Raw genomic sequence first — 139,507 nt, 5'->3', positions numbered from 1 at the left:
CATGAGAGTGAGGTGTGTGAGGGGTCACTCCCTCTAGGGGAAAGGTCTGGCACAGCCTCTAGCGGTGGAGGGAGAGGCCCAATGGAAGGCCAAGGGATTGGTGGGAGCAGGCCTGGCCCCACTGAGAAGAGGAATGGCCTTTGAAGTGGCCATGGGAGGCACAGTGCAGTGGCTGTCGCCTAGAGGCGTCAAGGCAGGGAGAGGACAACCAGATGTGTGGGAACAGGATGAGCCGCCAGGTGCCAGGCAGGGGACAGGGTGGTCACCGTAAGGTAAGTGGGGTGACCAATCATTCCAGTTGGCCTGAAACTGTCCTCATTTTCATACTGAAAGCTCTGCATCTTGAGACACCCCGAGGTTCTGGGCAAACCCAGATCTTCCAAGGTAGAAGGAGGTTGTTTCAGGGAGGTTGGGGCAGGGAGGGAATGTCTCAGGAACCTGCGGGTGAAATGCTCTGAGCAGTACCAGCAGCCAACGGTGGTGAAATGTCACAGAGGAAGAGCCCCAGTGCTGAGCAGAGGAAGGAACAATGAGGCCAGGATAGCAAATACATCATCAATGCTTATGCTGACAGCAATAATAATTATAGCATTTTGCACTTATATCTAACACCTCCAAAGCCCACACACGTGATGTCCTTTGATCTCTTCAAGCTTTGAAATCTGTGAATTTGCAAAAAAAAAACCAAACCCACTGCCATCAAGTCGACTCTGACTCATAGTGATCCAGGTGTTATTAGCTTCTCCTTGGAGATCAGGGTTAGTGACCTGCCCAGGAATCTTCATGACTGGGCGGGGACCTTCTCCCCCATGCCTGCTCTGATTCACTGAGGCCAATAGCCCCATCCCTATGTCTCCAGCCCATGGCCAGGGTGGGGAGATACTTGCCCTCATGCCATGAGAAACCATTATAAAGGTACCTGGCTGTCCTGCCTCCCTCCCCACCCCACAGGGCAGCCCAGGAGGCAGGAAGCCCTTGCTGGCTCTGCTGAGCTGGGATTGGGAACCACACACACACAAAAAAACCTTTGCCCTCAAGTTGATTCCAACTCATAGAGACCATTCAAAAATCCACTGCTGTTGAAGAGAGGGCCAAAATCCTGCCTCTGGCCCTCAGGGTAACCCTTCCTCACCCACCCAAAGCCCCCACAACTGCCTTCCCTGCAGCAGGAGCCACCCCTCAGCCTCTTCCTGCCCCCTCCTCTTCTCTCCTCTCCCTGATTCCAGCTCCCTCACCTCAGAAATGTTTCTTCTCACCCCACGGAGCTCCTTTCTTCCCCACTCTGCTGCTCTCTGTCAGGGAAGCACCACCTCGCTCAGCCAGGCAATAAATCCAAGCTCTTAGTGAATACTTGCTATCTGTGATGCACAGGGCAGAAAGGTAGAGGGGACACAAGGGGGTTGAGGCTTGTGCTTGTCCTCAAAGTCTGAGGACTGGGAGGGGAGGAAGGGCGTGAACATACATCGTAGTCCTCAGTTGCCACGAGGTCACCTCAGACTCATGGCAACCCCATGTGTGTCAGAGTAGAGCTGTGTTCCGTAGGGTTTTCAATAGTTGTCTTCAGAAATAGATCACCAGGCCTGTCTTCTGTGGTGCCTCTGGGTTGACTCGAACCTTTAATCTTTTGGTTAGCAGCAGAGCACGTTAACTATTTGCACCCCCTAGAGCCTCCTTGAACATAAAGTCTCTACTATAAATTGACCCCAAAGAGCACCCACTCCTGTGGACATCTTTCTCCCTCCTGGCAGGTCTCCCGGTTCCACCAGGCTGCTTGGCCTGTCCCATCTTCTCTGTCCACTCCCATCAAGGCACTACCTCCTCCTTTCATGTCACTGCCTGGCTGCCATGACCCAGATCCTGTGCTCAGGCCCTGATTCTGGAAACACCGAGAACTAAGGTCCTGAACTTGGAACCCAGAGCACTAAGCCCCCACCCCACTCCTCAGCCTTACAGCCCTGCTTGCTGCCGTGGGGGTCTGGGAGGACAGAGGCCTCTCCTTCTGGCTCCCTGCCAAGAGCTAGGGCTTGGGGATAGGGAGGTCATGCCCCAGGGTGCCCAAAGGGGAAAAGGAAGCTACCTGGAGGAGGAAGGCTTGAAGGGCTGGTGAGGGTGGGGTGAGAGTGGGAGCAGATAGCACTGTGCACACTGTGTGGGCTGGAGGTTGGGAACACTGCAGGGTGCCACACTTTTGATAACTTCCCCTCTGTCCCTCCCAGGAGCCCACTTGCCCTACTGGCCTCCAAGCCCTGCAGGCCTACAGCAGATGTGGGCCCAATCAATTAGTAATTCCTAATCTAGTCTACTAACCCTTGTGGCCCAGTGGTTAAGAGTTCAGCTGCTAACCAAGAGATCAGCAGTTCGAATCCACCAGCCGCTCCTTAGAATCCCTATGGGGCAGTTCTACTCTGTCCTATAGGTTTGCTATGAGTTGAAATCGACTTGACTGCAACGAGTTTGGTTTGGAGTCATGAACCAAGGTCCTTCACCCATAATGTTACCAAAGTAGGCTGCAATTTTTCAAAAGAGCATTCCTAAAATGTCAAGGTAGCATGGAGAAGGGGCCCAGCCAGAGGCCTAACAGGCGCTGCTTGAGGAGGAGCGCTAATGAGCAGTTCCTATTGGCCATCGCAGTTTCCATGACAAGCTGTGAAAGATCATTCAGCAATTTAACGCTAATTGTCATAGGCGCAATTTTCTGTAGATAAGCTAAAAAACCAAACCCACTGCCATGGAGTCAATTCCCTCTCATGGTGACCACATAGGAGAGAGTAGAACTGCTCCATAGGGTTTCCAAGGAGTGGCTAATGGACTTGAACTGCCAACCTTTTTGGTTCACAGCTGTAGCACACTGTGGCTCTTAACCGCTGCACCACCAGGGCCCCGATTTTCTGTAGATAGGCCCCTGATTTAAGCTCAGACAATTTCTGACTGGGACTAAATACACACTGGCTGGGTGACCTTAGGCAAGTGTCTTAACTCCTCTGAACCACAGCTTCTTTTTTAATCTACAAAAGATGGGGTGATAATAACACCTGCCTCCAATAGCTAACATGAGTGACTTGATATTGTAAAAGTCCCTGGCACACTGAAAAGAAGGAAGAATCACTCTTTCCTCCTCCCATTTTTCAAATCGTTCTCTGATGTGGCTATGTTACTTGTGTTTTTGCGGCTGTCATTGAGGTTCAATTGACCTACAGTAAACTTGTACGTATTTCAATTGTACATTTTGACACGTTTTGATGTTGGTATGCTCTCATGAAACCAGAACCACAATCAAGATAATGAACAAATCCAGCAAATCCCAAAATTTCCTGGTTCCCCTTTTCAATCCCTCCTTGCACCCATCCCCACCCCCACCACACGATCCCCTGGCAACCCCTGATCGGTTTTCTGACACTATCAGTTAGTGTTCGTTTTCTAGAATTCTATAAAATTCTAGAGTTTTATGAACAGAATTATGCAGTCTGTATCCTTTTTGTCTGGCCTCTGTTTTGAGATTCAGTTATGTTGTAATGTGTAGCCATTGCTGAGTAAGGTCCCATGGAATGCATGTGGCTTGTCCGTTTACCTATTCATGAACGGTAGAGAAGTCCCCAGTGTTTAGGTATTACAAATGAAGCTGCTATGGGCATTCATATATAAATCTTTGTGAGCCCCCATGTTTTCATTTCTCTTGGGGATATTAAGTTATTTATCTAGTGCTGCTATAATAGAAATACCACAAGTGGATAGCTCTAACAAACTTGAACTGCCCACCTTTCAGTTAGCAGCCAAGCACGTTAACCATTTGCACCACCTAGGGACTCCAGCACTCAATAGGAGCTCCACAAATGTTCAGAGCCAGCCCTTGGGTGCTGAATAGCCCTGCCAAGGTTTGGTCCGCCTGTCTTGGTTCTATTTACCAGGCAAATCTGTTCTGTGCCCCACCCTCTAATCACCCCCTTACCACACACACATCCTGCTTCCAGCTGTTCTTTGCCAAGCTAAAGATTAACTCATCCCTCCCAGTCCTCCCACACCCTCTGTCCACGACCCCTTCCCCCCCAGCGCACCTTGACCCATCCAGCCCCTCCCTGCACTGTACAAATACACCCAAGGACAGACAGCTTCAGACTTCCTTCTCCCCTGCTCCGCACTCTCAGGTAAGGATCCGGCACTGCTTGCTATGGGCAGGGGCAGGAGGGTCTCTGTGACAGTGGGCTCTGTGTCTGTGAGGTTGTGGTCTCTCTGAGGGCTTTGGGTCTCGCTGTGCATGGATGTGTGTGAGCTGAGCCTGTGCCTTTGTGTGTCTTTGTGTGGGTGTTATGCACCTGTGCACGTTGGTCTGTGTCTCTGGTGAATGTAATGTGTGTGTGTGCTGTGTATCCGCCCTGCCCGCACTCCCGGCTGGGCCTCTCTGCTCTCTACTTGAGGAACAATTGAATTTATAGCCTCTGCCTTGCCCAGGCAGAGGGGCTTAGCTGAGGACTGATGGTACTGCATTAGGTCCCTTCCAGAACCACCCACTCCTGTCCCTCAGACACCTTGGCCTGAACTGGGTAGGGGTTCAGGGGGAGAGGCTCTCACTTCCAGGACTGTTCCAGGGACCCCTCCCAGCCCAAGGCCTGTTGCCTCTTGTCTCCTTCTTCCAACTGGATCCTGACTGGCCCTAAGGTTTTCTTTACCACTCCTTCCCCCAAGCCCAGCCCTGTTGGTCTCTTACCACTCCATCACTCACTAAAGGGAAGGATGAGGCGGAAAGTGGGCACCGCTCAGAGGCTGACCTCAGCTAAGCATTTGTGCTGCAAGCAGAAGCCAGGAGAAGTGGGCAGCTCCAGAGGAGCAGGGGACCCTTGAAAGGGGCTGGGGCTGTTGCATGAGCGATGTGTGTGTGCATGTGAACATTTGTGCTTGAATGTTCAGCAAACATATGAGCACCAGAAAGCCCTGATGTCAAGTATTTGGTCCTGATTTGCGGGTCAGAAAAAAATGAACATGCTATGTGTGCAATGCACCCATTCGCGGTTGTCATTGTGAATTGCGTGCCAGCCCCAAGCAAGACGAGGCTAACCTTGGCACCTAAAAACCTCAGTAGCTCCATCCAACGACAGCATGGTTTATTGGTGAATAACAAAATGGATCAGATCCCAAACTTTCAATCCTGGTGGGTGGGTTAGGGACAGGCAGCTAGGACCCTGGGAGGCTTTTCATTCACTTGCGCTGCAGGGGCAAAGATCACAGGGTCTCCTGGGGTCCCAGAGGCCCCCACTCGCCAATCCATCCTGCGCTTCTCCACCTAGGCACATTCATCTCTCCATGCCTCCCTCTCCTGCCCGTAAGCTAGGTGTTTACACAGGGAGAAGAGGCTGTAGGGGCGGAGGCACCATGGCCTGGTGCGTGGTAGGCACGCAACACAAGTAACCAACATAAATGAAGCTGGCCTGAATGCAAATGAATTAACACATAATTGTGAGTCTAGGGGTGGATCTGGGTGTCAAGTGTCAAGGTATGATTCAGGGGCAGCTGGTGTCTGCCTGTTGCTGTCTATCCACCACGTCACCACGTTGGATGAACCTGCTGTATGCATTCAACACCCATGCCTGGTACCTACTGAGTGCTAGCTCCATATCGGCTACCAAGCTAAGCCAGAGGGAGCAGTTTGGTCCCCTTGATCCCTTAAAGAGGCTGTGTGTGTGCATCCTGGGAAGAGAAGAGACTAAGATTTAGATTACAATAAACTAAACTCTACCTGGTAACCTGCAGGCGTTCCTTGCGTCACTGCCTTCTCTTGCCCTGAAAAGATGGACCCAGGTAAGCACCATGGCTGGGAGGCTGTGGGGTGGAAGGCCTGGAGAAAGAAGGGGGGTGGTGAAGGCAGGGGCGATTAGCCAGCATAGTTTCTGCAGCCAAGCAGTGTGCATTATGTGTGTGTGAGTATCATGGCGGTGGTAGGGCCAATGTGAAGATAGGCCTTTATATTTTGTAGAACACTTTACAGTTTAAGAAACAAGCTCACACATCCTTCATCTGATTAACTCTTCAGCCTCAGGAGTAAAACAGGCAGGTGCTTCTCCCATGGTGGACAAGGCCCAGGATGTAAGGTTCATGCTCACAGTGAGGCCATGGTCTCACTGGTTTGAAGCCCTGAACCCAGCATGTGGCAACTACACCATTGGCTTGCCTCAAAAGGAGCCAAAGACCACCCTGGATCTTAAGAAATATAATTCTCATCAAATAGGCGAGTCCTACCAAGGGAGCACTTCAGAACACCCAGGACCACTCAGGCTGGCAAGTTGTAGGATGAGCCCAGGGGACCAGCAGCTGGGCAGGCAGGATGGCCTAATCTAAGCAGGCTTCCTGCAGGAAGGCAATGCAGAGATGAGCCAGAGTAGCTGGAAGGCATGAGAAGTGGCCTAGAGCCAACAAACAGCTCTGAGGGGCTGAGCAGAAGCTGGGCTGAGATAAGTGAGTGGGACACAAGGGACCGATGGGAAGGCTAGGTGGGACCTGCCTGGGCACGGAGGCAGAAGGATAGGTTGGCCCCTGACCAGTGCCTCCTTTAGTGTCATGGAGCCTGGCGGAGCTTGGGAGGGCAGACAGCTGACTGAGTGGGCACCAGGCCTCCTCACCTGGAGGACTCTGCCAGCTCTCAGGCACACAGAGATGTGCCACTGAACTTTGTAGTGCCTTTTGATACGTATCTGTTGTTGAGTGAGTGAATGAAGGGACGATTGTCTGGCAAGTGACCAGGTCTGAGAGCCCTGTTGGGATGGGGGTATGGGCACAAAGTCAGTGCCAGCGAGAGGACAGGTTCTCATCGCAGAGCCAATTGACCAAAGCTGCTTCTCTTCTTCCCTTCTTCACCCGCAGGTCCAGGTCCGAAGGTAGGAAAGTTCCCCAGCCCTCCTCCCCTTGCCATGGCCTCCAAACCTCCAGGGAGCAGCCGCCTTTCCCCACAGAAGAGGAGAAGGATGCGGGGGCGGGGGGGGGGAGGTTGGAGCGCTTCCACACCCCCTGCCGGTGGCAGCCCTCTCCTTGGCGTTCTCTTCTGTTTTCCCATCTGTCTCTCTCCTTCCCTCACATTCCCTCCCTGCCCCAGCAGCCCCTCTTCTCTCCTGCTGCTTCTCCGCCTGTTCTGTGCTGCTCTGCTTTCCTGGCTACCCTGACAGCCTTGCTGGATAACTGGCTGGCTCCCAAACCTCAACCACGTTGCGGGGCGTCTGGCCTGCCAGCATCCCCCCACTTCTCCCCCCATTGGCTACCACCCCCGCCACCACCCCTATGGCCATCTCCTAGGCCTGGGGCTGTAGCCCCGCCTCATGAACAATCATGGAAAGTAAATAAGTAATTTTTTTTATAAGGATCAGCACAAAGCTGGTTCCTAGGAGGTGGAGGTTAAAGATGCCCCAAATGTCCAACTTTTCCAAACTGCTGTCCCACTCTATCATCTCTGACACCAACTGCTCCTCCTCCGTCAGTACTCTCCGTCCCATCTTTGGGTTCCGTAATTCGCTGCAAGGGTCTCGCAGAACTCAAGAACTGTACTTAGAGTTACGTGGTTTATTAGGGTAGTAACAGGGTACGACTCAAGACGCAGTTCCTGGATCAGGACAGCTTCTTCTCGCCCTCTGCCTCCTGTCCCTGTTGGGGCCTTGCTGCCACAGGGCCCTGTGAGCAAGCATTTTACCCCTTAGCTCCGTGGCAAGCCCCACTGCAGCCCAAACCCCTGCAGCCGTCTAGCACTGATCTCCTGATTTCTGCCTCTAGTTCTGCTGTCTTTCCCTGCCTTCTGTGTTACATCTCCTCTCTCTTCATGTCTCCCTTTAAGCCTAGTGGGATGGCAAAACTGACTGATCCCCTCTTTCGGGATTCATACACCTTATTTGCATGGTCCCACCCCCACAAAGGTGCCACACACCTTATTTACATTATTAGCAAGCTATCCAATCCCCTTGGTGGGCCACATGCATCTCATTTGCATAGTACGAAACAGTCATTAGATGGGAATTACAAAACAATGGTGAGAACAGCCTTATAAAAGTGACCCATGCAGGCAAGGTGGGAAGTAAGTTTCCAGGTATTGTTGAGCCCTGATGGGGCAGGGACTGCAAGGACATAGTCACAGGAAGGTCCCAGCCCTGGAGCAGAGGTCTGCTTCTTCTCCCCCTCTCTCACCAATACCAAGCCCCTTATCAAGCCCCAGGAGGCAGAAGCAGGCTGGGGAGTAATCCAACCTCTAGGGTGGAGGTCCAAACCTACCCCTGCTCCCCCAGGCCCTAGTGCCCCAGCACCAGAAGTGAGGAGCTGTCTCCTCTTCCCTGGGCCTGTGGCAAGAAGCAAAGAAACTCTTCTGGCCTTAGGACCTCAGGAGTGGTTTAGCCAAAATAGAAGTTAAAACCACTCTCTTTCTAGGTCTTTTCTGCCTGAGGCAATAAAGCCTTGATTTTTACCTTCTGTTCTTCCCGGTTTCTTGAGCCTGGCATCTGCTCAGGGACAGGCATGAGCTTACACATCCCCATTGTCAAGTATACACATCCATGCACATGCATGCCATATGCATATATCTGTGCACCCAGCATGCAAGTACACACACCCACCCATGCCTAGGTACACAGTCATAGATAGTGATTGTAAATGCAGCACACACCTGTGTACACACATACTACCTATATGGAGAGCAGTCACCTTGGCACCTCCTACCCTTGGTCTCCTGCCACCCTCTAGCTGCCCTCCTTATCTCCTGCATCTTCCCCACCCTGCTTCCTGTCTCCCCTTTGCCCTCAGTGAGCTCCTCTGTAACCACCCACAGCCTCACCCTGGCTTCTGTGTACAGTCTGCCTGCCGTTCTTAGCATGGCAAAACCTCTGACCGCTCCGCAAGGCTTCCTGGGTAAGGGAAGTGAAAAGATGAGATAATTCCGCCTCTTAGTTACACATAAAATAGACCAAGGTCCAGGGAGTGGGAGTCGTAGAGCCAATCAATCTAGGTTCTTCCCTTTTGTCTGCTCAGTGCTCTGGCTTCATCAAGACAAAAGGCCAGAGCTAGGAGCAGTCAGATGTTGTCCCTGCCACCCAGCCCTCCACCACAACCCCTTGCTGCTACCCCCAAGTCCCTTGTCCTCTCTGGGAAGGGGGAGGGATGATCTTGGATAAGACTGGCACTGAACTTTGACTCTGACATTGCTCATTTGGCCTTCTACAGGGGCACTGCCATGGGAGAGGGCACCCCCCTGGCCCCGGAGGCCATCCTCCTGATCACTGCGGGCACCCCCCTGGTCATGGTCCTGGGCACGGTCCTGGGGGGCCCCATCCCCCAGGACCCCCTGGGAACCCCCCTTGCCATGGCCCTGGGAACCCCCCTTGCCATGGCCCTGGGCACGGTCCTGGGGGGCCCCACCCCCCAGGGCCCCCTGGTCCACATCACTGAAGAAACAGAAGGACACAGATGGGGAGCCTGAGTGGATTGCCCTGCTGACCTGCCATGGGACCTGAACCAGAATCTTCTCTTCCTAATAAACAGCCTGCTGAAGGCCATGTTCTACTCTTAGAAAAGTTGGTCTTCCTTCACGTCCAGTCTGGCACTCAGGGGCCAGGTGGTCTCTCAGTTCCCCAGCTGTAAAAATGGGACACCCAGCCCTCTCAGAAGCTTGGCTCAGTGCTGCCCATTGCATATGGTTACATAAGGCTACCACTCCTTTACTTTTCAAGTGTGTCCTTATCACCTCTACCCCATCCTATACACCCGGGTCTGATGGGCCTTTCAAGGTTCCATCTCGAATGCCTCACTCAACAGATCAGAAGCCTTCAATAGCTCCCTGCCATCCATATGAAGGAAACCCTGGTGGTGTGGTGGTTAAGAGCTGTGGCTGCTAACCAAAAGGTCAGCAGTTCAAATCCATCAGATGCTCCCTGGAAACCTTATAGGGCAGTTCTACTCTGTCCTATAGGATTGTTATGAGTCGAAATCGACTCGATGGCAAAGGTTTTTTTTTTAATCCATATGAATTTCTCTTCATTCCCTGAAAATACATTCAACTTTCAGGCCTCCTTAACTTTGTTCATACAGTCCTCTCCTGCATCCCCACCTTCCCTCTCTCCTAACTCCAAATTTTCAAAGCCTATCCTTCCTTCCAAACCACCTGAAGCCCCATCATCTCCATGGAACCTTCTTCAAGGCCCATGAGGAAGCGTGAGGTCCTTCCTCTTTGCACTCTGTCCCCTTCTCTGCAGCTTATATCAATCATCACATGGGCCACACCACACCCGCCCAGTCAGCACCAATTTATGGGCTGGGCTATCATCTCTCCAACCAGACTGTAAAGTAACTCAGGGCAAGCCCTCGACGTCTACACCTCTGGGGTCTCCCACACTTCTCCCCACTGACCCGTGCCTTGCATAGACCCGGCATTTGCACACATGTCCACCAACACTCCAAAGGCTCCTGGATTCTGACTCTCTCAGCCTCATTCCTTCAGCGAAGTCCCCTTGGTGCACGTGCAGCCCCGGCCTGAACAGCCCGCTTGCTGTGAAACACTTTCTGCCCATCCAAATCCCACACCTGGGACCCTCCCTCCGCTGCCAGAATTTTCACACTGTGGGTATCTACGCTAGTTCTGCCACAGTCTTCTAGCCAGGCCTGGCCCATCACACCCAAATTCGCCCTTGTCCTCCCGTTTCCCACAGTTCACAGCCATTTCCTGAAAGGGTCAGCAGGTGTCCTGGGGTGAGCGGCTATTATATACCTCCCAGGCTGTGATTCTACGGAAATGAGCTAGGGAGCCTCTGAATGTTGCCCCTCCCCGCTCTGTCCCCTCCCATACTCCGCATTTGAAGAACAGAGTCGTGGCTCCATGTTTGAGGAGCGCAGACCTAGGTGAAAGCCCATATGAACGTGAAGACAGACCCAAACTGAAGAGGTGCCCAGCCCCCGTGGGTAGGAGAGGGGGACGCTGAGCGGATTCGAGGGAAATGTGGGCCTAAAGCCGCCCGATATCTTTCCGGCTGGAAGTCTGCATTTTAGAGAGGTGAAGGTCTTGGCGCGGTGCCTGGGATCGCGCTCCCTTGCTCCTTACGGGAATACCTAGGCCCCCCGGAAAGGTTGGTGTGAGGACTGTAGCCAGACCGCCAGACTCTTTAACAGCGGCTCTCCGCCCTGCCCCCGGCGGAGGGCTTCCTGTAACCAGCGCGAGAGTCCTCGGACAGCGAGCCCAGAAGCTGGGCGGTGCCGCCGCCGCGGGGAGCCTCTGTCCCCGCCCCCGGCGCCGCGCCCATTTGCTGAGCTCCTCTTCGGCCCCGCCTACCGACGGGCCCGCCTGGCGCTGACGCATGCGCAGGAGCCCGCCGCCGCCGCCGCAGCCGCGGCTTCAGCACCAGCTCGCGGACAGCGGCGCCGCCCACGGGCATGGACGGTGGTAGCTGCGGCAGCGGCGGCAGCGGTCCGGCGCCTGGCCCGGGTCCGGAAGGGGAGCAGCGGCCCGAGGGGGAGTCCTTGGCCCCAGACGGCAGCTCCCCAGACAGGTAGGGCAGACGGCTCCGCAGCCTCAGCCTCTCAGCCCTTCCAGCTCCCCGCCCCAGGTATCCCCGGTAGCCGCCATATGCCTCCCCATTCATTCGCCAGCCCCGCCCAGAGCCCCTCCCCGGGGCCTCTTGGCTCCCGGTCCCCCTCCCCACGCTCTCACTCTGCCGGCTTAATTTCCCTGCTCCCTGACACCCCCTAGTGTGGGCCCCGTCGCCCTCAACGCCCGGGGGACCTGCCCCACCCACTGTGCCTACCTCTCCTCTTAGGCCCCGGGGTCCCCCTCCCCTCCAGTCTCCGGAGCCCCTCGGCTAGTCCTTCCCTCCAGGCCCTGCCCCTGCGTCTTCTCAGGAAGCCCCAAGCCCGCAGCGACCTCAGTCGGGGTCCCAGCGTGTGAGGGTGCACGAGGGTGTGCGTGTGTCGTGGACGGGGACCTCACGAAGACAGGTGTCCTGGGGAAGGTATACGCTCCGCTGCCACATCAGGTGTTGTCTTTGTCCGATACCGTCGGTCTCCTGCTTGCCCTGCTCGGCCCTGGTTGTGCACGTGCGGGCCTGAGTCCCCGCGGGAGGCGGCCACCGGCACTAGCTGGAGTCGCTAGGATGGGCAGGCTCTGAAGCTCGGCCCGCAGTCTGTACTTCCTCTGAAGGAGCCCCAGGCTAGTGGGCCAAAAGGGACACCTTCCTGCCAAGGGCCAGATCCCAGTGCCTCTCCTCTCTCTTCCTCCACCATATGTGGAGGAAAGAGCCCAGCCAGGTAGCAATATGGCGAAATTCCTGTGTCCTGCCTGGCACTGCTGCCCCCAGAATCTTTCCCCTGACATGGCATTGCCTCTCTCTCCTGCTTGGACTGAAATAAAAGGCATGGGGGTGAGGGGTGCAAAAGCAGAGGTGGACACACTGTCTCCAGACTGCCCCAGCTAAAACGTACATTCTGTACCTCAGAGGGAAGAAAAAGCCCCAGAGTGAAATGTTCGCCTCCCTCTGTTGTTAACACATCAGCCTGAATAGATTTAGCTACTTTTCGGTCTGAAAGGCACAGAGGCTTCTTCAAGGGAGTGAGACATGGGTTGGGTGTGCTCCCTGGACCAGGGGGCTGCCTGGAACTATGGCTTGACCCAAGAAGCCAGGGATGGAGCTGGGATTAGGCAGGAGCCTGGGGCCAGGAGCATCCCCAGAAAGGGCTGGGGAGTCACTGACTGCCTTGACCATTTTGCGGAAGGTTAGCCTTGCCTGGTCTGCTCACTTCCCCTGCACATGGGGTCACTTCTGGGCATAGGAACCACTCGCTCTTCAGCAACTCCTCGGGACCTCTGGCTCCTTGCTGCACTTCCCCAGAGACCCTGTACACTGATCAGGCACAGGGACTCAGTTCAGTTTAATTCAAGAACGCAAATATGCTCCTGCTGGGCTAAGGAGCACATTCTGGGGACAGATACGTAGTGAATAAGATGGCACACACACAGGGTCTTTTACAAATGCATTGGCTTTATAGCAATTGGAAATATTTAATTCTTTGTTTTTTAAATTACCCCCTCCGTTTTCTTTTTCCCAGTGGAATGAATGAGCTGCTGCCCCATCTGTCCTGGCCACGCTGCAGGCTCACGTGGATGTCCATGTGGCTGCAGGCTTGGGGGAATGGTTAATGTACATGTACACTTGCCCCTTACACTGGGCCTGTCAGTCAAGCCCTGGCTGCCGGTCTCTTGTGTGAGGCCTGTGTCACCATTTTCCATCCCCCCACCAGCCTGCCCCAGTCACTTGGCTTACAGGCCAGCAGGCCCCTGCAGGTAGCCCAGGAAGTTACTCACCCCAGTAGGGTCTATGCAACTGAGAGGGTGAGAATGAAAGGCACTTTGGGAGGTGAGGCCTGGAGTATTTAACTTGTTTTATTACTGGGTCTCCTGAGAGCAGAGGGCAGCAGGGGCTGGCAGGAGAAAGCTTTTATTCTGAGAAGAGTAGTTTGGCTCTTCACATTTTGGAGAGTTGAGACAAAGGCCCAGCTCTATAGCAGTCAGAATGCGGGGGATTTCAAACTCTGCTACACTGATAATGGCAGGCACAGTCCAGAAGGATGAGATCTGGGGCAGCTGACCCTAGGCCCCTGGAGAGGGATAAGAGGTTGAAGGGAAGGATCTCGTCCTGGAGGGACCATAGTGGAAGCAAACCAGTGGTGAAGGCTGGAATTCCCCTTGGGCAGGAGCCAGCTAAAGAAGGGGTGGGCTCATAAAGCCTGGCTGACTGGTTAAGGGGGAGTGTTCCCATTCTCCAGCACTCCCTGGGGTGCTGGCTTCCCTTAATGTGAAGAAACTGATGCCCCAACTGGAGGCCTGGACCCTAGGACAAGCCTAGTACTCAGTGCTCTAAGGCCAGGACCCTCACCTAGAACAGGACCCTCACCTCCACCCTAGCTGTCCACCCTCCCGACCCCTGGATGGCAAGCCCTGCTCTAAAGAGGGAGACCAAAGTTGATGGGTCACCTCTATGCCTTAAGAACCCAACCGAGACCAAGCAGTGGCCAGCACATGGCACGTCTACAAAAAAGACCTGCAGAAAAAAAATCCTAAAGTAGATGTCTACACTTACACACATAAACCCAAACCATTTCTCCAGCTTCTCTTTGGCACGAGAGGATTGGCCTACAGGGTCTTTTATCTGCCAGGAGACTGGTTGCTTGTTTCCCTAACATTATGCAATCATCTGAGGTCTTGCTTTAGAACAACTTTGGCCAAATTACTGTTTTTCTAAATGTTGAACTAGTAAAAAATACATCAGTGATTTAAATCATGAGATTGAATTTTTTTTCTACATTTTATATATTTTGTTGAGAATATACACAGCAAAACATGCACCAATTCGGCAGTTTCTACTCTGTACAATTTAGTGACACCGATTACATCCTTTGAGTTGTGTAACCATTCTCACCCTCCTTTTGTGACTTGTTCCTCCCTCATTAACATAAACTCACAGCCCCCTAAGGTTCCTGTCTAATCTTTTGAGTTGCTGTTGTCAATTTGATTCCATATAGATAGTTCTTAAAAGACCATGATGCTCAAGGCAGACCTAGTTAAGCTAATCTAAATTGTTCAGTTTTAAGATGACTTCTGGGGGTATTTTTCCTTTGAGGTTTGAAGATTATCTCACGGCAATAGTTTCAGGGGTTCTTCCACCCTCCGTGGCTCCAGAAAGTCTAGAGTCCATGAGAATTTGAAATTCCATTCTGAATTTTCCCCCCTTTTGATCAGGATTCGTCCGTCTCTGGAAATGAGGCTTTTGGATAACAAAAAGGAAAGTATTTAGAATAATGTATGTAGTGAGAGTCTCAAGGTGTTAAAAGTTTTAAAATAGAGATAGATTATTTGAGGTACCTAAAGAAGTCATTGTGAATACAAAAATACTTCTTAAAGTATATGCTCCCTGTAGCACTGAGGGTGGGAAGGGGCAGCAAAGCAAAAGCGTCTCCCACATACCAGGTTCTGTGCCAGGCACCTCACATATGTTATACCAGTTAGTCCCCATAAACCAAAAAAACCAAACCCAGTGCCGTCGAGTCGATTCCGACTCATAGTGACCCTATGCATATCCCAAAAGACAAGCATTATCATCACATCCTCACTCAATAGACGAGGACGCCAATACTCCAAGAATTGTGTGTCTTGCCCAGGGAGCCAGAAGCCACCTCCATTGCTCCCCCATTTTACCCTCAGAATGAGTTTCATTCCTTCCCAGACTGCTGTGCCTGCCAGCCATCCTACTGGGAGAAAGAGGAAGAGCTTGCTTATTCTTTCCGGTTCCTCTATTTGGTCTCTGGGCAGAACCCAGCATCCATGGGCAATGTCCACCAGCCATGTCAGCCAGGACTCTGGCCCACACACCCTTCAGCACTGCAGTAGGCAGGACCGGAAGCCAGGGTTGGCTCACCTTAGGCCTGGCTCTCCAATGAAAGCTCCATGGGCTGGGCAAGCCCTGCAGGATGGGGGGAGAGAGGAAGGCCTCAGCCAGTGCTGCTCAGTCCTGATCCCCTCTGGGCACCTTCCATGTCCCTCAGGTACTCTATTCTATGCTCTCTTCTTCCATTCTAGGTCTGGCACCCTGGCTGGCAGGCTTGCCACTGGGATTGAGCCCCCTCCCCCTAAAAAAGCAGGGCTGAGTCCATGCACAGAGTGTTACCCTCATGAGGAATTCTGAGAGAGGAATATACTGCTGACTCCGCCCCAGCAAGTTTCTCAGGAGTCCCCATCCCCACCCCCAACCATCCACACCCTTGCAAAGCAAACCTTCTGCCCCAAGAATAGGCCATGACAGAGTTGGTGAAAGGGCAATGGTCACTCCTGCAAACTTTTCCTGACCACCTCCACCTCCATCAAAGTTGGGTCCCCGTCCAGGATCCCTCAGGCCTCTGTGACTTCCTCTTTCATGGCACTCAGCACCCTGGACTGCTCACATCTCCGGCCTACTGTGAGTCCTCGAGGGCAAGGACTGGGTCTCAGTCATCCTAGCACCACTATTAGCAGCCTGCCTGCCTGCCTAGCACTCAGTGTTCATTCAGCAAACATTCCCTGGGCACTGTCTGTATGCAAATATTGTTCAAGGCACTGGGGATACAGAGATGGACAAGTGGCCCACTTGTCTCAGGGCCCCACGCTCCCAGAGCTCACATTCCATATGAGAGGCACACAATAAACATGACTATGTTGACTCAGTTACCTAGTGCTGCTGTAACACAAATACCACAAGTGGGTGGCTTTAAGAACTGAAATTTATTTTCTCACAGCTCAGGAGACTAGAAGTTTGAATTCAGGGCATGGCTCTAGGGGGAGGGAGGTCCTTCCTTGTCTATTTCAGCTTCTAGTAGCTGCTACAGGAAAACAGTTGTAGTGTAATGGTTAAGAGCTACAGCTACTAACCAAAAGGTTGGCAATTCTAATCCACCAGGTGCTCCTTGGAAACACTATGGGGCAGTTCTACTCTGTCCTATAGGGTTGCTAGGAGTTAGAATTGACTCAATGGCAACAAGTTTAGTTTTGGAAACCCTGGTGGTATAGTGGTTAAGAGCTATGGCTGCTAACCTGAAGGTCAGTAGTTCGAATCCACCAGGCACTCCTTGGAAACTCTATGGGGCCGTTCTACTCTGTCCTATAAGGTCACTACAAGTCAGAATTGACTCGATAGCAACAGGTTTGGTTTTTGGTGCTTTTAGCTGCCACAATCCTTGGCTCGTAGATGTATCTATCTCTGTAGTCTGTCTTCCTCTTTTCCCTGTGTCTAATCTGCTCTTTTTATAACTCAGAAATGATTAGGGTTAGGACACACACTGCACTGCAAAGAAAACCCTATTTCCAAACAGGATTACATCCTCAGGTATAGGGGTTAGGATTCTGACACATATTTTGGGGGGACAAAATTCAATCCATAATACATATAATATAGTAAAACCAGCGAGAGCTGGAATCTGTGTAAGGCAGAAACCTGTCAGAGAAGGAGAACTTACTGGGTGTTTATGAGGTAGGATCTTTTTTTTTTTTTTTCCTTCCATCATTCTTTTTTTGTTTATTTGTTTTAATTTTTATTGTGCTTTAAGTGAAAGTTTACAAATCAAGTCAGTCTCTCACCCAAAAACCCATATACACCTTGCTACACACTCCCAATTACTCTCCCCCTAATGAGACAGCCCGCTCTCTCCCTCCACTCTCTCTTTTCGTGTCCATTTCGCCAGCTTCTAACCCCCTCCACCCTCTCATCTCCCCTCCAGGCAGGAGATGCCAACATAGTCTCAAGCGTCCACCTGATCCAAGAAGCTCACTCCTCACCAGCATCCCTCTCCAACCCATTGTCCAGTCCGATCCCTGTCTGAAGAGTTGGCTTTGGGAATGGTTCCTGTCCTGGGCCAAGAGAAGGTCTGGGAGCCATGACCACCGGGTTCCTTTTAGTCTCAGTGAGACCATTAAGTCTGGTCTTTTTACGAGAATTTGGGGTCTGCATCCCACTGCTCTCCTGCTCCCTCAGGGGTTCTCTGTTGCATTCCCTGTCAGGGCACTCATCGGTTTTAGGAGGTAGGATCTTAATAGAGAGCAACAGATAAGTGATTAGCACCCTGTCAAAGGTGGAAAACTTGTGAGACCTGGGAGAAAAAAGGCAGTCCTGTCAGGTTCCAGCTCTCATAGGTTTTACTGTATAATGTCTAGGTGTGGCAAATGCTATGAAGAAATATAAAGCAGGGTAAGGGACTAGAGAGATGGTGGGTGACTATTTTAGAGAGCGTGGTCAGGGAAGGCTTCTCTGAGGAAGTAATATTGAACAGACACCAGATGTGAGCCATGCAGTTGTCTGAGGGAGGTACATCCCAGGCTGAGGGAGGAGAAAATTCACAGGTCTTAAGGTTAGAGCCCTGGTGGTTACAAGCTCAGCTGCTAACCAAAAGGTTGGCAGTTCAAATCCACCAGCCACTCCTAGGAAACCCTATGGGGCAGTTATACACTGTCCTATAGGGTCACTATGAGTTGGAATCAACTCGACAGCAATGGGTTTTAATGGGAAGGTGGGAACAAGAGTGCAGCAGGTGCCCAATAAATGCCTGACAAAAGGATGAGCAGCTGAAGGAGCATAGGACTGCAAGTCAGAAGAACTGGGTTCAAGTCCCAGCTCTTCCCCTCACCAGTTAAGTCACCCTTTCTGAAACCCAGCTTTCAAATCTATAAAATGAAAATATTTCCCTTACTGAGTTTTTGTAAAAGGTAAGTAAGATCACATATGTGGAGTAAGATCATATATGTGAAAGGACTTTCAGCGTCTAGTCCAGTACCTGGCATGTAGCAGGCTGCCAACAATGTTTACTGAGCTTGTGGAGGAGTGAATGAGTCGATCCCAAGACGTAGGCTGGGGATACAGGCCCTGAGCCCCCACCCTCCTTGTCTCTCCCCCAGGGCTAGTAATAGAACAGCCCTGAGCCCCCAACCCCTTGTCTGGGCTTACCGAGCACTGCTGGGGTAGAAGGGGCCAACCCTTCCTAACCTAAGCCCACCCCTACCCGATCTTCCCTGCCTCCTCTCTCCCCAGGTCCCAGACCAAGGCTGTGGCCCCTGAGGCAAGCCCAGAGAGAAGCTGCTCCCTCCACAGCTGCCCCCTTGAGGACCCTTCTGGCTCTTCAGGACCCCCACCAGCAACCAACACCCTCCAGCCTGTTGGTCCATCCAACCCCTCGGCCCCTGCCCACTACACCTATCCCCAGGCACCACAAGAATACCGGGGGGGCAGTTCCCTGCCAGGGCTTGGAGACCGGGCAGCTCTATGCTCCCACGGCTCCAGCCCCAGCCCTTCCCCAGCCCCCTCACAGCGCGATGGGGCCTGGAAGCCACGGTCTGTGCAGCACCATGTGGTTAGCGTCAGGTAAGGAGGGGGCCAGCAGCCTACCAGCTGCCACCGGAAGGTGGGGCAGGGTTAAAAGTGAGGTGGGCCCCAGGGCTCTGGACTCCTTCAGGAGGGAGCCCTGGATGGTCCCTGCCTCTGATGGAGGAGGAAATAAGGGTTGGAGCCACAAGTGGGAAAGGCAGGAAAGGGTTAATGCCATCTCTCCCCACCTGCCCCCCTAACCCCACACCCACCTGCAAGAGGGCTCTGGCAAGCATCTTCTCTTCCCTTCCACAGGCAGGAACGGGCTTTTCGGATGCCAAAGAGGTAGGCCTGTCCTTCTTTAGGCCCAGCTCAGCCCCACTCCGTGTGTTCTCTGCTCTACCATCCCTTCCTGGTGGCCACTAAGCTCACCCAGCCACCCCCCCATACCACACCCAACACCAGCTCACGTGGGCTTCCTCCTCCTTTCCAGCTACTCTCAGCTGATCGCCGAGTGGCCAGTGGCCATGCTGCTGCTGTGTCTGGCTGTTGTCCTCCTCTGCACCCTGGCTGGACTGCTAGGAGGCCAGCTGCCTGACTTCTCCAAGCCCTTGCTGGTGAGGGGCCCCTGGGAGGGAGGGCATTCCCCTCCCTGACCACCTCAGCTCACAACAGCCAGGGGTCGAGTGGCAAGGGAGGCTCTCACCCTCCCAAAAGAGCTGGGGAGATAGAACAGAAGTCGTACTCACGTCCTACAATCCAGGCAAATGGACTTCCCCCTCCTTCTACCCCCGCCATCCCAGGGAACCAAAGGGGCAGAACTGAGAAGCGCCCAGATGGAGAACTCCTCACCTGTCCACCTGCCCCCTTCTCTGCCCTCTCCTGCAGGGCTTCGAGCCTCGGGACACGGACATTGGACGCAAGCTGGTGGTCTGGAGAGCACTGCAGGCCCTCACAGGCCCCAGCACGCTGCTTTCCCTCTCCCCAGACCTTGAGCTGAACAGGTAACATCTTCTCCTGTGGGCGGGAAGGGGAGGAAGATCAAGGTCCTCAGGGAAAGGCCATCGGGTGATGCCTACCAAGGCAGGTCAGAGAGGCTGGCTGGGACCCCTGGGGAGTGTCCCTGGCCTCCTCTGTGCCCTCCGCCCTTCAGTGGCCCCTAGCACAGACCTTCTCTTTACCTCAGCTCCAACTCCCATACGGCTCCGAGCCCCGAGTCCTGGGGCAGTACCCAGGACGGCACGGTCTGGCCTCCGAGGATGGTCAAGGCCCTGGAGGACAGAAGGCAGGAGAGCTTCTTCTGTGGTCCCCCTGGTAAGCGGCAGCCTGGTCAGTTCCTGGCTAGTCTCCACCCACCTACACAGACAGGAGAACAAACTTGGACAGACAGAAAGCGAAGGTGGCCAGCTGACCATTCTGAAGCCAAGGAAGTTGGGTTACAACTGGGAGGACAAGGCAGGTCTCAGATGCTCCAGTCAGGAGGGGTCAAGCCAAGTGGCGGTGGGGCACAAGGACGAGGTCCCAGACCCTTGATTAGCAGCCAGGTCCATGTTTCGGGCTTTTGAGCATGTGGACCTCATACGGCCCTGGGTAAGCGTCTTCCCCTTGGTGGGCCCAGGGCCTGGGGCCAAAGGGCTGAGTTCCAGGGTGTGTGTTGCAGAGAAGAGCTATGCACAGCTGGTGTTCATGTCCACCTCCGAGGGCAGCCTATGGAACCTGCATGCCATCCATTCCATGTGTCGCATGGAGCAGGACCAGGTGAGCTGGCGGGAGAGGTGCCAGGGGCTGGGGGAAATTGGGGTTAACAGGGAGTGGGCCCCGAGGAAATATAGCTGAGCCAGGCCTGCTGAGGTGGACTGGGGAAGAGCACTCCCTGCTTAGCAAATTATTCCAACCCTGCTGAGAGGGTCTGGGTTGGGATGGGAAAGAGCCAAGATACAAGTGCTGGAAGAGAAACCATGTAGCCATCAGCCCAGGGATATTCAAAAAGCCTTCCATGGAGCCTCAGGGGTTGTGGAGGCGCCCTGACCCAGGGAGCTGAGACTGCAGGCTTCAAGCCCCCGCCCCTGTCAACTCAAGCAGTGCTGATCCAGTCCTGCTAACTGGAGAACCAAACATGTTAACATCTGGAGAAAGATCTGCTGCTAAAAACAGTGTGAAAAACACTAAGCTGCCCAAGCCCCTGACTTCACACAAGGGCATCCGAATACCAAGAGGCACTGGTGAAGGACATGTGCTCTAAAGTCAGGTGCCCAAATTCAAGGCCAGCTCTACTACTTCCTAGCTGTGTGACTTCAGGCAAGTTTCTTAACCTCTCAGTGCCTCAGTCTTTATATATATATATATAAAATAGGGGTAATAATGGTACTTTCCTCATAGGGATGCTGTGACAATTAAAAAATATAGAATTTGCATATTATTTATATACGTGTGTGTATATATACCTGTTGCCATCGAGTCAATTCCGACTCACAGTGACTCTATAGGACAGAGTAGAATTGCCCCATAGGGTTTCCAAGCAGTGGCTGGTTGATTCGAACTGCCAAACTTTTGGTTAGTAGCCGAGCTCTTAACCACTGTGCCACCAGGGCTCCTATGCTTAGAGAGAGAGCGGGGGGGGGGGGGCGGGGAGGAGCCTGGGTGGCACAAGCGGTTTGTGATCCGCTAACCTAAAGATTGGTGGTTCGAACCCATCCAGTGGCTCCATGGAAGAAGGGCCTCGTGATTTGCTTCCAGTCATTTATGTGTATGGTTGTTAGCTGCCATCGAGTTGGCCCCCGACTCTTGGTGACCCCATGTGCAACAGAGTAAAACTGCTCCATAGGATTTTCATGGCTATAATCTTTACGGAGAGTCTGCAGCTAACTCAGTAGCAGCTAACACCAATATATACATAATGATTGGCAATAGTAATCTCGCAATAAATATTACGATTATTGCCATCATCTCAGGCCCAAGGCTGCACAGCCAGTTAGTGGCAGAGAAGGGCCCTAGCTGCTGTGATGTCCGCAGCAGGGTGGCAGAGCAAAAGAGACATGAGGTCTGAGGACGAAACATCCTGGCCCTAGGAGGGCAGTCCAGTGGACGGAGGTGGGGGCCAGGGCTTGGCAGTGACCCTGATCCTGGAATCTGTTGGCCTCTACTTTTCCTACTGCTTGCTTCCAGTTCCATCTGTAGTTGCCACCTTCCCTCCCACGCCTAGCTTAGGCAGTGGGGAGTTGGAGCGTGTGACCTGCAGGGGCCCTGAGGGCAGGGCGTGTCAGGTAGAGGCCTCTGGCAGCACCCCTGAGGCTCCTATTTGATGACACCTGGGCCAGGAGCCAAAACCAGCTCTGGGACAAGTTGCTTACCCCAACCCCTACCTCTATCCCCTGGGCTGCTTAAGCCTTCTCAATGCCAGGGATGTTTTGTTCTCAGACTTTGTGCCTCCTTTTCACCCGCACCCTGCTGCTGACATCACAAGCCAGTTCTGCTGTGCTATCAAGCTGCCCCTCTGCCTCTGCCCTGCAGCCTGGAAGGAGATGAGAGGGCCTCAGGCAAGGCTGGGGGAATCTAGGCCCCTGAGCTGCCTCTGAGCCTTCCCCTGCTGTGTGTGCCCTACAGATCCGCTCCCATACCCGCTTTGAGGCCCTGTGCCAACGGACAGCAGCCAACGAGTGCTGTCCCAGCTGGTCCCTGGGCAACTACGTGGCTGTGCTTTCCAACCGCTCCTCCTGCCTGGACACTACCCAGGCTGACGTGGCCCGCACGCTAGCCCTGCTGCGCGCCTGTGCCCTGTACTACCACCGCGGCACCCTGCTGCCCTCCTGCCTGGGACGTGGGCAGGACAAGCCCCGACGCTGCGCCCAGGTTCCCACCAAGTGCTCCCGCAGCAGTGGCGTCTATCAGCTCCTGCACTTTCTGCTGGACCGGGACTTCCTGAGCCCCCAGACTGCTGACTACCAGGTGCCCTCCCTCAAGTACAGCCTGCTTTTCCTGCCCACCCCGAAGGGTGCCTCCATGATGGGCATCTACCTGGACCGCCTAGCCGCCCCCTGGAGGCTCTCCGACAACTACACAGCCATCACCGGCATGGACCTGGGCCTCAAGCAGGAGCTGCTGAGGTACTACCTGGCCCAGGACACGGTGTACCCTGTGCTGGCCCTGGCCGCCATCTTCCTCAGCATCGCCCTCTATCTGCGCTCGCTCTTCCTCACGCTCATGGTGCTGCTGGGGGTGCTGGGCTCCCTGCTCGTAGCGTTCTTTCTCTACCACGTGGCTTTCCGCATGGCCTACTTCCCCTTCGTCAACCTGGCGGCCTTCGTCCTGCTCAGCAGCGTCAGCGCCAACCACACGCTCATCTTCTTCGACCTGTGGCGCCTCAGCAAGAGCCAGCTGCCCTCTGGGGGGCTGGCGCAGCGCGTGGGTCGCACCATGCATCACTTCGGGTACCTGCTGCTGGTCTCGGGCCTCACCACGGGCGCGGCCTTCTACGCCAGCTACCTGAGCCGCCTGCCGGCCGTGCGCTGCTTCGCCCTCTACATGGGCACGGCCGTGCTGGCGCACCTGGTGCTCACGCTCGCCTGGCTGCCCTCTGCCGCCGTGCTCCACGAGCGCTACCTGGCGCGCGGCTGTGCGCCCGGGGTGCAGGGCCCGTGGGGCGGCGGCGCGCCCCGGCGGCTGGCGCTGGCGCTGCACCGGCGCCTCCGCGGCTTTCGAAGGGCGGCAGCCGGCACCTCGCGCCTGCTCTTCCAGCGCCTGCTGCCCTGCGGCGTCATCAAGTTCCGCTACATCTGGATCTGCTCGTTCGCGGCGCTGGCGGCAGGGGGCGCCTACATCGCCGGCGTCAGCCCCCGCCTGCGGCTGCCCACCCTGCCGCCGCCCGGGGGCCAGGTCTTCCGGCCGAGCCACCCTTTCGAGCGCTTCGATGCAGAGTACCGCCAGCAGTTCCTGTTTGAGCGGCTGCCGCAGGGCGAGGGCGGCCACATGCCGGTGGTTTTGGTGTGGGGCATCCTGCCCGTGGATACCGGTGACCCCCTGGACCCTCGCAGCAATAGCTCACTGGTGAGCGACCCTGCCTTCTCAGCCAGCAGCCCCGAGGCCCAGCGCTGGCTGCTGGCACTCTGCCACCGGGCCCGGAATCAAAGCTTCTTTGGCGCCCAGCCAGAGGGCTGGCCTACGCTGTGCTTCGTGGAGGCCCTCCAGGGCTGGATGGAGAGCCCCCACTGTGCCCGCCTGGGGCCTGGCCCCTGCTGTGGCCACTCAGGCTTCCCCTGGGCCCCCCAGCTCTTCTTGCACTGCCTCAAGATGATGGCTCTGGAGCAAGGCCCAGATGGCACCCATGACCTGGGCCCCCGCTTTGATGCCCAGGGCAGCCTGGCCGCCCTCGTCCTGCAGTTCCAGACCAACTTCCAGTATAGCCCAGACTACAGCCAGTCCCACCACTTCTACACTGAGGTCAGCCACTGGCTGGCAGCAGAGCTGGGCAGGGCACCTCCTGGCCTCTGCCGGGGTTGGTTCACCAGCCACCTGGAGCTGTACAGCCTGCAGCACAGCCTGAGCACTGAGCCTGCTGTGGTGCTGGGCCTGGCTCTGGCGCTGGCCTTTGCCACACTGCTGCTGGGTACCTGGAACGTTCCACTCAGCCTGTTCTCGGTGGCAGCTGTGGCCGGCACCATACTGCTCACCGTGGGACTCTTAGTTCTACTCGAGTGGCAGCTCAACACTGCCGAGGCCCTCTTTCTCTCTGCCTCTGTGGGCCTGTCTGTAGACTTTACGGTCAACTACTGCATCTCCTATCACCTGTGCCCACACCCCGACCGCCTGAGCCGTGTGGCCTTCTCACTGCGCCAGACCAGCTGTGCCACGGCAGTGGGGGCTGCAGCCCTGTTTGCAGCTGGCGTGCTCATGCTGCCTGCCACAGTGCTGCTCTACCGCAAGCTGGGCATCGTCCTCATGACAGTCAAGTGCGTCAGCTGCGGCTTCGCCAGCTTCTTCTTCCAATCTCTCTGCTGCTTCTTCGGGCCAGAGAAGAACTGCGGGCAGATTCTCTGGCCCTGTGCCCACCTGCCATGGGATGCTGGAGCTGCAGAGCCCAGTGGGGAGAAGGCAGGCCATCCCCGGCCAGGGCCAGTGGGAGGCGCGCCCAGGTCCTGCTCAGAGCAGTATGAGCTTCAGCCCCTGGCACGGCGCCGGAGCCCCAGCTTTGACACCAGCACAGCCACCAGCAAGCTGTCCCACCGGCCCTCGGTACTCTCTGAGGATCTGCAGCTGCATGATGGCCCCTGCTGCTCTCGGCCCCCACCAGCCCCTACCTCCCTGAGGGAGCTGCTCCTGGACCACCAGGCAGTCTTCAGCCAGTGCCCAGCCCTGCAGACCTCCTCTCCCTATAAGCAGGTTGGCACCAGCCCCAAAACCCAGGTCAGGCAAGACTCCCAAGGGCAGAAGGCTGAGCCCCTACAAGCCTCACCAGAAGCCCCAGCCCACTCCCCCAAGTCCAAGGCTCCAGAGCCTTCTGATTGCCTCTGCTCCTCAGCCAGCACCCTGGCGGGACTCAGCGTCTCTGATGAGACCTGCCTAAGCGCCTCTGAGCCCAGTGCCCATGTACCTGATTCAGTGGGTGCTTCCCCAGAGGACCTGGATGAACCTGGGCAGCCAGCACCTGAGCGGGGCCAGCTGAACGAGAAGCGGGATACTCTGTGGCTGGCTCTCAGGGAGACTGTGTACGACCCATCACTGCCTGGCTCCCACCACAGCAGCTCATCCTGGAAGGGCCGCGGGGGGCCTGGTCCAGGGCCAGGGGACAGCAGCCCTGTCATGCTGCCCAACAGCCAGCCAGGTCTACCAGATGTCTGGCTGCGCAGGCCCAGCACCCACACATCAGGCTACAGCAGCTAAGGGAGGCCCAGTGAGGCTGGGCCGGGGAGCAGAACTCTGCCAGGGACTGGGGAGCAGGGCGACAGCAGGCCGAAGCCTGAAGGTAGTTCCCCAAGTCAGCATGGAGAGGGCTCACTCTCCGGCGGTGGCTTTTACACCCTGCCAGTTCCAGTCTTGGCCCGGGCTGCTGCTCACTCCTCACGTTCGGAGGACTCAGTGGGGAGGGTCTTTGAAGGGGAATGCCAAGCTCTCCTTGCCACCTGCTGAAGGCCCTTCTTCCTCCACAGCCCAACCAAGACTGACCCCCTGGAAGGGGGAAGGCCAGATGTGTAGCTCCAGGTATCAGGGAGGCTGACCTGGGCCCATCCTGAGTGGCATGAACTTCAGTGGGACTCAGGGACCCAGTCCTCACGATATGGTCAGGATACCTCACTGACCAGAAGACCCGTGTGCAACCTCAGCAGCTCCTGGGTCTCCCACCTTTCGTGGGCTCTTTATCAGGACACTCCTCTGTCAGCTTCTCTGGGCCAGAATTGGGCTGGGGCCTCTGTCCCAACTGCCCCTGCTCTCCTTACATGCACCAGTCTGGCCAGAAATCGTTCAAGGGCAGGCAGAGAGGCTGCTGGGAGTGAAGCAGGAGGAAGGACGGGATCCTCGGAGCTCCCTAAATGGCAGGATGTCCCTCTTTCGAAGCAGTTTCTGGTGCTCTCCCTGTCAAGAAACAATAACCCTTTATTTAGATCCCTGTACCTTTTAGTTTACAGAGCACTTTCACACCCTTTTATCCTTGTCATCTCCCTCCATCACTGGGGGGTAACCTACAGTTGGTTAGGTCCTTCTGTCCCCGAATTCAGGTAAAGACATTGAGACTAAGGTAAAGTGATTGCCCAAAGTCACATAGCTAGTAAGTGGCAGAGCTGGTTTCCTGATTCACCCAGCACTGCACCTCCCAATCTCCTCCTGGCCACTGCCTCAGGGACACTGGCCTGGGGTTGCCTTGGTCCTTCAGCTCTACCGGCCTCCTCCAACCTGCCTTCTCAGGTGCCTCTGAGTAAACCCCTCCCCCCACTTTTAGGCCTCCATTTCCGGAGAGAGCTAGATTCTGAGCAAACTCGAGTTGCTCCCCGACTCCTCTGGGCTAAGGCTTCCCTCTGGGATCTGCAGAGCTGCCCACCAGCCACGGGCCTCCTGGCTGATCTGATCCGAGGCTTCAGCGCTCAGGGGAACGCCTCTTCCATGGTCAGGAGAGGCTCTGAGGGGCAGTGGAGATGCTGCGGAGTTTAGTTAAGGCATCAGGCCTGCCCTTTCTGGAAGCCTGTGAGTCTGCAGCAGTTTCCCAGGCCAGAGTCCCCAGCTTCTCTGGGGAGCACTCAGCAGGTCAAAGGCTGCTCTGTTTCTCTAGGCACAGAGCCTATCTGAGAGGTTTTATCCCATGTGAGAGCTCAAGACACTTGGTGGCATCAACAAGTTTACTGAACACCCATTACTTTGCATAAGGTACTACAAGGAGACAGAGGCCTGGAAGACAGAGGAAATCAAACTCCTGCCCCACCTACTAGCTGGGGGAACAGCTCACATCCACACACAACCATCAGATGAGTCAGCCGGATGCCATGCAGTGTGTGCTGAGGGCACCATCTGAGCTGGAGCTCAGATACCCAGGACTGGGCAACCAGGAAGGCTTCCTGGAGGAGGGATGACTTGAGCTGGGCTTTAGAAGACCAAGAATCTCAGACTGGGAGGGACTTGAGAGATCATCTAGCCCAGCAGTTTTCAAAGTTTGTAGCCTCAGGATCCTTTTTTCAAAGAACCCTTCTATGGAAACACAGGTTGCTTTGGTGAAAGTTGAGTGGGGAAGTACAGCCCCCAGCTCAGCCCCGCTTTCTACCGCAGCCTCTCAGGGGGCTCTGAGAACCTCTCAGGCTCTAGGCAGCGCCACAGAATGTGGTGTGAGAATCACCGATCCCAGCTACTGCACAGATGAGGCTCAGAGAGGGGCAGGGATTTTTCCAGGGCCAAACAGGTCATCTGCTGTAGACTGGAGGCAGATCAGAGGCTTGTGTCCCGATATTGTCTGGGCCTACCTCCCACCCCCAAGTAGTCCATGGGAAATGAAACAGAAACTCAAATGAGCCAGGAGAGTTGTGGAAGAGACAGAAGACTGTGGGCGGGAATGACAGGCTACGTTGGCTTCTTTGCAAGAGAAGTGAGTCAAACTCATGCTAATTCCTGACACCTGAAGAGGGAGCTGTAACTAGGGCCTGACTTGGATGTGCACCCCTGAAGGTCTGCCAGGACCTCTCTCTTCCTGTCCAAGTGGAATTCAGCCTCTCTGGCCTTGGGTTGCTCTTCACGGTCCTGGCTTCTCTGCATGGCCTGGCCTCTCCTGTGACAATGAGCCAGAGGAAGGACAAGCTGTGCCCTTCCTCCTGATCATGACCAGAAGTCCTGCCTGGACTCAAAGAGAGTCCAATCCAGCATCTTAGTTGCCTCTCAGCAATGCACCAAGGCTCTTCTGCCCTACGCGGTGGGAAGGCAGCAGGTACCTGGATCAAAAAGAATCTGCTCCTCCAACCCCTTCTTTTTTGTCTTGCAAAGGGAGACAGTGGTGTCTGGGACTGGAGCTTCAAAAACTTTGTCCGAACACAGCCCCTGAAACGTTAGAGTATATGGAGTGGGTGAATGGAGTGGGCACAGGGGCTTGGATGCACCCAAGGGCTATACTTGGGATTTTCTGGGTCCTATTGTAGACCATGGCTAACAAAACCCCACAGGAAGGCAGGTGAACCAGAGCAGCTGACGGACTGACTGGATTTGTACTTTATGTTGCTGGACCCAGGGGACTGGAGGAACCCAGTAGCAATTTAAAACATCACCTTACACCAAGAGTAGTCCAAACCAAGAGCAGGCAACCCACATCGGTCGGTAGTCCACACGCCACTCTAGTCCTGGTTTTGGGATGCAAGACTTAAAGTGTTTTCAATTTCCTTTGTGGTTCAGCAGATTTACTCACTTATTTTTATGGGGGGGGGGGTGGTTATAATGAGCGCATGGCGATAGATAGTCAAAGCATCATGTTTGCCCTGGGAAATTCTGAAATGGTTTCTCTCCACTTAGATGCTTTCAAAGAGGACTACATTAAACTCATTTAGGACTTGAGATCATTTCTCCTATTTGGGTCACAGATCCTTGAACTCACACTCAGAGTATATGTGCTGTATGTTTTTAAAATATAACTTGGTATAGTCTGTTACTGCGGGAAAAGCCATTCTTCCACGATGGTGGCCCTTTAGGGGCTTTTAGCATAACAAAGTTAGACAGAGATTGAATCAACTAGCAGGATCTCAGATTTCACTGGCACAAGGCGTATTCTATACCATGGTAAAAAAAAAAAAAAAAAAAAATGTCAGGCAATATTCCAGCTTGAGCTTGATTCTGTAAGAGACGTTTTATGAGATATTTATAATCCAAATTTCTGCAGCCTCTCCCAACTCAGTCCATGTTTCTCCCAATGCATGACAGAGCTGGGAGGCAGGTGAGGGGTATTGGAAAAGAGGATAAATTGGTTTACACCTGTAAAAATGGCATGGAGGTGGTGTCTGACCTCCTCTGTCATCACAAGTGGGAAGGCGAATCAAGATCAACAGCCCAAGGCTGATTCCTATGAGGCAGAGAGGTCAGACATGCTTCCTGTCTCCGTCATCTTTACCAATTCTGACACCAACTGTCCCTCCCACAGCACTCCCTACTTCTCTGCTGGGTTCGATAATTCATTGCCATGGCCACACAGAACTCACAGACAATACTCACTATTAGGGGAGTAACAGGTTACAATTCAGGCTCAGGAACACTCAGGATGCAGTTCTTCCATCAGGACGGCCTCTTCCCAGCTGTGCTGCCAGGCACGCATCTCCCGGCCCTCTGCCTCTGACCTACTCTGGCAAGTGTTATCAAACACTTTTAGCCCCTGCCAATAAGTTCACCGCTCCATCTCCTGCTGGTCTCTCCTACCCAGTCTCTGCTGCCGGGCCTCTGTCACCACTTCTCACCGCCTTCAGAGTTACAGTTTGCTGCCGGTCTCCTGAGACCAGGAGCTTCTCAGTGCAGAGATCCCAGGTTCAAAGAACATGCTGGTGATTGGCTGTTCTTCCTTGGTTGTCATAGATCTTCTCTTTCCCAGCTCTGGGGTCACTCATTTCAAGCCCAGCAGGATGGCAAAACCTTTTGGTGGGCTACAATACCTTATCTGCACAGTCCTGCCCAATCATCTGGGTGGGAGTTACAAGACCATGGTGAGAAAGGCCACACAAAAGCGACCCATCGCACCACAACAACTTTCACCCCTTGTCCAGAGAGCTGATCTTTTCTTCTCTGGTGGCCTTATCCCATCCTTCGATAATACACACAGACTAATGGCAAGCTCTCTGGCTCCCCATGCCATGCACCCAAATCCCATTTACCCGGGAACAGGGAAAACACAAATTCTTCACCTGTATTCACAGGGGAGACTGAAAGTCAAGGTCTGGAGGCGTTCATGCTTAAAAGAAGAAATTGTAACTCAATTTGCTGGGAAAAAGAAAGCCACTACGCACTAATGGAAATGTTGGGCCTTCCAAAGCCAGCTTGTGCTGGAGCCCTGAAAGGACTTCGATAAACTACTCTTAAAATTATCATCAGGCCTCTGTGTGATTATTTACATTACACTTTAACATAGGGAAAAGATGAACATTTACCAAATTCAAAAACATCAATCAAACAAGAGCTGCATCATTGCTGAAGAAAATCACACAACTGGCAGATTCATGACCACCAAAGTCAAATAGGCCCTCAGTCCTGCCTAGCTATCTTCCTTTCTAGTTACTAGTTTCCATTCTTTGTAGTGACACTTCATATTTTCTCTACCTTCCTCAAACATTTGGTGCCCTCTATCCTGCCACTTTTGGGGAGTCCCTGGATGGTGCAAATGGTTAAGTAATCTACTACTAGGTGAGAAGATTGCTGGTTCATGCCCAGCCAGAGGCTCCTCAGAAGACAGGCCTGGCCATCTGCTTCCAAAAAGGCGCAGCCTCGAAAACCCTGTGGAGCAGTTCTCTCACATGTGGGATTACCATGAGTCAGAATCAACTTGACAGCAACTAACAAAAACAACCCCACTACTTTTCCATGGGGGAAAAAAAAAACTCATTTTTCATGATGAAAACTGAAGCCATCAGGTAGAAATTTCCTTACCAAATCTCCAACTTACCTACCCTGTTTCCCTCCCCATCCCTTCTATGACAATGAAAGAAGCAGCAGTGGCTCCATGAATGAATTCCGTCTTAGTTAATTAGTGCCATTGTAAAAAAAAGAAGAGAAATTAATTTTCTCACAGTTGCAGAAAGCTAGAAGTCCGAATTCAGAGCAGCACCTCTGGGGGAAGACTCTCTCTCTTTTTTCTCCTGGGAAGATTCTTGTCTTTCCCAGCATTCCTCGGTTCCTTGGTGACCGTCAGTGGTGTGACATCTATCTTCCCCATTTGTGCCTGCTTGTCTCTGTCTATGCTGCTTCTCATAACTTAGAAGTGAGTATGTTTAGGACACACCCTACACTGATATGTCCTCATTAACATAACAAAGAACACCCTATTCCCAAATGGGATTACACCCACAGGTATAGGGGCTAGGATCCCAACACATATTTTTTGGGAGGACACAATTCAACCTATAATAGCTTCACACAGTCTGCATCAAAGGCCTTCAAACCAGGGCCTGCATTTCCCTGCAGGGACACAAAGACTTTCTAAAGGTAAGTGGGCACAAATAGTTTTAAGGGAATCAATTTCCAGAGTCTCATTTTTCATATGTTCTCACTCCTCATATTGATCTATCTAAGAAGACATTTGGTTAGCGCTTGGCTGCTAACCAAAACGTCGGTGGTGGGAACCCACCAGCCACTCCATGGGAGAAAGATGTGGCAGTCTGCTCTCGTAAAAGATTTATAGCCTTGGAAACCCTATGGGGAAGTTCTACTCTGCCCTACAGGGTTGCTATGCATCCGAATCCACTTGACGGCAGTGGGTTTGTTTTGGTTTTAAGAAGGAACCTTAGGTGTGCCAGTTCTCTGTCCCAAACTCTACTTTTCCATTTGCCCCCTCTCCCTCGTTCTTAATCCTACTCTGGCACTTTGCTCTGGAGCATAAAAAATCAAATAAAAGAACTGCTTGAGAATGCTCGGCGTAAGGAAGGCCCCAAGTGAACAAAGCCTAGAGAGCATCTATGAGAAGCTTCGAAGGGAGCAGCCCTGTGGCTCAGTTCTGTGCCTTCTCCATCTAAGAATTAAAAGGCAAAGCTGAGGTGGTTGACACAGGATGCATATTAACCACATTTACGTGAATTGAAAAATGAAATCAGACTTTTCTGATAGAAAGTCACTCTGATTCGGCGGATGGGTTTGACAAAGAGGATTGGCTTTGCAAACAGATTATAGAGTGGACGTTTTTGAAAAAATGGAATGATCTTAATCTGTAGCTCTATAGTTTGAAAAATATATTTGAAGTGTATGTACAAACTCCCTCTCTAGCCAAGATGGAGCAGCAGGGATCCAATTTTCCCTCCTGCCTGAAACAACCAAACAAAAAAATATGTGAAACGATGGTTTTTAAGACACTGGACACTGGGCGGCGGATGACAGTGATCCCTGAGAGACAAAAAACAAATGAAGTGAGCCCTGTGATTGCCAAAGCTTATTACTTGAGTTTCCAGGGTGTGGTGCAAGGAGAGGGAACGCAAGCAGAACCCTGTAGACTCCTTGGACTGAGGAAACAGCTGAGACATTAGGCAACCAAGGTGCTAGACTGCTCAGGACAGAGTACGGCAGGGAAGAAAGGTGCACAGAGAATTCCAGAGACCTGCAGAGAGCCTCTCTTGAGTGTTCAGTAGAGTAGTGCTCAATGCATGAGTGTGGGAAACTGTGTGAGGCCAAGGAAAGAACCACCCAAAAGGATTAGAGGGAACAGTAGACGGCGCTCACACAGAACTGAGGACAGTGCCTATTCCCATCCACCAGGCTAGAAAACCTCATAATTTATAGGGCATTGGTTAGAGTTCTCAGAGGGTCTTGCCTCAGTAAACCAAACCAAACCTGTTGCCATTGAGTTGATTCCAACTCATAGTGACCCTATAGGACAGAGTAGAACTCCCCCATAGAGTTTCCAATTAGCGCCTGGTGGATTCAAACTGCCGACCTTTTGGTTAGCAGCCATAGCTCTCAACCACTACGCCACCAGGGTTTCCCCTTGCCTTACTAAATTAGCCATAGACTAAACACTGCATAGTCCCACCTAACAAATCTTAAAAGCAAAACTCTAAGGGATCAAACTGTTTCTAAGTGACTTAACTGCAACTTAGAACAAGGTTTAAGAGTATTTACAGGAATACAAAAATATCCAGCACCCAACAGAGTAAAATTCACAATATCTGGGGTCTAACAAAAAAATTACCAGTGATGCAAAAAGCAGAAAAATATGACCCATATTGAGAAGAAAAATTAGTAATTGCAACCAAGTCAGAACTGACAACTATGTTAGATTCAGCAGCCAAGGACATTAAAACCTTTATTATGACTGTATAACAATATGTTCACAAAGTAAATACATGGAAGAACTTGTGGAGATAAAAACCAGAATGTCTGAGATGAAAAATATACTGGGTAGGATTAAGAGCAATTTAGACATGGCAGAAGGAAAGATTAGTACACTTGAAGAACTAGAAATAGAAATTATCTAAAATAAAACACCAAGAGAAAAAATAATTTTAAAAACTAAATCAGAAGAACCAGACGGTGCCTGGCTATCATTGCTAAAAATTTTGATCAACAATTCTATAGAAGATCATAAGAGGAAAACGCAGAACAGAATTTCAAGTTCTCATGCACTTTCATCTTTCTGGAACCATGGAGGCTAGATGAACCCCCACAATTATTGCCCTGAGATAATCTTTAAAACTTAAACCAAATATATATCCTGAAGTCTTCTTAAAACCAAACAATAGTTTAGCTTAACTGGTAAAGAATGTCTGCCTTGAGCACTGAACTCTTTTAAGATAAAAAAAAAAAAAAAAAGATCTATCTATACGTGATCAAATTGACAATAGCACCTGGAAAGATTAGATGAGAACCTTAGGGGGCAGTAAGTTAATGTTAATGTGGGAGGAACAACTCAGAAAAGGAAGGTGAGAAATGGTTGCAACAACTCAAAGAATGTGATCAATGTCACCAAATTGTGCATGTAGAAACTGTTGAATTGGCTTATGTTTTGCTGTGTACATTCTCAACAACAACAAAATAAATAAAATTAAAAATAAACTAAATCAGTCATAAAAGCACATATATTGTATGATCCCACCTATGTGAACTATCTAGAACTGGCAAATGTATAGAGACCAAAGTTTATTAGTGGTTACCAGGGGTAAGTGGAAGGGGGCACTGAGTTTCTGTTATTGTTGCTATTAGGTGCTGTCCAAGTTGATTCCGACTCATGCCCACCCTACGTACTGCAGAATGAAACACTGTCCAGTCCTGTGTCACCCTCACAATCTTTGCTACGTTTGAGCCCGTTGTTGCAGCCACTGTGTCAGTCCATCTTATTGAGCATTGTGTTAGTCATCCAGTACTGCTATAACAGAAATACAAATGGATTTAACAAACAGGTGTGTTTATTCTCTCACAGTCTAGTAGGCCAGAAGTCCAAATTCAGGGTGCCAGCTCCCAGGAAGGCTTTATCTCTCTGTTGACTCTGGAGGAAGGTCCTTGTCATTAATCTTCCCGTGGCCTAGGAGCTTCTCTGTGCAAGAACCTCAGGTCCAAAGGACATACTCTGCTCCCACTGCTGCTTCCTTGGTGGTATGAGGTCCTCATGTCTCTATGCTCTCTTCTCTCTTTATATCTCGAAAGAGATTGGCTTAAGACACTACCTAATCTTGTAGATCCCATCAATATAACTGCTGCTAATCCCTCTCATTACATCAGTGATAGGATTTACAACACATAGGGAGATCCCCTCAGATGACAAAACGGTAGACAGTCACGCAACACTGGGAATCATGACCTACCCAAGTTGACAGATATTTTGGGGGGACACAATTCAGTCCATGACAAGTGTCTTCCTCTTTTTTGCTGACCCTCTACTTTACCAAGCATGATGCCCTTCTCCAGGGACTGGTCCCTCCTGATAACATGTCTAAAGTACATGAGCCTAAGTTTTGCCATTCTCTCTTCTAAGGAGCATTCTGGCTGTACTTCCAGGACAGATTTGTTTGTTCTTCTGGCAGTTCATCGTATATTCAATATTCGTTGCTAACACCATAATTCAAAGGCATCAATTCTTCTTCAGTCTTCCTTACTCATTGTCCAGCTTTCACATGCATATGAGGGGATTGAAAATACCATGGCTTGGGTCGGGAGCACCTTAGCCCTCAAAGTGACATTTTTGCTTTTTAACATGTTAAAGAGGTCTTTTCCAGCACATTTGCCCAATGCAGTATGTCCTTTGATTTCTTGACTGCTGCTTCCATGGGTGTTGATTGTGGATCCAAGTAAAATGAAATCCTTGACAAATTCCATCTTTTCTCCATTTAACGTGATGTCACTTAATGTTCCAGTTTTGAGGACTTTTGTTTCCTTTATGTTGAGGTGTAATCCACACTGAAGGCTGTAGTCCAATGGTAACTGCAACTTTGAGAAAACACTTCTTTGATCACCACCCTGTTCCCTGTTGCCCTCGAGTCGATCCCAAGTCATACGGACCCTATAGGACAGAGTAGAACTGCCCCATGGGGTTTCTAAGGCTATAAATCTTTACAGAAGCAGACTGCCACATCTTTCTCCCATGGAGCAGCTGGTAGATTTGAACCCCTGACCTTCGGTTAGCAGCAGAGTGTTTAACCACTGTGCCACCAGGGCTTCTTTAACCACCACATCTGCCTCCAATTACTGCCCAATTTCTCGATTCCATTCACACTCTCTAGAGCCCACCATCTGTACCTTCTCACCCCTCTAGGGCTCTTTAACTCACTCCAGTGTGACTTTCATTCCATCCACTCCACCCAAATTCCTGTTGTTGCACTCGCCAATGACGTTTATGTTGCTAAATTAAATGGATGTTTTTTAGTCCTCACCTTGCTTGTCCTTTAACTGCTTCCAACAGTTTACCACCACCTCCTCCTTCTTGGCTTCTGGGACATCACCTTCCTTTGTTTTTCCCCACCTTTTTGGCACCCCTTTCTCAGGTTTCTTGGCAGGCACCTCTTTATCATCACAACTCACAACTTCTAAATGCTGTGTATCCCTGTCTTTGGCCCCAAGGCTCCCTCTACCCTTCTCAAATTGGTGATCTCACCCAGTGTCATGGCTTTAAATACATCCGTATACCAGTGACTCCCAAGAGTATGTCTCCAAATCAGACTCTCCCCTGGGCTCAAGGGTGTGTTTCTAACTGCCTGCTTGACAACTCCACTGACTGTGTCAAAGGCATTTCAAGTTTACCATGTTCAAAACTGAACTCTCCGTCTCTCCCGATACAGCCTGTAGGCTCCTGCTCCTGTGATTCCATCTCAGGAAAGGGTGTCTCTATGCGCACAGTTGTTCAAGTCTGGGAGTCATCTTTAACACCTCCCTCTCCTTCACCTCCTCCCCTTTCCCACGGTGGGCTTCCCAGCCCATGAAGCAAGAAAACTGAGTACCTTCAAGTAAAAGTCTTGCTGTCCTCTCAGTAGGGTGCCTCCAGGCACTGGGTGGAGCCAGGTTTGCCAACCCAAGGAGCTAGAGTCAGTGCCTTCTAGCTGAGGCTTACTGGAGGAGCGGGGTGCATCGGGCACTTACCTGCAGAGACAAAGGAGCTTGTACCACTTGCCAAGCAGGACAGAGGTGGAGGGCCAGACAGAAGCTTGCCTTCCAGCACCGCTGAGAAGAGGCTGTCCTGATGGAAGAACTGTGTCCCGAGCATTCCTGAACCTCTTACTTCCCTAATAAACCCCAGAACCATGAGTATTGTCTGTGAGTTCTGTGTGGCCATTGCAGTGAATTATCAAACTCAGCAGAGAAGTAGAGAGTGCCCTGGGAGGGACAGTTGGTGCCAGAATTGGTAAAGATGGCAGAGAGAGGAGGCATGCCTGACCTCTGCCTCATAGGAATCAGCCTCGGGCTGTTGATCTTGATTTTTCTTCCACCTTGTACTGACGCTCCTCCATGTGATTTTTACACCTCACACGATCCTAAAAATAAAAAATAAAAAAACCAAACCATTGCTGTCGAGTAGATTCCGACTCACAGCAATCCTGTAGGACACAGTAGAACTGCCTCATAGGGTTTCCAAGGCTATAAATCATTACGGAAGCAGACTGCCACATCCTTCTCACGGAGCAGCTGATGGGTTCAAGTGCTGACCTTTCAGTTTGCAGCTGTGCGCTTAACCACGGCACCACCAGGGCTCTTAAGAGTCAATAGGAGCGACCCAGATGAGAGGGGGGTTATATATCTGAGGCATGCAAAGGCAGGGTAAGATCAGGGCATTATGTCAAGAGGTGGAGCTGAAGTGGAATGGAAGTTAGGGGAACATTGTGGAGAGACTCTTGTCAAGATAAATTTTGAGCTTCAAGATCCACACCAAGATTTTAGTACCTTTGTGCTAGGCACTGGCTCAGGTGCTGGACATCTTTCTCTCTTACTGCAACCCAGCAAGATAGATATTAGCTCTTACAGATAAGAAATTAGGCTGAGGGAAGTAACATGCCGAAGGTCAGTTTTTAGTGGGCAGACTGGGATTCCAACCCAGGTCCATCTGGCTGCACAGCCTACGTCAATTCCGTCATGCTATGTGTGTTCCGGCTGGTAAAGAATGGGCTGCCAGCTGAAATTTTAAAACATCCTAATTTTCATAACCAATTCTTAAACTGTCACCCTGGCTCAAAACCTTCGCGTGTAGGTTCCTTCTTGCAACCCTCATGCCATCAACTAATTTCTGTGGTTTTTCTCATGTTTCAGATCTTTCTTTGCACCTTTCCTGTCTTGGCCCTAACACACTGGATTCCTATATGATGTTTTCTTGATGTCCATTCTCTGTCCTTGGCTCCATTCTCTTAATCCGGACACTCATTTTTTACACCAATGCCATAGTAATTTTTCTGTAACTTTCATCATGGCGGTCGCCTGCTCAAAATCTGCCAGTGATTCCCTATTGCCTTTGTCTGTGGTTCCCAGGCTGCGAGCCCAGGCACCCTGGGGTACCACAGCAAACTCACAGGGGTATTTCAGACTGTGAGAGAATCACAGTGACAGTCAACATCTGTCAGTCACCATGTGAACTGTTAGCTCCAAGCAGGTTAAGTTTCAACATTAGATCGGGCAACAGTACTTTCAATGTGAAACAGAAAATACAAGTGGCAGCGTCCAGTGTGATGCCAAGCTTTGGGAACCCCAGCAGTGCCCAACACCCCAGTAGGCAATAACTATAGTTATTTTACAATGAAACAATTTTTTTCTTTAGATTTAGGTGTACCATTTCTTCAAACACCTACTAAGTTGTTAGGACAAATATATTGTTTGGACTTAACTACTTAACTGATAGCTATTGAGTTTGGTGTGTCATAGAAAATTACAGAGGCACTAAGAGCACCAGAACTGAGAAAGTGGAAACCTCTGGCCTTGAAGATAAAACTCCATGCCTCTTAGCCTGGCATTCAAGGATCTTCAAAATTTCTGGTATATATTCACGCACCTTCCATCCTCATTATTCCCTGACTCAAATCTTAGTCCAACCCCTAATCGTTTGACCTTGGGCAAATCAATTTAACTTCTGTGAGCCCATTTCCTCAGCTATAAAAGGAGGCAAAGGAGCCCTGGTGGCACAGTGGTTAAGCATTCAGCTGCTAACTGAAAGGCTGGTGGTTCGAATGCACTAGGTGCTCTGTGAGAGAAAGACGTGGCATTCTGCTTCCATAAAGATGTACAGCCTTGAAAACCCTACTGGAACAACCTAAATGCCCATCAATAAATGAATGGATAAAGTGGGTACTCTCAGCCAGCAGAAGAAATGAAGTCTTGATACATGCTACTGTATGAATGGAGGTTGAAGACAATATGCTGCATAAAAAAAGTCAATCACAAAAGAATATTGTAAGTATGACCTCACTTACATAAAAAGAAAAGGCAACTGTACAGAGACTACAGTTTATTAGCAGTTACTAGGGGTTGGAAGGGAGGGGAAAGGGGAGTTATTGCTTATGGGAAAATCACATTAAGGGTAGGACTGCACAGCCAATTCTTGTTAAGTGCTGTCAATAAGTTGCGTACCTGTAAAAAACTGAATTGGCAAAAGTTGTGTGATAGATCGTAAAAACGGCAGGGGGTAGTTGTCTGACCTCTAGTTTCACAAGGAGGAAAGAAAATCAAGATCAACAGCCCAAGGCTGATTCCTGTGAGGCAGAGGTCAGACACACCTCCGCCTTCCAACCTTTTTACCAACCCTGACACCAAGCATCGCTTCAAGGGCACTCTCTGCTTCTCTGCTGGGTTCAGTAATTCGTGGTAATGGTCACAAAGAACTCACAGGCCATACTCACGATTGTGGAGCTTCTTAGGGAAGTAACAGGCTACAGTTCAGGCTCAGGAAAGCAGATCCTCCATAAGGAGAGCCTCTTCTTAGCTGTGCCCACAGGCACGCCTCTCCGGCCCTCAGCCTCTGCCCTGCTCCGGCAAGTGTTACAAAGCTCTTTTAGCTCTGCTGATAAGTGCCCTGAGGCAACTCACTCCACCAACAAGCCTCCTGACCAAAGGCACGCAGCTTTCTTGCTCCCACCATGCCATCTCCTGCCGTCATTTCTCTGCCACTGCTTCTCGAGTTCTCTGTCTCCTGGTTACAGGAGCTTCTCAGCACAGGGATCCCAGGTCCAAAGGATGTGCTTTTCGCTCCTGGCTCTTCTTCCTTGGTGATGGTGGGATCCTCTCTCTGCTCTGGAATTGGCTCTATTTTAAGGCAAAACTGACCAATTCCCTTGGTGGGCCACAATTACCCTATTAGCACAGTCCTGCCCAATCACTTGGGTGGGGTTACAAGACCATGGTGAGAAAGGCCACACAAAAACCATCTGTCAAACCTGACAACAGCAACTCCAAAGACTAGATACCTTAGGGGCAGTGAATTTATGGTAATGAGGGAAAAAGGACTCAGAAAAGGAAGGTGAGAATGGCTGCCACTTGAAGAATGAGATAAATGTTATTGAATTGCAAATGTAGAAACTGTTGAATTGGTTTTTTCTTTTTTAATAATTTTTATTGTACTTTAAGTGAAAGTTTACCAATCAAGTCAGTCTCTCACATATAAACTTATATACACCTTACTACATACTCCCATTTACTCTCCCCCTAAGGAAAAAAAAAATTTTTTTTTTCTTAATGAGTCAGTCTGCTCCCTCCTTCCAGTCTCTCCTTTCGTGACCATTTTGCTAGTTTCTAACCCTCTCTACCCTCCCATCTCCCCTCCAGATAGGAGATGCCAACACAGTCTCAAGTGTCCAACTGATACAAGTAGCTCACTCTTCATCAGCATCTCTCTCCAACCCATTGTCCAGTCCATTCCATGTCTGATGAGTTGTCTTCGGGAATGGTTCCTGTCCTGGGCCAACAGAAGGTTTGGGGACCATGACCACCAGGATTCTTCTAGTCTCAGTCAGACCACTAAGTCTGGTCTTTTTATGAGAATTTGGGGTCTGCATCCCACTGACCTCCTGCTCCCTCAGGGGTTCTCCGTTGTGCTCCCTGTCAGGGCAGTCATCGGTTGTGGCCGGGCACCATCTAGTTCTTCTGGTCTCAGGATGATGTAAGTCTCTAGTTCATATGGCCCTTTCTATCCCTTGGGCTCATAATTATCTTGTGACCTTGGTGTTCTTCATTCTCCTTTGATCCAGGTGGATTGAGACCAATTGATGCATCTTAGATGGCCGCTTGTTAGCATTTAAGACCCCAGACGCCACATTTCAAAGTGGGATGCAGAATGTTTCCTTAATAGAATTTATTTTGCCAATTGACTTAGATGTCCCCTGAAGCCATAGTCCCCAAACCCCTGCCCTTGCCCTGCTAACCTTCGAAGCATTCAGTTTATCCAGGAAACTTCTTTGCTTTTGGTCCAATCCAGTTGAGCTGACCTTCCCTGTATTGAGTATTGTCCTTCCCTTCACCTAAAGTAGTTCTTATCTACTATCTAATCAGTAAATAACCCTCTCCCACCCTCCCTCCCTCCCCCTTCTCGTAACCACAAAAGAATGTGTTCTTCTCAGTTTGAACTATTTCTCAAGATCTTATAATAGTGATCTTATACAATATTTGTCCCTTTGCATCTGACTAATTTCACTCAGCATAATGCCTTCCAGGTTCCTCCATGTTATGTTTCACAGATTCATCACTGTTCTTTATCATTGCGTGGTATTCCATTGTGTGAATATACCATAATTTATTTATCCATTCATCCATTGATGGACACCTTGGTTGCTTCCAGCCTTTTGCTATTGTAAATAGTGCTAAAATAAACATGGGTGTGCATATATATCTGTTCGTGTAAAGGCTCTTATTTCTCTACAATATATTCCGAGGAGTGGGATTTCTGGGTTGTATGGTAGTTCTATTTCTAACTTTTTAAGGAAATGCCAGATAGATTTCCAAAGTAGTTGTACCATTTTACATTCCCACCAGCAGTGTGTAAGAGTTCCAATCTGTCCGCAGCCTCTCCAACATTTATTATTTTGTGTTTTTTGGATTAATGTGGTTTATGTTTTGCTGTCTGTATTCTCGACAACAAAAATTTAAAAACCCTGCGGGGCAATTCCACTCTATCCTGTAGGGTCGCTATGAGTTGGAATCAACTCAACAGCAATGGGTTAAAAGAGGCAATATTTGCCTTACCTGGTTGTAATGAGAAGTACTGGAGAATGTACGAAAGGTACTCAGCACCTTGTGTGGCAGGTTAAGATGCTCAGGAAGTGGTAGACAAAATCCCTTCTTGAGCCCTCTGAACAAGCCCAGGCAGCGCTCTTACCCAGTTCCCTGTCTCACCTGGGTGATATCCCCTTCGCCTGCTAGGTATCCTCTCCCAATGTTACTCTTCAAGTCCCAACCAGACTAGCCCACAGTTTACCACTCAGCTATACCACACAGCCGACTTCTAAGCACTGCTTTTTGCTATTTAAGTTGTATGTCACCTGCAGTTCTGTGGTGTACTGAATACATGCCTTCTAGCCATGCATGGTCTTGTGACTGCTACAAAATGATTGGGTGGGACTATGCAAATAAGGTGCTTGTGGCCTACCAAGGGAATTGGACAGCTTGCTAATAATGGAAATAAGGTGCATGGAGCCCTAAAGAGGGGATTCATTAGTTTTGCTATCTGCTAGAAAGAGAGCAGGGGGAGGGGGATCATCACACCAAGAAGAAAAGTTGGGAGTGGAGGGCCTCCTTTGGACCCATGGTCCCTGCACAGAGATCCTCCTACGCCCAGGAGACAGGAGCAAGAGCTGTAACACCAGAGACAGCATGAGACAGTGAGAAGCGGCAGAACTGGGAGACTGGCAGGAGATGGCACTGTGGGCTTCTCAGCCCAGGGAGTGAGGTGTCTACAGTGGATGTGTTGACCCACAAACCTAGAGAGCTGAGCACCTTCGGGCAGGAACCTTACTGGCAGGCACTTGGAGCTAGGCTTGCAGACCCACTGAGCCAGCAGTTTAGTGCCTTTGGGCCAAGGTCTACTGGCAGAGTGGTGTGCCCCCAGGCACTTATTGGCAGAGCTAAAGAGCTGCCTAACACTTTCCTGCGCAGGGGAGAGTTGAGGTGAGAGGCTGAGGACCAAAAGGAGGCCTGCCTGCGGGCTCAGCTGAGAAGCTGTCCTAATAGAAGAACTGTATCCTAAGTTGCAACCTGTTACTTTCCTAATAAGCCCCACAGTTGTGGGTATTGTGAGTTGTGTGTGGCTACTGCAACGAATTATCAAACCCAGCAGAGTGCTGTGCAAGGGACAGCTGATAACAGAATTGATAAAAATTTTAGAGAGGAAGTATGTCTGACCTCCATCTCATAGCTATCATCCTTGACTGTTGATCTCAATTCTCCTGCCCCCTTGTGAAGCTAGAAGTCTGATGCTGCCGCAGCACCATTTTTATGTTTTTCCCCCAAAAAGCCTGTAAGCATCTTTGAGGTTAGGAGTGTCATGCTACATTATGATTTCCTGCAACATCTAGCAAAGTGGAAGGGGCAGATCAGTATTTGCTAAATCTATAGCAGAGCAAGTAAAAATTTATTTAGGCTCCAGATCAGATTACTGCCCAGAACATCTCCATGTGCACAAGAGGCACGTGGCGAAGCAGAGGTCAAGGGGGAACAAGAGAAGGGCAAGAGCGTGTGCAAGTACTGTGGACTATGCCAAGGGGAAGTCAGGTGAAGATCCCTTGTGAGAACTGGACACAAAAGTTCTAACTGGGCAAGACGAGTAGCCATAGGTATTCAAACAATTACATTCCTAGAAATAAACTAGGGAGGATCTCAGGTTTCCACCCTCTGCTCTTAAGAAGGAGGAAGTAAAATGCCAATTACAACTTCATTTTGGTAAACCATCTTTCAAACTGTAAACATTCTGAAAGTGAACAGAAGAAAACATTCAGCACACTGGTGAGATTTAACCAGGTTTCCCCTCAAGTACTTGAGAAATAGCCTATGAATGCTTATGTCTGAGGGCAAAGACTTTTCGCCTTTTGAGCTAGGGTGTGGGTGCTACTTGGCTTGATGGGTGGCTCTGGGCAGCCTTGGAAAACAATGAAGCCGAAGGATGGTTACGGCGAGAGCGGTGGTATATAAAGACGAAACTGGGAGGTACAGAAAAGATCAGTGGTGGCCAAAGCCAAAGTCCGCCTAGCTTGACTAGGAAATGGAACATGGCTGTGCCTTTGTTAAATCAGTGGGAGGCCGGCCAGGGACTTCATTTGACTGAAGGACTCTGCGCCTGGGCCAGGTTCAGGATTAGCTGCACAAAGCAAGCAGTAGGCACATAATCATGTGTAGGAGTTGAGGGAGAACAGGCAGCTTGTGGCCATGGCCTGGTGAATGGACTCAGGCACCTACTGCTACAAATAGGCAACATCCCCAGAAGACTAGCTAGGACTCCTGGAAGACACGAGCTGGCCACAGACCACTTAATGAGCGGTAGGAAACTGTTGTGTTAAGCCAGAGCCTTGAACGTGTTAACTAGATTAGTTCAATAGTGTTCAGTGGGCATTTAGGTTAAAATGCTTTTCCATTCCTCATTGTTACAGTCAGAATATTTATAGAAATATTTATTTTAAAAGAAGTGCCTTTAAAAAAAAATAGAAGTGATTTAGATTTAAAGCTCCAAGGTGTACTGTTTCAGGTGTCATTGTTACTATACCTTCACCCCATTTATTAAGCCAAACCATTTCAAGCAACTTCAAGTTCATAAATTTACAATGAGGTGCAGAAGCCCAACCAGGATGGGACAGAATGCATTCTAGGTTAAAAGGGGACAGCACGGCTCCTCAATGATGTCTCCCGTGTACAAGTAAGGTTTTCTTCCCGTACACGTGAACGTGAACTTTTAGATCCTTCGGCTATGGCTGGTTTAGTCTCCCAGTTCTAATGGTGTACTGCTTTGTTGCCTAGGAGGTGGAGCCAAGCCTCCAGGTCCCCCTTCTTATAGGCCTCAATGATCTATTTGTGAGGCTCAGGAGAGCTGACCGATCCGACTGTTGGGAACACTTGCTTAAAGGTGGGACTGCCACTCCAGCATAAACCTGTCCTTAATCCTACTGCAGAAGCTGTTTCCATCCAGGAATGGTGAGTCCTAGACCACAGCCAAGAAGCCTATGTCCTAAGTGGCTTCCTGGGAGAGTTCATCCCCAAAGGGAGCCATCTAGCCACTTCCTGTTTATCACATTTCTAATAGCTGCTCCATTTCTTCAAGGGCAGTTGTAACATCATTCACTTGATTGTTACATATGTTTTGCTGTTCTAGGAACCGGATCCTTTCTTCTTCTTTCGTCTTCAACTTTACCTTTAAGGCCTGCATGGAATGACATGAACAAACTAAAACAAAACTCAACACCACCACAGTAAACATTATGTTTCTATTCCACTGAGGAAGGCCATTGGAATGCTCACAGGCACTATTATTTTCTATCTTAGATTTGTTTGTCTGTGCTGTTTGGAGGAATTATGTCTCTATCTTAAAGGCTCCTAAATCTAACCTAGAGCAATGAAATCCTACAGGATTCAGTACAGTAGCCAATGATTCATTCCAGCAGTTCAGACCCAGGAATCTGGGTTTCCTGCTACAGGATTCATTCTTAAAATGTGCCCTTATCACGCTTCCACAGCACACATCTCATACAGGTCCCAACTCTCAGTTCTGAGCGACCCAGTGTGCTGCGCACTGCCTCACGCCCCGGAAACATGAGCATCGCTAAGAAAGAGTCCTCCGGAATGGAAAAAGGAAATTAGTGGGACAACTGGTGAAATCCAAATGATTTCTGGAACTTAGCGAAGAATAACACACCAACGTTGGCTGGGTTTTGACAAAGAGACCATGATAATACGTTAACATTAGGAGAGATGAAGTCTCTGTTATCTTTGCAAATTTTCCACAAATTTAAAATTACTCCAAAATAAAAACAATTAAAGATAACCAGAAAGAGTTCTCCACGTATCGACATATTGTGGTAGAAAATGGTACTTTTGCCTCAGTGATGTCTGCCTCTCACCTGTAACTCCTCCATCTGCTTTTTGGCTGTTTCATTAAAAAGCTTCAGCTCATCTCGCAAAGTTTCTAACAGCAGCTGAAAGTACAATGCACAACAAATCTTTACTGGAATGTGGAAGCTTTTGTTCCATCTCTTCATATAAAATGCCACTGAATTAGATGACCGCTAAGTCCATTTTTTTAAGTCCATTCAATCATTTACCGATCCTCTACCACACATGCCAGGCACTTAACTGGGAGGGAAGGCTTGATGAACTCAGTCCACAGGAAAGGCCCGGTTACTGCACTGTGATGTGCTTTGTGTGGCAAGGCGACATGAACAAAATGCAGTAACCACAGGAGGGAGGCTGAAGGCCTGGGCAGCTGGGGAAGGCGTCCCTATCCACTAGTCTGTGATTGCAAGATGACGATAGCTCTTCTTGGGGAAGCGGCCACAGAGGCTCAAGAGACTTGAAGCCCAAACAGTTACCTGCCTACTTCAGGGAAGGAATCAAAAAGAAGCCAAGAACCTAAACTTAACTCAAGCTGGATCTTTGTATCATACAGTTCTCAGCAAGGGAATAAGGGGAGAAATTTGGTTAGGCGTAGAATGGAGAAACTAGAAAGCTCTTTATACGGGTTCATCTTACTATTTGTTTTAAAGTAGTAGTACACTTTCAATTCAGATTCACTTAACACTTGCAAGCACAAAGCCAACTTGCAAGTAAAATATGCTATTTTGGGAGTACGTATCTCTCTATTCTCTTCCTCTATCGTGGACAACCACAGGCCATTTATTGGGGTGTACTGAGCACACAGCAGAGCCTTCTCAGATTTCCAGCGCCCCATAGTCCTTTGGTCCTCACCATTGAGTCTATGTGATCCGTAGTGGATTCCTGTTGTGCTGCCAGGGTCTCACTTCCTAAAACCAACAGATATGACAAATCAGCCTTGCGTGGGCAACGGCACCTTCAACAGAACAGAAACCTCTCCGTGGACAAGTACAGGGGAGCTCACGAGAGAAACTCATCTGACCGTCTAGTCTCTGACACTCTCCCCGAGTTTGCATCTTGGCAGGGCCACCCATGCTTACCCTCAAGGGCTTGCTCTCTAGGTTTGGATATGGACAAAAATTCATTCTGCTTTCTCCTTACCTTAGTGGAAACAGGCTGGAGTTTCTCCAAAGGAAATGTTTCGGTTGGATTTTTGTTTTGTTTACAAGATACAAAGCTACTTTTAAGTCCTTAACAAAAATTTATTATTATAAGGTAAAAGTAGCACATGCATATGGGTAAATTAAAATTATACAAAAGTATATAGTGACTATAAAGAATATATTCTAAAATGCAACCCATAGGTTAACTAGTACCATTCAAAGCCAACATTTCTTCATTCAAACAGGCCTGGGCCCCTTCCCTGGGCATTCCCAGGCTCCTTCCTCAACTCAGTCCAAGGCCACCCTTGGACTTGGAGCAATTCCTCTGCTCTCTTCTTCACTCCAGACTCTGCTCTCCAGGGACAGGGCAGGACAGGAGTCACATTAAACCTCAGTGATTCCGGTGGTTAGCCAGGTTTAGGAACCCTTGAAACGGTATTATGTCTCCCTCTTCCCACCTGGGAAAGTTACCAGGGTGCCCCTCCCTTGAAAGAAACGTCTTCTGGTCTATCTGAACGGGCATGCCTGTTGGCACCATGTGAATGGCATCACGTGTTCACATAAGGAAAAGATAAGCCTCTCCCTCCACAACCTCCTAGCGTTCTGTTAAACAAGATCAATGCCACATGAGGGAGAAAGCAGCTGAACAAGAGAAGCTTCCAAAATCTTTAGCAACCCCTGGCCCCACTGAGTCAGCTGATGTCATGCTAGATGCTAGATAATCAATAGAGTGAAGTCAGCCCAAGAAGGGGTAGCGTGGTGCATTGATTCCTTTGAAGGCAGCTGTGTGCCGTCTCTCACCTGGGTTGATGCCCTTACTCTCCAAAATTGCCAAACAATTGTCCTGAAATTTCTCCAGCAGCTCTACCTTCTGAGTCAGGTCCTTCAGCTCTCCCTGTTGGGGTGCCACACAGACAGATCAGGCCTGAACCATTCCCTGGGTGATCTTTGCTACCCTTGCTCTTGGAAAGCCACAGCACAAGCCTGGTGTCCTCTATTTCTGGCCTCAGGGACTTAGGCATTACAAGCTTGTTCCCACCCAGAGAATGATCCCTCAGGATTCCACAGGCATTGCCCTTTGGCAGCTGACGGCAGAGGTCTGGTCTCTTACCTGAGTTTCAGTCAACTTCAGGTGCAACTGCTTGTTGACTGCCTCTAAGAGCTGGTTCTTATCCTTTAGCTCCTCCTCTGATTTCTGCTTACTCAGTGGTTTGTAGCTGTAATAATAATTGTACGTATATGAAGAGGTACGGGGTTGAGACTACGGGGTATGGAGTTACACAACAGCGGTTCGAATCCCAGTCTCACCACATAGTGGCATACGACCTTCCAAAAAACCCAAAACCCGACTGCATCGAGTCAATTCTGACACGCAGCGACCCTACAGAACAGGGGAGAACCACCCCACTGGGTTTCCAAGGAGCGGCTGGTGGATTCAAACTGCCAACCTTTTGGTTAGCAGCCAAATGCTTAACTGCTTGTGCCAGCAGGGCTCCATATGACCTTCAATAGGTTGCATATCCTCTCTGAAGCTGTTTCCTCATTTCTAGAATTAGGATTTACACCCATGTCTCATATTATTATGTAAAATAAATGAGAGAATGCATATACAATTCTTAGCACAGCTACTGGCACAGGCTAAACATTTAATAAGTAATATCCCTGGGTGGTAGAATCGGTTAAGCGCTCAACTACTAACTGAAATATTGGCAGTTCAAACCCACCCAGAAGGACCTCAGAAGGAAGGCCTTGAGATCAGCTTCTAAAGGCCACAGCCGTGAAAACCCTATGGAGTAGTTGTACGCTGCACACATGGGGTAGATCACTAACCACACGAAGCTCCTCTGATCCGGAAGGCTTTCCGCTCCTGCTGACTGGCAGAGCCGGGTTAGATTCTGAACCAGCCATGGTCCTGACAGGAGACCCAATAAGCTCATCTGCTACTCAAGACAGTAGCATCATTGATTCCTGCCCCAGTGATGGTTCTCAAACCTGCTGTTCTACTCCTGAAAACCCCACCCAGATATCTGGGGTGGAACCCAGACTGCAGCGTGATCCTGAATGAGACCCACTACCCTACGACAGTGGCCTAGTTCCATTTCCCCTGATGCTCGCTCACCTCTTTCTGATGTTCTTCTTAAGGGCAGGGTCTGCAGCTTTCATCTGTCTAGAGAACCAAAAACAAAAAACTTAATCAGAAAACCACAGTACTACTGTTACGTGTGTTGTCAACAAGGCAGGACAAAGCCTGAGTTTCTGAGGGAAGAACCAGAGAAAACAGCCCAAGCTTGAGAAGCTCTGAGGGTTCATGCACTTTTGTTTTACCACACACTACTGAAAAAGGTGTATTAATAAGGAACAGGCTTCCCTCCCCTGACCACACCCAACCACCAACCTGACAGACCTCCTGCTCAAGATCAGGTCAGCTTTACTCATGGGGGAACTGAGAGCTGTGCTGGGAGACACACATATACACACACACACTACAATGGGGCTGGACTGTGCTCAGGCCAGCCACCTAGTCCCCACATCCCATAAATATCACTTAGGGCTGGTGTTGGACCACAGTACTGCCACTTGCACACTCAGAGCAATGAGTAAGCCTTGCTGTGTCTCTTCAGAACAGACCAGCACGTAGGGTTCTGACGGACTGCTCGGCAGTGCTACACTGCTCTAGGTCGCTGCCCACAGGCCACCCATTCAGATGGCACGTGCTCCTGAAAACCCTGTTTTCTCATTCCTGGTGCTAAGCAATTTCCAGCAAGATGCTCTCATTAGATACCAATGATCTCACTCTTACCCAGTCTCTCGTCTTGGTTTGATGATTTTTGTAACATCATTCTCTGAACTGCCTGAATGAAAAAGTCTGGTAATGTCTACTTCTTTGGACTTAACAGGTAATAGACTTTTAGAAGTAGCTCGAGATTGTTTGTCTGTAAAAGAAACAAGAGTGTGAAACCTCAAGCAGCACGACCCAGCTGCTGCAACCCTGTAACGGAGGTCCATTCCAAGTTGTCATAAACCATGCTGGCCAATCTCAATTTTGAAGATTAGTTCGGAATAAGACTTCTGCAAATAGAAACCAAAATTCTTTAAATGAGCGTAGCCAAAAGCTTGATGAAACACCAGACTGAATGGCTGGAGGGTACAATGTGAATGTGGAGGTTGATAAAAGCAGAGAACTAAATGAAAGGCAGAGTGGAGGACGGCAGGGCAGAACACAGCTGAGTCCTTTGTCAAGCACCACTGGAACTGTACCATTTTCTTAAGCTTCCAAGTACTCTGCACACCCTCCTAACTCAACACTCAAGCTGCTTCGTTTTCTTTTCATTGCTGCTGCTGTTGTTTTAGTAGCCCCTGGGTGGTGCAAACAGTTAACGTGATTGGCTGCTAACTGAAAGGTTAAAGGTTCAAGTCTGTCTTGAAAAAAAAGCCCTGGCGATCTACTTCCAAAAACTCAGCCACTGAAAACCCTATGGAGCACAGTTCCACCCTGACACACATGGGGTCACTGTGAGATGGAATCGACTCAATGGCAATTGGTTGGTTGGTGGCTATTTTCACCAGACTGTATCCCTAACAACTCAAAGAGATAATCTGTGTGTCCCTAGCCTAGTAGAGCATCCGACACATTAATACATTTTCAAGAACTGTTGAATACATGTAACACTTCAGCACCAGCGGCTGTTTCACAAACCTTCACCCCTGAACTGAAGGCGTCTCCCCTGGTCTTCCCTCCCTCTTCCACGCCGACGGCTCCGCCACCAGTCTTTTTAACCTGTTTATCCTCCATAAGTTAAAACCAAAACAGTTGCCATCGAAGTCAACTCCAGCTCACGGCAACCAGAAGTGGGTCAGACCAGAACTGTTCCGTAGGGTTTTCAATAGCTGGTTTTTCTGATGTAGCCTGCCAGGTCTTTCTTCCAAGGCACCTCCGGGAAGACTTAAACCTCCAACCTTTCAGTTTGCAGCTGAGCACATTAACTGTTCGTACCGACCAGAGACTTCCCGCTAAGTTTTGTTGCTGTTGTGTGCCATCAAGTCAATTCCGACTAATAACGATCCTATAGGACAGGGTAGAACTGCCCCATAGGGTTTCCTAGGCTGAAATCTTTACTAGAGCAGATTGCCAGGTCTTTTCTTCCACGGAGTGGCTGGTGAGTTCAAACCTCTGGCCTTTCCCTTTTGGTTAGCAACTGAGAGCTTAACCACTGAGCTCCTTCCAGGGCTCCTTCCATTAAGTTTAGAGGTTCCTACTTGGCATTATTCTGATTTTCTTGCTAAGCCATTGCCAGATAACACAAATGGCCCTATCATGCCACCCTTCTCTCCCAAAGGAGAGCATTTTCCCCCAGCCCTTGTGCCAATTATCTACAATTCCTTTTTCACAGCAAATTCAAGTAACTTATTCTGGAGTTAAGCACTCCCCCCTGACACACACACACACACACACACACACACACACACACACACACACACAGAGGGGCTTTTCTAGCTTATACTAACTTCACTCTGTTCACTATAAAATGGCTCTCTTAAGCTTGATATACGGTTAGGAGCCACAACAACTCAGACAAGTTGAAGAAATGGGGTACAAAGCACTGGAACATACAAATAAAAACCCAGTGCTGTCGAGTCGATTCTGACTCATAGCGACCCTACAGGACAGAGTAGAACTGCCCCATAGAGTTTCCAAGGACTGGAAACTGGAACATAAAAAAACTAGGAAATTGGTTTTGTATTTGGTAAAGACTTTATTTTGAAAACTCTAGCTAGCAATACTTTGGAATGAATAGGATTTCTCGGGTTACCAGTCTTTCCTTTATAGGTACACTCAACGGGCAACTTCACTACTTTAGATACCATCACCCACAAAGCAAATATTAAAAGGGCTCTTTTTGACATCTCTGTCTGAAGTAAAACGTAACTTTAGAGGAATATATTTTACCTTCTCCTGTCTCAAGTATTAGTAAACTCGTTACTGTTGAGTCGATTCCAATTAATAGCAGCCCTATAGAAGAGAGAACTGCCCCACAGGGTTTCCAAGGAGCAGCTGGTGGATTCTAACTGCCCTCGCCTTTTGGTTAGCAGCCAGGGCTCCCAAGGATTAATAAGTTATACTCAATAACAAATCAGCCCCATGTAAAAATGAGTTAATAGTAAATCGATCAAAACAATAAAATGATCGTTGACTCAAATTGGTTCCAATAATCCATATTTCTAGAACCCACGCACTGCAGTGAAGGAGAAACATTGTAGGATTTAACACAACTACCTTAAAATGGGAGACACTAGGAGGGGAATTAGATGGTGGTGTCGTGGAAGGTGTGCTGCAAAGAACTAAATCTGGCTTTCTGTCTATGGTTTTTGAAAACAGCCTGAGCAATTAAAGTGCTCTTTGTTTTTTAAAATAGCCAGGCAAGTAGGGGCTACATACACAGGCCCCATACCTGGCAAACTAATTTCAGGAAGGAAGGGGGCAAGACACAATCAATCCTACATATCCACCGAGATCCCAACGGCTAGAGGACCCTGGGCTTGGGGCTGTCTTTTCGGGGCTTCCAGGACTGGTAAGAACATCATGCACAGGGGAGGAGCAACATGTGCCTGGAGAAAAGGGAGGCCTCGTACAGGGCCTCTCCCAGAGCTTGCCAGATGCGTCACTACACTTGTGTCCTGTCTGGTTATAATAAGTGGGTAACTGTAAGTACAGGTAATAGTCTCCATGAATTTTGTGAGCCATTCTAGAGAATTAACCAGCTCATGAGGGTTAATGGGGGTTTAGTGAGAGTTGGCAGAGAGGCTAGAAGGAAGAGTCCTAACTTGTGGAGACTCAACTCTTGAGCGGTTAGGGTCAGAGAGAGAAAGGGGCATGTGGGTGTCTGGTGTTGAAATGATGAAGTGGGAAAGTAGGGCCATGAGTTAGCTTCACATTTTGGAAATTAGCCTTATGTTATCCACAAGGAAGGGAAGGAGACTTGTTTCTCACTTCATATGGTTCTCTAACAATTTTTTTTTTACATGTGCATGTATTACCTACTCCAAAAACTAAAACACAAACAACTGACCCATACCCAAAATTGGAAGAAAAAAGCTGAGAGGCAGCCTAAAAATTTTTAACTGTTGAGGTTATGTACGATCATGAAGTGGAGGACAACGTTAGGAAGCAAAGACACTGAAAACCTCCAACTTGGCTGGGGAGAGCTAGTCACTCCCCACTGAGCAAGGGGCACTGCAATCTAGGGAGACAGCGGAGCTAGGTCAGCAGATGTGGTGGCTTCGGGTCTTCCAGCAATTCCTCAGTCCCTTGCTGACGTGGGGATTAACGCCCAGGTGTTCTGAGGCAACAGAAGCTGTTAAACCCTTGGAGAAAAGCCTGTTTACCCCACAGATCAATCAACCCTACCACTGCTCATCAACTAGCTGAAAGGAGTCATCTGGGAAAGGCTCAAAAATGGCGGCTTCATCATCTCCCACAATAGTTTTCCAGTGCCTGAAGCTTATTCTGTGCTATAATCTCTAGATTAGGCAGCTGACAACTGCAGATCCTATGCAACGACTTTCAACCACAAGCAAGGTAACAAAGCCAAATGGCCAAGCAATTAGTTGCTTTTAATCATGTCTCTCTCTTCTTTATTCTCAAATACTGGGACTAGGCTGATCCCTCTCTCCTTTCACTTAACAAACATTTATTGAGCCAGTACTATATGAGAGGCACTGGGAAGGTATAAATGTGAAAAACATGACATGGTGTCAACAACCTAGTGCCTGCCGTCCCCCCCGCCGCCCCCCACCAAGTATCCCACTTCCCAAACGACCTGGACAGTCCAGGCCCTCGAGACTGTCTACACTGGAAATAAAAGTGGTAACTCGTGAAATGGCAATTCCTGGCTTAATGGGAATTAAAAAAAAAACCACAACTGACGAGTCGATTCCAACTCATAGCGACGCTATAAGACAAAGCAGAACTGCTCCACAAGGTTTCCAAGGACCGCCTGGTGGACTTGAACTGCCGATCTTTTAGCTCGCGGCCGAACCCTTAACCACTACGCCACGAGGGTTTAGTGTAGACCAACCAGCAGCTTGAATCTAAGCAGCACGGGTTAGGTCTTGGAGGGTAGCAGGGCAGGTCTAAGGCCCCACCACTTGACCCTTCCCCTAACTCCCAACCATAAACCTAGAAAGCCTGGTTTTAAGAGTAGGTTGTTAGAGCCGACGGAATGCACTCCCCCGGTCCGTGCCCCCCTCCCCGCACACACACCCCCCTACCACTACACGTCGCTCTGCAGTGACCCAAGGGGGACCGCGGTTGGACACCCACCTGCGGGCAGGCCGCCGCTCAGCACAGAGGGGGGCTGCACAGTGTACACTGTCTTAACTACGCTGGTCATCGTAACGAGGCGGCACGGCTGGACCCTGGAGGATGCAAGGGTGGTGTCAGCTATCAGGCGCTGGGCCGCCGGCCCCAGCAGGGCCCGCCGACCTAGCCGGCAGCCGGGCGCCCAAGCGGGCCGAGGGTTCGGGGCGGGCGCGACCTGACCAGCCCCGGCTCTGGGGAGAGGCCGGGAAAGAGAGGACCTCTTCGGGATGATCTTTACACTTGATCCTAGCCAAACGGCCAAGAAGGATGAGTGGGAGTTAACCAGCCCATTCCGTCCGCCCCCCACATTCAGCGCAATCCCTTGTCCCAGGAGAGCCGAACCCGGGAGCCCGCCGCTCCGGCCTGCAGTCCTCCTCGATCTCGTTCAAAAGACGCTCTGAAGTAACTGCCGCACCCGGGACCGAGTCCGCCGCCTCCGTTTCAAATGGAAACTTCCGGTAGCTGGGCGGGAGGGAATGAGATTCGGCTTCCGTAGGCAGCCATGTTGTACGGAAAATACTATCCTGGGCTATGGCTTCAGGAGCTGCCATGCTGTACGGTAGATTCGAGTAGAGGCGGGAGACTGACTTTCCCAGCCACTGGTGTTGGAGCCCGCAGGTCTCAGCGGGGTGCACTTTACTGGCCTGAGTGGAGCTAATGAGCCACCCGCGTCATGTTCTGGGCTTGGGACACAAACGTGGCCACGTTGAGAGTCCATGTTGTCACAATCCTTATTATTTGGTCTGTGATTATTAAGGATATATTATTGCATGATGTCTGATTACGTAGAGCACAGGTTATTTGGATTCGAAGAAAGCTTCACGTTACAGGGTGGAGAATGGCAGGTGAGACTTGGAGAAAAGCCTGTGGACTGAAATACCTGAGGCACCTACCTGCAGTCCTAACTTTAATGGCATTTATCCAGATTTTAAGCAGAGATTCAAAGCTACTTCTAATAACGGGGCAGAGTTCTCAAGCACTTAACGCATTCACTTATTCATTTCACTCAACAAATGTTTATTGAGTACTTGCTGTGTGCTATGGAGCACAGCCACTATCCTAACTGGGTGAAGGGACAGCAAAGTTCAAGAGTAATCTTATGTCTGCCCTTGAGTTTACAATCTAGTGCAGGAAATGGTAAATAAATATATGTACATATTTACCAATTGTGGTAAAACTATGAAGGAAAAGTACAAGGTATTATGAGAGAGAATAGCAGCAGAATCTAGTTTAAATTGGGCGATCAGGAAGGACCTCTCTGAGGTGATGTTTGATTCAGGAAGGATTAGTGGGAGTTAACAAAATGAATACAGGAGAGAAATACAAACCCTCAGGGCAACAATAGGGTTTTCTCCTTTTTTTTTTTTTTGAAACATTTTATTGTGGTTTGATTGAAAGTTTACAAAGCAAATTAGTTTCCCATTCAACAATTAGTACACATTTGGTTTTGTGACATTACTTGCAATCCCCTCAATGTGACAGCACTCTACCCCCTTCCTCCGTGGGTACTCTGTTTCCATTAGCCCATCTTTCCTGGCCCTTCCTGCCTCCTGAACTTTGTTTTTGGACAAATGCTGTCCTTTTGGTCTCATATGGTTGATTGTCCTAAGGAGCAGCATATTCCTCACAGGTGTTATTATTCACTTTATATGCCTACTGTTTGGCTGAAAGGTGATATCTGGGAGTAGATTCTGCTCCAGGTTTCAAAGGGTGTCTAAGGGCCATAGTCTTGGGGTTTCACCAGTCTCAATCATACCAGTAAGTCTGGTCTTTTTTATTAATTCAAATTTGTTTTACATGTTTCTCCCACTCTGTCCAGGATCTTCTACTGTGATCCTGATGAGAGTGGTAGGTAGTAGTAGCTAGGCACCATCTAGTTCTTCTGACCTCAGCCTAGTGGAGGCTGTGATTCATGTGGTCCATTAGTCTTCTGGACTGTTTCCTTGAGACTTTTATTTTCTTCACTCTTCTTTGCTCTGGACAGAAAGAGACCAATAGTTGTATCTTTTAAGATCCTAGACGTTACTCACTACAGTAGGATGTAGAACATTGTGGACTATACTATGCCAATTAACCTAGATAACCCCCAAGAATATGGTCCTAAGTCCTCAAGTCCAGTGACCCAGTCCTTCAAGGTGTTTGGTTATGGCTAAAAAGTTTTCATAACTGTGCCCCCTGTGCGATCTACTATATATATGGATATAGTTGTAGTAAGTACAAATACATGTGTAGAAATATCCTCTGCCCAACGTATATATGCTCCTGGGTGTACTCCCATATACCATCCCACACCTGTTCAGCTTACATTACTCCCTATATATCTACTCATAAATTATTGTTTGTTATTACTGTTTTTGGCAGGATTGTGTATGAAATAGTATTTACTGTCGTTTCCTTTTACTCTTGCGTTCCTCCCAGCATCCTCTTTGCCTTGGTCATGTTGTGCTGACATCCCCCTTTATTGTGTATTGCGTTTCCCTTCACCCAAGTTACTACCTTTCTACTATCTAGTTAGTGATTTTCCCTGTCTCCCACTCCCATTGCTGGTAACCATCAAAGAATGTTTCCGTGTTATAAAAATTGTATGGTAGAGGAGTCTGACTTCCTCTAACTTCACAAGGGAGGAGAATCAAAATCCATAGCCCAAGACTGATTGCTACGAGGCAGAGGTCAGACATAACCTCCTCTCCAACATTTTACCAGTTCTGACATCAACTATCCCTCCCACATCACTCTCTGCTTCTCTGCTGGGTTCAAAAATTTGTTGCAATGGCCACACAGAACTCACAACGATACTCACAGTTATGGGATTTATTAGGGAAGTAACACGTTATAATTCAAGTTCAGTTTCTTCTCATCTGTGCTCACAGACACACCTCTCTTTGGCCCCTCTGCTCTAGGCCAGCCTTTGTCCAGCTCAGGCAAGTGTTACAAAGCTCTTTTAGTTCTCCCAATAAGTGCCCAGAGGTACCCCACTCAGCCAGTAAGCATCAGCCTGAAGACGCTCAGCTATAGCTCCCTGGGTCTGCAAACCAAGTTCCACCAAGTGCCTGGAGGCACCCTATTAGCAAGCCTCCTGCCAGAAAGTGCTCAGCTTTCTCACTCCATGAGCCGGAAAACCCACCACACCATCTCTGGCCAGCCTCCTACCTTTGTTGCAGCCATTCCTGTGCTGCTGCTTCTTGCCATCTTCAGTGTTACAGCTCTCTCTCCTCATCTCCTGGTTCCAGGAGCTTCTTAGCATAGGGATCCTGGGTTCAAATGACATTCTCCACTCCTGGCTTTTCTTTCTTGGTGGTGGTGAGATCCTCCCTTCCCTCCACTGGGATGGCTCATTTTAAGCCTAGCAGTATGGCAAAACTGACCAATGTCCTCATTAGGGTTCCATACACCCTATATTCATGGTCCCATCCCCACAAGGGTGCCATGCCCCTTATTTCCATTATTAGCAAGCTATCCAATCCTCTTGGTGGGTGACAAGTGTTATCGCAATTTCGTGAGTTAGAGCTGCCTGCCCCAAATAGCCAATTCTTGAGACAGGGGTGAGGTGGGTAGCAAGAACTTTATTAGATATACCGGTATATGGAGACAGAGGGGAATGATCTCCTCCTAAAGTCCTCTGTCTCACCAGACTACCGATGGGTTCGGGTTTTTAAGGGAAAAGGGGCTATAAGTTTTAGGGACTTGTGGAATGTGCGCTCTCTTTCTTCTGTTTGGTTCTGGTGGTCCTTTCTCAAACATGTTGCTGTTTTCCTGCCATCATCCCATCAGCTCAGGGGGTAGCTGGCGCCATCCTTGGTCTTATTAGACAGGCTTATATCAATATCACTTGTTTTCCACAGTCTTAGAGGAAACATTGGTTAACACTTAACCATTTGGGGAGCTAACATCAGGATCTTACTTGGAGACAGGGATGGGCTAGGGGAGGGAAAGGAGAGAAAGAAGAAAGAAGGAAAAAAATTGGCTCAGGTTCTGTTCAAGATATGGCTGAGCACTCTGTTTCAATTCCCCCTTTTTGTTGTAGGTTTCTCAATCTTGGGAAACAGGGCGCCATATCTCTAGCTGCTTCCTGTTGGATGGGGGCATGGAGGCCTAAGGGTTAGAGAAGTGGAACTCTTGTGTTGTCTGTGTTAAATCACTGTATCTCTCTTGTATCTATAAACCAAGCCAAAACCAAACCTAGTGCCATCGAGTCGATTCCAACTCGTAGCAACCCTATAGGACAGAGTAGAACTGCCCCATAGAGTTTCCAAGGAGCGCCTGGCAGATTTGAACTGCCGACCCTTTGGTTAGCAGCCGTAGCACTTAACCACTACACCACCAGGGTTTCCCTTGTATGTATAAAAAAAAAAATAGTGGCCCTTTATTAGGCTGTTGCCTCTCTTCTTCTTGGGTGATGGGTTGAAATTTCTGACCAACCATCGTTTGGAGCTGGAACTTTTAAATCACTTGAAATGACTCTACCCTTCCGGGGAGAAGGCACCAACTCATTAAGGCATACACCAAGACACATAAGCTTGTCTGGAGACAGGAACAACACAAGCAAAGGTTAAAATAGAAATTAGTAAAAGGGCTAGAGCGAAACAATTCTTAGTACTTCTATATTCCTTATTTTTATGATACTTATTTACTGGTCTTTGTTTTGTCTCTTGAATAGCCACTTAAGTCTTTACACTGGTTCATATATTTTTTAAAAAAGGCAAAAGTGGGAAGCAGACAAGTGTGTTGTTGGAGTCGTGTCTTTTCAAGTCTTAAGAATACAGGGTATAAAATGAGCAAAACCATTGAAAGCTTTACTTTTTCACAAACTGGAAACTGTAATCTCGTATCTTGAATCATCATTCTTAACGATCATTGATACAGGTTTCAGTAAAGAGAGTCAGGAGGGTCTTCATTGGTCTAACAAATTTCTATTCATTAGATGTTAATAGAAAAAGGTAAGAGTGGAAAGTCTTTTGTGTTCTGGCTTATGTGAAAGGTTCTTTAAAAGACATTTTCTGAGATTATCCTATTTATTGTCTTTTTTTTTTTTTTTTTTTTTATACCTCAGGGCCCAGTTGATGTGTCCCTGTGAGTCCTTGTAAACCCAGCTCCAGCTGGGTCACATTCTCTATGCTCAAGGACAAGGAGTAATGACTCTAATATTATTTCTTAAATCATTCCCTCTTTTTGATTGGAGATTGGAGATACCACATTTGATGATCAATACCTGGACTTAGTCAAGTTCCTAGATGGCGACCATGGCAGGTTCTTTAAAGTCACGGTGCTGTTTTCCACCAGATAACCATCTGGTTCTTCACCAGGATCTTAAGAGCGATGTTCTCATCAATCATACTGTTAAAGTGAGCAAACTCAATGTACATCAACATTTTAGCCCAAAGCCTTCTTTTGTCTTTAGGTGTGTAAGACAATAGAAGTTAAGTTTTATTATGCCTAATACTATGAGGATGTAGACTAAGAATATTACTTGTAGTAGTGTAAATAAATCTGGTGTTTGTAAGGGTGTTACCGTGTGTAACCAAGTAACTTGCTGTCCAATTCTACTTGTATATTCTGTCCTTCTCTTGTGTTATTTATCTAAATGTAACAAGAGGTATTTGCTACAGCACATATCACACTTTTTTGGACCAATAAATAAAATCTAAGCTTATTTTGTTATTTCATGTCACCTTGGCTTAATGAGGTCAGAGATCACTGTTGTGTTTCTATCCCACTAGCAACTTTGTCATTTGTCCCATAGTGATTGATAAATTTCTTAAAGATTTCTCTAATTCGAATATACCATAAGTAGGAATTAATGTTACCAACCATATCCTGAGTGTTGGACCAATAGACTTTCTTCTGACTCTTGTTTTACAAAGAATAACAAATTAACATTACCTTTCCAGTATTTACCATGAATACCTAAAGATAATTTTAAAAGTTCTCAAAGTGTATTGCCCATGCATTCGCCAGGAATCTAAACGAGATTATCCATGTAAATTCACTATTAGTTAGAAAGGAATTATTTAAATTAGTATAGTTGGATCCACCACACAAAAACATATTTATAAGGCACACTAAGTTAAGTTTGTCTAGAGAAAACAGAAGGTATGGAAAATTTACTTGTGACAGACAAGTTTCTATTAAGAGCACATGATTAGCAAGATAATACAGGAGGGACTTCTGTTGGAGGTTTTTAGTTAATTTGTTTAAAACATACAAAGTGTTCTTCTCAATGGCAAGCTGTCCTTCTCTGGTTTACCTATTAACAGTCATGGATCACTTCTTTTAGAAGCAGAAGTGAAACCTAAGACAGAATGGAGTCAGAGTCATGAGGTCGATCTCTTCCCAGAGCCTGTTTTTTTTTTTTTTTTTAAAGATCTTTGTAGAGAAAGAAGGTGAGAGTTTGATTACAAACATTAAACAGGTATTTCATACAGCATTGTCTTGAAGACTGATAAAACTGATTACTGATTTACCCTAAACATAACTCTATTTACTGATCTTGGGAGTCAGTTTCTCAAAACAGACTGAATTCTTCAAAAAATAAAAATAAAAAACACAACGCCCAGAGCAAAATGGTCTTGGCTAGTTTATCTGGGCAATTGTTTGACTCAAAGTGGCTTCAGGAATGAGTTTTTTTTTTCAAGGCTTGAGGTTCAGAAGGACACCCAAAGGCGATGGCCTATGTAGGTTGCCCCAACCTCTATGAAAGCCAGAAATCTGGATTTCAGGAGAATTATATACACTCTCTCACAGCTCCCTCCTTTGGATCATGATCTTGTTATAGCATCTTTGGCCAAAAATGTTCAATAAATGATAATTGGGCATCATCTGGTTTTTAAGACCCCCAGGCACCAAACAGCAAATCAGGAGGTAGAATAGAAACATACTAGACCAATTGTCTGAAATAATCAATGAAACCATGACCCTAAGGTCTCTGAACCGAGGAAACAAATCCCGTGAGGTGTTTGTTTATGTCTAAGCAGCATCAGTAACTGCTTTTTGTGTGTCTCTGTAGCAACCACATTCTGTAAAACTTATGACTGTGTATTAATATAAATACAGCAACATTTATTAAGGCACGAACTATTCCTTGGGAGAACTAATAGAAAGTCTAATACTGTTCTAATCTGTAGAATCAGTCATAGCTCAAATTTCAGGCACTCTTCTGGTTATGATATTTACAACTTTCTTAAGTTTACCAACAGGAACTTCTAATTCAAGATTTAAAATAACTAAGCCCATTAGTTAGACAATTTAGGAGAAAAGAGGAAAATGGTTTCTTACATGTAGAAAATAGGACCTTAAAGTATTATGTCCAGAAAGAAAGACCTTAAAACATCAGAAATATTCTCACAGAAAACCCATAGTATTGTTTCATTTACTCAGTCTTACGTAGTTAACTTCTGTTGCAAGTGATCCTGGATCGGCTGCAGTCTGTAAAACCATCAGCTTCTACATTCTACATAGAGGTTCTAGAAATCTTGACTGAGTCTAGTCACAGTCTTTTTCATAAGTCCAATATACCACTACACCACCAGGGCTTCCTAAGTCCAATATAGTCCATCTTTTTTTGTTGAGATATTCTGGTCAAATGTTTTCAGAAAATCAGTAAAGTAAAAACTTATCCGTAGATGACAAAACTTAATATGGTCATGATTAATTTATAAACATAATTCTTTATAGTGAAAGACCCAATAGAAATTAATTACAAGCATAACGTAAAGGCCAAATAAAATCAGTTAAAAAAAAAAAAAACTTTAAATAAAAATATTTTCAATAATAACACTAACCATATTTTTAAAAACTTCCAATGTAACACATAATAACCTTGTGACATAATGCCATATAGTCGGGATATCCCAAAAACATTCTAAGATTATCAAGTCTCTAAATACCTGAAGAGTAATTCTTCATTTAATCTATTGGCTTTGATGTTGCTAGATTCAAAAAAATATAGTTTTCACCAAGTTAGCAATCATTTGTTGCCTAATAGTAGGCAAAAACACAAGAGGAAATACCAACATATAAATTTTAACACAAAGAGAAAGAATCAGGCACTGCTCATGATTTTAACAACGTTCTATGTAATTTATAGCATGTTAAATAACTTTTTTAGCACTTTTTTTAAATAAAATTTTGTGGCTTCCCAACTTGTCAGGAGTTTATCATAAGTTACTAAGAACCAGTACTTTATTTAACCAAAAATCTTAAAGTAAAAACCTTAGTTTTCTTTTTTTTAGGCCATATTGTTTGGTTTCTGACTCAGAAATCTCATTGTAATGACAGACTGAACCTTTTCGTCTTTGAAGCAGAATACAGAAAGAAGATATTAACTCTTTAACTGAGTAACCAAAGAAAATTTTATTTTAACAGCGAGAAACCTAATTCTTTGTTTTATATGCTATTTAGCATTAAAGTTCTTAAAAATCTCATAAATTAAACCATTAACTTTAGTCAAACAGATAGAACTTTTGACCGTTATTAAGAAAATTTTTTTTTTTCAATAAACTTCTTAAATTTTTTGTTGCTGTTGTATGTCTCTTACGGTACATCCTCTTAACCGGCAAAAATGAAATCATTCATTAAACCCAAAAAACAAACCCAGTGCCGTCGACTTGATTCTGACTCATAGGGACCCTATAGGACAGAGTAGAGCTGCCCCATAGAGTTTCCAAGGAGCGCCTGGTGGATTTGAACTGCTGACCCTTTGGTTAGCAGCCATAACATTTAACCACTACGCAAAATTAGCAGACCTAAATACACACATATGTATTTTTCTTTTTGGCTCCTTAAAGTTCTCTTACAACAGAGAGAACTTGTTTAGAGTTCTGTTTTGTTTTGTTTTGTTAAGGCACAAACTATTCCTTGAGAGAACTAATAGAAAGTCTAATACTGTTCTAATCTGTAGAACCAATCATAGCTCAAATTTCAGATACTTTTCTGGTTGTGATATTTACAACTTTCTTAAGTTTTAAGTTTACCAACAGGATAAACTATAGTAAAACAGCACTTTTTTATCTTTTGACTTAAGAGCTTTTACCTAGTTGAAAGGAATCTTTTAAGAGGTTCTCTGGAGCTATAGGAACCTGGAGACGAGGGCTGGGGGCTGAGAAGGCCTGATCTTGCCCCGCCCTACCTGCCTTTTAACTGTAGGTAGAAGACAAGATTAGGTCATTTCTGATTCTTTCTGATTCACATTTAAATTGACCTAGGCATTTTGAAAGGCTATTTACCCAGGAAGTACCAAAGCTCTTTAGCAATTTTGTAAATGAATCCATCAATTTTTAGTTAGGGAGACTGGGGGCTGGAGGGAGTCATCCCAGTTCATTTACATATGTTTAAGTGCACCTAGGCATTTTGAAAGGCAAGAGATAACAATTTCTTTCTCTTTATCTCAGAGTAAACTTGGCAGGCCAGTTCTATTAGTCAAGAGATTTTTAACCCTATACTTCTTTCAGTTTTTGAAGACTTTTTTTTTTTTTTTTCATAAGAAAAGAATTTCTAATGTTTAAGGATGCACCCTAGGGATGAATCTCTTAGTATGTTTTCTTGGTTTTTCATTCTGTCTAACTAACTATTCTCAAGAACTTAGTTTTTGGTTTTTTTTTTTTATGGGTAGTTGATACCACCATTTTTTTCTTTTAGTCTAATAGGAATTTATTTGTCTCACTCATTGCAGCCAAGAGTTTTCTGAGCTCTCGAAGAGAACCTCTTTTTAAAATCTTAACACCCTGCCCTGAGTGTTTTCTGTATTGTGATTCAAATCCCAGTCTAGACTGAAAATCTGATCTCCCCATGCATCTCTCCTTTTCTTTTCAGCCCAATCAACAAATCCTCAGGAGTCTCTATGTTTTAACTCACCCTGCATATATATTTTTTCACCAATCACTTTCTATGCATCACACATAAATTCCACACAAGACACAGAGGCAACAGAGATAATCTTGCAGCCTCAACCTCTCCGACCGCCAGCCAGGCTACAGAGGTGATCTTGGCAGCCTCAACCTCCCAGACAACGCCCATCACACATAAGATTCACCCATAAGATAAACAGACAAACAGAGCACTCGGACCAGACAATCCAGAAGGGAAAAGGGGAATGAGGACAACCTTAGTGAGGTCTAACACATTACTAGGAATGTCTCAATCTCCACTTCAATCCTCCAGATACCTCCTATCCCCTGTGCCAGACAGAGGGTCTTCAATCTCCCAGTCTAAACCGACAGAGATGTCTATACCCACTCCCCAAAACCAGGGTGCACCAACCAGAGACAGAAAACAACCCAAACACAAAAACCAACGGCCGATACACACTCATACGCCTGCCCAGCTTTAGAGTCACCAAGAGTCCCTCCTTGCGATCCTACTCACGGGGACGGTCATCCAAGGCGCCAGTCGCCTTAGAAACTAAGGGCCCGGGTCCAGTTCCGGAAGCCACGCTGGCCTGCCCTATCCGCCCTGGCCCTGAGCGCAATACGGAGAGGGTCGCAGACTCACCTCAGGATCCTGGTTAGGTCTTGCCTTCACCCATATCTTTGGCGCGGTTAGGGACTGGTGGTGCTGCAGGGCAGCCCGGGTCTGGGGACAGCCTCCGGGGACAAAGAGTCCTCAGCGGCCGCTTGGTAGGAGAACTGTCGATCAGGCCCGGGCCCCGCCGTGGGATCACCGTGTCTCAAACGGCTGGAGTCCCCCTACGGACCACCAAATTGTTATCGCAATTTCGCGAGTTAGAGCCGCCTGCCCCAAATAGCCAATTCTTGAGACAGGGGTGAGGTGGGTAGCAAGAACTTTATTAGATGTACCGGTATATGGAGACAGAGGGGAATGATCTCCTCCTAAAGTCCTCTGTCTCACCAGACTACCGATGGGTTCCGGGTTTTTAAGGGAAAAGGGGCTATAAGTTTTAGGGACTTGTGGAATGTGCACTCTCTTTCTTCTGTTTGGTTTTGATGGTCCTTTCTCAAACATGTTGCTGTTTTCCTGCCATCATCCCATCAGCTCAGGGGGTAGCTGGCGCCATCCTTGGTCTTATTAGACAGGCTTATATCAATATCACTTGTTTTCCACAGTCTTAGAGGAAACACTGGTTAACACTTAACCATTTGGGGAGCTAACATCAGGATCTCACTTGGAGGCAGGGATGGGCTTGGGGAGGGAAAGGAGAGAAAGAAGAAGGTTCTGTTCAGGATATGGTTGAGCACAGTGTCTCACAAGTACCTCCCCTGCATAGTCCCATCTAGTCATTTGGTGGGAGTTACAAAGGCTATAGCTGCAAGGGCCATATTAAGTGATTGACGGAACCACAGGCCACCCACTGGCTCTTCTAGACATTGGCCCTTTCATACTTGAAGAATTAATTTCCTCCCCCCAGTCATTTTACCAGTCCAAAATAGTCATTAACAATTAGTCCTTCAGTAGGGCAAAGAGTCCTGGAGGGGTGTGGGGGATTATTCACGTACTGGCCAACCAGTTCTGCTGCAGGTTTTCATCTGATCTGGTCAGGTTCAGCTTCACCCTTTCTGGTGTCTGATAAAATTTAACTGAAAGATTATCCCCTTGCTCTGAGCCTCATGAGGTATCAGCATAGCAAAACCTTTAAGGGCCTTTAGGTTCAGCCACTGTACTCCTATCCAGCAGTGCCTCCCCTTTAGTCCACTCTTACATAGTCACTGCTTCTACAATTGCTGTTTTTATAATCACAATTAGCCCTGTTAGCAATCAACACTCACAACTGAATCATATAATCCCATCAGCTTCTCCCCCTACCCTCTCTTCCCCAGACCCCTCGGGAAAAGAGCAATCTATTCAGTGGGGATCCTCTGTGCACACACTCATGAAAGTATGTAAGCCAGCCACTTCCTGCTTTCATCTCCCCTGTTTCAGACAGCCAATATTTAGATTTCCCATCCCTACCATGCCAGTACTTTGAGGAGACAAGTATATTCCTTGGTCTTGAAGAGCAACGGTTTGTTCCTGTTGGAACGTTGAGCATCTGCATCCATACGCCAAGTCCAGTCCTGAGAAGCCATCAAATTGCACAATCTACACCAGGTCACGGTGTCAAACATCTTTCTCTTCATTGGCTGGGTTCTGGCCAGTTCATCCCAGCCATCCAGTCTAGGTCACAATGGGTTCCAGCCTTAGGCTCGGGAGTTCACACACCTCCTGGCACTTCAGATCAGCCAGTGCCTTCTCTCTCTCTCATTCCTCGTTTCTGTGGGCTGGGTCAACGGGTGCCAATGGAAGATGTTCAAGTTCAGCCTGTCCCTTCATTGCTGCACTCTGCCACATCCACTCATGAGTTGACCCAGGTGGTCACCACAGGCAAGTATACCAGGCTGTCTACTCACCGGCTGCCTTTAACTTCCAGTCTTGGAAGGGAGCGTTCTTCTGACAGCACTAACTTTTCCTGCCTCAATGCACCCAAAGGCAAACCACTTGCTTGCTACAAGTTTGAACAGCAAAACAGTCTTTTTTTTTTTTTGTAGATCCTCTCTTCGAATGTAGATCTTCTTTGGCTCAGCAGTTCTGGGTAGGTCTGCCTCTCTTTTCGAATGCAAAATTCTTGAGTGGGGCTTATGTGTTCTACCTAAGGCCCCCATACTCTGTACAAAGGGCTACTACGTTCAAACCAACAGCAAAGTCTAGTTCCTGTTTTAGTATGTCCGATTAAATATGGGCTGAAGGCAGAGTTACAGTCTCTCTGTTATCTGTAATACCCAATATTCATTTCTGTTGTAGGGTACAAACACCACAAAGTTTAGTAAAGCAAAAAGAAAGGTTGTATTCAGCATATATTCAAAAAGGGAAGAGTGAGGAACAGACAAGCACGCTGTCAGAGCTATGTCTGCCCAAGTCCAAAAAATATTACGGAACAGACAAAAGTGGGAAAACAGACAAGCATGCTGTTAGAACCATGCCTGTCCGAGTCCAAGGAAATATTACAGAATAGGCAAAACTGACTCATCGCTCGACAGCAGTGGATAGTGGTAGGCAAAACTGAGAAAATGGACAACCATGCTGCCAGAGCCATGTCTGCCTGAGTCCGAGGAAGGTTACAGAATCATCAGTATATATTAGTATTACGAATGAGCAAAACTATTGAAAGCATCACCTTTTCACAGATTGGCTAAAAACTGTTAAGTCACTGTGATTCTACATTTTGAATTGTCTTTCTTGAAAATCATTGGTACAGGTTTCAGTAACGACAGTCAGGAGGATCTTCACTGGTCCAACAAATCTTACTATTCACTAAATGCAAATAGAAAAAGATAAGAGTGGAAAGTATGTTGGTCTTTTGTGTTATGTTTTATGATTTTTTTTTATGCAAAAGTTTCCCTCAAAGATTTTTTCCAAGATTGTCCTAGCTGTTTTTCTTTATACATCAGGGCCCAATTGATAGGTCCTTGTGAGTCCAGCTCCAGTCGGGTCATATTCCCTATGCTCAAGGACAGGGCATAATGGCTCCAATGTTATCTCCTAAATCATTCCCTCCTTTTGATCAGAGTTTGGAGATAACACATCAATAATCAATACGTGGACTTAGTTAGGCTCCTAGATGGTGGCCGTGGCAGACTCTTTAAACTCACAGTGATGGTTTCCCACCGTATCCGTTCTTCACCAGGATCTTAGGAGTGATGTTCTCATTAATCACATTGCCAAAATAAGCACAAAAGATGTACATCAACATTTTAGCCCACGGCCTTCTGTTGCCTTTTAGGTGTGTAAGACAGTAGAAAAAAAAAAAAAAAAGACAGTAGAAGATGAGTTTTATTATGCCTAATACTATCGGCATGCAGACTAAGAATATTACTATCCCTTGCAGTAGCGATCTAGCCCATGTACTTATCCTGATGGTAACCAACCAAATAGACCTGGTGTTTGTAAGAGTGTTACAGTGTGTAAGCAAGTAGCTTGCTATCTTATTCTCTGTATATCCTGTAAAACAACAAGTATTTGCTACAGCGCGGACTATACCTCCTTGCTAATAAAAAATCTAAGACTATTTCGTTATCTCATGTCACCTTGACTTAAGGAGGTCAGAGATCACTGTTGTGTTCCATCCCATTAACAACTCTATTTGTCCCACAGTAATTGATAAATTTCTTAAAGATTTCTCCAATTCAGCTATACCATAAGTAGGAATTAAAGCTAGCAGCCCCACCCTGAGTGCTGGACCAATGGATTTTCTTCTGACTCTCATTTTACAATGTGTAACAAGTTAACATTACCTTTTAAATATTTACTAGCATTATTACGTTATTACTGTGAATATCTAAAGATAATCCTAAAGTTCCCAAAGTGCTTTGCCCACACATGTTTCGGGAATCTGTTATAGGAAAAAAAAAATCACAAAGTTTAGCAAAGCAAAAAGAAATTTTTATTAAGCATATATTCAAAAAGGTGAAAGCAGGAAGCAGGCAAGCATGCTACCAGAGCTAATGTCTGCCCAAATCCAAGGAAATTAGGGAATAGACAAAAGTGGGAAAATAGACAAGTGTACTGCCACAGCTACATCTGCCCAAGTCCAAGGAAATATTACAGAATAAGCAAGAATAGGAAAATGGACAAGCATGCTGCCACAGCCATGTCTGCTGGAGCCCAAGGAACATTACAGAATCATCAGTATGTATTAACATTGCAAATGGGCAAACCCATTGAAAGCTGCACCTTTTCACAGATTGGCTGGAAACTATCTCCTTTCTTGACAATCTTTGGTACAGGTTTCAGTAACAACAATCAGAAGGGTCTTCACTGGTCCAACAAATTTTCTATCCACTAAATGCTGACAAGAAAAAGATAAGAGTGGAAAGTCTTTCGTGCTGTATTTGAATGGTTTATGTGAAAGGTTCCCAAAAAGTTATTTTCCAAGATTATCTTAGCTATTGTCTTTATACCTCAGGGCCCAGTTGATGTACCCTTGTGAGTCCATGTCCAGCTGGGTCACATTCTCTATGCTCAAGGACAGGGAATAATGACTGTGATATTATTTTCTAAATCAAATCTAAACAAGAGATTGGCCACATAAACTCAACGACAGTAGGAAAGGGATCATCTAAACTAGTATAGTTGGATCCACCACACAAAAACATATATCCTAAAGAGCACACAAAGTTTGTCTAGAGGAAACAGAAATATAGACAATTTTACATGTGACAAACAAGTTTCATTAGAGAATACATTATTAGCAATATAATACAGGACGGACCTCTCCTGCTGGTGGTCTTTGGTTAATCTATTTAAAGCATACTAAGTGTTCTTCCCCAGGGCAAGCTGCCCCTCCTTGGTTTACCTATTAACATCCATGGGTCACTTTCTCAGAAGCAAACTGGAGCATAAGACAAAATGGAGTCTGAGCCATGAGGTCGATGTCCTCTGAGAACCTGGTCTCTTTGACATACATAATTTTCTTCATAGCAAGGCTGCGACATTTTGATTACAAACATTAGACAGGTATTTCATACTACGCTGTCTAGAAGACTAATTAAACTAATTACTGGTTTCCCCGAAACATAGCTCTCAATCTAATCTTTGGAGTCAGTTTCTCAAAACAGACTAAATTCTTTAAAAAAAAAAAAAAAAAAAGCACAATGCCCGGAACAAAATGGTCTTATTAGTTTATCTGGACCATTGTTTGGCACAAAAGTGGCTTCAGGAACCAGTTTTTTTCTCAAAGTTGGAGGTTCAAAAGGACGCCCAAAGGCAATGGCCTATGTGGTTTACCCATCCTCCATGAAAGCCAGAAATCTGGATTCCAGGAGAATTACAACTCTTTCGTCAATCATACATTTAGGTCTGCTTTACAACACTGGGGGCCCTGGTGGCACAGTGTTAAGAACTTAGCTGCTAACCAAAAGGTCGGGAGTGCGAACCAAAGAAGACATTCAGATGGCGAAGTGTTCATGATCATTAGCCATTAAAAAAAAAAAAAAAGAAGCCATCTAAAATGCATCAATTGGCCTCAACCCACCTGGATCAAATGAAAATGAAGAACACCAAAGGCACAAGGAAAACATGAGCTTCAGGGATAGAAAGGACCACATAAACCTGACACTCCATTAGCCTGAGACCAGAACTAGATGGTGCCTGGCTACCACCAATTACCACCCTGAAGGGAACAAAACAGAGAGTCGCTGATGGAGCAGAAGAAAAATGGGGTGCAGAACTCAAATTCTAATAAAAAGACCAGACTTATTGGTCTGACTGAGACTGGAGGAACCCTAGAAGACATAGCCTCCGGACGTCATGTTAACTCAGAACTAGAATCATTCCCAAAGCCAACTCTTCAGACAAAGGTTAGACTGTAGTATAAGACATAAAATGATACTTGTGAGGAGCGTGCTTCTTAGCTCAAGTAGATACATGAGACTAAATGGGCAGCTCCTGTCCAGAGGCGAGATGAGAAGGCAGAAAGGGTTAGGAGCTGGTTGAGTGGACATGGGCAATACAGAGTGGAAAGGAGGAGTGTGCTGTCACAGGGAGAGCAACCAGGGTCACATAACAATGTGTGTATAAATTTTGTATGAGAAACTAACTTGAACTGTAAACTTTCATTTAAAGCACAATAAATAAATAAATAAGTTAAACACAAAGTTAAAAAAAATTGTTCCAAGTTGGAGACCAGAAGAACTAGATGGTGCCCAGCTACCTACTGATCACTTGGACGGGAATCACAGAGGGACCTGAACAGAGCAGAAGAAAAATGTAGGAATGAAAAATCAAATTCACGAAAAAGATCAGACTTACTGGTCTGACAGAGACTGGGAGAACCCCCAAGATTATGGCCCTAAGACACCCTTCTGACCTGGAACTGAAGCCATTGCCAGAGACCAAATTTCAGCCAAATAGTACACAGGCCCACAAAATAAACAGTAAAAAAAAGTAATAAGAGGAACTTGTTCTTTAGAACAATCTATTAGATGAGATCAAAAGACTAATACTTGCCCAAAAGCAAAGATGGGAAGGCATGAAGGGCAGAAGTGGCGAGAGCTTTGACTCATTATGGGGAATGCAATTAACGTCATGGAACACTTTATGTACAAACTATCAATGGGAAACCATCTGCTGTGGCAAATTTGGAAACTGGTGATGGTTGTGCATCATGGTGAACATAATTCATATCACTGAAATGTACACATAAATATTGTTGAAGTGGAAAATATTTTGTTATATATATTCTACCACAATAAAATAAATTTAAAAAAGAAAAAACTACAACATCAACAAAGAGTAATGGGAAGCCACTGAAAAACGATATTGGAATTGTTGCGGTTAGGTGCTATCAATAGCGACCCTATGTACAACAGCATGAGAGCATCATCCAATTTATTTTTTACATAGCTCACTAGTCAGAAACGGTTTCAATTCTCCTTGAGTCCAGATTTCTGAGGTCCATGGCGTTATGGTGACTCACCCAGGTCATCTGCCCATAGATGTGCTTTTTAACCTTGAGCCTTGAAGAAACTAGCTCCCTAAAATCATCTTTAAGTCAAACAATATAGCCTAGTAAGCAGCTTAGTGGGGACTGTCTTGCCTTTGGTATTGAGCTCTTTTGAAGAATTGTCTATATGCAGTCAATTTTGAGAAGCAGGAACTCAGGGGTTGGAGTAGAAGCAAGATTTCAGGGTAAATTGTTATTATATTAACACTGTTCTCAGCCTTTTTCCATGGCAATGCTGAAGAGATGAGGTACAAGGGTCCTTAGAGGATCTCTCATTTTCGGAACATTTTTGACTCTGTGTCCAAACCAAAAAACCAGATCTGTTGCCATCGAGTGTGACTCTGTATGAGAGCTCCAAAACTGAGGTATTTGACTCTGTCACAGTGACTGGCCTGGGTCTGAGCCCCAACTCCATTTTAGCCCTCACCTACTCCTTAGTAACTGTTAACCTTTCTACAGATTTAATCCTGCAAATGAAGAAATGGTTTTCTCTGTGATTAATCTGTTGTTCTTGTTAGGTGCCCTTGAGTCAGTTCCAACTCATAGCGACCCTGTGTTCAACAAAATGAAACGCTGCCCAGTCCTAGGCCAATCCTTGCAATCGTTCCTGTGTTTGAGCCCATTGTTGCAGCCATTGTGTCATTTCACGTTTTGAGGGTCTTCCTCTTTTTCACTAACCCCATGCTTTACCAAGCATGATGTCCTTCTCCAGGGACTGCTCCCTCCTGATAACTTGTCCAAAGTACGTGAGACAAAGTTTCGCCGTTCTCGCTTCTAAGGGGCATTTTGGCTGTACTTCTTCCAAGACAGATTTGTTTGTTCTTCTGACAGTCCATGGTATATTCAATATTCTTCGCCAACACCATACTTTAAAGTCATCAATTCTTCTTTGGTCTTCCTTACTCACTGTCCAGCTTTCCCATGCATAGGAGACAACTCAAAATACTATGGCTTGGGTCAAGCACACTTTAGTCCCCAGAGTGACACCTTTGCTTTTTAACATTTTAAAGAGGTCTTTTGCAGCACATTTGCCCAACACATATGTCAGTTGATTTCTTTTCTTTCTTTCTTCCCTTTTTTTTTTTTTTTTTGGTATAAAAAACACATGGGCAAGTTTACTGGTATTTAGCAGGGGTAGGCAGCAGGGCAGCAGGGAGGGAGAAAGGGAGACTCATTGCTTAGAAGACACTAAGCTTCTGTTAAGGGTGATGGGAAAACGTGGAAATGGATAATGGCGACGGCTGTACAATTTGATAAACATAATTAATGCTACTGAATTGTGCATGCGAAGAATGTTAAAACGGCAAATGTTCTGTTACACGTACATTTACCAAAAACAAAACCACGTTGCCTCAGTCACTCATACACAACCCTTGGCTCTGGCACTGTGACCTGCAGCCCCAAACGTTTGCCCCAGCCAATGCTTCTGTACCTCCCTATAGGATGTCCTTGAAATAAATGGTGGCTGTGTCCTGATGGGACACAGGGACAGTGTGCGGCCTGTATTGCCACTCACATCAGAGAAGAACACGGCTTTGGAATGCAGACAGGATTTCAGTGGCAGACGAACTGAAGGTAGGGAAAAAACTAACTTGTGAAAACCTTCACCTCAGATTGCATAAAGGCTATAGATGTTGCTAAATATCCATATATCATTTTCCAGAAATACTAAGTGTTCTTTTATTTATTTATTTGGAATTCTCCACTTGTTTTTTGAAATTGTGAGCAAATTAATTTCTCATTAAACAATTAATACACGTATTATTTTGTAACATTTGTTGCCACCCCCATGACGTGTCAACACTCTACCCTTCTCAACCTTTGGTTCCCCATTTCCATTCATCCAGCTTTCTTGTCCCCTCCTGCCTTCTTGTCCTTGCCCCTGGTCTGGTGTGCCCATTTAGTCTTGTATATATATATTGTTTGTTTTTTATATGTCTTTTTAACTTCACCAGCTCAGAGCGTTCTAGATTCACTTTGTGAGCTGAATGTTTCCCCTGGTTCCAACTGTATGGAAGCTTCAATAAATCTCTTTGCTTTTATTTTAACAGAATACTCATTTTTACTCCTTGACAACCCCCTAGTCAAAGTGTTACCCTGATTTGCAAATTGTGTGTCCAATAACCACCACTCATCTGTCAGTTTGTTGTACTGTGGTGGCTTGCATGTTGCTGTGATGTTGGAAGCTATGTCACTCGTGTTTCAGATACCAGCAGGGTCACCTATGGCAGACAGGTTTCAGGGAAGCTTCCAGACTAAGGCAGGCTAGGAAGAAGGACCTGGAGATCTACTTCTGAAAAAATTCAGTGATCTAACATAATGAGGACACAATTGAACAATATCATTAATATCTCACGCAAGTAAAATTTTACTAATTTCAAGATAATTCAAAAACAGATGCAGCAGTACATTGAGAGGGAATTGCCACAAATTCAAGCCAGATTCAGAAGAGGACACAGAAGGAGGGATATCATTGCTGATGTCAGATGGATCTTGGCTGAAAGCAGAGAATACCAGAAAGATGCTTACCTGTGTTTTACTGACTGCACAAAATGATATAAAGTGAGAAACAAGTCTCCTTTTATTCTACGTGAATAATAGCCAACATAAGGCTAGTTTCCAATATTTGAAGGTAACTCATATCCCCACTTTCCTACTTTATCATCTCAACACCAGTTACCCATGTGGCAATTTCTCTCTGATCTAACCACTCAGAGTTGAGTCTACCCAAGGCAGGGATCTGACCTTCCAGCCCCTGCCAAATAGGCAAATGCCCGCCTCTCTGCTGGCTGTCTCTAATGCTTGGTGGGTTTGTTAATTCTCTATAGCAGCTCACAAAATTCACAAAGACTATTACCTATACTTACAGTTACCCATTTGTTATAACCAGAAAGACTGTAAATCTTTATGGAAGCAGGCCGCCACATCTTTGTCCCACAGAGTGGCTGGTGTTTTTGAACCACCAACCTTTCAGTTAGCTGCTGAGTACTTAACCACTGTGCCACCAGGGCTTCTTTGCCTCCTTTTATAGCTGAGAAAAATAGGCTCACAGAAGTTAAATTGATTTGCCCAAGGTCAGACAAGTACAGGTTGGACTAAGATCTGAGCCAGAGAATAGTGAAGATGGAAGGTGTGTGAATATATACCAGAAATTTTGAAGATCCTTGAATGCCAGGCTAAGAGGCATGGAGTTTTATCTTCAAGGCCAGAGGTTTCCACTTCCTCAGTTCTGGTGCTCTTAGTGCCTCCGTATTTTCTACGACACACCAAACTCAATACCTATCGGTTAAATAGTTAAGTCCAAACAATATATTTGTCCTAACAACTTAGTAGGTGTTTGAAGAAATGGTACACCTAAATCTAAAGAAAAAAATTTTGTTTCATTGTAAAATAACTATAGTTATTGCCTACTGGGGTGTTGGGCACTGCTGGGGTTCCCAAAGCTTGGCATCACACTGGACGCTGCCACTTGTATTTTCTGTTTCACATTGAAAGTACTGTTGCCCGATCTAATGTTGAAACTTAACCTGCTTGGAGCTAACAGTTCACATGGTGACTGACAGATGTTGACTGTCACTGTGATTCTCTCACAGTCTGAAATACCCCTGTGAGTTTGCTGTGGTACCCCAGGGTGCCTGGGCTCGCAGCCTGGGAACCACAGACAAAGGCAATAGGGAATCACTGGCAGATTTTGAGCAGGCGACCGCCATGATGAAAGTTACAGAAAAATTACTATGGCATTGGTGTAAAAAATGAGTGTCCGGATTAAGAGAATGGAGCCAAGGACAGAGAATGGACATCAAGAAAACATCATATAGGAATCCAGTGTGTTAGGGCCAAGACAGGAAAGGTGCAATGAAAGATCTGAAACATGAGAAAAACCACAGAAATTAGTTGATGGCATGAGGGTTGCAAGAAGGAATCTGTATGCAAAGGTTTTGAGCCAGGGCGAAGGATTAAGAATTGGTTACCAACATTAGGAACACACATGGCATGAGGGACTTGATGTAGGCTGTGCAGCCAGATGGATCGGGGTTGGAATCCCAGTCTGCCCACTAAAAACTGACCTTTGGCATGCTACTTCCCTCAGCCTAATTTCTTACCTGTAAGAGCTAATACCTATCTTGCTGGGTTGCAGTAAGAGAGAAAGATGTCCAGCACCTAACCCAGTGCCTAGCACAAAGGTACTCAAATCTTGGTGGGGATCAGTATTGAAGCTCAAAATTTGTCCTGAGCTTCTCCACAATCTTCCCCTAACTTCCACTCCAGCTCCACCTCTTGACATAATCCCCCGATTTTACCCTGCCTTTTTTTTTTTTTTTTTTGCATGCCTCAGATATTTAACCCCCCTCTCAACTGAAATTTTTTTTTTTTTTTCCCAGCTGGGTCACTCCTATTGACTCTTAGGAGCCCTGGTGGCGCTGTGGTTAAGCGCTTATCTGCAAACCGAAGAGTCAGCACTTGAACCCACCAGCTGCTGCGTGAGAAAGATGTGACAGTCTACTTCCGCAACGATTTATAACCTTGGAAACCTTATGAGGCAGTTCTACTCTGTCCTATTGTATTGCTATGAGTGGCCTTATTGGCAATGGGTTTTTTTTTTTTTTTTTTGGTTTGGGTTTACTGGGCATTTCCGGGGTCCTGGTGGCGCGCAGTGGTTAAGCTCTCAGCTGCTGCTAACCGAAAGGTTAGTGGTTTGAACCCACCAGCCGTTCGTGGGAGAAAGATGTGGCAGTCTGCTTCTGTAAAGATTTCAGCCTTGGAAACCCTATGGGGCAGTTTTATTCTGTCCCATGGGATGGCTATGAGTAGGAATCCACCCCACTGCAATGGGTTTGGTCTACTGGGCATTTGGGGGAGTTTCCGTTTATGGTTCTGTTTTCCTAGGGAGACAGATTTCTGCCATTAAGAGATGCGATTTCCAAGCAGGGGAGATAATATATTTCCAACTCAAAAAGAAAAATACTTTTCTTGCTCTTTTACCCCAAAAGAACCCAGACCGGGAAGGACGCCCGCAGACCCAGCTCTTGTAGCGCGCACCCGGTCTCCACGGCCCGGATTGGCTCGTGCCGTGGTCAGCCCAGCCTTGACCGAGCGGTGATAGGCTGCTGGGGACCCACCCTCCCTCCCCGATTGGGCCCGGGCGGGGATTGGTGATTGGTGCAGCCGCGACTCGCTCGTAGCCCCCGCTCCTGGTGCAGGGCGGAGATGGCTACTGCGGCTTGGCGCCTGGGCAGATGGCGTCGGCAGCTGCCACTGCTGCGGCCGCCCGCCGGCCTGGTTTCCCGGCGGACCCACTCGGTGTTGCCGGTGGACGATGCGATCAACGGGCTGAGCGAGGAGCAGAAGCAGGTAGGGAAATGGATCTCCTGCCCAGCAAGAAGGCCTCCTGCCCCGCTCACCCAGCCCCGGCTTGTGTCCATGGGACTCGGGGTGGGGGGAGGCGCTGGTCTTCGTCCTCTGGACCCAGGCCTCTGGCCTCAGCCTCACCTTTGTGGAGGAGAGATTTGCGCCAGCACGGCAGGGCCGAGGTGGGTGAGGAAGCTCTCGTGAAACTGTTGGTGTTTTGGTGGAGGCTTTTCAGGAGCTTCCTGCTGTGACTAGTTGCAGTCCAGTCGATTCCGACTCATGGCGGCCCCATGTGTGCAGGGTAGAACTGCTCCATAGGGTTTTCAAGGCCGTGGCCTTTAGGATGTAGATCGCCAGGCCTTTCTTCCAAGGTGCTTCTGGGTGGGTTTGACGTAATTACTAGCTGAGCACTTAACCATGTGCGCCACCCACCGACTCCCGTTTGTGCCAAAAGGGCCTTCAGTCTGTATGAAGTCTACTTATAACTGATGACTGGCTAAGGCTCTGTTTCTTAACCCTGATTGATCACCTTCATCACCAGAGAATCCTTTCTGAATACACACCCGGGGAAGTTCTGAAGTGCACGCAGTATGATCTGCTATGTGTTCTTTAGCCCACTGTATCAAAACACAAAGTTAAAGAAGAAATTGCAGTGTGTGCTTACAACTGTAGCTGAACCTCAGCCTTTCCTGAAGAGGGAGATGTGTGCTCACTCTGCAGACTGGATATGGAGTTCCCTAGGAAATGTGATTCTCCTATGGCTCTTGGCAAGTATGTGAGCCTTTCAAGGACTCCAAAACCAAGCCCATTGCTGTCAAGGCAATCCTGACTCATGGTGACCTCACAGGACAGAGTAGAACTTCCCCACAGGGTTTCTAAGGCTGAAATTTTTGTGGAAGCAGACTGCCACATCTTTCTCCCGTGAAGCAGCTGGTGGGTTCAAACCGCTGACCTTTCTGTTAGCAGCCTTTTACTTTAACCACTACACCACCAGGGCTCCTCCAAAGCCCACAAAACTAAACCAAAACCAAACCCATTGCTGTCAAGTCAGCTCTGACTCATAGCAACCCTAAAGGACAGAGTAGAACTGCCCCACAGGGTTTCCAAGGAGTGCCTGGTGGATTCGAACTGCTTAACCAGTACACGTTTCCAAACCAAACCAGCTGCTGTCAATTCCATCCCAACTTATAGTGAGTGACCTTATAGGACAGAGTAGAACTGCCTCACGGGGTTTCCAAGGAGTGGCTGGTGGATTCAAACTGCCATCCTTTTGGTCAGCAACCAATCTCTTAACCACTGCACCACCAGGGTCCTTACAAATCAGCAGATCAACTTCTTGGAATCACCCCAGGCCAGAAGCATTCCTTGTTCTCCAGCGTTTCTGCCAAGAATAGTTTCTACTTTCTTTGTGTAATCCCAGGCAGTGGGTTTGTTTGTTTTTTGGTTTTGTGTATCCCTCTACCAAAAGGCTCAGGGCAGAAAAAAGCTTGAGTCTGCCAAGAACTGAAGGGGAAGTGGCTGGAGCACAGAAAGGGAGGTATAAAAATGGTGTGAATGAGGAGGTGTCTGACCTCTGACTACACAAGGGGAAGGAGAGTCAAGGCCAGTATCAACAGCCCAAGGCTGATTCCTCCTGAGCAGAGGTCAGACATTTTTCCTCTCTCTGCCATCTTTACCAAGTCTGACACCAACCATCCCTCCCGCAGCACTACTCCTCTGCTGGGTTTGATAATTCATTGCCATGGCCACACAGAACTCACAGACAATACTCACAATTATGGGGTTTATTAGGGAAGTAATGGTTTATAATTTAGGTTCGGGAACGCTCAGGATACATTTCTTCCATCAGGACAGCCTCTTCCCAGCCATGCTCACAGGCACACCTCTCTCTGACCCTCATCTCTGCCCTGCACAGCAAGTGTTACAAAGCTCTGCCAATGGCGTAAATGTTATAAAGCTCTTTTGTCTCTGCTGATAAGTGCCCCAAGGCATCCCACTCTGCCAGTAAGCCTCACCCAAAGGGGCTCAGCTTTCTCACTCTTGGGCTAGGACGCACAGCACCTTCTCCTGCTAGTCTCTTGCCAGTCTCCTGTTTCTGCTGCCTCTGCTGCTGCTGTTTCTCTTCCACTGCTTCTCTGCTTCTTACTGTCTCCTGTGTTAAAGCTCTACCTGTCTGTCCTGGTTCTGCTGCCTCTGATCCTCTCTCTATCTTCTTCTCTCTCCCTTCCTCTCCCCGTGTCTCCCTTTAAGCATAGCAGGATGGCAAGACTGACCCATTCCCTCTTCAGGGTTCCGTCCACCTTATTGCACGGTCCCACCCCCACAAGGGTGCCATGCACCTTACTTAATTTGTTAGCAAGCTATCTAATTCCCTTGGTGGGTCACAAGCACCTTATTTGCATAGTCCCACCCAGTCATTTGGCTTCAGAGTTAAAAGACTGGCTAGAAGGGCCATATTAAGTAATTCACTGAACCACAGGAGGTTAGAAAGGTAGAGGGAAAGCTGGAAAAGTCAGCAAGGGTCAGTTTATGCAGGGCCTCTTAGGCCTTGGTAAGTACTTAGCTTGTTTTATTCTACATACAATGGGAAGACATTGAATTATTTTATGTAAGGGAGGGGGACGAAGACAATCTCTGAGGAGGCATAAACTAACGGGGCCTCTAACTTTCAGTCTGATGCCTTTTGGTGAGGTTATTTGTGATCTGGAGGACTGGCTGTTCCCTGAATGTGTCCTCAATAGTGGAGGGCTGCCTTCAGCAGCAATAATGTACTGGTTTCAGCAGCATCGGTCTAACTCTTTCCCTCTAGCTTCGTCAGACCATGGTTAAGTTCCTTCAGGAGCACTTGGCCCCCAAGGCCCAGGAGATTGATCAGAGCAACGAGTTCAAGAACCTTCGAGTGAGTTGTGAGGCCCAGACGTAAGGGCAGTGGGGCAGTCTGTGGGAGCTGGGCTGGGAATTACACTGCTGCCTGAAGGTCGCACTTGGTCTTCTGGTAACTGAGACCTTCCTAAGAGTAGCCCCTTGCTCTGAAGCATTTAGGTCTAATTGCTCCACATGTGCCAGGCACCTGTGACCGGCTGCCTTCTCATAGCTCACTCCATTCTGTTAACAGGAGTTTTGGAAGCAGCTGGGAAACCTGGGAGTATTGGGCATCACAGCCCCTGGTGAGTATCTTCTTTTCCCTAAAGAGAACTTCTCTTGTGTGCCTTTTAACACTTTCAAGACCCAATTATTTTCTGCTTTGATTTTTTTTTTTTGGATACTCTGTGTTTTCATTAGTGAAAGCATGCTGAGTCATGGAGTGGTTTACATTTTTGGTTGGTAATATGGATTCTGAGAAATATTATCTGATACTACATGGCTACCACAGAACTTTTAAGGTTCTTGAACCCATACTTAGCAGTCGCATGTCTGTACCTCCAGACTTGGTTGCTGATGTTTTTCATGGTACCTTCTATTATTTTTTTTTCTATTAGGTTACCTGGGGAACCTCTGGTTTTCCAAATGTGACAAAAGAAAAAAAAGAAATCCACCAGAGCTCCCTAACTATTACACTACTATTACACAGGAAACCATAAATATGCTTAGAAGGCATATTTAGGGGTACAAAAGCCAAAAGAGGCAAAACTTTTACCCAGTCACACCTGGTTGCACTACCTTATTTGCAAGCCTCATACCCCAGCTATTTTGCTTCAACTAACATTTCTTTCCCCTTTTGCCATTATGCAAGTCCCTGTTGGAGGGCAGCAAACACTTGCAGTGGTAAAAGTATACTCCCAAAGAACCTGAGAGCCAGAAAAAGTGGGTGGTATGCCACATGTACCATGGATCATGAAATGGTTAGTGCAGTTTCAAGAAGACTCAGGAAAGGAAGGGAAAGATCATGCTCAAAGAAACCCAGAGCTCCCTCTCTCTTGGAAGTGAAAAAGCCCTTGTTGACTGTCAACCCACAGAAGAGTACACACTTCTGTTTCTTTGGAAGTGATGTCAAGGAGACAAAGATGAGGTCAGTGTAGTTCAGCTGGATCTGAATCACTCTGGATCCAAGCAAATGGCATTCTTAATATATTCTAAATTCTGCATGCGTGATAAACCTCCCCCAGGTGATTTTGTTTGGGAGTTTGGAAAACTTTGGGTCAAACGTTGTCTTAACACCTTGGTCTTTCTTCATGCCTCTCCTAAGCCCTGCCCTACCGATGGCCTCTGGACAGGAACACTCAGGTCAGGCATGTTCCTATGGAGACTGGCTATACCCTTGGCCTATAGCTTGACCCTGGAGCTCTTTTGACAGCAGATGGGGAGTCTGTCTGAGTCTGCCCAATGTCCCCTGCAGGTCTTCACTACTTTCTTCTGGGGGGCAAAGGCAGGGAGCTGGTGGGCTCTGTTTTAGGTGTTGGCCCCTGAAGCAGAGGGCCAGCCTGGCTTGCAGTGCCTAGTAAGGAGATGAGGCTGTGGCCTCACCGGCCACTGCCTGGACTGCCCATCCTGCTTTGACCTGTGTTCACTCTGGGCATCAGAGTAGAGCTGGAAGACAATATACTTCTTTTTTTTTTCCTTTTTTTTTTTTTTATTGTGCTTTAAGTGAAAGTTTACAGTTCAAGTCAGTTTCTCCGACAAAAACTTGTTATGTGACCCTAGTTGCTCTCCCTACAATGTGACAGCACACGTCTCCTCTCCACCGTGTATTTCCCTTGTCCATTGACAATGTACTTCTTATATTATTCCCTTCACCACCTGGAGGACCAAAAAACTAGTTGCTGTCAGTTGATTTTGACTCATGGCAACCCATGTGTGTCAGAGTGAAACTTGTGCTCCAGAGAGTTTTAAGTGGCTGATTTTTTTTTAGAAGTAGATTGCCAGTCCTTTCTTCTGAGGAGCCTGTGGGTGGACTCGAACCTCCAACCTTTCGGTTAGCAGCTGAGGATGTTAACTGTTTGCACTACCCAGGGACTCCATTTGGAAGACAATTCCTGAGATTTGAATTGATCCTAGAAAGCTATGTCATGAGTACAGGTAGTCCCTGACTTATGACAGGGTGTGTTCCAGCAACTCTGTTGTAAGTCAGGTCTGACGTTAGTCGAATACCTCGTTTTTTTCTTTTTTAGTTTTCATTATCATTGCCTCTTATTGTCAGTAGCTTTATGAATCATAACATTGAACACCGACAAGTGAACATCTGCGAATGACAACATCAGCAAATTATATGCTGCAACATTGCATATAGTACATATTACTAAGGATAATATGTACCAAAAAAAAAAACAGACTGTCACAAGTGTGGGTCACCGTAACTTGAGTATGTCGTAAGTTGGAGACTATCTGTAATGATAAAATGAAACCACTTAAAATTAATTTAGGCCATCTTAACGTGAAACCCTGCTGGCGTAGTGGTTAAGTGCTACAGCTGGCACTTCGAATCCACCAGGCATTCGTTGGAAACCCTGTGGGGCAGGGTTGCTCTGAGTCAGAATCAACTCTACGGCAATGGGTTTTTAATGTGAAATAGTGGGGAGGGGGATGCTGCCAGGAATCTTTTTTTTTTAAGTGTTGTAAATATATGTAACAAAACATTTGCCGATGCAACAATTTTTTTTTTTTTTAATTAAAAAACAAGTTTATTTGTAAACCCCTCCATCAGGTAAATGGATCATGGTACCTCAGTTATGGTTTTATGACCCTAACAGCCAAGCTCACCACCACCACAGGCAAGGTTAAAATAAGAGAGTTTATATGCTTTTCCTCTCATTAACCTTCCTGAAAATTTTATACACGCGCACACGAATTAGCTGAGTGAATAGCTTGAATAGCAGTAGGTGTGATCACTGAAAGTACAAAAATACAGGCTACTTTGCCAGCTGGGTCCATTGTCCACACTGATGGTATACCAGCCATGGGTAGAACCCAGAGAACTTGGGGCCCAGGACTGCATTATGGCTCAAGAATCAAGAGTGACGTTAATCGCGCTCACCTTGTTGTTCAGCCATCATCACTGTCCTTCCCACATTTTTCCACACCCTTAACAGAAGCTCAGTGCCCTAGGAACTCCTAAAAATGACGCTAGTCAGGTGGCATTTAATGTAAGGAAGAAGTAGTTAGAAATCAGATGAAAACCCCTTCAGGGGGAAACCTTGGAAAGAAAGCTGGATGTGAGTTCTAGTTCTGCGGGATGTGTTAGTGGCTCTTTCTAATCCCAGCACCCTGTGAGTTTTTCCTGAGTTGTGGGGTCTGCCCACCTTCCCTAGAGCCTAGGACCAGCCACACGTCTTGGTCAGAGTGAGCATGTGCAGAGACCCTTGCCAGGGCTTACCCAAACAGCAAGATTTGGGGATAAAGGGTTGGTACCAGATGACTCAGCCACTTTAATTTTGGATCTGCTGCCAAGGTACAAACTTATTTTTTATGGGGAGTTCTGAAATACCCTACCAGCATCCTTTCTGCTGCACAGCCCACCACCCACAGATTTTCTCTCGGGATTTGGCTCCCCTATTCCTTTTACCAGTGCTGCGTCTTTAGATCCAAACCTATGTTGTGGAAAGCTCCATTCTGCCCTTTGCACACACACCCTTTGCTTTGTTCTCAGTGTTTTGGGTCATTCTTAGTGTTTTTCTCTGTTAAATTCCAAGTCCTCTTCATTTATTCAGTTGCCTCTGTGCTTCTGTAACTTTCTGAACAGTGGGTGCTCTTGACTACTTTAAGAAGTATGTCTGGCACAGTACAGGAGAGGTCAGCACAACTGGACTAAATCAAAAGCAAAGAAGTTTCCTGAATAAACTGATTGCTTCGAAGGCCAGTGTAGCAGGGGCAGGGGCCTGGGGACCATGGTTTCAGGGGACATCTAGGTCAATTGGCATAATAAAATCTATTAAGAAAACATTCTGCATCCCACTTTGAAGAGTGGCATCTGGGGTCTTAAACACTAGAAAGCGGCCATCTAAGATGCATCGATTGGTCTCAGCCCACCTGGAGCAAAGGAGAATGAAGAACACCAAAGACACGAGGTAATTATGAGCCCAAGAGACTGAAAGGGCCACATAAATCAGACCGGAGCCTGAGACCAGAAGAACTAGATGGTCCCCGGCTACAACCAATGACTGCCCTGACAGGGAACACAACAGAGAATCCCTGAAGGAGCAGAAGAGCAGTGGGATGCAGACCTCAAATTCTCGTAAGAAGACCAGACTTAATGGTCTGACTGAGACTAGAAGGACGCTGGAGGTCATGGTCCCCAGACCTTCTGTTAGCCCAAGACAGGAACCCTTCCCAAAGCCAACTCTTCAGACAAGGATTGGACTGGACTATAGAATAGAAAATGATACTGGTGAGGAGTGAGCTTCTTTGCTCAGGTAGGCACATGAGACTATGTGGGCAGCTTCTGTCTGGAGGGGAGATGAGAAGGCAGAGGGGGACAGAAGCTGACTGAATGAACACAGAAATACTGGGTGGAGAGGAGTGTGCTGTCTCATTAGGGGAGAGCAACCAGGAGTATATAGCAAGGTGTATACAAATTTTTGTATGAGAGACTGACTTGATTTGTAAACTTTAACTTAAAGCACAATTTAAAAAAAAGACCAGACTTGCTGGCCTGACAGAGACTGGAGAAACCCTGAGAGTATGGCCGCCGGACACCCTTTCAGCTCAGTAATGAGGTCACTCCTGAGGTTCGCCCTTCAGCCAAAGATTGAACAGGCCCATGGAACAAAACAAGACTAAAGGGGCACACCAGCCCTGGGGCAGGGACTGGAAGGCAGGAGGGAACAGGACAGCTTGTAATAGGGAACCCAGGGTGGAGAAGGGAGAGTGTTGACATGTCCTGGCATTGTTAATCAATGTCATAGAACAACGTGTAACTGTTGATGAGAAACTAGTTTGTTCTGTAAACCTTCATCTGAACCAAACCAAAATCCACTGCTGTCAAGTCGATTCTGACTCATAGCGACCCTATAGGACAGAGTAGAACTGCCCCATAGAGTTTCCAAGGAGCGCCTGGCGGATTCGAACTGCCAAGCTTTTAGTTAGCAGCCGTAGCACATAACCACTATGCCACCAGGGTTTCCCTTCATCTGAAATACAATTAAAAAAAGAAGCATGTCTGGGATCAAGCAAAAGTTGCAATGGCTGTTTTCTGAACACTGTGTTGGGTGACAAAGAGCAGCAGGCAAAACCTGTTCTGTGAGCTTTTAAGCAGAGTCCATTGAGTCAGCCTGATGGCCTTGCTAGAAGTAATTTGGAATAGGTTCTACAAGGAGGTTTATTTTCTGCCAATAAGATTCTTATCAATGTTCTATTTTAATCTGTGCTGCTATTTCCTCTCCCCTGTGCCACCTCCACCTGTAGTTCAGTATGGCGGCTCAGGCCTGGGCTATCTGGAGCACGTGGTGGCGATGGAAGAGATATCCCGAGCTTCTGGAGCAGTGGGACTCAGTTATGGCAGCCACTCCAACCTCTGTGTCAACCAACTTGTGCGCAATGGGAATGAGGCCCAGAAGGAAAAGTATCTCCCTAAGGTGAGCAGATGGGAGTGGAGAAACACTAATGTCATGGTGCAGCCACAAACCACTAGGCAGCCTCCCCCATCGTCAAGGGCCAACCAGACTTGCATTCTGTAGCCTGCTGCCCTGAACCAAATATGATTAGAAGGGTGCCAGAGATTTGCTTTAAAGTAGTTCAGTCAAGCTCCTGCCTGGAGGGGAGATGAGAAGGCAGAGGGGGACAGAAGCTGGCTAAATGGACACAGGGAATATGGGGTGGAGAAAAGGAGTGTGCTGTCTCATTAAGGGGAGAGCAACTAGGAGTACATAGCAAGGTGTATATAAATTTTTGTATGAGGGACTGACCTGATTAATAAACTTTCACCTAAAGCACAATAAAAATAAAAATAGTCCAGTAAAGAATTTCAAAATAGGGCAGAACCCCTGGCTTTGGAGTCAATGGCCAGCACTTGAAAAGCCTATTGAAGAAATGGGAAAAGAGGACTAGCTCCCCTTGCAAAGGAGAGCCATTTTCACCCTGTAGATATTGGGCTTCTCTCCTAGGACTTCACCAATGCCCTGGTCTTAGAGAGAGGTTTGAAGGGGTGTAATGTGAATAGGCAAGAAGCAGAATCAGAGTGAGCTACCATAGTGTACTTTTGAAGTCATAATAAGGCCCTTTGGGGTCTTCCTTGCAGCTGATCAGCGGTGAGTACATTGGAGCCCTGGCCATGAGTGAGTCCAATGCAGGCTCCGATGTTGTCTCCATGAAGTTAAAAGCGGAAAAGAAAGGTGAGGCTACTCTTGGGAGCAGAGAGGGCAGAGAGACAGACTTTCTCACGGTCTAAGGAGCAACAGAGCCCTGGTGGTGCAGTGGTTAAGTGCCCAGCTGCTAACCAAAAGGTCAGTGGTTTAAACCCACGAGCCGCTCCATGGGAGAAAGATGTGGCAGTCTGCTTCCCTAAAGATTACAGCCTTGGAAACCCTATGGGACAGTTCTACGCTGTCATAAGGGTCGCTATGAGTCAGAATTGACTTAGCAGCAACGGGAGGGAGCAACAATTAGGAGTGGTCTCTGCTGGGTTTCTAGAACTGGGCAGCTTGCTCAGCCTAGAGTCTGAGCTGACTGCTGAGAGAGGCCAGGACAGCTTGAGCAAGCACCCAACTGCCTGCCTTTAGGTGCGTGAGCAAGCACCCAACTGCCTGCCCTTAGGTGATCACTACGTCCTGAATGGCACCAAGTTCTGGATCACCAACGGCCCTGATGCTGATGTCCTTATCGTTTATGCCAAGACTGATCTGGCTGCTGTGCCAGCTTCTCGGGGCATCACGGCCTTCATCGTGGAAAAGGTGAGTGTAGGTGTTCTCCTGACAGTGGTACCAGAGGTGGCTGCCTTTGAACTACCACAAGCATGATCAATGATGTATGCTTTCAGGACTTTGAAGGAACCTGAAAGGAGGGTGACCAAAAAGCAGAATCTAAGGGGTTTGGGGAGGGTGGGCCAGGTCTGAAAATGGTAGGGCCATCCACAGAATCAGGTGAGACAAGGAGGTCCATAAAGAGCCCTAAAGAGAGGCTGCTGGGTTTGGTAATCAGGGTGACATTGGTCAACTTGAGGAGACCAGCTGTGGGGGACTGAGGTGTGTGAGGCGGACGGAAGTGGAGAGAGCGAGAAGACCACACCTTCAGAAATGTTGTCAGTAAAAGCAGGAAGGAGCTAGAGCAGGAGTTGATATTAAAAGTTTGGAGTTTGAGTTGGTTTTTAAGAAGGAGGCAAACTGAGCAAATTTTTTGATATAAAAAGAAAAGAAATAGGTGAGGGAGAGACAGATGTGTAGGGGAGTACAAGTCAAACGCAGTGGTGAGTTGGAGCAGCGGGTATAAGAATAGGTTATGGTGATAGCAGAGGGGACATCTGCCTAATGGCTGAATAGGGGGCCACAGCGTCTATGGGGTTGGGGGAGCTGGTAGAGTTTAATGAGTGTCATAAAGGTTTGCAATACCCTCCAGAGGATGTGGGAAGGTAGCCGACTTAGATTAGAGGAGAAGAAAATTGAATAACTAAAAGGGCCTAACTGAGATTGGAAATCTCAAGGTTGTGTAACACCACTCTTGTCAGCCTGGAGAGGAAGGGAGGAACCCTTGCTTATACTCTACAGGGCATGTGCCAACACACAAAGCATCTAACTGGCCCAGGCCAAAGCAAGCAGATGGTTGAATTGATCCTGGGTGGGACTCAACTGGAAACCCTGCTGGCATAGTGGTTAAGTACTACGGCTGCCAGCCAAGGGGTTGGCAGTTTGAATCCACCAGGCACTCCTTGGAAACTATGGGACAGTTCTACTCTGTCCTATAGGGTTGCTATGAGTTGGAATCGATGCGACGGCAGTGGGTTTGGGACTCAGTTAGGAACAACTGGCAGCAGAGCAAGGGGCAAATGAGTTGAGTTGGCTGCTGAGCGTGTCTTGGAAGTGATTTCCCGAGGGAAGAAACAAAGTCAGGGAGGGTAAGGCAGGCTTAGGCTACTGGCTATTTCAAAAAGGAAGGAACCGGTCCCTGGAGGACTGGGGAGAACGCAAGCTAAGAGGAGAGGGGGTTGGGATCAGGGCGGGCTGCTAGGGCTGGAGGTCCCAGAACTGAAGCAGTCTCTCCGCCTCCAGAGCAGGCCGTGGAAGTAGGTGCTGGTGCACCGCGCAGGTGTGGGGACTTGACGGGAAGGTGGACTCCTTCTTCCCGGGGGCCTTGGCCTTACTCGGCCCCCTCGGGAGGGCTCATCTATAATCAGGCCCACCTTTTGTTTCCTGTGAAGGGCATGCCTGGCTTCAGGACCTCCAAGAAGCTGGACAAGCTGGGCATGAGGGGCTCTAACACCTGTGAGCTAATCTTTGAAGACTGCAAGGTTCCTGGTGAGTCTCTCAGAGAATGGGGGAGCCCCCATTCTGATGCTGTCACACGTTGCTATGGCTGTTCACAAACTGAGAAAGCCCATTTCCCGTTTGAGAGGCCTGTTAGCTCACCGATGACACGTGGCTGACTGTGGGCTTGCCACTGTTGTACTTGCCCCCTGGACTGTACATGTACTCCCAGGACTGCTGGGCAGCTGTCCTCCCTGCAGTTTTCTGCCTGACGGTGACTGAGATCAAGGGCAGTGTTTCCTGTGTGGGTAGCACCCTGTGCCTAGGTTTGGCCTTCACACTTGTTTGTATGTTTATCTGTATAGCTCATTTGAGTTCTTCATTAATGATGCTAAAGATCGTCAGAATGAGCTGAGGGAAGCTGGACTTAGTGGAAGGAAGGCAAGTCTGCTTGAGCGTAGGCATTTTCTCCCCCCGAGGTGGAACGGAATTTGACACCATGTGGCATCCTGGGGGAGCTGGCGCACCAATCGCTTGTGAATGAGACGTAATGAACCACCAATAAGGCTCCGTCTGGGCTTCAGCCATAGAAGACACTTCTCCCCCACGTTCTGTTGTACCCCACAAAGTGTGCTTTATTTACACGGAGCATGTGGGGAGAAGGATCAGTGAGGATCCTTCTGTCAGCAGGAAAGGCAAGTCGGTGCCGTTTAGTTTTGTGCACTTGGGTTCCTGCCCACAACTACCAAGGCCATCCAGTGTCCTGGCTGACAGGGTGGCCAGGTGCTTTGCCATTTCTGTAACTAACACCGAATGACTCGCATCCTGGACAAAGAATCTTTCAAGCACCACCCTGGGGACGATGACATTGGACCAGAGCCGACTCAACCTGGGAGGAAGAATAATTCTGTGGTTCCTTTATGGACACCTGTAAAAAGAATTAGGGGGGGGCCTGTGCGCCATATGCACAGACCTTACGTGTCTCCGCTGCAGCTTGGGGATGGCATTCCCACACCAGCTGATGTCTCTGCCCCGAGTCATGGCTTTCACCGTCCAAGTCGTTTATTGTGGCACTTGAGGCTACAAATCAAAGTGCCTTCAGTTCAAGACGAAGTTAAAAGATGAGTTCCCTGGTTGCCTGGACATCGGCGCTGAGGCTCAGGACCCACGCCTGGCCACCAGCTTCTTTGAAGTAATGGCAGCAGGGAAGTTGGTCCACTCTGAGAGGTGATGGCTACATGGAGAGCAAGTTTCTGAAACTGGTAGCTGCCATCAAAGCTGCCTTGGCTCGGGGTAACGTGCCGGAAGGCAGAGCCTGGGGACCTTGGCCCAGCCCCTTTCAGCAGACACTTCATGACAGGAGGACTGAAATGTCTCCCAGACGCCTGGTCTTTCCCTGAATCTGTCGGCTGCAGGACAGGGCAGCGGTTGACTCTCTCGTTTTTGCATGCACAGGAGCGCGCGTGTGTGTGTGTGCGTGCGCGTCTGTGTGTCCCGGGAATCTAGCTTTTCACGCTGGGCTTGCTCCCCTCCTCCCCCTGCTTTCACCATCCCTCGCTGCTTCCCCCCACATCTCCCTGTCTACCCTCAGAATGTGGGGGAGGTCCCATCTCAGGCTTCTTCTCTAGGGGAGCCCAGAGAGGGATCAGAATGTGTGGCGTGTGGCTGAGCGAGTGAGTGAGGGTCTCAAATTGCAGCAACATTTAGTGTTCACTGGACGAGTTTAACAAAGAAAGAAAAGACCTAGGGACGGGTTTGAGGGCCTCTAGACCAAACTAGCTTCTCTTGTTTCCTGTCCACAGCAGTCCGGGAGGAGAAGGGAAAAGATGGACCAATGTGGGGCTCTGTGCCTGGTCTTGTTGATGGTGGAGTGTCCCTCTTGGGAAGCTCCACTTCTAACTCAAAGTGGTAAACTTGATCCTTTTCTCTGTCACCCAGAACCCTAGCTGAAGGTCTAGTGACCTTTGTATGAGAGACACATTACTAAGCCTAGAACCTTTTATAAAAGCGAGGAAGCTGTGGAGAGTCCTCCTCCCCCTGACCACGACCTTTCCCGGCAGCTGCCAACATCCTGGGCCACCTGAGTAAGGGTGTGTACGTGCTGATGAGTGGGCTGGACCTGGAGCGCCTGGTGCTGGCCGGCGGGCCGCTCGGGTGAGTGTGAGGAGCTGGGCTCTGACAGCCTCCTCAGTAGTCGGTGTCATTGTGAGCAGTGGGATCCTTCCCCTTGTGGGCCAAAGGGAGCCACCTCCTGGCCTTTGGCACTTTCTTCTTCCTCTCATGCTTCATTTCTTCACTCAGAGAAGTGTCTTAGGTGATAGACCTAAGGCCTGAGGAGCAATGCTGATTAGTTATTTGGGATGTGTAATGGGTACCTGAGCTCTAATGCCCTGCCCCTGGCACACCTGGGCTCAGGAGGAAGGGGCACACGTACTGGGCAGTGGGCTCAATGACAGGCCGTGGAGACAAAAGTTCCGTATGCTCCTTTTCTCCTCCCGGGAACTCCAGTTCCTCATCTCGCCGAGTCCCCCCAGCACCTCCCCCGGTGGCCTTTAGCTGCCTACAGTGGTGGTGGTGGGACAAGGAGGCGCCTCTCCAGTGTCTTTCTCCCTCTGGCAGGATCATGCAGTCCGTCCTTGACCACGCCATCCCCTACCTCCACATGAGGGAGGCCTTTGGCCAGAAGATCGGCCACTTCCAGGTAAGTGGGGTGCTCTGGTTGAAGCGTATGCTTTCACTGGGTTAATGTTTTCTCAGTGAATGACGAGGAAGTGGGGCATGCACTGACGACACGTACCGTCCTCTAGCATGGTTAGGTTGGATGCTTAAAAGGTAGCCTTCTTCAGCATGCTTCTTGGCTTTGGAATTTTTTTAGGAATTTCATCACATTGTCAACTTAATCCCTGTTGAGGATTAATCACATTCTGAGACGTCGTAAGGTTGGAGGGTGAAGTGTGCGGGTTGTGGGGAAAACCGGTTGCTGTCAAGTCGATGGACGACCCCATGTGTGTCAAAGTAGAACTGTGCTCCACAGGATTTTCAGTGGTTGATTTTTCAGAAATAGATCTCCAGGCCTTTCTTCTGAGGTACCTCTGGGTGGACCTGAACTGTCAACTTGGAGTTAGCCACTGAATGCCTAACCACTTACCACCACCCAGGGACATCAGATTCTGGGGAGGCTCCAGACCTTCTGGTCTGAAGAAGCTGCAGGAGATAAAAGAGAATAGTACTAAAGGGTCCTTGAGGGCAATGCCATTCAAAGACAGCGAGGGCTGTTTCAGACTGCAGACTCCACAGTGAAGTGGCAGCTGTCTGGCCTTACAGCCCAGCCACCATCTGTATCATCCTAGTCAAGTTGCACCTCCTTTCTGTGCCGGCTTCCCCCATTCCCAGCTGTCAGGTCGCTGTTGCCAACCAGCTTTTGGCAACTAGAAAGAGTGTCCTGAGAGGAAAGTGGCTCCAGCGTGTTGACTCACCCCCGTTTGTGCTCAGCTGATGCAGGGGAAGATGGCCGACATGTACACCCGCCTCATGGCGTGTCGGCAGTATGTCTACAATGTCGCCAAGGCCTGCGACGAGGGACACTGCACCTCCAAGGTAAGGGTCAACAGTAGAAGGTAGAGGCTTGCTGCCCGCATGACCCTGGTGGGGCCTGCTGACCTGTAGCCTCCACCCACAGGACTGTGCGGGTGTGATTCTTTACTCAGCAGAGTGTGCCACGCAGGTGGCCCTGGATGGCATCCAGTGTTTAGGTGAGTGACCCCACCTGTGGTCGCAGGGCCACGCTCACTCCTGGAACCCGTGGTTTCTTCTCTTTCTCATTCTGTGCTCAAGCCAGCCGTAGCTGAGCAGGAACCTCTAGGCTCCTTCTGTCCCAGTTACTAGGAGGACATGGAAAGGCAAATAAAAAAGGTACTAGAGGCCACACCTGCTACCAGCTTCAGCAACGCCCCCTTCCTTCCTCCTGCTGCTCTGAACATTAGGGAATGGAGAATGAGAGAGGCCTCAGAGGTGGAACAGGCCTGTTTCAGTGCTGCACGGTGGTTCTGAGCACCGACTCGAGCCAGGAGGCCTAGGTTTGAATCCCGGTTCTGCTACTTACTGGCGTGGTGACTTGTGTAAACTACTTCACCCTTCCGTGCCTGGCACCCCCTACGTGCTACACTAGTATCTTCTTGTCCCCCTTTACCATGTCTGCCAGTGGTTCTCCCCTCTCTTTGATTAGTAATCTCAGCACCTTCTCCCCACCAGGTATTCCCCAGCCCCCTCCCTTTCATCACCTCTTGCTGATGCCTTAGTTGGTCTCTCCTACTTGTTTCCATAAACTGCTTGCTTTCCTTGGTTTGGCCCACTGCCCATCATCACTTCTGTTGTCCTTTCTTCTCTGCCCCAACCCTGGCTGCAGGTGGCAATGGCTACATCAACGACTTACCCATGGGCCGCTTTCTGCGAGACGCCAAGCTGTATGAGATTGGGGCTGGGACCAGCGAGGTAAGGCGGCTGGTCATCGGCAGAGCCTTCAACGCAGACTTCAACTAGGCGCAAGACTTTGCACCCCTTTCCCAGCACCTAGAGGCCTTTCTTTGGAAGTAGAGAGCTGGCAGCTCACCCACCCTGCCCAAGGCAGGCCCTGCTGCTCAGCTGCCCTTCTTGCCTCAGCCCTCTGGCCTCTGCATGAGGTTTGTTCTCTACAACGGCTGCCAAGCACGGTGGGCCTCAGAGCTGGGGCTGGCAGGCCAGCCAGGAAAAGTGCTCAGTGGCTCCTAATGGACTCGGCAGAAAACAGGGCTTTTCTGGGGATTATTGGGATAGGCTTTGGTGACTCCACACCTTTACTTTCTACCTTTTCAACCTGATGCCCCCACTCCCAGGGTGGGTGTCTAGGGGCAGGTCAGTGGCCATCTCTTTCTTTTGGGTGAGTGTTTGGCAGGAAGCCAAGCAGAAGGCTCAGGTTCACCAGAGACCTCACATCTAGATATGGGTGCCCCTAGGAGGATCAGAGTGTGTGTGACTGCCATTGTAGGTGTGAGCAAGGACCTAACTACTTGCTGTTCTTGGTTTTTCTCACTCACCTAAATTCCCTTTAGTTTGCTTATGGACATTTGGAATTTTCCATCAATTTGCCCCAGATTTTGGGTCAAATTTTAGGCTGATGGGTCCCTTCTCATCCTCTACTCTTGGCAAAGAAAAGTTAGCATTGCCCGTTTCCCGTTTACTTAAACTTTGTAGTCTCTTTTCTTTCTGGGGGCAAGGGGGAGCCTGCTGTGGTTTCTGCCTGATTCTAGAGGCAGCTGCTCTCAGCAGCTTGTGAGGGAGACCCTCTCCAGCAGCCCTCCATTCCTCCAGGGCTTCATGGTTCAGGGACAAAATCCTACCCTGCTGGGATGGAAACCTGAGAATACGGTTATCTCAGAACACCGTGCGGCCGAGCTCCCCCTGCAGGGCAGAGATCAGAGTGCATGTGGTGGCTCTGCTCCATGCTGGCCTCCGCAGCAGCCACTGGGAGCCCTCGCTCACACTCTGCCATGGGCACCCTGCAGTCCCGGCCCTGTGACTGCCAGCAGCTGACTCCGGGGGGGGGGGCAGGCACAAGCCCTGCCTGGGTTGGCTGGCTGAACTCCAGCTGAGGCTGCCTACATACATTTTTCTGGACACCCTATGGCTAATTTTGTTAAAACTGCACAGCCATTTTATTAAACATTGTGAAGTAAACCCATCTGCTTCTAAGCTGGTGTCTTTGGGAAGAACAATCTACTTGCTGCTCCAGCCCTGGGTCTGTGGAGAGCAACTGGCCCAGGTGTTGTTCCTGCCCTCTGGCCTGCTCTTTGGTCCTGGGGAGGGACTGGTGGAATGGGCCCTCTGCTTGGGAGAGAGGAGTTCAGAGCCTCCCTTTCCAGAGCTCCCAGTGATTTTAAAGGAAAGAGGGAACTCAAAGGGTAGGACGCTCATAAATTTCCAGAAAACATCCCCAAGTTTTTAAAAGTAAAAAAATAAAACCGGAGCTAGAACACAGACCTGGTTGCAGCAAAAATGGGGTGTTCTGAGAAGACCAGGCTGGAGTCCTGCTGCCTGGTAGCCTGGGTGGAGCCCAGTCTGAGAGGGGAAGATTGGGGATGATGGGCCTGGATTGTTCTATCCCACCTATGTTCCTGAGAGGGAACTGGCTTTCTCTGCTCCCAGCCCAGCAGCACCTGTTCCTGGCTTCTCTGGTCCTGGCCTGTAGCCAAGTGCTGTTCCCAGCCTGGAGCTTGAGACAGAGGGCTTTAGCTCCTCACCAATCCCAGTCCACTCCATCCCAAGGTGAAGACCCTGGGCTCATGAAGCTGTCCCTTCACTTCCCCACTCTGCCCCTGCCGTGTTGAAGATGAATGAGGTGTAACTGGTGGTCTTGCTGGGTTAATGCGCAGCTGGAACGGCTGGGCTGGAAACGCTGGGAATATGACCAAATGGAATGTTTAGCCCAGTCCGGTGTTGGCTGCCGGCGCCCTGGCAACCGGGGGCGCGTGTGGTGGTTCTGATGCTGTATGCAAAGCACAAGAGAAATGTTAAAAGGTACATGTATACATATGTGTAATAAAACCACAAAAACAAGAAGCCGTAGCCTGACCCGTGACTGGAAGCGCCGGGAAGACTCCGCTTTGGTTCTTGCGGGAATTTTTTGATTGTTTACATTCATACGGCAACTGGATCTCTACATGACCAGCTACCTGGCACTCCGGGGGCTGCCTCTAATACAGGCCCGGCTTCTCTGACTGTTGACTCCCGTCTCTTTGTTTTCCGACTGCTGGCCCTCGGGGGTGGCAAGAGAAGCTAGGGGGATGTTTCTCCAGGTGTGGATTGGGCACAGCCCTTTTCAGAATTCCGCAGCCTGTAAAAAATGCCAATTCCTGGATCCCACCCCACGATGAATGAAAGCATCTCCAAGGGCGTAATCCCCAGGCACCGCAACCTTTGAGAGTTGATCTGGGGCCTAGAGGGGGCCTCCCTAGAGGCCTAAGTCTCAATTCTAAACCCATAAATCTAGCGATAACAATCTCTTACCTATGTACTCAAATCTCGTTTGACATATAAGCTCTTTGATGCTCTTGACAACCCGGTGTGGGAGGCGAATCTGCGCAGGCACCGGTTTGAAAAGCCCAGTAAGGAGAGTTGCCCAGGCTACGCGAACCCGCCGCGGGAGGACGGGCCACGCCCCACGCCGGGTGCGGGCAGGGCGAGTCGTAAATACGGCGTGGGGCTTGGGGAGGGGCGCCCTCTTCCTGAGCTGGGGTGGGCACCCAGGCCACGCCCCGCCCGGCCAAGCTGAGACCCAGGACCCAGGTGGCCATCTGTCGGGTCCCCAAGCCGAAGGAAGGTCCAGGATCCTCCTTCTGTCTACTTTTCCGAGGCACCGCGCGCCGCGGAGCGCTCCACCCTCGCGCCGGGCTCGGCTCACGAGCGGCGCCTCGGGCCGTGCATGGAGCTCGCCTGACACCTGCCGGCCGGTCGCGGTGTCGCAGGCGCGCAGAGCCCGTGGCTCTCTGGCCTTGGCCAGGGGCTCTGGATCGGGGCACCCAGGCTCGAATTTTAGGACGCACAGGGGATCAACGACGTTTTATTTTGCCAAATGAGGACATTAACAAAACAAATCGACTATCTTCTATCGCTATCATTTTATACAAGATAGGACACTTTTTTTTAATTAGTATTTTATTTTTCGTGAAAATATTTGACTCGATGGCACTGGGTTTCTTTTTTTTTTTTTTTTATAGACGGCAGAACCAGCTGCCATTCTAGTTTTTAGCCGAAATGATCAGTGACATTGGTTACTACATTCTTCACTTTGTGTCAACATTTTCGTTACTTCTGTTCTAGTTGTTTCATTGCCATTACTTTAAATCCCCTGTCCCCCAACCTTCTCATCTATGCTTTAAAATAGCTGTTGACCATTTGGTCTTCTACAAAATCAAACCCACTGCCGTCGAGTCGATTCTGACTCATAGCGACCTTGTAGGACAGGGCCAAACTGCCCTATAGTTTCCAAGGAGTGCCTTGCACATTGGAACCACCGACCTTTTGGTTAGCAGCCGTAGCACTTAACCACTACGCCACCAGGGTATCCTTGGTCCTATATAGACAATTTTTTTAAAAAGAACACAATATTTAAGGGTGACAGTCTTTACTTTGTGAGCTAAACCATGACGACAGTGGATAGTTTCAATTCAAGGTATGACAAGTAAACTCAGGCCCACAGTCTTGGGGACTCTTCCAGCCTCCACAGGTCCAGTAAGTCTGGATTCTTTTAAGAATTTGAAGTTCTGTTCCACGTTTTTCTCCCTAAGAAAGGACCCTTTTAACAAATCTTTTTTAAAAAGGGAAATAAACTCAGAACAAAGGCCAGTGTTTTTTATTTACAAAATTCTGTGTGTTACATATTCATGGTTTTATAAACATGATAGTTTCAAAGGGCTTATTAAAAAACAAACAAAAAAACTTCCCTGCCCGGCCCCATTCCTGGTCCCACTCTGAGGACAAAATCACTTTAGAATCTTTAAGCCATTTCTTTCAGTAATTGACTTCCTTTCTCCAAATGATATGCTGATTTGATGATTTAAGTGTACGCACTTCTGTGCACAGTCCTTTAAAGTGCGTACATTGGATTTATGAAAATCCAATGGCATACCCGTGTTTTTCCCACTTCTTCTGGCAAGCCCTGGTCCATGTGGTTGCCCTGGGATCAGATAGCATGTCCCTGGCTGCCTCTGCACTCTGCTTACACTTGTGTTCCTCAGTGCCCAGGGGCGGCAGCAAGGCACACGGGCAGGGTGGGTACACCTCCTCTGTGCCCCACCTGGTCACCCCAGCAGGGGCAGTTCTTGATCTGGCCTCTTTCAAAACACACACACACACACACACACACACACACGCATGTACACGTGCGCTCAGACATGGAGGCTATCTCCTATGTATTTCTTGGATCCACAACAACCTCCTGACTCGCCTCCTTTCCTCCAGCCCACAGCCCTCAGCCCTTCCACTAGTTAAACTGTCAAGCACCCCTCTAAGTCCTTCAGTGGTTTGCAGCACCTCTAAGATCTAGGGCTTTGCGAGGTGAATTTGAGTCTGTGACCCGCCTTAGCCTTCCCCCACACTCCCGCCTGCTGAGAACTTCGTCCATTAGTCCTCACTACGCTTGTTCTCACCCCTGTGCCTCTGCCCCGACTATTCCCCCTGTCAGAATGCCCTTCTAGCCCTTCATCTTGCTCTTGCTCCCTGATCCCAAAGGCCTCAGTTCAGAGACTGCCTTTCAGGAAGACCTTCCCTCCCCAACCCTTTCCCCATCCTCTGTCCCATCCCATGCTGGGGGAGACCTCGTCCTTCCTTCTTCTCCCCGGGCACATCTGCAGCCACATGCTTGCCACACTGTTGTATTTCTCTTGGAGGCTGTGGACCCTTCAAGGGTCAGGACCGCGGTTTGTCTGTCTATACATTTGCCACCTGGCACAGTTCCTGGCACATAGTAGATGCTCAACAAATGTTTGAACGAGTGAGGGGGTGGCCATGTGACACTTAGCTCACATTTTGTGGTGCCATGGTCGCTTGTGCGTGCGCTCACTTCTGAGTGTAAGATCTTTGAGGTCAAAGATTTCTCATTTATCTGAGCCCTCCCAACAGCACTGGGTGCTGACACTAAGCGCTCGCAGCTCTGTTCACGCTGAATGAGTGAAACAACAGGTGGGCCAGAGCCCTGGCCTAATCCCCAGCGTTGGCAGAAACAGCGGGGCCAGTCAGCCTTGCCTGGCCCGGCCTCCCCCGGGCCTTCCCAGGCCCCTCCACCCTGGAGTAGCTGGGCCCAGCTGCAGAAGGGAGGCCCTCACCCCCTACATCCCTTCTCTGACCCACTTAGAAGAAAGGAGACGTAACGAGGGCCCTGGTCCCTCATCTGCTAGCTGAGGACCAGAGTGGGGGAGGATGGAGAACGGGGGCAGCCAAGGCACACCCCATTCTTTTTTTTTCCCTAGTGTAAAACGTATGGTATATACGGAAGAGTATGGAGCATGCATACATACACTGTAAATTATTACTGTAAAACAAAACCCTGTGTACCCAGCACCCAAATCAACGAAGACAACATTTCAAGTACCTTAGAAGCCCATGTGGCCCTCCCTGACACATCTTCCCCAGAGGAAACACCATTCCGAAGTCAGTGATGACTCCCCCCTCGCTTTTCTTTATGGTTTTCTACCTCTGTATATGGAGCCCCGGTGGCACAGTGGTTAAGCGCTTGGCTGCTAACCAAGAGGTCAGTGGTTCAAACCCACCAGCTGTACCACGGAAGTCTGCTTCCATAAAGATTACAGCCTTGGAAGCCCTATGGGGCAGTTTTACTCTGTCCTATGGGGTCACTATGAGTGGGAATCGACTTGATGGCAACAGGTACCCCTGTATGTATCCGTGAACAATATTGCCTGGGTTGCCTTTTTACAACTTTCTACATGTGGAATCATATGTATTCTTCTGTTTCTTCCTTCTTTTGCTCATATTTATATAGTTTTTAAAGTCATTCATGTTAATGGTAGAGCTATAACTTGTTCACCGTTTTTCTCACAAAGATATCCCATTGTGTGAAAATACTACAATTTAATTATCCTTTCTATTGTTGATGGACATTTGGGCTGCTTCCAGTTTGGGGCTAAATGAAACCTTCCTGTACGTGTCTCTGGTGCACGTTTGTAAGTTCCTCCAGGTACATCCCCCAATGGGATTTCTGTGCCGTAGGGTATACGCACGATCAACTTTACTAGGTAACTCCAAACTGTTTTCCAAACTTGTGCTTCTATGTTTTTTAGAATGATGCCACCAGAGGTGATCCGAGGCAGAGGTGGCATGCCAGCCACAGGGCCAAGCCCAGGAGCTTATTTTCAGCAAGAGGGAGAAGTCAGATGGCAAAAGAGTGGGTGTCACTGCTTCACTGCCCAGCCCCATAAACCACACGTTCAACAAACCTTTATAGAGAAGCTACCAAGAGCCATGCCCTGGGCTGGGGAGACAGCACTGAGTTAGCACAGAGCAGCCCCAGAGAGGGACACTGAGGTTACTGCTTTCTCTGCCAGGCAGCCCAACACAACTTTGCCCTGGGAGAGATGGAAGAGTAAGGGCTTGCTGAGCCAGTGGGGATGAGAGGACAGACACTCCAGGCCCAGGGAGCAGCATAGGCAGTGTCTCCCATCCTCAGAGGTGAACGGTGGGTGGTTGGGGCAGTGCAGAGGGCGCCCTTGCTGGCTCTAGAAGGTGGGAAAGAAGAAAGAAGAGAGGACGAGGGTTATGCTGGCTCCAGAGAGACAGACACACCTCCAGCTCCATCCAAGCACACCTGGGTCTTGGTGATCATCTAGAGGCAAACATGGTGGGCGTAGGGGCACGCACAGACTCACATACCTCACACACCAAGAAGCAGGCTGGTACACACGCTGCAGGAGCCAAGGCAGGGAGCGTGAGCAAACAGCTGCCCACAGGAGATAAGCCCAGCACTGGGGGCCACCCTCCCAGCCAAGAGTCCACCTTGCACATCCACCCAGGCTACCACCAGCCAGTCTCCTCTGTCAGTGATGTGTTTTCAGGACAACCTGGGAGCCCCTACCCCAAAGCTTGTTCTATGTTTGGTGGGGGGAACCCCAACCCGCTGTCATCAAGTTAATTAGGCTCATGGTGACCCCATGTGTTACAGAGTAGAACTCAGCTCCATAGGGTTTTCTTGACTGTAATTGTTACAGGAAGAAGATTGCCAGGCCTTTCTTCTGCAGAATTGCTGAGTGTGTTCGAACCACCAACCTTTCAGGTTAGTAGTTGAGTGCAAACTGTTTGGGCCACCCAGACGGCTTTTATTTATGGAAGCGGGGTAGCAAGGTCTTTTAGTTCACACTTGAGCCCTGCCTGATGCTCCCAGGCTAGGGCAGGCTCAGGTATACATACAGTAGGCCTTGTTGATTGTTGAAGTAAAATTGTGTAATTAAATTCACTGCAAGGCCTATTAGGCTTATAAATAAGGGGTAAGCACAAGGTGGAAGGGCGACTCTGAAATAAGAAAAGGCTAATGAGGGAAGACTTGATGTCCTTTACAATCAGCCTGCAGCCTGCCCAGTCCCTCCTTTCTCTCCAGACTCCTGCTGTTGGCTGAGGGTGCAAGGGTAGGGGTCAGGGCTGTGGTGAAGTTGCTAATTAAGGCTGGACATTGTGAGTTTTATATGACTGCAGTTGCCTAGGAGAGCTGCGATCTGCTCCCCAATTCCAAGGATGCTCCCAAGGCCCAGAGTGGGCTACAGTTCAAGCTAAAGAATCACACCCAGATATGCAGACCCAGCTCCGCTAGTGTCAGCCCCTCTCACCACCTCCCTCTCTGCCCCTGGCAGAGCTCATCTCCTGGTCCCTCAAAGCCAGAGAAGGGGGTGGGAATGGGAAACAGGTGGGCCTTTGGGATGCCTATCTCCCCTTTGGTGCCTTCACTCCCCAGGGAGGCTGCTGGCTCCAGAGTCAAGGAAGGTGAAGTCAGGAAGTCCTCGCTGGAAGGCTAGTGGGGACCTCCTTAATTTTTTCCTCCTGTGATTGGGCACCCCACTACCAGGGTACCCCCACCACACACACGTGCCCCTGTCACTGACCCAGAGGGGCCTATCAGAGACCTTCAAGCTGAGTTTTCTGCTTTCCCCACCCACACCTCCAAGGCGGTGGAGGCTCCGTGAGCCCTGGAGAGAGATGTGGGGGTGGAGCTAGAGCTCCAGAGGAGACTCAGAGTGTGGAGCCTGTGGCCAACAGGGGACAAGATGATCTCTCCAAAGGACAGGATGTTAGTCCTCCCCCTCCTCATAGGAGGGTCTGGCAGAGCCCTGCCTCAGACATCTGCAGCAGCTTCAAAGCTAACCTCAACTAAACGTCATCTCTTTGGCCCCTAATGAGTCTGGGAGGACTTTCCTGTGACCCACCAACCCAGTCTTTCTGTCAGGAGTGCACCTGCTTGTCCAGTGTCCTCATCCAGGGCTTCATGTCCCCCGCCCAGACACCCTGCCTCAGCCCACTTAAATAACCTGCCCCTCCATCCACCAATCCCCAGCTCAGCTATGGACAACCAGCATTTACTGAGTGGCCACTATGTGCCAAGGGTCCTGGGAATTTAAAATCAGTTACCAAGACAGGGGAGCTTACAATTTTAGCTGAGAAGATAGACAAAAACAGATTATTTCGACAACTCCAGTCAATTCTAATGTCATCCAGTCTTTGAGAGCCAGCATGAGTATTACCCATACAAACACCCAGCTCTCTGGTTTGCTACTGTGTCTCCAGCACCTTGGTCTCGTTAGGTGCTGTCAAGTTGATTTCCACCCATACTGAGCCCATGAGACAGAGTAGAACTGACCCAAAGGTTTTTCTAGGCTGTAATCTTTACAAGGAAACTCTGGTGGCATAGTGGTTAAGAGCTATGGCTGCTAACCAAAAGGCTGGCAGTTTGAATCCACCAGGTGCTCCTTGGAAACCCTATGGGGCAGTTCTACTCTGTCCTATAGGGTTGCTATGAGTTGCAATTGACTTGACAGCAATGGGTTGTTTTGTTTGTTTGTTAATCTTTACAAGAGCAAATCACCAGGTCTTTCTCCCAAGGACCCACTGGGTGGATTTGAACTGACAACCCTCAGTACTTTGCTCCTAGCTTAATAAAACCAAACCCATTGCTGTCAAGTGGATGCCAGCTCATAGTTGATCCTATAGGACAGAGTGGAAATGCCCCATATGGTTTCCAAGGAGCACTCGGTGGATTCGAACTGCAGATCTTTTGGTTAGCCGCTGTAGCTCTTAACCACTACACCACTGGGGCAGGGTGGGGGCGCTGCAGGAGGGTACCACCTTTCTTTTTGCCCCCCCCATCTTCTCCAAATTAAATCGGATTTAACAGAAACCCCAAGGGCAGCCTGGGGGACAGGGCAGTCATAAGCAGGGGAGACCCCAAGCCTTTGCCTTGAACTGAATTCTCATATCTTTTTTTGTTGTCGTTAATAGACTGTGGAGTCGATTCCAACTCATGGCGGCCCCCTGTGTGCAAAGTAGAACTCCTCCATAGGGTTTTCAAGGCTGTGACCTTTCAGAAGCAGGTCGTTTTAGTAGCAGCTAAAAGAGCGGGGTTCTGGGGCCACAGTGCCTAGCTCCTTGGGAGATGCCATCTGAACTCCGGGAGCCAGAAACATACCTCTTCTATCTTCAGATTTCTGAGTCTGCCCTGTCAAGCCCATAACCACTGTAATTCCAGTTGTTGGATGAATCAAGTCAGTACGTTTTATAGTAAAAAAAAAAAAAAAAAAAAAAGCACAAATCACAAAATTCACAAACATTGGAAACTCAGAAGTCAAGGTAAACAACGTTCCTGAAAACACAGCAAAAAAGGCCAGAAGAAGGAGGTCTCAGGTCAGTGGGCAGGGCCTGGCGCAAAATGTGGCTGCAGGAGGTAGTATTCGAAGCTAACATCAAAGTTCAGTGCTGAGGCCACCTGACAAAGCCGTCAGACCATAGAGCCACCGCAGTGCAGGCACAGGCCTGATTTCTCTGCCTGTCATTCATTCATCCCTTCGTCACTTGGCTATGGTTACAGGGGACCTACCTGTGCAGGTACTCTGCCACAGCCTGGGGAAACAGTAGGACTCAACATAGACGTGGTTCTCGCCCTCACCTGGCATGGGGGCGGCCTTAGCCAGGAAACACCCAGCTCTGGATCAAGGGAGGGAACATCACAGGTACAGGAGGAGAGCCCAGGGCTGAGATCAGCGAGCCTGTTGCCTGGGGCCACCTCAGTGGTCAGTTGGAGATTCCAATCTTTATCCTGACTGAGAGTGAGCAGGAGCCACAGAGAGGTTTTTAGCAGGACAGTGATACGTGTTTTGGAAAGATCCCTCTGGCTGCTGCGTGGAGCACAGGCAGGGGTAGGGTGGGGCCAAGCGGATGCGGGAAACCAGGGAGGCGGTGGCTGGGGCTCGGCTGGGGGGGCGGGGGCGGCTGGGGAGGAGGAGAAGATGCGAGGCGTTTCAGAGGTAAAAGAAGGACAGGCTGTGGCAATGGATTAGATACGGGTGGTGGCCGAGGAGGGAGAGGGAGGTGCCAAGGATGACTCGCAGGTTCCTGGCTTTGGAAACTGGGTGGGAGGTTGTATCTTTTCTCCAAAATTGAAACACAGAGAGGGCTGGGTTTGCCTGTGGCTGCAATTTGGTGGAAGTGTATCTGATGTTTCTGAAAGACCACATTGTTATTTCAGTGTCAAAGTGAGTGCAGGGGGCAGGGAAAGGGTACTTTTGATGAGGCTTTGCAAAAGGAATATTCTTTTTTACGAAGAAATAGGACAATCCACTGCAACATTTTGCCCTCCATCTAATAGATGAACGTTGCTCCAGCAACTTTATGTATAAAATCCAAATGAGTTACTAGCAGACACTGGGGAAACATACGAATAGGGAATTGTTTGAGGAAGCTCCTTCAGGAACAGGAGATGGAGGACCAATTAGCAGTGACAAGGCTGGGATCTGAATCCCGACTCTGCAACTTCTTAGCTGTGTGACTCTGGGCAAGTTACCTAACCTCTCTGTGCTTCAGTTTCCTTATCAATAAAATGTGAATAATAACAGTACCTTGGAAACCCTCGTGGCATAGTAGTTAAGTGCTATGGCTGCTAACCAAAAGATCGGCAGTTCGAATCCGCCAGGCGCTCCTCGGAAACTCTATGGGGCAGTTCTACTCTGTCTTATAGGGTCGCTACGAGTCGGAATCGACTCGATGGCAGTGGGTTTTAATAACAGTACCTATTGCATAAGACTGAAGATTAAAAGAATGTAAAAGGACTTAACACAGTGCCTAGCTCATGGAATCTCTCCAAAAATGTTACCTCTTACTACAGAATATACCCGACAGAGAGAAACAATGCTAATTTCTTCCCCGTAATTCTTTTCAAGAAAAGAAAGAATTGTTACCCATATAACCAAGCATGATTTTCAAAAGTCCTCTTGGAAGATTTGTTTCTAATAGAATGAGACAAATTAGGAACTTTTTTTTTTTCGTCAGGCCACATGCTGGAGTTTTGGTATCACCTGCTGAACTATTTATTGTCCAGCCCAGCCTTGCTTGGCTCATATATTTTTGCTGCGTCTTCCATTTCAGAGGGGCTTTGCTCTGCTGGGTGGAGTGGAAACTTTCCAAGGTCAGAAGCAATGTTATCTGCGTGGCCTTCCGGGTCTTGGTGCCTGAACAGAGGGGAGCGAGTGGCACCCTGGTTTGGGTTAGCGCCGTACTTGCAAGTCAGACTGTAATTTGGGGACCTCCCAGGAGTGTTTCTGCTGGGAGGGGCTGGGCTTGGCTATGGGTTCAGTGAGGCTGAAGGAAAATGGCAAATAGGCTACAGGTGATTCTCTCTCTCTGCCCTTGGTTTCGGAAGACTAGAGAGGTCTGTGGCTGTGGTTGTGGCTGGAAGCCTGTAGGAGATGGAGCCATCTCACTGCGGGGGAATGAGATTAGGGACTCCACTGACAATCTTTCCAAGTGCAGGAGAAGATGGCTGGGGCCAGGGAGACAGCCCTGGTGTTGGGAAGGAGAGGTGGAGCACTACAGAGCGGGGAAGCCATGGAGAGAGAGGCCGGCCCCTCCTGGCCTCCCACAGACACAGCAAAGGGAGGCCTCCAGCCTGACTGAGGCCAGAGGGGGCCAAGCTGCAGCTGGGCGGTCAGAACAGAGCTACAGTCAGCGCTCCAGGTGTGGACAAGAGCTGCAAACAGGAGCCGCACGACTGGATGAGAGCATGGAAACAGGTGACTGTAGGCATGGCAGGAAAGGGCACGATGAAGCAGATAGATAACTGCTAATGCTTTGGGGGGAGTCCCTGGGCGATGCAAATGGCTAAGCATTTGACTACGAACCAGAAGGTTCAGGGGTTGAACCCACCCAGAGGTGCCTCAGAAGACAGGCCTGGTGATGTGGTTCTGAAGGGTCACAGCCTTGAAACCCCGTGGAGTGTTTCCACTCTGTACACAGAGGGTTGCTTTGCGTGGGAATTGACTCAATGGCAACTAACATGAACAATGCTTTTGGGGCACTTGCTATGGATCAGGCACTGTTTTGAGCACTTGATGTGCTCTTCCTGAAGCCGTACAACTGGGACTCCTACTCAGGAAATCTGGCTCTGGAGCTCGCATTCTTAACCACTAACCAAAAAAAAAAAAACCATTGCTGTCAAGTTGATTCCAACTCACAGTGACCCTGTGGGACAGAGTAGAACTGCCCCGTAGGGTTTCCAAGGAGCAGCTGGTGGATTTGAACTGCTGACCTTTTGGTTAGCAGCTGAGCTCGCCACCAGAGCCCCTCTTCCTATCAACCACTACACTGTGGGAAATGTAGAAAGAGTAACGTTTTAGACCTACAAAGCGTTAGACCTCTCCTTAACCTTTATGCTAAATGTCCTACTAAAATAAAAAGTAAAGCTTTCGGAGCCCTGCCAGGCCTGGTTTTGCTTTCTAGCTGTGTAATCTTTGTGTGTGTGCGTATAGTTTTGTGTCACCATGTTTGTGTAGTTTTTTTTTTTTAACATTTTATTGTGCTTTAGGTGAAAGTTTACTTAAAAAATTGGTTTTCCAATCAGTGACTCTTAGCTAATTGTTCCGTGGCATTGGTTGCACTCCCCACAATGTGTCAGCACTCTCCCCATTTCCTCCCTGGGTTCCCCATTTCCATTAGTCTGGTTTCCCTGTTGCCATCTTCCCCCCACCCCATCCTTGACTTTGGGCAAATGTTGACCTTTTGGTCTTCTGTAGTTGATTGTTCTAAGGAGCACATTCTTCAAGGGTATTATTATTTACTTTATAGCCCCGTCTATTATTTGGCTGAAAGATGGCCTCTGTGTCTTCAGTTTCACATTAGAAGATTGTTTTATAGCAATAGTCTTCAGGGTTCCTTTAGTCTGTTTCAGACCAGTACGCCTGTTTTTTGTTTTCTAATTTGAATTTTGCCCTACATTTTTTACTCCTCCTAACCGGGACGTCTACTGTGATCCCGGTCTCTAGCTGTGTGATCTTGGGCACTTACTTAGACTCTCTGGGTCTCGATTTCCTCATTTGTTTGTAAATTTGAGAACAATATTTACCTCACAATGTTGTTGAGCGCCTCTCTGTGCCTTCTGTAAGACCCCTGGCTTTGGAGGCTCTCAAGACACTGCCCATTCTAGACCTGGATTTCCTCACCACCTCAGGGGTCTGTAGGTTGAGGTTCAAGGAGCCTGTCCCTCCCCACAGTGGGTGCACCACTGGGCTTCCAGTCTACATCCTCAGAAGTTCCCCAGGAGAGGGGTCCCACTTAACATACCCCAGTTTGATATCTGAGCAGACAGGTGTCCTGACAGCCGGGAAGGAGCTGACCCCTGAGGAAGCTGAGGTGCCAAGTGATCCTCACCTAGATCACAGACATTTCATGCTTCTTGGAACAGTCCTCCTCTCTTCATTAATTTATTTACTATTCATTTACTATTTAGCATTTATTTACTATTCAATTTACTGAACATTATTAATAGGCACCCACTATCTGCCAGGTATTATGGCAGGTTCTCAGGAGTAGTCATGGATCTCATCTAAAGGAGCCCAGAGACTCTGGACCATATTTAATTTCCCTGCTCATCTCCAGCCTGGGCCCATGGATCGTAGAGTATGCTCAGTAAACATCTACTCTAGGGGAATGATGAGCGTACCCCTAAGAGATGGGCCATGAGAAAGCAACAAGGCTCTCCAAGTAGGTGCAAGCCAGGCTGGCCCTCCAAAGGCCTGGGCCATTATAATCTTTTGGGGTCTCTGTGGCCACAGTGCAGGGTAAGGATAACAAACCTGAAAGCCTTCAGGGGTCAGACAGTTCTCATAAACATCCAGAGTGGGCAAGGTGGGGATTATAGCAAACTGGAGCATGCCTGCCCCATAAAGATGGTATTTGCTACTTGGCTTCAGCCTATTGTTGCCAATGGAAATGTGACCCAGGGGTAGCTAGACCTTCTGATGTTTCAAGAGAAACTGGAAATACGGATTTTTATTTTAAATTTCCAAATTTATTAGCATTGGCTCCTAATTTTTTTTTTTTTTTCACACAAAGCTCTGCCAGAGCCATACAGAACATGTCTGCCTGATGAATCCTGCCCAAAGGCTGCCATTTTGGGATCTCCAAGTAGGTCTGTGGAAACGGAAAGGTGCAGGGCTGTGCGTCTTGAGAAACCTGGGCTGTGAAGGTCTGAGGGACCTAGAATGCTGTCCTTCCTTGGGTCCAGGGCTGTGCTACACACAAAGGAAGCCATAAAGAGCAAGGTGAAGCCACAGTGCTGCCCTCCAGGGGCTTCAAAGCAGCCAATGGTCAGGAAGGTGGCAGCAGAGACAGTGCAGAGCCTCCAGGGTTTAGGGTAGTAGAGAGCAAGGTGGACCTGAGCTTTGGGAGGTCTTCACCTGAGCTTCAAGAGAACTTTCCAGAAAATGAGGCTTGAGACTCTGAGCATGAGGGTGAGGATTCTGGAGGCAGAAGGTTCAGGGAGCTAGCTGCAGGAGCAAATAAAGTGGGTACAACCTATGCTGGAGACCCCAAAGAAAAGCCAGGGAGTTTACTTCCAAATGTTGTGGCAAAAGGCTCACTGGGAAGAGGCAGGGGTATATTTCACCAGCATTCCCACACCCTGAGACCTGGCAATCCCTGTCTGTGCTTAGGAGGGAAGGCAAGCCAGGCAAATGGAACAAAGAGGCTTGGTGGTCATGACCCCCAACGTGGGAGTTAAGCAGGCTGGTGTACAAATCCCTGTTGTGTGAAGAGGGACAGACATGTAGAGGCTCTAAACCTGGCTTTCCTTCATGAATTTTTGTGTCATTCTTGAGCATGGGTCATGCTTATCTTCTCTACATTGTTCCAATTTGTTACATGTGCTGCCAAGGGTGCACTAAACCTCAGTTTCCTAATCTGTGAAATGACACAGTAATCATGCCTGCCTCCTGAGATTGGGGTGAGGATGAAATTAGCTCCTAAAGGTCGCACACTCAGTCTGATGCTGACCCCGGGGGCCCCAATGAGGGCTCTCAGATGCTTGCCTGTTTCTCTAAGTGATTTTTATCAGCAGGGTACTCTACCGGGGAGTTCTAGTTTGGATTCCCAAGTAGGGTAGAGAAAGAGCACCTGGAAGGTGAAGCTGGTCCACATGTTTGCCGACGTCTTTCTTGTCCTTGCTCCAGGAAATGGCATGGCTTGGCGGGGGGCAGGACTGCTCATCGGAGGGGGCGGGGGAGGGGGCGGAGGCATCCGCCTCACCCCATCCCTTCCCTAGGGAGACAAGGTAGAGCCAATGCTTGGCGGTGGGCAGGAACCACGGGGGTTGGGAGCAGCTCTTCCCTGCAGGGTGGACCTTTTTCGCCCAGTCCTCATCTGGGAAGGAGCAGAGACCTAAGGTTAAACATCCCTTGGGGAAGCGAGTGCTGGGGGTAAATCCCGCTGCTCCCCCAGCTCGCCCTCGATGTTCCGGAGGGATCTCGGTGAGACACAAATCTGACCAGGATCTTCATTCCCTTAAAATCTTCCAGTTGGCAGGTATTAGAAAGCCTGGGTGGCCCCAGCCACCTCTTCAGCTTCACCTCGTGCCTCATCCCGACTATTTCATACCTCTGCGCCTTTACTAAAGCCGGTCCCCCTTGCCTGGAGCGTCCTCACCTTTTCCCCGACCGGTGCGGGCGGGGGCGGGGAAATGCCTGCTCCTTCTTAAAGACTCTGCTCAAGGTTAGCCCCTACTCTGCTCCCGCACCCTACCCCAGCCACACCTCTGGGGCCGAGCTCGGCACCCTTCCCCTAGCTTCCTCAGCAGCCATTATATGTTGTTGTCACGAAGTTACCACACTGTTTTCCTGTCTGCTTGTCCCTCCGCCCCCACTCCACCTCAACTCCCGACTGGAAGCTTCTTGAGAGCAGGAAAGCAGCCTTGTCCATCTTGGTAACTCCAGGGCTAGCCCCTTGCCCAGGGCATCCTGGTCACTCCTTAAGGGAGGGATAGCTGGGCGGGGGCGCGGGTGAGGGGGAGGCTGGAAGGCAGAACTAGAGCAGCGGATGGGGCCGCTTTTTTAGAACCAGCGGGGGTGGGGGTGGGGTGAAGTTTGTACTTCACCCTCCGCGGTGGGCTCCTGCTGAACCGAGGCCTCTCGGCCCGTTCCCTGCGCCCACCGGGCCAGGTGATCTCGAACCTTCTCCCTCTCACACCCCAACAACAAACAACCCTCCGCGCTCTCCCTCCGGAGAAAGGAGGTGGAGCCTGACCTCAGCCGGAGGCTGCCGCAGCTGCTGGGGGGAGGGCTTGGAGCTCCAACCCTTGAGGGAGCCTCTCCTCCAGGGAGTGGCAGGGGTGGGGGCCTTTGCGGACTCGCAAGCGCCAGGGAAGCCCTCCCTCGGCAGGCACGACCCTCCTCGGACGAAGGGAGGAGGAGCAGAAGTGGGTGGCTTCAGTGAGTGCCTGCCTCCGACTCTGTCCCTCTCTCAGACGAGTGGCCCTTGAAGCTCACCCCCCACCCACCCATTTACACCCACCCCTTCTCGCACCCTGCAGTCCCAAGGGCAGGGTGAGACTAGGTGCCAAGTAAGCAGGAGGGTGAGGATGCAGCTCCGCGGGGCTCTCGGAGGCGAAGTGTGCCCATCCCCCACCCCCTTGACGGGGGGGAGGGGGTAGGGCTGGGCATGTGAGAAGGGACACCAGGGACTCTTAGACTAAGGTGGGGGAGAGCCTCAAGTGGGGGGGCTCCTGTAGCCTGAAGCTGTTGGGTCTGCGATGGAGGCAACGTGGGTGAGGAACAGAGAGTGCACCCCAAGGGGAAGGCCCGGGGCCCCAAAGAGGGTAGGAATTCAGAGTTGGAAGGAGGAGAAGCAGAATGCAGGAGCAGCTTTTGCAGGGAGAGGCAGCCTGCAAAGACCTCCCCTGGCCAGCAATCTGGAGGATAGCTCTGGACAGATGGGGGTTTTGGACGCGGTGCAGTGGACATGTGTTCCCCAAAGTCTGAGCGCATGTCTCCCCCTGTTCCTCTGTGTGCGGAGACTGGGTCCCACCCAGGCCCCCTTCACCTTGCCCCCCCCCCCACCCCGACTGTAGCTGTGGATCGCACCCTTTGGCAGTCAGGGGAGGCAGAAGTCCAGCTCTTTGCAGGACACTCAACAGCTGGTTCCTTGGTGGTAGGAGGGGGCCGTGCCCCGCCAGCTAAGAGTAACAGGGGTAGCACTTCTGCTTCCCCCCTCCCTAGGGAAAGGGGCCCCAGCAGGTAATGACCAAACAACCTTCCCTGCTTGGATGTGCCTGGGGGCAAATAATTTCTGGAGATCCCTTTAAGGAACAGGGGGTTCTGATCCCTTTAAGGGGGTGTGGGTTAGAGCAAAAGGACTATAAAAGTCCAGCTCTCTATTTCCCTACCCCTGGGGGTTTCCTATGATGGGGGAGGGGCGAGTTCTGCAGCCACATTTACTTGGTGTCCTGGTGTCCCTCCCCCAGGGAACTGTGCCCTTCAGTTTGTCCAGTGCAGCTGAGAGGCCAGGTGATTCGGTAACTGTTCCCCAAGACCTAGAGTTCAGGCACTCTTGGGAAGGAGGGTGCCCCACTCCCAGGAAAGGTGGTGGGGACCTGGGCCTGGAATGGAGAGAGGGCAAAGTAGATACTGCCATTCCGGGGACTGCGCTGCCTACTGGGATGCCCTGCCCTGGTGCCAGGTGGCTGGATCTGAGGGCAGGCGGTCTGCAGGGACTGCAGCAGGCAGGCTGTAGGGGGAGGTGCCTGGCCGCTGGACTGGAGATGACAGAGCAGCCAGTCTGTCCCGGCTGTCAGTCTGGTTGTACGTGGTGGGGGAGGGGTGTGCATCGTGTTCTCTCTGGATTTTTCCTCTCTGCATCTCCCTCTCATCTCTCCTCCTCAGAGGCAGTTAACCCTTCCTGATGGGTCTGGAGGTGCCTGGGTAGAAGGAGCCCCTGGCCCGGCGCAGGGAGGGGGTACCCCTGGCGACCTGCTGGATCCATTTCTCTCTCCAGACCAAGTGCCAAACCCTTTTCCGTGGGGGAACTCTGAGCTGCTGGGCGTGCCAGGGTGAGGAAAGGTGATGGGCCTGATGTTGGCATAGCTGCCCTGATGGGGTGGGGTGGGGTGGGGGCAGCATTCGCTCAGGAAAGGTTGGAGGAGCTGAAGGAAAGAGGAAGAGGTGGAGCCCTTTCCAGGTGTGGAAGGGCTCTGGACAGGAAAGGAAGGCAGCCAAGTCCCAGAGGTCCCTAGAGCTGGGGTGAAAGAAAGGCTGAAAGGTCTCTTTGCGGGACAGGCAGTTTGTGCAGCCCCTGGCCTCATCCTTGCTGGCTTGTTGACCAGCTTTAACAAGCAGCATCAGGGAGAGAAGAGAGGGACAGGGTGCTGGTCAGGTAGGCTGGCACAGGAGGAACACCACGTCCTTCTACCCAGCTTGTGGCTCCAAACCATAGCCCACTTAGTCAGGGCCTTCAGGGGCAAAGGAGACAGCCACCTCGTGGGGGAGGCTTGGGGGTAGGATTCCTCCAGCTGCCGGTCAGGATGGGCAGCCTGGAGTGGGCTTCCATGACCTCTCTGCCTCCCCTCCACTAGATCTTCACCCCTGGGAAAAGTCCAGTCTTCCAGCCTTGCCCTGCCACCATCTCCTGGGCTGAGCGTGGGCTTCCTGCTGCTTGGGCATCCTTCCCTGTGGCCAGGTACATGTCTCCTCTGACCCTCTCGGCCTCAGTCCCTGCCCGTTAGCAAGCATGAAGCAGCTGCCAAGGTCAGCACAGACAGAGCTGCTGACAGGAGCCCTGTCCCCTCTCCTGCCAGCCTGGTAGGATGGCGGGGCTACTGCTGTTGTTACTCCCTACAACTTATCTCCAGTGAGGGCTGGGGGACCAGGGGGCTAATGGACAGACTGGAAAGGAAGAGGGGGTTTTTGTGAAGTGGAAGGGGGGTAGGGCTGGCCTGGTGTGGGGGCAGCTTCTGAGAATCTTTGTCCTGGGAGGTTCAGGGAAGGGAAAAACCATTTTGGTCCTACTTTGATAGGTTTAGGGGATTTCGCTTTCCCTAAGGGTGGGAGGTGAGAGAAGTTAGGGGCACTTGTCCTAGGAGAACCTAACCCTTGGAGAAATGTGTCAAGGTCTTGGTCAGAGCTTTTAGCTTCCATTCATACACTTCCTTGCTGGGTGGACCCCTACTTTGGTGTGGCCCCTTTGACAGCTTTGGAGGCAGATGGGGAACAGTTTTTGGGGTTTAATTCCCAACCATAGTGGCCAGCAGCTCTGATTCCCTTCAAGGCTGCCTGGGTAAGTGCTTGAGTCTCAAGGTCCAGGAAGAAAGGCTGGGCACTGTGTGCAGTGCTGGAGACCCTGAGGAGGGACCCCTCAGCGGCGCTCCCAGGCTGGGTGTCTTCTGCCCGTCTAGGTGGGCTCGGCACACTGGGCGTTTTCTCTCTGCCCAAGGCACTCCTGGGCCCAGCCCCTCCCTGGGCTGCTCTCAGCGCTCCGGTGACTTGACACTACCCTTTCTGCTGCTGCTCCTTTTACCTCCCAAAGCTCCCCTCCCCCGCCTGAATTGGGAATGAGGCTTTGTTCAGGGGTGGACTCAGCATTTCTCAAGAACCTACTAAGTGCACATCCAGTGCTTGTTCAAGTGAAGCCCTATGCGGGCACTGGCACTACAAAGGTGCCCAAGGCAGAACCCTTTCCCGCACCTCACAGGGACTCTTCCCCCCCACCCCCCGCCCCGGTGTGACCTAAGCCTGCCGTGCCCACCCACCCCGCTGACCCCGCGAACGTGCTCGGGCTTGGAAAAGCACGTCTGTGGGTGTGAGAGACGGAGCCACAGCATTCGATGACGAGGGGGAAGCCAGGTGAGTGTCCACACTTGGTCCCGTTCTGGCTTGGGGACGCGAGGAGGGAGTCCAGCCGAGGCTGTCAGGCTGCTCGCCCCCTCCCCCTTCCCCCGGAGAGCTCTGATGATCCCCGCGGTGGTGGAAGAGGGTGTGTGGGTGTCAAGGACTCACAGACCAGGCTCTGCTGTCAGCTGGAAATGGATGAGGGTTCCGTACTCTGCTTCTGAGGAGGGTGAAGTAGGAGCTGGGGTGAGGGGTGGTAGGTGAAGGGAAGAAAAAGGAAAAAGAGATGCGGGTGAGGGGTTACCGAGCCAGGACCGACCTTGCTTGAAAGGGAAGGAGACGTGGCAGGCAGGGAAGTCGGAAAGATGAGGCAAGGGCGGGAGGGGCTTCTCGGCAGTCGGGGCCCTTTCGCTGGAGTCTGGGGCCCTTCCTGCAGGAAAAGGGGGTTGTCCACGCTGGATTTTCGGCTGGTCTTCCCGAAGCTTAGCCCTGGGGGCAGGAGACCCTGGTGAGGTTGGGGTGGTCCTCGGCCCGCAGTTTTCTCCAGGGAGTGTTAGGGAGGAGGGTAAGGGGCAAGAGGGATGTAGCAGGGTGACGGTCAGGGCGGGGGCGAGATAAGATTTCTCGGCGGGGGGGGGGAGGGTAGCAGCTGAGGGATTGGGGCTCCAGGGTCGGGTCACCATGGGATACGAGCTCAGGCCCTGGAGACGAAAAGAAAATCCAAGAAGCCAGCAAAGGAAATCAGTCCCCCACCACCCTTGGCACCGTACCCCTCCCCCCAAGCCCCACCACTCCCCGCACCGCCTCCCCCGGCCGCCTCGTGCTGCCCCCTGCGTTGGGACGACCGACCCACGGTTCTGATTGGTCGGAGACTGGGAGGGGGAGCCGAGGGCCGGATTGGCTGGCGGGGCCAGCGCAGGGCGGGGCGGCTGATTGGCGGAGCTGGCCGAGGGGCAGGCCGCTGATTGGCTGCGGACGAGGAAGCAGGAAGGAGGGCGGTGGAGGCTCCGCTCTCGGGGAGTTTGTGGGGGAACCGCGAGCGGCGTAGCGGATCCCGGAGCCCGGCCCCCGCCGCCCGCCCGTCCGGCTGCCTGCCCCGCCCGTCCAGCCCCCGTCGTCCGCCCGCCCCGGCCAGGCGCTCCCGCCCCTCCGACGGCCCCGCCCGGACGCGGCCCCCGCTCCGCCCGCCCGGCCCCGGCCCCCAGGAGGAGGCGCTGACGCAGCAGCGTGGAGCCCGGGAATTGAGCGCCCCCGGGGGGTTCCAGCCGCCGGATTCCAGCCCGGCCGGGGCCTTCGGGCGCCCAGAGCCGCGCCGTCCGCGCCGCCGGTCCCGGTGAGCTAGGGGCTGGGGTCGAGGGTGGGGGGGAGGGAGCGAGCAGGCGGGAGGGAGCGAGCGAGTGAGCAAGGGAGGCAGACGAGCGAAGGGGGAGAGGACCGACCGCCCGTCAGCGCGCCCCACCGAGCGCGCCGCGCCGCCGCCCCCGCTAGCCCGGGAAGGGACGGACGGACGGACGGACGACGCGAAGCAGGTGCGGCTGCCCGCTCGCACGCTCCGCCTCCCTCCCCCGGGTCCGGCGCCACGGTCCCGCCATCGGGGAGCTCGGCGCGCCTCGAGGTGACAGCCCCCGGGGGCCGCCCGCCTTGCAGGCCGGGGGCTGGGGGGGTGGCGGCTGCAGGGTGGCAGCTCGGCTGGGCGGCGGCGGCGCGGGCGTCCCGGGCCGCGGAGGGCGGGAGGACGCAGGTCGTTTCCCCGCTGCCGCGGAGCCGGCTCGCCTCCGAGTGTGCGGGCGACGAGGCCCCCTCCGCTCGCTCGCCCCCTCCCCCATCGCGCTCCCCGAGGCAAGGGGCCGCGGCCGGGGGCGGCGCCGCGGGATCGCCCGCTCGGGTGGGGGGCGCCCTCCCGCGCTGGGAGCTGGCAGGTTATTGCTGGATGGGGGGCAGGGGACGGGGGCCGCGCCGGGGCGGGGGGTAGTGTAGCCTGGACCTGATCGGGCTGGGAGGAAGGAGGCGCCGAAGACGGAAGGGGACCGGTTCGAGAAGCGGAGTGTGGGCCGCGGGAGGCCCGGCGGGGACCGTGCGGGGCGGCGGCCGAGTCCGAGGCGGGGCGGGGGGATCGAAGTTGTCAGACAGCCTCCAAGTGACAGCGGGACCCCGTGCTCGCGGCCCGGCCTGGTTCTGCCCTGCCGGCTTCGTCGCCTCTCCTCCGGGGCCGGGGGCCGGGTGAGGTCGGGCCCGAGGGGCCCACTCGGCAGTGAAGCGCCGGACAAAGGCGGCGCCGGAGCGGGCGCAGGTGGTGGCGTCCGGGAGGGGAGCCCGAGTTCGAGCCACCCACCCCGATGGGCGGGCGACCGGGCCCGGAGTCTGCCCCGGGGTCTGCGGGGGCCGGTGCGGCACTGGCTCACCGCGGTTCTGGAAAGACTGGGGTGGACACGGCCACCACGGCGTGTGGGTGTGGGCACGGTGGGTCCTGGCCGCTGGCAATGGGGCTGCTGGACTCAAAAAGGCGACAGTTTAGTTAGCCTCCAGGAATGAGGACTTTTCAGCAATCAGAGTATGCCTAGGACAGAGGTTTTTCCCCACCTGGGACATCCCCTAGTCTCCCATCATGGACAGTCTTAAAGAGTACAAAAGACTAGTTGTATGGGGTTCAGGAACACCCCTCAAATGTGCTCCGGCAATCTTTTCACAATTGCCTTATGTATTTTTCTTCAGTCAAAGAAGGTGTCCACTAGGGATATGAGAAGTTGAGTTTATAAATTCATACAGGAGTATAATGATTAAAAAAAAAAAAGTCCGGTTTTCTTCCTTTGTGTCACCTGAGAGACTTTTCTCTCTCCTCACTCCTACGTATTACACCAAAAAGGGTCCCAGAAGGACACCACTGCCCTTGGTCAGCTGGATGACATTTGGGAACCACTGCCTTAAGTTGTAGGTGCCTCTAACTCAACCAGTGGCCAGCTCTAAGATGGATGCTGTTTCCCCATTTGTGAAAAACCACTCAGAACTCCCTCGTGTGACCCCATATCTAATGCGAGAGTTGGGACCACAAAGATGGGAGGATTCAGGCTGTGGAGAATGTTGACTTTTACTGAGAATCGGGATTCGAGTCCCACCTGGTTGCTGTGGTTGGCTGTAATTCCACCCTGGGAAGGCTGCCTGTCAGCTTTGCAGAGGGGTAGTGTGGGCATGGAGTTAATCCATGGCCACCCCCCTCCCCAGGAGGGTCTAGACCCCAGCCTGGGTGGAGCTGAGGCTTGTGGGGAAGGGAGGTATTATCTCATGCAGGAGACTGAAGTTTGTTCGGAGAGAATTTAATTGTATGTCTAAGATGCAGAGAACTCAAGAATCCCAAGGCCCTGGTGCCTTCCGTGGGGTTACAAGGAATGTGCTTTCAGAGCGGTGACTTCTTTTGGTGGCAGTCAGGAGGTGGCCTGGTCCAGCCACTGGGAGTTGCGGAAACAGTCTTCTCTCTGACGGGCTCTTACCTACCAGGAGACTCGCGGCAGTCATAAGTGTTCAGGAGGGTTTGCTCTGGAGAATTGAGCTAGTGATAAATTTCTTTTTTATATCTCCCTGCCTCTGTTTCTTTCTTTCTCTTGCCCTGCTGCTCCCCATGTCAGGCCTGTGCTGTTACAGCCTCCCTTTCCTGCCTGCTTCCTTTGGCCCTTTTGATCCAGCCTGTACAGAGCTGCCAGATAATTCTTCCTAAAGCACCTCTTCTCCCATGCCACCCCCAGTGCAGAAACCTGCAGTGGCTCCCCTTTGCTTGAAAGGTAAACCCTCTTCAGTCTGGCCCTGGACCGTGTCGCCTGAGGCTCTCCCCCAAGCTGTGCCGGGCACATTTCTCTCTCTACATCTCATGAGGAGCCCCTTGCCTTCCTGTTCTCTCATTGAGTCCCATTTGTCTTTCAAGGCCCAGGTGGAGTACCTCCGTCCCTCAGGCTGCTCCAGGCCAGCGTCCTCATCTGGCTCTGAGACCCTGGATATTATAGCATGGCATTGTCTTCTGAGGGGTTTCGTAGGTTGGAAGTTTCTTAAGGACAGGAACAGTATGGGTTTTAAGCCCTTTTTTTGTGACTGTTCCAGAATACCTGGCATAGTACCGTGCACGTGGTTTTTGTTGAATGAATAAATGCAGTTGGCTGCAGATTTGGGGTGGGAACAGGGGAAGCCTTCCCTTCAGCGTCCTCAGAAATGTGCTGTTTGCAGTCCTTGGGGGTTTCCAACCTTTTCTTTCAAAGGCAGGTGGATAGGGCATGTTGGAGGTGGTTTAGCATGGGGACAAGTGAAGTTTAGCTGCTGTTGCTGATAACTCTGGCTGGTGAAGTCTGTCCTGTGGGTTACTCATGTGACACCATATAGACGTGAATTGGAAAAGCGCTGTAATCCTGTTTTCCTCCTACCCCACCAGGCTGTCCTCTCTACCCGACTTTGCTGCTCTTATGCAATTTTCCTAGTTGTCCATGCTAAATGAATCCATATGTTTTATCTTTTCTCAATCCGGGGTGTAAATGAGGGAGAAAACACAGTTGTGAGAATGAAAAAGACTGGCCTTGTGGATGGGAGTACTGGAGCTGGTGTTGTAGGAGGGTGTTTATGGGGGCATCGCTGATGTGGGAGGCACCAATCAGCCCCACACTGGACCCATCAGAAAGGAAAGCTAGGATGCCAGTGCTCTCGGAACTTCTATTTTTGCTCACCATCAACCCTGGACCATGGGGGAAATGGGAGACAGGACTGGTGACTGGTTTGCATCTAGACATTGAAAAAATAAATTCTGCATCCGTCCTGTTTCCCCCAAACCTCCCTTTTGTGCCCCAGTTTGATGATTAATGGACCAGCATTTCCCTTCTAAGCGGGAAGGCCACCCCTTGCAGTTGCCATGGCAATGCAGACCGCTCCCCTGTCAATTAAAAAAAATCCCTACTACTTCTCTTTTCCTTGCTTCTACTGTAGCAGGAGAGAAGGTACCTCAGAATGCATCTCTTGGGTTCTCTCCTCAGCCGCTCAAGCAGTTTTTGCTGCATATCCTAGAACACAGTCCTGCCTCTCTTTCTGGGAATTGCCTGAGTTTCATCACCCTGAGCGAGTTTTATCCTTCCTGGAGCCTGCAACCCTAGGAATATTTCTGTGAAGAAGCAGGGAAAATCCCTGTTTGTTTATTCATCCACAATGCAAATTAAAAGTAAGAAAGAACCGTTCTCTCTCTTTTCCTTTAGATTTAAAGAAAAAAAAAAATCTCCACACCTTGCCTGGTATTTAGAGGTATAAATGGGGAGCAGTTGACATCCGTAAAGAAAGTTTTAGTAAACCTGCAAGGAATTGTCCCAACGTCCCAACATATGTATTTCAAATTAGAGTTCTTTAGAGATTTTTATTTTATTTCTTTTTATTCTATAAAAATGATACGGGGGCATCTGACCTCCTCTAATTTCACAAGAGGGAAGGAGAATCAACCGTGCAAGGCTGAGTCCTATGAGGTGGAGGTCAAACATACCTCTCAACCTTTCTACCAATTCTGACACCATCTGTCCCTGCCATGACACTCTGTTTCTCTGCTGGGTTCAGTAATTCTTTGCAGTGGCCACACAAAACTCACAGACGATACTCACAATTATGTGGTTTATTAGGGAAGTAACAGGTTACAATTCAGGCTCAGGAATGACTCAGGATGGAGGTCTTAGATCAGACAGCTTTTCAGCCGTGCCCACAAGCAGCCCTCTCCGTCTGCCTCTTGGCCCCTTGGCCTTTTGGGCTGGCCTGGCCCAGCCTGTGCCCCACTGGGGAAGTGTTAAAAAGCTCTTTAGGTCCACCAGTAAATGCCAGGGGGCACCCCGCTTCACTGGTAAGCCTCAGCTCGAAGGGGCTCAGCTCTAGCTCTGTGGGTTGGCAAGCCTCGCTCCGCTGACAGGTTCCCAGAGGTTCTCAGCTTTTTTACCTTGTGGGCTGGAAGCCCACCGCACAGTCTCCTGCTGCTGCCAGTTCTGTGCTGTACCTGCTATCACTTCTTGCTATCTTGTACAGTCTCTGATGTTACAGCTCTCTCTCCCTGTCTCCTGAGTTTAAGGGGGTCTCAGCACAGGGACCCTGGGTCTGCTCCTGTCTCTTTTTCTTAATGATGGCGAGGTCTCCCGTTTCTGCCTCTGGGATGGCTCATTTTAAGCCTAGACCTAAACCACAAGCCTAGGGGTATGGCAAAACTGACCAATCCCCTCATTAGGGTTCCATATGCCTTATTTGCATGGTGCCACTCCCACAAGGGTACCATACACCTTATTTACATTATTAGTAAGCTGTCTAATCCCCTTAGTGGGCCACAGTACCTTATTTGCATAGTGCCACCCAATCATTTGTTGGGAGTTACAAGACCATGGCGAGAAAGGCCATATAGAAGTAATCCATCACACCACACGTTCCTCGCTACTTCTCTGTCATAGCATCCAAGAGGACGTGTGTGTTTTCATTTTATCTGTACTTATTCATCTTGGCCTTGCTCAGGCAACATCGGGCCTCAGCACCCTGTTGCAAGGTGAGTCATTAAGGAGAGGGAAAAAGTCTTAAGGAAAAAAAGTCTCTGTAGTTGAGAAGTAGCCTGTGTTGACTGCCAGCTGAAGCTGCCTGGTTTATGGAGCATTATATGAACAGCCCCGACATTAAAGGGCCTCCTTTTTGTGAATGGGTTGTGAAGAATGTAAATAAAGCAGCATCTCTCAATGGGAAAGCATTTTACATACGCAGTACTACCCCAGCCCAAGTATTTATGGGAATTCGCTAGCATAGTCTGGCAAGGCGCACTTCCTTTGTGAACTTGCCATTGTGCTGGGGACTCAAGGCCTTTGGAGGGACAAGGAGAGTGTGCTTTGGTTCTGAAGGCGGCCCCAGCGCTCCCACTCTGCAGGTCCCCAAGGCCTCCTCATGGCTGAAAGTGCCTGTTAACCCTGAAAAAACGACAGAGCTCATGCCGATTACAAGCACATGCTCCTGACACTTGGGGCCCTGGGATTCTACGGCTTCTGACCCCTTGGGCTGAACTGCCCAGACCTCCCCAGGACAGGGGACAGGGAGGTCCTGGATGATGAAATCCTGCCTGGTTTTATGGAAGGCACCTAACTAGAGTAAAATGGCCTGGTTTGAATTTCAGCTCCTTTATGTTTCCCCTGCCCACCTCCTGGTACTGCCACTAATGAGCAGTAAAATGGCTAAAAGGCAGGAGGAGGAAGAGCAGCGGCAGTGGCAGAGAGGCTACAGACGGCCTGCTCAGGGCCAGCTAGGCCCGACTGGTGCCCTGGCCCCCACCAGCAGGTCCACACCAGCGGCCCAGGGGTTCCGACGAGGGCATCGGTGTATCAGCCCTAGGACACTGGATCTGAAGCCAGGGAACCAGAGGACTGTGGGTTTGGTGAGCAGGCCACAGGGTGGGGTGATGTCCAGGACTTTGTGTAGTGTCCTGGGGAGGGTTTCATCCAGACCTCATTTTCCCGTTTACCTGCCTCAGCGTCCCCCACGGAAAAGATAACATTGTCCCTGAGGTCTTCTGTCGGCCCTGACCCATCGGCAAGAATAGGTGTTCATCTCTCAGCCCCACTGAGATTTGAATTGGGAACTTATTTTCAAGGCACCGTGACCAAGTTGCTTGAATTAAAAACCGACAAGTGACTTTTCTTAGTTAACGGAATCAGTGCCAAGAACTTGGGTCTAAATCATTATCCTTCTGTCAGTTCCTCTTCCACTGGCTTTGGGGAGAAGAGATACTTAGATCCCCATCTTCAGTTAGGGAGGTGGGACCTGGTGTCTTCCATCTTTCATGAGTCCAGGGATCTCAGCTGGAACGGTGCTGACTGCTCCTATTTTCCTTCCATTTCCAGTACCTTTTCGGGCCTGTCTTTTTTTTTTTCACCTTGAATGCAGCAATTCCACTTTCCTGCCGGCAGAGGAGAGGGCTGGCCCGCACTTAGGCCCTTCTCCAGCGGCAGCTATCTGTCTCAAATGTTTGGGAAAAATTTGGTTTGGTGACACTTGAAGGTTAACCACATTCTCATTTGGCCAGGTGGTTTAAAGGCGAATTATTAGTTTTTGAAGAGTCTTTGTAGAAATCCCGGGAAAGATATTAGGGTGCTGTTTGATGCCAGCAAGTCCTGACAAGTAGGCCAGAAGGGAAGCTGGAGTCACTTTTCCACCACAGCGGGGGTCAGTGAGTCCCTCCTCAGTGGTGAGGTGTGTCCCCTGCTTTCTGCCTGGAAGGGGCTCACAAAGTTTGTACTGAACGCAGAAAATAATTAGAAAAATGATGAAATGACTATAAGAGACGGTCTTCAGAGAAAATAATTTGGATTTGTTTAGCCCAAAGAGGTAGCCAAAGGGCAGTTAACATGTCTCCGTATTGTATGATGGGTATTTAGAGTGTGATAACCAGTGTTCAGTCTTCATCGTAGTCCAGGCTGAAGGAAAAGGGTTTCATCTGAGGCGAGAGACATGGTTAGATTCACGGGGGATGTTTTTAGATGCCTTTTCTAGACTGACTGTAAAATCTGGGCAAAATGTGTCTCTGAAGTACTATCCCCTCACTTCTTTTCAGGGTATAAAAAGGGCTTGTTTCAAAAGTGCATGTCAGAGTTTATGGGCAACTTTGAGCAAACTTTTCTGTCAAAACAATTTTTTTAATTATATTTATGTTCCCTGGCCATCCCTTGGATGCTTTTAACCCAACATTTAATTGGAGTATCTTCAATTCCTTTGTGGTGAAAAATCAAGAAAAACTAATAATATGTTATAATGCCAGTAATTAAAACAACACTGAAAAACAAAATTGAATGTGAAAGTTGATCTTGACTGTTGGTCTGTGATCCAGCAGCTGTCCTCTGAGGCCCTCGATGGAGGCAGTGTGTTGCAGTGGGAAAGTGTGGGCTTTGGGACAGACACCTGGACGGCCCCACCTCCTTCACCAGCAGCAGCATTGTGGTTATGTACTTTTACGTCTTGGTACCTCTGTTTTGTTTTTGTTAGAAAGAGAAGATGATAAGTGCCTTATAGGGTTGTTGCGAGGAAAAATGAGATAGTGAATGTCATGTGCTTAGGGTGGTACTGGGTGCACAGTGAGTGCTTGGCAAACATTAGCCATCCTATTACAACGGAACCTCTGCAGTTCAAGAATTCCCTACCACACACGCTTAGGGGCTTGGAGGCTGATAATGGTAAGGCTGGTTTTTTGTTACTGATTCTCCTTTAACATCTTTGACATTCTTTATCTTGATACAAGTATGCCTCTCATACCAGACTCACTTGCTTAATGGTTTGAAGAGAACAAGTGGAATGGGAGAAATATCCTCCTGAGGTAGCTGGGCAGGTAGGGAGGGAGATAAAAGAGGATGATAGTCAAAGTGAGTTGTGTTGTGTAAAGAAGAGAGATTTCCGGAAGTAATCCCATTAAACTGTGGATTAAATTGAAGAGGCATGGTAGAATCCTGGGGATGGGGGAGAGTTTGGGGATCAGAGAATATCTTGTCCGGAGCTCCAGGTGGTGCCCTCAGCCTAGAGTAGGAATGTTATTTTGCATGGGACAGGTGGGCAGCCAGATCTTTAGTCATTCAACAAACTCTTATGAAGGTCTGTGAATTCGTGGTAAGGGATTTAGCAGTAAGGAAGGTAGATCCCGCCTGTTCCTACAGAGTTGGCACCCTAAAGGAGGGGCACGAATCACTCAGTTAAGTGTGAGATATTCAGGTTGGATGCTCGTACTTTGGTAGGATCTGCCTTGCAGTTCTGTTCCTGCTAGTAGGAAAGCCTGGTCTTGGGTTCGTTCCTCATGGATGACTTTCAGGAGGCTGGTGCTCTGTGGGGGAGGCAGAGGGCAGACCTCCCGCCTTGGTCTGGCTGGCCAGTTTCTTCTGTTTAGGACTGGAGATAGCACCTCCAGTCTTAGTAGACAATCTTAGAAATCTAAGTTGCTGGTTACTGGAGTGGCCTGGTGATTGAAACAGCACATATCCTTTGCCACCCCTGGGCAGGTACCTGGAGCAGGCTGGTGAGCTTATGTTGTCTTTTTTGAGGCATTGTGCATCAGTAGCCTGAAGTTTTCTCTATTCTTGTTGTATTTCTCCCACGTTGTTAGCTGCCGGGAGCAGATAGGTTTTGCCTTCAGGAGTACATTTGCTTCTGACCCAGCCTGGGCAGTGTGGAGTCTGGGTGGAAGGGTCTGAGGAAGCCTTAGCCAGGAGTCCTCTTGCCCCCCAGCCTGGAGTAATCCAGGGTCCATCCTCCCAACCTGGAGCCAACAGGGGTGAAGCTGGGAAAGGTGCACTTGTCTTGTGCCTCAAGGCTGCAGCTTTTGTCTGTTGCCCCTTCCTGAGTCCAGATGTTGAAGCTGTTCCCAAAGGCACTCAGAGCTGGAATGAGTGAAGCCTCCTTGGCGTCAGCTCCTTAAGCGCCCTGTCGCAGCTCCTGTCCTGCTGAGTGTCTGTCCTTCCTTCTGTCTCCTGACTAGCTCAAGTTCCAATTCATTAGTCCTTTTTTTTTTTTTTTTTTTTGCATTTTTCTTCAGAGCTTAGCCTGGTACTTGACAAGCAGGGGAAAGGGGAAAAGAATGAGCTTATATTGAGCACCCCCTGTATACTCGCACTCTGCTAGGCACTTTATACGCGTACTTAGTTGATTTAATCCTCGCAACAACCTTGCTGTGTAGACAAGGAAACAAAGCCCGGAGAAGTTCACGCCATTTACTCAAGCCCACTTAGGGTTAGCAGTGGCTTCCAGCCTGTGATGGGCCCTCCTCCTAGAGGAGGGTTGCGGTGGGGCAGCAAGTGTTGGCTCAGTGGGCGGGCAAAGGCCATTTAAGGTACCGTGCCTGGGAATGCCCCAAAGGGCAGCCAGTGCCTTGGCTTAGCTGGGCAGGCGCCTGCAGATCCAGGTCTGCCTTGGACACACAGGGGCTGTGCTCTGTAGCGCCATGTACCTTTAAAGAAAGGCTTTGAAAACTAGTTTTGCATTGCGTTTGATTACCTCCTGATTTTTCAGGTTAGTTTCTTAAAGCAGAGCACTGTTCTATGACTAAATACGGTGCTCTCTGCCCAGTACCCTGCCCCAGGGTCGTGTGTGTGCGTGCGTGCGTGCATGTGTGTGTGTGTTGGCATCTTTTAACCATATGAGAAGGAGATTCCATCAGCTCTACTTTCACTGTATTTCTGCATTTCTAATATAACATGAAATGTGGGGGTCGGGGGGGCTTCTGCTTTATAGTCTAAGTTAAAATTCCCTTCCTCTCCTTGGGGATTTGTGTTCCTTTACAGTCTCAGGAAGTGGGGTGTGTGCTGGAGGTTCAGGACACTTTGGTGAAGCCCGCCCTGGGCCGATGTCTCTGAGCCTCTCCTGCTCAGGTGGCTCAAAGTGGAAAGGAATAGTCAAAGATGGAATCTGAGGTTAAAAGCTCAGGCTGCCAACCCAAAGTTCAGCAGTTCATATCCACCAGCCGCTCCCTGGAAACCCCACGGGCAGTTCTACCCTGCCCTGTAGGGTCGCTATGAATTGAAATCGACTTGATGGCACTGGGTTGGGTTTTGGTTTTTTGGGACCTGGTTGTGGGGCTGGGCCGGTCAATGCATCGGACCCTATGTGCATCGAGTGTGGGCCTTCCTGCGGGGCTGCGGGGCTGCTCCTACCTCTTTGGCTCCCAGGAGTCCCCACTGTGAAGTGTGATGAGCAGGTGGGTAGTCTGGCCCACCATAGATAGGCTTGGTGCCTCCGGGGGGCGGTCTGGCTCCTCATATGGCTGTAGACCTGAGGGCAGCCTGTAAAACAAGCCTGTGTCCAGACGGGTCAGGCCCGGTCCCTTTGGTTGTGTGGCGTGCTTCCTGCCCAGGTGTTTCTAGTTCCCAGCCTGACTGCACAGTGACTTGAGTGCCCCAGCAAGCGAGGCTGGATGGGCAGCGCTGTCTTCACGGGCACTGCCGCAGCTTTGGGCTCCATGCTGCCGGAGCCGAGACCCCTGCTCTGTGGATGCCTGGACCGAAAAAGTAGTCAGACGGCAGGAACCGGCCGAAAGCACGCGCTCTGACCCCATCCTCTGGGTCTAGCCTCGCCCTCCACGCCTGAGGAGCTCGCCTCTCATGGTAGAGTTGGGTGTTGCTCAGCAGCGGCGGTGACAGCGGCAGCATGAAGCTGTTGCCCAGGCTCTGTCGGGATGCGGTTTCTGCCCCTGCCCTCTCACTGAGCTGTGAACTGAGTCCCCTACAACTCACCCCCACTGGACCCTGCAAGAAGGAGCCCTGGTGGTGCAGTGGCTAAGCGCTAGGCTGCTAACCGAAAGAAAGGTCAATGGTTTGAACCCTCTGGCAGCTCCTTGAGAGAAAGATGTGGCAGTCTGCTTCCGTAAAGATTTCAGCCTTGGAAACCCTGTGGGGCATTTCTCCCCTGCCCTGTAGGGTGGTTATGAGTCAGAATCTGCTTGACGGCAGTGGGTATGGGGTATGATATGGACCTCGAAAGGGAAAAGGAGCAGCGCCTCTATATTTCCCAGGGTTGCCACGCCGGGTTTTCACAGGAAGAGTAGCAGAGCAGAGTTCAGGTGCAGGCTGGGTTTTCAGATTTCTCGGGCCCTGGGAGGAAGCAGGCTTCCCAGCTGATGCCTGCTCTGGGCTCCTGCTGTGGGGGAACGCCCAGGCCAAGGCTGCTGCCCCCTCTGTCCCTGAGCCTAGAGGTGAGACATTTGCCTGTCTCCTTCCACTCCTGGCTGGGCTTTTGCACAGGGTCCCTGTAAGCCTCACAGCCACTCTTAGGTAATGTTCATTTTCTATGGGGAACCTGAGGTTCAGAGAAGTTGCTCCTCAGAGGCAGAGCTGACGTTTAAGTCCAGATTTGCCAGGCTTAAAGCCTTTGTTCTTTCCGCTTTACCAGCTCTCGGCAATTCAGGAGATACTAGCTGTGGCTTTACCTGGCTGTACTGTAGGAATTGCAGCAGCTGCACCTGTTCTACCATGAGGTGACATCAACTAGATTTGTACGAGAGGGAGTCCACTGCTGTGCTCTTGCTGCTTTTTTTCTCTGATGGAAAATTCAAGAAACTCAGAGTTTGAAAAGTGTTGTTTCTTTTCAGGGGGTTTTATGCTAAGAGATATTGCAGAGGAGGGCACTGCTTTACTCAGTGCCAGTTCTGTGGCTTTAGCTGTAATTGGAGGGAGGTGGCTCGGGGCAAGGCCCTTCCTGGCCTCCACCTGGTCTGCGTCTACCTAAGAACTCCCATTGAAAACCATCCTGAATTCCTGAAAAGGAAAACTTAAGGTGCAGTGGGTGAGAGAAGCTTCAGGAAGAGCAGTGGGCAGAGCCCTGAGTCCTGAAACCCCAGTGTGGGAGTGAGGGGCGTGGCCTAGAGCTAGGCAGTAGAGTAGGCAAAGTAGTAGCCCAGGCTGAGGGCCTCTTCCTGCCCCAGGACAGCATCTGCTGTGGGAATGACCTGGGCGTCACCTGCCGTCCCAGGCCCCTACCGTTGCTTTCCCCGTGCTGCTCCAGTCCTCTGACCCTCCCTGCAGGCTTGAAGCCTCTTGGGGATGGGAGGGCAAGAAACTGGTCATCTCTCCTTTTCTGCCTCTGTGAAGGTAGCACTTCCCAGCCCTGGGCAGGCTAGGGGCTGCACTGAGAGCAGACCCCCACTATGACACTCCAGCTGGGCCTGGATCTTGGCTTTCCCTATTTCCCTCCTTGGTTTTTAGACCCTAGCACACCTAGGGCCTGAAATGTTCTGCTTGATGTCTTTTGAGTACACTTGTGGGGATTTTGGACTCAACCTGTGGTTCACTGGGTCTTTGGCCTGGAGGCCCACCAGCTGGCCACTGTCCTTCAGGGCAGCTGGGTGATGGCTGTTCAGAGCTGGGGACAATCAGACTAGTTTTCTTCAGTGAGACCTGGCTTGACTCTGTCTAGGCAAGCAGTAGTGTGTCCTGGGGTGTCCCTCCTAGGAACTTTCTCCCTAAGGGGGCCTGGACTGCTCGTGCTGGGAGGACAAGGCTTCCCAAAGAGGAGGAGGAGGGCAGTGCTGAGGGAACCCAGATGTGGCAGTGGTAGAAAGTTCCTGGTTTAGCTTGTGTATAAGTGGGAGGAACAGCAGGAGGAAAGCCTACTGCTTTCCTGGGACCTTCTTCCCCTGCCTGGCTAGGCCACCCCTGCAGGTTGAGGGGCCCTGGCAGGCTGGGAGCCCCCTCCAACCAGCCCCACCCCGGGGAGAGCTGCTGTGGGGGTTCTCACGCTTAGGCCTTCAAAGCCTGACTCACACCCTCAGGTTGCGCAGTCTGGAGTGCCACCAGAGGCAGGCAGTGAGACCCTGGCCTCTCCTCGAGGACTGCCAGTGACGTGGTGCCTGAGGCACCACATGAAGGCTGGGGGTGGTTTTGCATTGTGCCTCTGCTGGCCCTGGGTTTTTAGCAGGTGACTGGGTTTGGCAGACTAAAGGAAGCTAGCAAGAGGTTCTTCAGCTGGATTCAGAAGTGTGACTCGCACCCTGTGATTTAGAGGCTTCCAGGATCATCCACCCCATGTGTTTCCCTGAGGGACCGGACGGCTAGATGAGAGGTTGAAGAGCAGAATATTCTTCAGGGAACACGTTTCCAGGTTCTGAGGACAAGCTCCTGAAAGTGGAATGTGTGTCGTCAAGGCACCGACTCCCTTCCTGACTTCTTCCTGCTTAGACCTTGTGTATGTGGAGAGAGAAAGGCTTTGAGTGAGGGCAGGTTTCCCAGGATCCTGGGATGGTCTAATACTAAGCTTTTAGGGTGGTGGGCTTGCCCCTCCTGCTAAGAGCTCCTTCATAGCCCAGCCTGCAGTGACCTCCCCATGTGCACGCTTTCCTGTCTCCCCTCCTTGCTCCGCAGTTGGTATCCATGTCCTCGGAGGCCACACGCCCAGGTGACCTCAGCCTTGGGCCCCAGTCATTCCCAGGCCCGGCTCCTCTGGTAATATGGGCCCTGTTGAGGGCTTAGGCCCAGCTCGGCTTTGTGGGCTACATACTCCTTTTCCCGGCCCAGGCCGTCTTAGGGTGGGGGAGGGCTGGACCTCAGCTTCCCTAGGAAAAAACAGATGTGCTGCTGCTCCTGCTCCTGGTCCTGCTCCTGCTCGTTGCCTGCTCCTCAGCCTCAGATACTGGGATGTGTTGGAGAGTAGGAAAGGAGGCATTACTCACCGAGCAAACAGGGAGGTGCCGTCACCCAGTTTAGAAGTAGGAAAGGTCTTAGGGAGCCTAGCAGAATGCTGGGATTTTTTAGGAGCCCTCCGTATGCGCCTTGGGAATGAATGGATTTGTCTTCTGTGACTCTGTGTCTTGCCTGAGGCCCAGTATCTGGGCAGTGACAGGTCCCCGCATGCACGTGGCCAGAGCAGCACCTGGCACACTGCCTCCCCGTTACAGTTTTCTGTGTCCTTTCTCAGGGGTGTGGGGCGCCCACGCTGCCTTCAGCCTGGTTTTCTGAGGATGCTTTCTCAATTAGTGCAGCATGTCCCAGGAGAGAAGGTGCCGGGTGACCCCTGCTGCTGGCCCAAGGCCAGAGGAGCTAGCTGGGAAGGGCTTGGGAATCCCTGGGAGCCCTTGGCTTGGGACTTTCAGGGTTAAATTCCAGCCCAGCAGGGGTTGCTCCCAGCTCCTGGAGTGGAGCTGGTGTGAAAAAACAATAGCAGTGGGGAAATTCAGTTGAAAAGCCAGGCCAGCTGGGTTGGGAGGGTCACAGGGTGCCTGGTGAGGGGCAGAGCCTGTCTGGCACCTTCCTTGGCTCCTGAGGTTGGCCACAGGAGGACTAGAAGATGGAGAGTGAAGACACGAGATGGGGAACCTGCTGGCTGGGATATGGAGGAGGCCATGTTCATCTGTTGAGGACATGTGCTTTGAGTTGGGAAATAGGTAGGGAGTAAACAGCTGAGTAGTCTGACCACTGAATTCCCTGGGCCCTGTGGTCCCTCATTGCCTTGGCCGAGTCAGCTTTCAGTGCACTGCCAGCCCTGGCTGACCTCTCCCTCAGGACCCGGGCCCAGGCTGCCCATGTGTGTCGAGGGGTGCTGAGCTGAATAAAAAGTTTGGGGATGAAGTCTGGTTGTGGACATTTTCGGTCAGTGGGTCTGGGCTCTAGGTTTCCTGCAACTCTCCCCACCTCCCCCGTTTTACCCACTGCCTGGCATCTTGCCTACTCGGGGGAGACCTTAGGAGCCAGGCAGGGCCAACAAGGCAGCCCCATCGGCCCTGCGTTAGCTTTTCTCCTTGATACTTCTCCTGATTCATTGTGGCTGGCGGGAGCTTAAAACTGTACTGCAGGTCCATCATGCAGTCCTATGGGTCTCCTAACCTTCAGGAGAATGCTGGTCCCAGCCTACCTGACACCCCTTCTCCAGGCACTACACTTCCTGGGCTATCCGTCCTGGAATCTGAACCCAGGCTGGTCTGGCTCCTAGGCCGGCTGAAACTGCCCCTGGGCCAGGCCTTCGGCTTCGTGGGCTTTCGAGGCAGGACCCAGCTTAGTGCTGCCAGGCAGGGAGTTCTCAGCGGATGGACATGCCCTCCTCCACATCCCAGCCAGCAGATTCCCCATCTCGTGTCCTCACTCTCCATCTTCTCGTCCTCCTGAGGCCAACCTCAGGAGCCCCAAGTTGAAGAAGGGTTGGTAATACTTTGACAATGCTTTTAGAAGCATAGATGGGCCCCTCCACCCCAGAATCTCAACCTGGCTTGGCGTCTTCAGGGCCTCCTCCTGCCCTGCGAGAGCGTCTAGTAGAAGAAGGGAATAGAGAGAACAGAGTTTTGCCACCAGCTCTTTCTGTGCTCCGACCGTGGGTTCTGCAGTGGTGTGTGGCTGTCCAGCAGCTCAGTTCAGAGAAGGACCCTAGGCTGAAAGGCGGGTGAGGGGGACTAGTCCTTGTGCAGCTGTTGAGAGCTGAGCCCACTAGGCCTTCACACTTTGGAAGAGGGGTCCGGGGAAAGCCAGGCTGGGAACAAGCTGGGAAGGGGTGGAGGTAGGCCAGGTGGGACTGGAGGGCAGCAGTGGGGAGAAGGCAGGTGGAACAGGCTGAGGGATACGGGGGATCCACTCATTGCCTGCTTTCTGTTCTGCAGGTTGGAGATACTCCATGACACACACTCGGAGGAAGTCCCTTCCCATGCTGAGTTCTGGCCCCACTGGCCGCCAGGAGCCCCTGCCAATGGAAGGCAGCAATATGGAGCAGACGGCGGAGGGCATGGAGCCAGGCGTGCCCGAGAGCCCTGGGCACCTCACAGGGCGCCGCAAGAACTACCCACTGCGTAAACGCCCGTTGGTCCCTGAGAAACCCAAGGCCTGCAAAGTGCTGCTGACCCGCCTGGAGAGTGTGGCTGGTCCACGGAGTGCAGATGAGGCTGACGAGTTGCCCCCTGACCTGCCCAAGCCCCCCAGCCCAGCTCCATCCAGTGAGGACCCTGGCCTTGCCCAGCCCCGCAAGCGGCGCCTGGCCTCCCTCAACGCTGAGGCCCTAAATAACCTACTGCTGGAGCGGGAGGACACCAGCAGCCTGGCGGGAACCCGCCGCAGTAGAGGGGGAGACCCCAGCCGCAGCCGGGACCGTGACCGGGCCACTGGGGGCTGGTCCTCCTCCAAGAAGCGGCCCCGGCTGGGGGATCTTGGAGGAGGAAGTCGGGACTTGTCCCCAGAGCCAGCACCGGATGAAGGTGCCCGTCGGGATGGTGACCCAGCTCCCAAGAGACTGGCCAGCCTGAATGCAGCCGCCTTCCTGAAGTTGAGCCAGGAGCGAGAGGTTCCCCTGCGCCCTCCTCGTGCCTACCCAGAAACAGACGGGCGTGCCACTGAGTCAGCGGCACCCAAGGTCCTGCGGCCAAAGTGGGCCAAGGTCAATGGCAAGAACTATCCCAAAGCCCGTCAGGGGTCTGGCTCTGGGGAGGCTACAGGCCCACCTGGCTGGCAAGGACACCCTGAGGGACCGTGGCCATCTGCCACCCCTGATGGGCCATCTGTCCAGCCACCATACCAGCCTCTGAGCAAGGCCCTGGAGAGCCCCTTGGGGCTGCGTCCCCGTCTGCCCCTACTGATGGGCGGGCAGGCAGCCCTGAAGCCAGAGCCTGGGCGTCCAGGCGAGGAGTCACCTGCTCCCAAGCAGGAACTGCACCAGCCCTCTTTCCCTGCACCCCAGTTGTCCCCCCTGCCGATGCCTGGCAACCCCGCCGATTACAGTGGCCTGTGTGGTGGACCTGAGCTCACTGCACTAGGTAGCTTCTACCTATATTGTACCCAAGACGGGCTGCAGTGTGGGGGCTGCTCCCCCTGCCCCATGCTGCCTGAGGGCAAGGTGTCTCCAGTGGCTGCACCTAATGAGGGGCTTCTCGTGGCCCCAAGCTCAGTGCTTGCAGGCACCCCTTTCCAGCACCCTCCCTGGGGCTCCTCTCGATACTGCTCTAGCGGGGACACTGGAGCAAATGGATACAGCCTCTGTGGAGTGTTGCCCCTGTCCCTCACCCATGTTGGCACTACCTGTGGCGGCTGTCCCTACAAAATGCCTTTTGCAGCAGGTAAGCCTTCCTGGGGTGTGGGATGTGCCTAGGAGTCTGAGACATGGTGTCCCAGGAGGGTGGGCATGGCTTGGGGCAGGAGCTCTTTGGGGTCTAGCATGGGAGGTAGGGGACTCTGAGAGGAAGAATGCCCCTGCTCTGCCCAGGCTGTTTCTGGAAATTTCTTGGCCCAGCAGTGAGGTGGCACTGTGGTGGTGCCAGGAGCTGGAAGGACCTTTCCTGTCTCCCCATTCGAATATTCATTCTTAGACTCTGAGTAGCAAGTTAAATAATGGAATTAGGACATTTTACCAAGTTGTTCCCATGTTGTTCCCTTTACCCACCTTGAGCAAAGCTAGAATTTCTTACTTCCCTGGGACCCAGAGCATATGCATGCTAGCCAAGTTGAGCATTCATGGGTAGGGTGGTGGTCACCAGTCCCCAGTAGACCGTGTCAGCTGCAGTGAGGCAGCTTCACCTTGGCCTGACAGGTTTTGAGAGTAGTGCCCAGACTTGGCATCACCTTACTAGGGGTGGGTAGCTTTGGTGTCTACCTTTCTAACGAGACCCAGACACCCCTGAGAGGCTTGTGCCTTAGCTGATGAGACACCCGATAATCATCTCTTTTACCCCAGTATCCTCACCTGCTCCACTAGGCACCCTCCCTGGCTCCTGGGTGGAGACGAGGTAACCAGAGCCACTCTGGCCAGAGTGGTCAGCAAGTCTGTCTGCTGCTGGGGAGGTAAGGGGCTGGGCCTTCCCAGGGCCCTCCCCTACCCCTACACTTTCTTGTAGGGGTCTATAAAACAACTTTATAGACCGGCTGGCTCTGGCTAGACTGGTTGTTTCAGGTTCTGGTATGAGTTGGAGCTCTGAGAAATGAGAACAGCCTTCTTCTTGGGCTTTTCCTTCTTTTGTACCACTCCCCAGGTCTAGACACCTAACCTGTGGGACGCAGGACCTTACCGCTCACCCTGATGATAATGGCACTACTAAACACTTTGTACCAGGCACTGCTTTAAGCACTCTGCTAACGGGAGGTGTTGTGCCATGTGATTGTGCACAGACTCTGCAGCCAGACTGCCTGGGGTGAAATCTTAGTTCTCCCACTTCCTTAGCCATGTGACCTTGGTCATGTGACCCTAGCCGTGTGACCTGTAAAATGGGGTAATGGTGGTACCTATCTCACAGGGCTGTTGTAAGGATGAAATGTGTTAATACGTTGATAAGAAAACACCTAGTAAACACTATGATGTTTGCAGCTACTACTTAAATTGCAAGGCTCTAAGGGGTAAAGTGAATTCCCTGAAGTCACCCACTAGTAGTAGGTGGCAGGTCTGGGATTCATATGCCAGGCTGTCTGACTTGAGAACCCCTGTTCTTAAGCACTGTGGAAGCCTTTAGGGAAGTTTCTGTCAGAGCTAAAAAAGCTGTTCCCACTACTACCCCATCTTTCGGGCTGGAAGGGGAGACGGGTATGTCTATGTGCCCATCTCCAAGGCCAGGGAATACCCCCAACCCCACTGGCCGCTTTGGTGGCCCTTAGGTTCACATTTAGATGACAGGAGCAGGCTCTGGAAGCAGGTGGGCGAGGGCTTACCGTTTGTCCTTTCCTGCCCTGCCTGACCCACTCTCTCCTTTCCCAGAAGGCTGCAGGTCCCTGGGCCAGCTGGAGTTTCCTCTCCTGGAAGCTGGCCACCCAGCCTCACCTGCTCACCCCCTCTTGGGGTGCCCTGTGCCCAGTGTGCCACCTGCAGCAGAGCCTGTCCCCCATCTTCAGACACCCACCTCGGAGCCCCAGACAGTAGCCCGCGCGTGCCCTCAGAGCGCCAAGCCTCCCAGCGGTTCCAAGTCTGGCCTGCGCACAGGTTCTGGCTGCAGACACACCGTGAGGAGCAAGACTGCCCGCAGGCCCAGCCACCCCAAGCAGTCACGCGTCCAGCGCCCACGTCCACGCCGCCGCCGCCGCCGCCGCACTAATGGCTGGGTGCCCGTTGGGGCAGCCTGTGAGAAGGCTGTCTATGTTTTGGTGAGTGCTAGCCCTTAGCTGTGGGGTGGGGGAAGGTGGCAGCGGGACATGGGGCCTGCAGTGATGTGGGTCCCAGGAACCCCTGACCCAAGCTACTCTGGGGGTGACGAAGGACATCCAACTCACGTGTACCCCAGGAACCAGTCATGCTGGCCCGGCCTGCACCCCTACCCCTACTGATGCTGTACTAGTATGCCCTGGGGAGATTGGGGTGCACAGATAGTGACTACCATCTCTATCACTGACTCTTGGGGCTGCCATCTGAGAAGTCTGCACCTCTCTGCTCACTTTCCCACTTCCATCCTTGATTAGAAAACGGAGGGCTCTGGTGAGAGCTTTTTAAACAGGATGTATAGGGGAGGAGAAGGGCTAGTGATACGGGACCGTCTGGGATGTGAGAAGAACGTCAGGAAAACACGTGGGTCACTCGGTAGGCATCAGGACCGAGCTCAGCACTTCGCGTGCACCATCTGCTTTAATCCTGGCCACTTTCCTTGGAGGTGGGTGCCCCAGGGTCTTATAATTATCCTCGTTTTCCAGATGAGGAAACAGGGACCTAGCAGTAGGTCAAGTAATGGTGGTTTAAGAGTTCAAAGGCAGACTGTCCCACTAGGGAGCCTGAGCACCTCTCCAGTGCCGGGGACCTGGAGTGAGCAGGCTGGCAGTCGGGTGTGGCAGTCCAGAGCTCAGCCCCAGAAGGTCTAGGCTGCTTTCCAGCCATGAGGATTCCCTACACCCGTCCTTTCTTTTGAAAGCCAGGCTTTGGGGAGAAGGGTCTAGCAAGCATGCAAACTGTTTTTGCAGTTTCCTGTCCTTAGTGGCTTAACCACCTTGGGAAAGTGCAGAGAGGGCGTCATTCCCTTCCTCCACCCCACTGTCCCTTCTCACTGCCAGTGTGGCCCCTCGAGCCTATTTGTGTCTTTGGCTCATTGCCCAGGATGAACCGGAACCAGCCATCCGAAAGAGCTACCAGGCAGTGGAGCGGCATGGAGAGATGATCCGAGTCCGGGACACTGTCCTTCTCAAGTCAGGCCCGCGAAAGACATCCACTCCTTATGTGGCCAAGATCTCTGCCCTCTGGGAGAACCCTGAATCAGGTACCCCTCCCTCAGGCTGGGGAGCCCAGGGATGGCCACCTTCTCTAGGACAATAGGCCCCAGATCTGCCCCTGCCTGGGTTTGACCTGGCATGAGTCTCCCCACGTTCTTGACACAGAGTCAGCCTTCCACTCAGCTGGGGTCTGTAAGCTGCCGAGGGCTGTGGACAACATTGTGGCTCGGGTTGGATTAGCTCCTTAACCTTTCCAGCCACCAAGGTCTGGGCACCTGTCCCCCCAACTCACCTGTCAGCTCCTTCTCCCCCTGTGCCCAACACCATTCCAGGCCACCAAACGCCAGGCTTAGTCTGGAGCGGGGGAGACGGGCAACTGGAGCCAGAGGGATTGGCTTGGGCCTTGAGGTTAGATCAGCCTCCAGGGCAGGCGGCCAGCCTGCCTGCCTGCCTGCCTGAGTAACTCTGGGGTTGCCAGCTCAAGCCATGACCACTCTGTTGTCCCCCCAGGAGAGCTGATGATGAGCCTCCTGTGGTATTACAGACCCGAGCACTTACAGGGAGGCCGCAGTCCCAGCATGCACGAGGTGAGCTCCCTGGCACGTGGATTGGGAAGGGTCGGGATGGGAGAGGGCAGTGGGAGTCGGAGGGCAAGGTTGCGGCATGGGTTGGGGGGCAGCTGTGAGCATTCAGGCCCCTGAGCTTATCTCCTTGGAGAAGGGCCTGGGGTTTAGCCTTTTTTCCCAGGTTCCTCAGGTTGCCCCAACACTGTCCCAATTCATTTCAAAGGGAACAGTGATCTTTGTTTAAAAGAGGAGCAGAAAAGGAGCCCTTGAGGGCAGGAAGTACCAGAATGGGAGCAAAATATGTCCCTCTGGTGACAGGGAAGGGGAAGTGGAGCTTTGGCCCTGTCTGCGGTGTGGGGGAGGGGAGAAAAGACTCCTCCTAAGGCCCCCAGGCTCTCCACCCAGGTGTGTAGGAGAGGTGACCGTCTGGGGTGTACACCCTCAGCTCACCTTTTACTTTGTTTTCCCAGCTAGGCCTTTCCATCTAGTAGGGAAGCTGGGAACAATTCCTTTCTCCTCCCCTGGGCTGGGGGTGCGGGCTGGGAGGCGGGTGACAGTCAGGGACTGGGGCAGGTGGCCCCTCCGAGGTAGGACAGGGCCAGGAGGAATGCCTTGGGGCTGTGGCTGGGCAGCACTACGCCACATTTCCAGGGAAGTTCCCCAGCCTCACTAGCTGAAGTTATACCTCAGGTCAGGAGCCCCAGCAGAAGGGTTAATGCCTGCCTGGCTCCTGGAGTTAGGGGCTTTCCAACCTTCATAACCCATCTGCTCCCGTCTCCCCTTGAGCCTTTGCAGAATGAAGTCTTTGCATCTCGACATCAGGACCAGAACAGTGTGGCCTGCATTGAGGAGAAGTGCTACGTGCTGACCTTTGCCGAGTACTGCAGGTGCGTAGTGCCTAAGCCCCGGAACTTTATGCCTCACAGCCTGCCAGTACCATTTGAGTTTTATTTTTAGAAGAAAAGTACTGTCGCCCCACCGAGGTAGGGTGGTTGGGGCAGAGGGTTGGGGTGCAGTGGTGGTCCAGCGCGGCTCTTGGAGCAAAGCTAGGGGACGTGGCAGGTGGTTGGGAGGGAGGCCTGGGCAGGGCTGGTGTTCCAGTGACAGAAGATGGACTGACAGTTGGCAGAGTGGGCAGAGCCCCAGGACAGGGATGGGGGCAGGACAGGGCGGGGAGGGCTCAGTGTTCCTGCAGAGGTGGCTGTGGCAAAGACACGACCTGTGTGTCACTGCAGATTCTGTGCCATGGCCAAGCGCCGAGGCGAGGGCCTCCCCAGCCGGAAGACAGCACTGGTGCCCCCCTCCGCGGACTACTCCACCCCACCACACCGCACGGTGCCCGAGGACACGGACCCTGAGCTGGTGTTTCTTTGCCGCCATGTCTATGACTTCCGCCATGGCCGCATCCTCAAGAACCCCCAGTAGCCTCCTCATGCCCAGGCTGGGGCTGCCCACGAGCGAGTGGGGCTCGGGGCAGGGGCACTGCTTGAAGCACAGCACTTGGTTAAGGGGCCACAGGGGTCTGAGGTTGCTGGCCTGTGGTTCTCTTGCGGGGGTGGGGGGAGGGCAGGGGCCCCTACAGGTTTTGGGTCCCATGGGGAGGGGAGGGGAGGCCAGGGTATAATAAAAGCATCAGGGCTCTCAGCTTGGCCCAGGGTACCTCTCGGGTCCCCTGGTTGGAGACCCCTGAAGAAGCAGTCTTCTCCAAGGCTGGGCCAAGCCTGAGGGGCATGGGGTCCTGGTGGGGGGAAGCAAGGTCCTTCAGGAATCAGGCCCAGTAGACCCCTCTGCAGCCTCCCCTCAGGTCCCTTCAAGGGGGAGTGGGAGCCAGCTTTACCTCACCCACTGTGACCTGCTGCTTCCCCTTCAACCTGGGACCAGGCCCTCTGGGACTCTAGCACAGCTCTGAGCTTGTTCCTTTGAGTGATAGAGAGCCATAGTCTGGCCTCCAGAGCATTGATTTCCTCTTCTGGGCTTGGGCCTTTCCCTGACTTTCCTCCCTTGCTCCTGCAGCAGTGCCTGGTGCTGGGACAAGTTGACCAGGCTATCGTAGTCATGGGTGTGGCCATTTGTCAGGGTTAGCTTCCTGTCTACCTCCCGGGAGGGCCACCCAGCAGGTCTGGCTTCCCAGAGGTTACCTGATCAACATGGGGCCTGTCATGTCTGGGAGGTCAGATGGGTGCTGGGAGGTGGTAGGGGCAGGGGGCAAGGAAAATTGCTACCTGATTTGAAGACTTTTCCTCTTGCCTTACACTTCGAGGTTCTAGAAACCTCCTGCAGAACTTCACACATGACTCTTCAAGCCACACCCACCTGAAATCAAACCAAAGGAGCGCTGTGGCTCCCTTTGCCCTGCCACTCCATACCCTAGTCTTCTGTAGATTGCACTAATTTACATCCCAGCGAGAATCAACACTGTATCAGTCCACAGACCTGCTGAGCTGCAGCCACTCACTCTAGGAGCTTTTCTGTTTGTTCCTGCTCCCCAGGGGCCCTGTTCTCACCTCATACTGCTCCCCAGAATAGATTAGAAGTCTCAGCCCCCTGCCATCCTTGCCTGGGTGTGGCCCTGGGGCTCCTTGTGAGGGGGCAGGAGAGGCCTAGTTATTTCCTATTTGTACCAAAGAGGAGCATGGTTGGGAGAGGGAGTCAGTGCAGGTGGCTTGGGCCTGGTCACTGGGAACCTGCTAGCTGAGCACTTCCACGGGGCACACCTCTGGGGGCAGGAGCCCAGGAAGGCAACACTGGGCCCTGCTCCCCTGGGGAGGAGCCCACGGAGGCCCAGCAGGCTGAGGAGGTAGCACTGGGTGAGGACAGACAGTGGGGGGCTGGAGAAGGAGGTGGAAGTGAATCTTGAGGGCACCCGAGCCACCCCCAGGCCCTGTGCTGTCCACGAAAAGACAGGCTGCTCTTGATTGGTCCACCGGGCTTGGGTGAGGCCTGGAGGCTTCAGTGGTGAATTTACGCTTGGGAAGCCCAGTCCGAAACCTGAAGGGGCGGGGGGGACTTGGGTCCCCTGTATTGAGTAAGCTGTTTGGAGGAAAGGATCAGTCTGGGAAGGTGGGGCCGTAAGAGAGGTTGGCAAAGTGGCAGTGGGGGCCCTGGAGACCCAGCCTAGGAGCCTGCTCATTCCCAGGGTGCCAGCCCTTGAAGCCAAGGAACCTGGCCTGTCCCAGCAGGAGAGGACATCCAGGCCCCTTCCAGGAGGCACAGTCTGCTGCCCAGAAATTAGATGCTTTGAAATCTCTTAGATGTGGAAATATTTTTTTCGAACCTGAAAATGCAGCTGGTAGAATATCAATGGAAACATAATCCATGTAAAATATATTTTAGTTGATATTTTGTAAAATGCACTTTTTGTGTGTGTCGACCCTGGTTTCCCAGATCTGTATTTCAGTGTTTACAAGGGGGGGAGGACCTTTCCTCACCCGCCTTTTGACAGAGATTAGAAGTACTTCTTTAAGAAAAAAATAAATTTGAGAAATTGTATTGATTTAGAAAAGGATCATTCCCTGTGTATCCTGTCATCTTTGGTGTGGGGCGTAGAGGGACTCACTACTTTTTATTTTGGGAACCCCATTTAATCCTTGCAACGCAGGGGCTTGCTAAGGCTAGTAAGCAAAGACGGAAGAGAGAGCAAAAAGGTGGGCGAGGAGAGGAGACAGACGGAATGGGGATTTGGAGTTGACTTCTTGGCATTCTGATGGCCAGAGCCACCTGCCTGGGCATGTGTTAAAAAATTCTTGGGCTGCCAGCTCTCATCCGGCCAGGGACCTGGGAACTAGTACCCGGGTAGGTGTTTGGCGAAGATGCCACCTCATCACCTTGGGTCATGCCTTTGGAAATGAGCCAATAGAAACTGCCCTAGGACCTTGATATCTTGCAACCAGCGTGCATTTCTTGCTGAGGGAATGAAGGCCAAGTCATATGGGTTTGACTTTCTGGGACCCTGGCTCAGCCCCAGCCCTAGCCCTCAGTGTCAGCTGTGCTGACAGTGGGCAGCTCTAAGGCCATGTGGGTTCCTAGGAGGTAGAGCATGGCCACCTAGCTCTCTTCCACATTTTGGTAAGGACATCTGGGTGTGGGGCAGGTACCATTTCCATAGAGGCTGTTGGTGGCACGGACACCACCAGTGGACGGTGCTATAGCACTGCCCGTTGATGTCCACAAGGGTCCTATGAGATGGGTGCTCTCCTATCCTTGTTTTACAGTTTGGAAACTGGTGTGGAGATGAGTACCTTGCCCAAGGACTCCCCCAGAATAAGTGGATATTCTGTACTTAGGCTGACTCACTCTGACTGTTAATGCAGGAAACCGCCCTCTTAACAGAGAAGTGAGCATATGTGGCCAAATTATCAGAAACTTTTAAAGGTCTTTCCTCTCCTGGCATAAAAGTGTTATTAGTGCTGTCAGGTCAGTTC

The 139,507-nt window shown here is 50.2% G+C and overlaps 6 protein-coding genes and 1 non-coding gene across 9 annotated transcripts; 4 read left to right on the top strand and 3 right to left on the bottom strand.

Moving 5' to 3' along the window:
• The first annotated feature begins 11,379 nt into the window (after positions 1-11,379).
• On the top strand, positions 11,380-26,016 carry DISP2 (dispatched RND transporter family member 2). The gene is made up of 8 exons (XM_010598342.3): positions 11,380-11,495; positions 18,549-18,878; positions 19,137-19,166; positions 19,315-19,438; positions 19,710-19,825; positions 20,008-20,135; positions 20,482-20,579; positions 22,425-26,016. The coding sequence occupies exons 1-8, from the start codon at positions 11,380-11,382 to the stop codon at positions 25,695-25,697; spliced, it is 4,215 nt and encodes a 1,404-aa protein (XP_010596644.2). The 3' UTR covers positions 25,698-26,016.
• Positions 26,017-44,100: 18,084 nt separating this feature from the next.
• KNSTRN (kinetochore localized astrin (SPAG5) binding protein) lies at positions 44,101-54,520 on the bottom strand. Its single transcript, XM_003418653.4, has 9 exons — positions 54,297-54,520; positions 53,916-54,010; positions 49,395-49,527; positions 48,714-48,761; positions 47,706-47,811; positions 47,396-47,489; positions 46,305-46,360; positions 45,461-45,535; positions 44,101-44,763 (listed from the first exon to the last, which is right to left on the bottom strand). Exons 1-9 carry the CDS (start codon positions 54,503-54,505, stop codon positions 44,632-44,634), a joined length of 948 nt encoding a protein of 315 aa, XP_003418701.1. The 5' UTR covers positions 54,506-54,520; the 3' UTR covers positions 44,101-44,631.
• Positions 54,521-76,560: 22,040 nt separating this feature from the next.
• IVD (isovaleryl-CoA dehydrogenase) lies at positions 76,561-93,770 on the top strand. The gene is made up of 12 exons (XM_003418741.4): positions 76,561-76,734; positions 79,541-79,630; positions 79,847-79,898; positions 85,069-85,238; positions 85,901-85,994; positions 86,416-86,552; positions 88,013-88,109; positions 90,119-90,212; positions 90,678-90,759; positions 91,551-91,655; positions 91,738-91,810; positions 92,464-93,770. Exons 1-12 carry the CDS (start codon positions 76,591-76,593, stop codon positions 92,595-92,597), a joined length of 1,272 nt encoding a protein of 423 aa, XP_003418789.1. The 5' UTR covers positions 76,561-76,590; the 3' UTR covers positions 92,598-93,770.
• Positions 88,599-90,112, top strand: LOC104846734 (selenoprotein W). Its single transcript, XM_023558655.2, is given in 2 exon segments — positions 88,599-89,279; positions 89,281-90,112. Coding segments are annotated over 2 exon segments (399 nt in total). The 5' UTR covers positions 88,599-89,058; the 3' UTR covers positions 89,459-90,112.
• A 14,138-nt stretch (positions 93,771-107,908) lies between the features above and the next one.
• LOC111753028 (U6 spliceosomal RNA) lies at positions 107,909-108,013 on the bottom strand. The gene has a single exon (XR_002787878.1). It is a non-coding gene; the product is annotated as a U6 spliceosomal RNA (small nuclear RNA).
• Positions 108,014-113,109: 5,096 nt separating this feature from the next.
• LOC135232559 (basic proline-rich protein-like) lies at positions 113,110-115,534 on the bottom strand. The gene is made up of 5 exons (XM_064291962.1): positions 115,526-115,534; positions 114,527-115,434; positions 113,747-114,429; positions 113,265-113,375; positions 113,110-113,165 (listed from the first exon to the last, which is right to left on the bottom strand). Exons 1-5 carry the CDS (start codon positions 115,532-115,534, stop codon positions 113,110-113,112), a joined length of 1,767 nt encoding a protein of 588 aa, XP_064148032.1.
• BAHD1 (bromo adjacent homology domain containing 1) lies at positions 114,164-138,591 on the top strand. Of its 3 annotated transcripts, none has more exons than XM_064292189.1 (7): positions 114,164-114,278; positions 130,020-131,462; positions 133,091-133,470; positions 134,408-134,567; positions 135,031-135,107; positions 135,873-135,973; positions 136,322-138,591. In XM_064292189.1, exons 2-7 carry the CDS (start codon positions 130,034-130,036, stop codon positions 136,509-136,511), a joined length of 2,337 nt encoding a protein of 778 aa, XP_064148259.1. In that variant the 5' UTR covers positions 114,164-114,278; positions 130,020-130,033; the 3' UTR covers positions 136,512-138,591. The 3 variants fall into 3 exon arrangements, with proteins under 3 accessions (XP_064148259.1, XP_064148260.1, XP_064148258.1); XM_064292190.1 differs by having other exon boundaries at positions 133,088-133,470; positions 135,882-135,973; XM_064292188.1 differs by having other exon boundaries at positions 133,088-133,470.
• Positions 138,592-139,507: the final 916 nt, after the last annotated feature.

The sequence above is a fragment of the Loxodonta africana genome, chromosome 10 (genome assembly GCF_030014295.1).
Source record: "Loxodonta africana isolate mLoxAfr1 chromosome 10, mLoxAfr1.hap2, whole genome shotgun sequence".
Taxonomy (NCBI): Eukaryota; Metazoa; Chordata; class Mammalia; order Proboscidea; family Elephantidae; genus Loxodonta; species Loxodonta africana.
This window is presented reverse-complemented; position numbering and strand designations above follow the sequence as displayed.

Excerpts from the sequence above, each read along its gene's own strand:
- DISP2 (XM_010598342.3), top strand. The coding sequence starts at position 11,380 with ATGGACGGTGGTAGCTGCGGCAGCGGCGGCAGCGGTCCGGCGCCTGGC. Across the intron at positions 11,496-18,548 it reads GACGGCAGCTCCCCAGACAG|GTCCCAGACCAAGGCTGTGG; the intron begins GTAGGGCAGACG and ends CTCTCTCCCCAG. Across the intron at positions 18,879-19,136 it reads CACCATGTGGTTAGCGTCAG|GCAGGAACGGGCTTTTCGGA; the intron begins GTAAGGAGGGGG and ends TCCCTTCCACAG.
- KNSTRN (XM_003418653.4), bottom strand. The coding sequence starts at position 54,505 with ATGGCAGCTCCTGAAGCCATAGCCCAGGATAGTATTTTCCGTACAACA. Across the intron at positions 54,011-54,296 it reads CCGGAGCGGCGGGCTCCCGG|GGTCCAGCCGTGCCGCCTCG; the intron begins GTTCGGCTCTCC and ends TGCATCCTCCAG. Across the intron at positions 45,536-46,304 it reads CGGATCACATAGACTCAATG|CTGCTGTTAGAAACTTTGCG; the intron begins GTGAGGACCAAA and ends TTGTACTTTCAG.
- IVD (XM_003418741.4), top strand. The coding sequence starts at position 76,591 with ATGGCTACTGCGGCTTGGCGCCTGGGCAGATGGCGTCGGCAGCTGCCA. Across the intron at positions 85,239-85,900 it reads AGGAAAAGTATCTCCCTAAG|CTGATCAGCGGTGAGTACAT; the intron begins GTGAGCAGATGG and ends TCTTCCTTGCAG. Across the intron at positions 91,656-91,737 it reads AGGGACACTGCACCTCCAAG|GACTGTGCGGGTGTGATTCT; the intron begins GTAAGGGTCAAC and ends CTCCACCCACAG.
- LOC135232559 (XM_064291962.1), bottom strand. Across the intron at positions 113,376-113,746 it reads CGAGGCGGCCGGGGGAGGCG|GAAGGGCCCCAGACTCCAGC; the intron begins GTGCGGGGAGTG and ends CTTTTCCTGCAG. Across the intron at positions 113,166-113,264 it reads CTCCTTCCCTTTCAAGCAAG|AAGCAGAGTACGGAACCCTC; the intron begins GTCGGTCCTGGC and ends CACCCTCCTCAG.
- BAHD1 (XM_064292188.1), top strand. The coding sequence starts at position 130,034 with ATGACACACACTCGGAGGAAGTCCCTTCCCATGCTGAGTTCTGGCCCC. Across the intron at positions 133,471-134,407 it reads AGAAGGCTGTCTATGTTTTG|GATGAACCGGAACCAGCCAT; the intron begins GTGAGTGCTAGC and ends CTCATTGCCCAG. Across the intron at positions 135,108-135,872 it reads GCAGTCCCAGCATGCACGAG|CCTTTGCAGAATGAAGTCTT; the intron begins GTGAGCTCCCTG and ends TCTCCCCTTGAG.